General features: G+C 39.1%; 12 protein-coding genes, 1 long non-coding RNA gene and 1 pseudogene across 16 annotated transcripts; 10 read left to right on the top strand and 4 right to left on the bottom strand.

Annotated features, from left to right (window-relative positions):
• Positions 1-7616: 7616 nt before the first annotated feature.
• LOC113018826 (ubiquitin carboxyl-terminal hydrolase 17-like protein C) lies at positions 7617-12197 on the top strand. Its single transcript, XM_026162222.1, has 10 exons — positions 7617-7783; positions 7876-7997; positions 8156-8226; positions 8390-8515; positions 9266-9361; positions 9515-9652; positions 9744-9872; positions 9988-10025; positions 10451-10491; positions 10576-12197. Exons 1-10 carry the CDS (start codon positions 7617-7619, stop codon positions 12108-12110), a joined length of 2463 nt encoding a protein of 820 aa, XP_026018007.1. The 3' UTR covers positions 12111-12197.
• Positions 12198-20111: 7914 nt separating this feature from the next.
• LOC113012581 (ubiquitin carboxyl-terminal hydrolase 17-like protein D) lies at positions 20112-23957 on the top strand. The gene is given in 11 exon segments (XM_026152871.1): positions 20112-20236; positions 20331-20452; positions 20697-20767; positions 20868-20993; positions 21378-21473; positions 21633-21740; positions 21742-21765; positions 21857-21991; positions 22107-22144; positions 22565-22605; positions 22690-23957. Coding segments are annotated over 11 exon segments (2154 nt in total).
• Positions 23958-28023: 4066 nt separating this feature from the next.
• On the bottom strand, positions 28024-29171 carry LOC113018821 (NEDD8-like). Its single transcript, XM_026162216.1, has 2 exons — positions 28935-29171; positions 28024-28366 (listed from the first exon to the last, which is right to left on the bottom strand). The coding sequence occupies exons 1-2, from the start codon at positions 29077-29079 to the stop codon at positions 28233-28235; spliced, it is 279 nt and encodes a 92-aa protein (XP_026018001.1). The 5' UTR covers positions 29080-29171; the 3' UTR covers positions 28024-28232.
• Positions 29172-29352: 181 nt separating this feature from the next.
• LOC113018819 (uncharacterized protein DDB_G0292642-like) lies at positions 29353-33717 on the top strand. Its single transcript, XM_026162215.1, has 4 exons — positions 29353-29784; positions 29992-30083; positions 31249-31422; positions 32375-33717. Exons 1-4 carry the CDS (start codon positions 29694-29696, stop codon positions 32828-32830), a joined length of 813 nt encoding a protein of 270 aa, XP_026018000.1. The 5' UTR covers positions 29353-29693; the 3' UTR covers positions 32831-33717.
• Positions 33718-38194: 4477 nt separating this feature from the next.
• Positions 38195-43247, top strand: LOC113012567 (uncharacterized). Of its 2 annotated transcripts, none has more exons than XM_026152852.1 (7): positions 38195-38244; positions 38442-38498; positions 38793-38873; positions 39639-39742; positions 39952-40040; positions 41762-41932; positions 42084-43247. In XM_026152852.1, exons 2-7 carry the CDS (start codon positions 38464-38466, stop codon positions 42531-42533), a joined length of 930 nt encoding a protein of 309 aa, XP_026008637.1. In that variant the 5' UTR covers positions 38195-38244; positions 38442-38463; the 3' UTR covers positions 42534-43247. The 2 variants fall into 2 exon arrangements, with proteins under 2 accessions (XP_026008637.1, XP_026008645.1); XM_026152860.1 differs by having other exon boundaries at positions 38225-38283.
• A 453-nt stretch (positions 43248-43700) lies between these two features.
• Positions 43701-47706, top strand: LOC113012561 (ubiquitin carboxyl-terminal hydrolase 46-like; annotated as a pseudogene).
• A 1944-nt stretch (positions 47707-49650) lies between these two features.
• On the top strand, positions 49651-53471 carry LOC113012552 (diamine acetyltransferase 2-like). The gene is made up of 6 exons (XM_026152832.1): positions 49651-49810; positions 50037-50088; positions 51986-52069; positions 52560-52661; positions 52753-52793; positions 52970-53471. Exons 1-6 carry the CDS (start codon positions 49748-49750, stop codon positions 53135-53137), a joined length of 510 nt encoding a protein of 169 aa, XP_026008617.1. The 5' UTR covers positions 49651-49747; the 3' UTR covers positions 53138-53471.
• A 1428-nt stretch (positions 53472-54899) lies between these two features.
• Positions 54900-57565, top strand: LOC113012546 (uncharacterized). The gene is made up of 2 exons (XR_003270716.1): positions 54900-55132; positions 56169-57565. It is a non-coding gene; the product is annotated as an uncharacterized LOC113012546 (long non-coding RNA).
• Positions 57566-57835: 270 nt separating this feature from the next.
• Positions 57836-61930, top strand: LOC113012540 (diamine acetyltransferase 2-like). Its single transcript, XM_026152815.1, has 6 exons — positions 57836-58572; positions 58844-58895; positions 59807-59890; positions 61031-61132; positions 61216-61256; positions 61426-61930. Exons 1-6 carry the CDS (start codon positions 58510-58512, stop codon positions 61591-61593), a joined length of 510 nt encoding a protein of 169 aa, XP_026008600.1. The 5' UTR covers positions 57836-58509; the 3' UTR covers positions 61594-61930.
• Positions 61931-69325: 7395 nt separating this feature from the next.
• On the top strand, positions 69326-91690 carry LOC113018818 (diamine acetyltransferase 2-like). Of its 3 annotated transcripts, XM_026162214.1 has the most exons (8): positions 81691-81739; positions 83307-83358; positions 84082-84095; positions 86904-86959; positions 89209-89292; positions 90867-90968; positions 91060-91100; positions 91259-91690. In XM_026162214.1, exons 4-8 carry the CDS (start codon positions 86905-86907, stop codon positions 91424-91426), a joined length of 450 nt encoding a protein of 149 aa, XP_026017999.1. In that variant the 5' UTR covers positions 81691-81739; positions 83307-83358; positions 84082-84095; position 86904; the 3' UTR covers positions 91427-91690. The 3 variants fall into 3 exon arrangements, with proteins under 3 accessions (XP_026017998.1, XP_026017997.1, XP_026017999.1); XM_026162213.1 differs by lacking the exons at positions 81691-81739; positions 84082-84095; positions 86904-86959 and adding an exon at positions 69326-69388; XM_026162212.1 differs by lacking the exons at positions 84082-84095; positions 86904-86959 and having other exon boundaries at positions 81512-81765.
• A 7168-nt stretch (positions 91691-98858) lies between these two features.
• Positions 98859-104124, top strand: LOC113012524 (uncharacterized). The gene is made up of 10 exons (XM_026152791.1): positions 98859-98968; positions 100106-100200; positions 100338-100482; positions 100807-100913; positions 101367-101538; positions 101781-101884; positions 102242-102371; positions 102610-102713; positions 103071-103200; positions 103533-104124. Exons 1-10 carry the CDS (start codon positions 98899-98901, stop codon positions 103658-103660), a joined length of 1185 nt encoding a protein of 394 aa, XP_026008576.1. The 5' UTR covers positions 98859-98898; the 3' UTR covers positions 103661-104124.
• Positions 104125-107078: 2954 nt separating this feature from the next.
• On the bottom strand, positions 107079-110066 carry LOC113018817 (probable E3 ubiquitin-protein ligase ARI7). The gene is made up of 5 exons (XM_026162211.1): positions 109869-110066; positions 109561-109640; positions 109203-109303; positions 108076-108231; positions 107079-107978 (listed from the first exon to the last, which is right to left on the bottom strand). Exons 1-5 carry the CDS (start codon positions 110027-110029, stop codon positions 107523-107525), a joined length of 954 nt encoding a protein of 317 aa, XP_026017996.1. The 5' UTR covers positions 110030-110066; the 3' UTR covers positions 107079-107522.
• Positions 110067-125123: 15057 nt separating this feature from the next.
• On the bottom strand, positions 125124-129374 carry LOC113018816 (uncharacterized). The gene is made up of 5 exons (XM_026162210.1): positions 129103-129374; positions 126953-127047; positions 126668-126768; positions 125833-125988; positions 125124-125734 (listed from the first exon to the last, which is right to left on the bottom strand). The coding sequence occupies exons 1-5, from the start codon at positions 129246-129248 to the stop codon at positions 125258-125260; spliced, it is 975 nt and encodes a 324-aa protein (XP_026017995.1). The 5' UTR covers positions 129249-129374; the 3' UTR covers positions 125124-125257.
• A 6894-nt stretch (positions 129375-136268) lies between these two features.
• On the bottom strand, positions 136269-139169 carry LOC113018813 (uncharacterized). The gene is made up of 5 exons (XM_026162207.1): positions 138918-139169; positions 138497-138591; positions 138207-138307; positions 137022-137177; positions 136269-136924 (listed from the first exon to the last, which is right to left on the bottom strand). Exons 1-5 carry the CDS (start codon positions 139043-139045, stop codon positions 136490-136492), a joined length of 915 nt encoding a protein of 304 aa, XP_026017992.1. The 5' UTR covers positions 139046-139169; the 3' UTR covers positions 136269-136489.
• Between the last annotated feature and the right edge of the window lie 543 nt (positions 139170-139712).

Below are 139712 nucleotides of genomic sequence, written 5' to 3'. Positions count from 1 at the left end.
CCATTTGTGTGGCATACCAAGTGTGATATTTTATGTAATATCATCAAATTTTAAGAACATTTTCTGCTTGAGGTTCTCTGATTTCCATAAATATTTTAGAGAATAAAAATTGGACATTTATAATGAGTTCTGTGAAATTTTAGCTTCACATATCAAGTACTTTTCAAGATGTATTTTTTTGAAAGATGGTCTGTTGAGCGACATTCATGCCTTGTTTTCCACACGTTGAAATCTGCTGTGATGTTTAAATATGAATATCTACAAAAACAATTAAAGCAATAAACCTGGAAATCTAATAAGCTTGGAAAGAAGACCTGGGTGACTAAGAACATCCACAGAATGAAAACCCTGGAATTTTTCACTGGCATTTCTTACCATCACATTGAATCGGGATCTGTAATAAGAGATGCATCAAAAAATAACTGAGTATTGGGTTGTTAAAATGTGAAAAAAAATATATTCATCCTTTAATGTGTAATATGTGAGCACACATACTAATAAAAGACTTCACATTCTAAAAGTCAACCAGTCACAATTTTTGAATGGTATATAGTTCTGTTTTACGATAATGCAAAATTAAGCATTTTCTATTACAGGTTAATAATAAAGGGGCAATAGCAAGGTTGCAAGAGGGAAACAAGAGCGTGATAATTTCCAAGTTAATTCTATACAATTATCAAAGTAATAATCACGTAATAGCCAAGTAATATCACGGTAGCAACCGTGGTTACAGCTGAGTAATGTTAAGCTGAAATCTATGTAACTGGATAATAAGGGCCCCAAAACTCCAGGTAACAATGTGGAAATGCAGCTATCCTAATAGCAGGGTTACAGGAAGAAACAAGAACGTAATAATGTGGTAATTTCTAAGTTATTACCACCCGATTACTTGTGGTAGTTTATGTGTAATAAGCAGGAAACATAGTTCCAAAATGTAAGACTGTCTGTTTCTATTTATTAACTATTAATAACTATCATGAACAACCTATTAAAGCAAACTTCAAAAGTGTGTGATTTTTACCTGGAAACAACCTTGAAATAATAAAAAGAAACATCCTGCAAAGACCAGGCTGCCAGTAGGTAGCAGTATGCTACCTACTGGGAGTCTGCACTTTCCATTTTATCTGTGGATAAAGACAAAGAAGGAAGTGGGATGACAACTGCTAACTTTAGCCACCATTTGCCTCCCGTTTGGCTTGCCTAGTAGGTCGATGCTTGGATAACCCAATGGATTAAAACAATACATATGGAATCAAACCCACATTATAGCTACTGCTGTAGGACTGCAAGGTAAGTAAAGATATTTTTTTTATTCCTTAAGTTATATTTAGGACCATGTCTATTGTAGTTATTAACTTATGCCACATATTATCAACTTATACCACTAACAGACAAGCTAACAGTAGGTTAGTAGCTAATGTTAGCTTAGCTGATAGTACAGAGTTGTCATAAAAGCTAAGGTTGCATAAAATGTAAAGTTATCATGAAATAAGCTGACGATTATTATTGTAAATATGAATAGAGAACCAGATGTGGTTAGTTATACTTTCAAATAAGATATATTACACACTACTGCTCAAAGGATTTTAAAACACCCCAGTTTTTCCAGTCATTTATTGCAGTTCAAGTTGTTCAAGTCCAGTGAATAGCTTGAAATGGCACAAAGGTAAGTGGTGAACTGCCAGATGTAAAAAAAGAGAGGGAGAGAGATACAGTTATGGAAAACTGAAAACCAATGTATATTTTGTAATTCAGAGTTATTAGTATTAAAAAAAAAATCCCTTTTGAGAGAACAGAAAATAAGTTAGCAATTTAAAGTTGTTCTGCAGCAATAGAGGTTGATCAAACCCTGAAAGCTGCTTCTACTAATTTCTAGGTGTTCCAACTTTTCTCGATTACATGTAACACCCTCTGTCTGCTTAAAAGCAGTGTTAGAACACACTGTGGTACCACACGCATCAGTTGAAGAATATTGTACTACAGAAAGTAGAGTGTTGATACAAAAGTGTAGAGAAAAAGGCAATTAACAATGGAAGAGAGTCAGGCCATCATAACACTTAAAAATGTAGGTCTTTCCTACAGAGAAATTGCAAAGAAAGTCTGGTGTTAGTGAGTCCAGTTTCCTTCACCATCAAAAGACACTCAGAAACTGGGGCAAACTCTGACAGGAAGAGATCTGGTAGACCCTAAGTCACAATTGAATCAGAGGAAGCTTCTGAGAGTTAACAGCTTGCATGACAGGCAGCTCACAGGACAACAGCTTCAAGCACAGTGGTTGCAGTAAGCAAGTCTCAGTTTCAACTGTGAAGAGGAGAATTCAAGCTTATATATATATGTGTGTGTGTGTGTGTGTGTGTGTGTGTGTGTGTGTGTGTGTGTGTGTGTGTGTGTGTGTGTGTGTGTGTGTGTGTACATCTCCCTCTTTTTATTGTTGATTACATGGTATACAGTAAGAGCTTTTTCTTTACTTAATAATTCACTCCTCAATTTTTTTAAAAAAAAGGTATGCCAGCTAATATTTGAGCCTACAAATATACCCTTGTTTTAAAAGCCTTACGATCATCTGTTAAATATACAGTGTGTTTACCCCTATTGTGAATAATCTTGACTTCCAACCGGGGATCTTTGATATAGGTTTTAAGGAATGGAAGAACAAAGGAATTCAGAGACTGAGGGACTTATTCTCCGACAATGTAGTTGTGCCATTTGACCAAATGGTTGAGAAATATTCTCTCCCCAAACATGACTTTTTCCGTTACTTACAGATAAGGCATTATATTTTACATAGTACTAGCCTTAGTGAGAGTCACGAAGTCTCTCCTGTTGAAAAATTATTAATTTTAACAGACAAAGAGGTACCTGTGAAGATATTTTATAAGGCTTTATATTCTGTACCTTTAGTGATGTCACAGAGGCTTAAAGGCACATGGGAAAAGGAGTTAGGTATAGCAATTGATGATGAAGAGTGGAAAGATGTCTGGAGTTATGCCAAATCAATCTCAGTTTGTAATCGTACCAAAGCAATACAAATCATACACAGAATGCATATATCCATATTTTGCAGACATCAATATAATCCTACCCTATCACCCATGTGCCTGAAATGTAAGACAGAAATTGGTACCCTAACTCACAGCTTCTGGTCATGTTTGAAATTGCAAGAATATTGGTCTAATGTGTTATCTGAAACGGAGAAGCTTTTCGGTTGTGAATTGGAGATGGACCCTCTGTCTCTCATACTGGGCCTCCCCAGCCGGCGATTAATATCCAAGAATAATAGGAGATTGTACTGTGTTCTCACCTATGCGGCAAGGAAGAATATACTACTCCAATGGATTTATGAAAAAGCACCAACTATTAAGGGTTGGCAAAGAGTAGTGTTGGATCTAGTGCCATTGAAATATCTTACATGTATACTGCACTCAAAAACAGACCAATTCTTTAAGGTGTGGGAACCATACTTGAATTATGTGGAACCTGATGTTTCTAATATTATGTTACAGGGATTCTCTTGAGTGTTCAAACTGCAATGTACTACTGGGACCACAGGTATTGTACTGTATTGTATTCTCTCTTTATTTATTTTTAGATGGAACTGAACTGGTGTACGGTGTACTGGTGACCTGTGCTTAGTTATCAGTCTGTTTGTTTTTGTTTTGTTTATTTGTTTTGTTTTTGTTTGTTTGTTTGTTTGTTTTTATTTACTTTTGGTTCTGAATTGTACACTTTATTATGTTATGTTATTACCGTATGTACTATTTGTGAAAACAGAAAAAACTAATAAATAAATATAAATATATATATATATATATATATATATATATATATATATATATATATATATATATATATATTTATAGAATTAATTTAAACTAATTATTAATTATTAAATTTTTTGTTTTGTAGAAATCTAAAAGTAAAACTATATGAAAACAATGACTTTATTCAGAGCCTGGAAAGTACCTGATCCAACAGGCTGCGACACCACCCATTAAGCGACTGTCCGGAGTGACGGCATGGCCGCAGGACATCTCTGCTGATCCTGGTCTCCTTCCACTGGAGCTGAGAGAAACAACAATAAGCGCAGACAGTGAACTCAACAGTGTGGAAAAGCCTGCCCGGTATTAAAGAGAACCTACTTTGCGCAAAGACTTCGACCCCGGAAATTTAGCAAAAAAGTAAAATTTGTGTATGAAATACTACTTCATTTGGTTTAATTGGGATAACCAGTGCATTTGTTATAATAATTCCAAATCAAATTATGCACAGTTATTAAAAAGAGCAGAATTAAGGGGCTTCAGTGATGATTAGGCTACTAAATAGTTTTCTTATATATGTAGCGGATCCAGATCATCGGGCCTGTTGACGAATTTCTGGGTCGTGTCTCTGGGGTCGTATTGTTTCTCGTCGGTCATTTTAGCTCAGAAACTCTCCGTCCTCTCCGTGGATAAACAATCTGTGTCTGCAGTAAGTGAAGGGAAAACCGAGTGTTGACAGCACCATAATTTTAAACTTTGACTTCCTCCTGCAGTTACCAGAAGTCACGTGAAACAGCGCTCTGTAACAGGTCTGTGTTCTTGTATCTTTATTTCACTTTATTTACTCTTTTGCGCTGATGATGAGGGCAGCAGTTAATTAAAGCTTTTTTAATGTTTTAAAGAATTATTTAATGCTAATAAATAATAGTGATAAAAATAAACAAATACGTTATTGTACAGTGGCGTTTATAGAGAGTTTTTTGCAGCACTGACTTTTAATAAAATGTGTAGGAGAAGGGAACAGCTGGTAAACAAACACGCCCACTCATCATGAACTGGTATATCAGGTGATTTTCAGCTATGATTGAGTGTCCAATAAGGGAATGCATTTACACACTGAACAATTGAGTATGTAAATGGTGAGTGATGCACAGCACAGGCACTATAATGTAGACAATGGTAAACTGCTTCTCATAAACACCGTTTGAAGATTGTTAACATGTATTTGTTTTTCATTGGTTTGTTTTTACAAAAAAAAACCTGAATTTGCATTTTGTAGAGGAAATCTAATATATCAAACCCATTTTTATAGAGCTGTGTAAAACTGAAAAAGAAAAAGAAGAGGCATGAGTGGTAAAAACAATCATTTAGATGAAAGTGAAAGTATACTCAGCCCTGTGACGTCAGACCCAGAAGTACCTTATTAGCGTCCGCAGCAGAAGCGGAGGGAGCGCACAGAATGGGGAAGCTGTACCAGGTCGTCGTTTCTGGGGTAAGGGGTGGGAAGGTGACCGTCGATCTGAGCAACACCGAGGAGCAGTTCAAGAGCATGACAGTGGAGCAGCTGAGGGAAAAAATAAGACAGAAGTTTCCAGAAACTGCAGGTAAATACAAAGAGAAGTGAAACACTCATAATTTACGTTGTATTAGCCTACATTATTGTCCACACGATGAACGAGCTCAGGGTAATTTTCTTGGTTTCATGTTGTTCAGGTTGTTCCAAAATGTCCTTTGAAAATATATTTAATTTGTTGTGGCGGATCAAGACTTAGATTTCTTGCTCGCGGAAGAGTATAATATATTTAAAGTAAGCACTGGGGCTAACGGATGATCCAAAGAAGAGGAAGCTACATTATGAAGCTTTGTTTATTTATTTTGAATTTTGCTATAGATTCATTTAATTATTTAGTTTAGTAAAGTGAACCGTTAACGCAGAAAAAGTAGAAACTCTCTTATTCTCTCTCTCTCTCACTCACTCTCTGTGTGTTAGATGGGAATCTGCGGCTGATATTCACAGACAAGAATCTGGATGAAGATAAGAAGCCGCTGTCTGAATATGGAATCCAGCATATGTCTGTTATCCAAGTAGTGCTGAGACTTCCCGGAGGACTGAGAGCCTGAGCGAGACAGGCTCCACCTACAGCTGCCAATGCCGTTGACGCTACGTGAAAGCTCTCGCAACTGTTTACATATATTTTAGCCTTGTTTTAAAGCACTTCTGATACACTCATTTTTCACTGATGAATAAAATAAAACTGTAATATTTCAACTGTGTCATCTTTGATTAAGCGTGCATATTTGGAGGTCCTTAGAAAACAGAAGCCGTAATAATACGTTAATAAATGCAGGGCACGTTTTCTCACGTTTTCTCTAGTGTGTATCCAGCAGGAGGTTCTCTAAATCATGAGCAAGAAGCATAGTGAGTGATTTGTCTCTGAAAATCTGTGATTAAAAATTATTTCATAGATTAAAACAGTTGTTGAATTTCAAAGTGACGCAGATGACGTCAATGAATACATTTCACAATACATATTTTCTTGTGAAGGTACATTAAATACAATATTATAAGCTTTGTAAAAATGAAATCCAGATCTCCTTTTCACCCTGTCAATTACTTCATATGCTGCGTTCATTGTCTTGCGTAAATTTCATATACTACCCAATTGAAACTGAAGTCCATGTTAATAGCTTCTGTGTGTTGTGTTTGTGAGTCAGAACATATTAGGTGTTCTTCATTCACATTTTTAATAATCTGGTTCTGAAAAGGAAACAACTGTAAATCATTGTCAGTCATCTAGCTGTCTTTTGATAATTTCGAGATTTCCAACACAGCATGAAGGCAACATTGCAGCAACTCGACGAGAAGAGAAAGAGAAAGTATTCCGGTGCTTTTAAATTCACTGGATCTGCAGGTCGCAGTATGTTTGTTTGCCTCGAGAATAAAGTAGTTTCCGAAGGATCCAGAGAAATGCCTTGAAATAAACCGAAGGAAGGATTGTATGTGCTGTTGTTTATTTCCCGTTAATTGCCGTTTATTCCTTTTAAGGAGCAGTTTCTTCAGCAGAACAGCAAGTAAAGTGAAGTGAAAATGAGCAGAAAGGACACAGGTATTGTTTACAACAAATACGATTTTAGTAAATATTTAGAGCATTTTTTGATTGTTTTTTGTTTTCCTCCTCAAGCGTATTGTATAAGTTGTATATTTATCCAGCGTCCAGGAATTTCGATTTCCTTTTTATCTTTTTTAGTAGCCTACTTGTGTATTTGGAGCTGGCTTTTTTCCATTTAGCCTTCATCAACATCCTTATCATCATAAATGTTTAATAGATAGAACATTGCTGAATTATAGATCTCTCTCAGGATTTCTGAAGTTATGTTTAGATTCTTTTTTCTAACCAATTTATTGCACTAGGTTGATTACTTAGTTTGGACAGACACTGGACTCTAAAGAGAGTTTTGCTTGTTCTACTTGACCAGTTACTGAGGCCACTATACTCCTGGCAATGCCCCAGCCTTACATGGCCCTGATCTATGTGTCAACGTAATTTATTTCGGAGGTTTACAGGTAGTTCTTTATTGGCTCTCTTTTTTCTCTCGCACTGTAAAGTTTGGAACACAATATAAATCGGCACGTGCTTTCCCAATCAGCCGATCACATCAAACAACTAGATTTGACTAGAAGTGGCAAATTAGATATTTTAGCGTAATGTCGACAAAAGAAAAACGAAATAAAAAATACCCAGTTAAACTCCTGTATGTAGAAATTAAAATATAATCAGTTATAGAAAAAATTATCAATAAATAAATAAAATATAAATCGGTTTGACTGTTTTTGGTTTATTTCTCTTTGGGTATTTTATGATCCAGGCTCATGTTTTAAATATATATCTTCTTCTTTGTATGAATTCTCTCTTCCCATCAGCTAACAGGTATCATGGGCTGATAAAGCAAGGATCCACATGTTACTTGAACAGTGTGCTGCAGGTGCTGTTCATGACCAAAGACTTCAGAGAGGCTGTGAAAAAGTTTGTTGTCCAGCTTTAAGTGTGATTCTGTATTTATCATATATGAAGTTTACGGTGCATTTGTTAATCACTCATGTTTACTTCCTGTGTAGGTACTCCGAACAAAATCCCCACTCTGAATTCCTTGATCATGATTTGAAAGCCTTATTTGATGACTTACAGAACTATACAACATACACATTTAAAATAACAAAGAAGCTGGGCATCGACAACGGTACAGAACAACAAAACCTTTTTAACACTGTAAACTCCTGAGCACTGTATAACTTTAAAAATATTACTATCATTGATCTAATTATTTCATCATTATAAAAATGGAAAATTGTAGGGCAAAATTACAAAATGACTTTTACAAAAATGCATTTGTCACAGTGAATGAACAGCGTGATGCTGCAGAGTACTTTGAGAGGATTTTAAGAATGACCAGCACTGATGCATCAAAGGTAAGGTCTTCATCGATGCTAAAGGATATCTATATCTATACACTGGATCAATATATCCTTTTTTAATTGTGGAGTCTTTGCCTTAGAGTATAAAATGCTTTGAATAACTTTCTAATTATAACTGAAAGAAAATGAACAGATTTTTGTGCATCTGTATTTTCAGATCTTTCACGGTCACTTAGTAAACAAGACCACCTGCTCTAAAGGTCATATACAGACTGACAGAGATGCACCGTTTTGGCATCTTCCTCTTTCACTGGTGGATTGTTGCAGTAAAGACTACAGTGTGGTAAGGATCTGACAAGTTGCAAACTTCTCAGCATGTTTCTGTCTGCTAGGACATGACAGCTGTGAGGAAACATTTTGAACTTACATGCTTTTGCCAGTAAAAGATATATAATATTTTTATATTTTCCCCAGTAAATGATGACTGTTTTGTTAAATCCACAGCATAAAGTGGATTATGCATTTAGCTTTGCTTAAGTGAATTCTGTGCAGTGGTTTGTCCTACCAGAAGTCTGAAGCTGTACTTCCAACTTAGTCTCCCACTGTTGTTTGATGTTAATGAGTGGAAAGGAATCACAATGAAGAATATGGGTATATAATCATGTATTTCCACTCTTTTGAGTTTTTTGGTTTTTCTAAAGTATCTGATTATTTAGCAAGAAAATGTACAGCAATGATCTCTGAAAAAAACCTTTAAAAGCTGTAATTCTGATACAGGTCATACAAATTAAAAAAAAAGAAAAGAATTAAATCTAAAAGTCTGCACTTTAGTCACATATTGACTGATTTACACTCCACTGTGGTGGTGTACAGAGCTGAAAGTAGAAAAAAAAACAAACCCCTCCAGTGGTAATTTTACTTTATGGCTTTTCTTTTCACTTTTCTCTTAAACAATACATCTTAACCTTTGAGGTCTGAATTAATAAAGTTAGTAGGCCATGTTGAAAATCTTCTTCCTTTAGGAAATATTCTTAGCTTCACTTCACTGGTCAGCACATGATTATTTGAACTGCTTTTAAATAATATTTTTCAGGTGAAGGGCATTGAAGAGTTTTTTAAAACTTCAGATTTCTGTGGAGAAAATCAGATGTACTGTGAGCAGTGTGATGACAAAGTTGATGGTACTATGGTGAGTTAAAAATGATTCTTTTATTATTCTTTAAATAAAATTATGAAACCATATTGACTTGTAATGGAAGCAGACAAGCTGTTTGAGGTGACTGTTGTTATGATTTAGTGCTGTATCAGTAAAACTGTCCTAAATTAAATGTTTTTCATTCAGAGAGATGTAATAAAGCATCATCCAGATGTTTTGTGTCTGCTGCTGAAGAGGTTTGAGTTCAACTATAATTACATGTCATACTTCAAAATCACCTGTTCTGTGGAGGTTCCTTACACCCTGCAGATACCAGAGGTAAATGTGCAGAATATTTTAGTATTTAATCATAATCCATTTTATTTTCTTCAGTCATTCTGATGTTTGCCATTTTTCCTTTGGTAATCATGGTCAGAAATATGAACTATATGCGTTTCTGGATCATTTTGGGGATCTGAGAGGTGGACATTACTCCGCCACAATCAAGATCCAGGAGGACCACAGAGACAGATGGTATCAGTTTGATGATACCAGAGTCACAGAGGTAAGATGGAGCACTTATACATTTTTGATACCAAAAGACGTTCCTACATTACTCATGCGTGACAGTGGCCCAGCTCATCATTCATGTCATAATTTATTATTTTTTACATCATCAGCTTGATTTTCAGCCATTCCAGGTGGATAACACGGAGAGGTAAGTTTTTGTGCTTGTTATTTCCACTGTACATTATTTTCCAATTATTTCTTAACTTTTCACACGAGTATGCACTAAACATGTGTTAAATACACTTTTCTCAATTACAGTGTGCTACATGTTGAAGTATCATGTCACACTGTTGCTATAATCACAACTGCAGATTTTTCTGTGATTGTTTCAACTCTGTCCCCAAAACTCTCCTGTGCAAAAGCAAAAGAATAAAATTAATGAAAACAATTAAAACATTTATGTGTATATTTTAATATTTACTCTGTTAGTAAAATGTAAACATACAAAGACACATATTAATACGTCGGAAAACACTGCTGCAAAAAATAAATATGTTATAAAATATTAGCCAAACACATCACTGCGAAACTGTGAAAGTAACATATTTGTTACATGTCATATTTGTCAATTAGGTCCCAGACTACATATCTTCTGTTTTATAGCAAAAAGAAAGGTAAGAGAAAATATTTTTGTTGTCGTTTCCTCAGCTGTTTGGTGCCTGAATGATTTAGTTTGTACTTTGTGCTTCACACTGCAGATACTGCTATTCCAGAGTCCACAGATGTGTCCACCAGTGGACTACCCACCATCAGTAATGAATATGATCTGAGTCAAGATGGGAAAAATAAGAGCAATAGAAAGAGAAAAGTGGAGAAGACAGACACTGCGGATAATTCAAAGACTGCTCGTTTAAGAGAAGCAGGGGGATCACCTGACACCCCCTGTAACGTAGATCCTCTGGACAAAGAACCAAATGAGGACAAAGGAACCACTGGAAGTGATGACCTGGATCAAAAACATACAGAAGTGGATGATGCTGAAAAGAACAGACTAGATAATAATCCTGATTTTAAACTTGATAGCAGTGATCGCTCAGCAGTCTGTGATGATCTAAGCAGACAGTATGAGATGAGTAAATTAATGGATGATAAAGCAGATAACGATGAAAAGGCTAAAGATAAACAGTCAGAGAAAAAAAGCCATGCAGAGCATCCAGCTGACACTGTTGGAGAGAACATATGTGAACATCAGGAGAATAAACAAACCTGTAGTCCTTCTCATGCTGAGGAGAAAACAAAAACAGATTTTCAACATGACACAAAAGGAAAGATTAGTGCTGATAAACCAACAGCAGAGATGTGCTGTGACACATTTCAGGATAAAGAAAAAGCTGATGAAGGAAAAGAAAGCATACTACAAGATGATCAGAGTCATAAACATGGAAACAGACACAGTGATACACTGAACATGCAGGAGATCAGTGTTACACATTCAAGTGATAATGATGTTTGTGTAGAGAGAGAAATCAGAGATGTGAAGGAGGACAGGAGAGAAAGAAAAGGAGATGAGAAAGGGGACCACAGTAAGTTTGAACAAAACACAGTAGAGGAGGTAAGTGGTGCTGCTACAACACAGAAAGATGTCGATGTGGAGGAAAAGAAAGAACATGAAGGAAATACTAAACAAATTCAGATCAGAGAGAAACCCCATCTGAGACCAGCAGGAGCAGAAATAATAGAAGCACCCAAAGAAAAACAGGATGATGCTACTAATGAAAAAACTAAAGCAGAGAGTTTTCAACTAAAAGCCAGACCAAAAATTCAGGGAGTCACAGAAGGAGGACGTGGTTCACAGAAGTCAGGAACAGTTATAACAAATACTAACAAACAAATAACTCGTGAAGAAAATAGGCAGAATTCTCACGGTGAATGTTTTGGGACAAAGATGAAGAACACGGGAATAGAAACTGTAGGGAAACCCTCACAGGACAGCTCTGCTAGACATGTCAAATATAACAAAGGACACACTGAAAATAAATCTCAGACAAAAAGTGCAGCCAAGCCCACAGAAGAAGAAAAACAACATGGCACAAGCCATCCAAAATACACCAAAGTTCCACAAGTGGATCTAGAAATAGAAGCTGCTAAATCAAGTGCAGACAATGAGACAGTTGGGTGGTGTTCACGGTTTTTCACTTTGGCACAGTGTTGTTTTTGTTGCTCCTCTCCTGCAGAGAGAGACACACCTGAGCTGATTAGGTGTCCTATATATAAAGGATGTGCCGGGACCTGAGGTGGGGTTTTGTGAGTGGCTAACAGCTGAAAAGCTAAGACTGAGAGTTGTAAGAAGCAACAACCAAATAAAAAGTGTTGCAAAGTACAAAATGTTTCACTGGGCCTGTCATTCTGCATTGATGAAGAAAAAAAAAGCAGCTGTTGTCAGATTAAGTTGAGAGAAAGTGTAAGCATAGCATTTAATGATTATTTATTTGACAAGTCTCCACTTGTGGTAATTTTTGCTGTGTAATATTTCCCAGTATTGTTTTTAATATCAGTTATTTCATGTGGCTGTGCATATTCTTTGGATTTTTGGTATATCTACTATAAACTATAAACTGAGACAGTAGCTTTGAGGCAAAAATAATATTTCCAGTGGCATATTTTTACTTGATTGTTACTGAAGGGAACACAGGTAGAAATTTTACACTGAAACTAGTGGTTGTGAAATTAAAGTTATTGTTTGCAAGAAGCTAATTTCACACTGAACAAATGATGGACTATTTAATATTTGGTTAATGGAAAATTAAAATTATTATTATCATCATTAATGAACTGAAGTGGGTTGGCTCCTTGAGTTATGTTGTCTTTGGTACCGGCAACATGCAGGAGGTCTTCCACAGAATGGGGACCCTCTCCAGACCGAGACTGATGTTAAAGATGTATCTGATAACCTCACAGAGTTGATCTGTACAGTTCCTCGATAGTCTGTAGCTGATTCCATCTGGACCATTCTGGAAGATTCCACCCATTTTTTTTTCTTTTATTATTTTTTATTATTATTATTGTATGACTTTTGCTGGTTTTTATTGTTCTTTTTTGTTCTTAGTCATCATTCATGTTTGAGCTTTGTTCTATAAAATGTAGTTGATTTCATAGATATCACATAACCTGGTCAGGAGCAGGTTGTGTTCAGAGTTTCAGTTTCAAATTGACTTGAAACACCACTTATTCACTGATTGTGAACCTGCTGAGTTAATAAAAATAATTTCACTTTTCAGTTTACTTTTATTAAAAGGTTTTTTTCTCTAACATGCAGACATTTTTGACCATTAAACTTTTTTAACTACAACTAAAAATAACATTTTCTTGAGCAGCCTGAAGTTTTAGCTACTTATTCTTGGGTTAGCTTAGTTTCATTTTGGGCTTCACTCAGTTTCTGTTGACAACAACATACTAGTATCTAGTATTCATCTGACCAGTGAGTGTTTATCAGCTGATCCCTGTAATATGCATCTAATTTATAGTAAATATTCATATCCTGTGGTAGGCAACTTAAAGCTTTTATCCAGAGTTGTTCTACATATTAATTGTACACAGACTCTGAATATATTAAAAGGTAATGCAAACCTGTCGTAATGCGCCATACGCCATCGGCCCCTCTGGCCAACACCAGTAGGTGGTAGGGTAAAGTGTCTTGCCCAAGGACACAACGACGGGGATCGAACTGGCGACCTTCCGGTTACAGATGCGCTTCCCAACCCCCTGAGCCACGGTCGCCCATATGACTTGTTGTAAGTACCCTGGAGAAACTAAAAGTTCAATGGGTTGCTTAATCTTGGTGCATTAAATGAGTAGATAAAGTTATACCCTCTGTCCTAATTTCACTTAGTGTACCACAAGGGCGTAGATTTGGTTTTGGCATTGGTGGGGACGGATGATTCAACCACCGAACCCTGCCCTGTTTCTATTTTTCCCCTTTTTGTCTTTGCTTCTTGATAAAAGGTGAAATATACTTGCCTACATATGCTATTCTACATGCTTTTAAACCATTTAAAATGACAACTCATAGTTTTACATTTGAATTATATAATGTTAAATTACTATTAAACAAATGACTGACTAAGTATTTTATACTTCAGTTTACTTCAGCCATATTTCATATAAATCAGGTATTATACAAAAATAAAAATAGCTTCAAATACAGTCATGACAATAAAAGAATATGACTTTAAGGACTTAACAACATTATTTCAGTTATATTACACCAACATCTCTTATATACATTAGCAGTAAGGGAACACTGAATGACCTGGTGGGTTTTGTCCATAAAACTACTCATCTAAGATTACCACAAAGTAAAAGATTTCTCAGCAAAATTATGCAACATTTTAGGCATGTTTTTAGGGTGAGTGCATTTTTAAAACAATTTCTGCAAACTGCACTACAAGTTGGAATATTTGCAAAATCATGGCTACCTCATGATATATTGTCTCAAAATTAACCCTATGAATATGTAAGTACCATTAGAATGAAATTTTAATGTTAGACATATAATGTTAACAGCCGCTATAAACTAATATCCTGGCTTGCTCGAGGCTGCCGTTTTCTCTGACAGTTTCAATCAAAATTAGAAATGCTGCTCTGAGAGACTGAGATAACTAATAGTGCTTCCTGTTGTGCAGTTAGTTTCCAAAACACACATTTTATTACTTTGAAAGTCAGTAGAGGGAAGAAATTGTCTTAATGTCATCAGTGGTCAAGGGTATGTTTTGTTTTTTTGGCACCCGGGTGTTTTGCCCCCATTGCTTTTGTTTTTGCTGATGTTTCCCAGGAGGCGGTATATCATTTTGTTTCTCCTGGGGTTTTTTTTTTTTTTTTTGTGTTGTTTGTTTGTCTTAGTTATTGTTAGTCCTTATTGGTTGGTTGTTGTTAAGAAACGGACAGAGAACTGACAGTATGATTATTCCAGTTGTACCAGTTGTATATTCGTTAATTTTTCTGTCCATCCAAAACATGAATAAAAAATAAATAAAAAAAGTTTCCAAAACACATTATTCATGGTTACAATTTTAGACTGATGTGGGCCAAAACCTAGCACAGCCTGTAACGTTATACATGTCCCTTCGTCCATGCCAAATCTACGCCCTTGGTGTACCAGTTAAGCCAACTAAAGCAGTTATGTGCACTTGTTATGCTGGTGTTAGGTATATCAGAAAAATGCTCACATATATTCAGTGTTTTGGTATTTCCTTATATTGGTCACATGCAGACTGTTTGTGATGCCGATATCAAACTCGGTGTCCTTTGTTTTTGTTTTGTGCAGCCGGTGAGGAGACACTCTAGTAGCAGAGATGTCATGTGGTCATGGTCATGCACCTGGTGGTGCCACAGTCTGCTTGATCAAGTTTCTTTCTTTCTTCATTTGTTCTTTCCTTTTTCTCTCACTTTCCAAAATGTAACTAATACTTACATTTCTAGCATTAAATTACAGAGCATGATAGCGCTGAACTTAAAAAAAGTACTCACCTGGCTTGATGGGACTTTGTAAGATGAAGCTCTTTGTTGCCAGGCCTGATACTTTATTGTTTTGGTTTATTTTCACTACCCTCATATTTTTAAGAGTTGTTTGCTGTTTTTAAACCACTTGCTCCCTGCAAGACCAGTAGAAATTTAACTGCCTCGCTTTAAGTGAAATGATGGAAAAGTGTGTGGTGTAGTGGTCCTCAGGCTGGCAGTACTGTCAGTTGAAGAGATGGCCTACTTTGAAGAGAAGATTGTAATTTTATTTTTAAGCAAATCAGACTGATTATACAATCAAGTTTCTAAAAAAGTGGGAACAAAATGTGCACAATTTATAGAATATTATACGAGAATTATTTGCAAAACTTTGCAAATAACACCACATTTAGGTGAAAAATCTGCTGAGTTGAGAAATCAGCACAGCAGACAACAACAACCTGTACGACTTCTGCTGCCAATGATTGAAGTCATGGAATGGTGCTCCATGCTCAGACCACTCAAACCACGACGTTCTCAACAACTGCAAGACTACTGATCTCCCTCAGGTTCGAGGAGCTGACGCCTGTCCCTCCATTCGTTACTGTCCCACCTGTGGTCACTTTAGCCTCCAAAGTTTTCAAGGTATCATTTTCAAATTATGTGTGATGATAGAAAAGACCAATAACAGCTGGAGCTCAATTAATTCTGGTGAAAATCGGGTCAAAATCACAGCAAATGTGAAAACTTTGCATTAACTTCATGTTTTCATGGATTGTCTTCAAACTACCTACAAAGTACCCAGGTTGACTAATCATATGACCTCAACCTTCACTGTTAGTACCCAACATCAAAACTGAGACATAATAAAACATTAATGTTTAATTATACCCCTTCCAGTGCGGGAGGAGTTGCTTTCTCTGAAAGCTGTTGTTTAAACTAGTTTCTACACCGTTCATCAAACTTTACTCTTTCTAGTAATTACCACGCGGTGACTTTGTTTCTTCTTCCCTTCAGGCAGGTGGACATCTGGTTTGTTTTAGGAAATAACCAGCATGTTATTCCGACTGTAAAACATTTCAAGATGAGCTATACTTATATAAAGTACAATAGTAAAATGCTGTTTAATTATGTATTTTGCTTTTATATATGTTCCTTTATTTTGTTTAAGGCACATTTCTAATACAGAACTTTACTAATCTTTGTGCTTTACTGGAACAGGTAAGTGTTACATAAAGCAGTTTCACCCCGGTTCTTTTTTATTCCTCAGGCCTCCAGAGACTGCACCGGACTCAGTAGTCATTTCACAAAACCTTTATTCATCTTCAGTTACGCATGCACCTTCCAGAAGGGAAGACATGCAAGGCCGGTGTCCGTCTGCAGATCTTCACTTCTTTGTCTGTTTCAACCAGTTTTATAGAAGCGACCCCATCATAAAACCCACATGGTGTGTTGTAAACTCTGTGTTTGTGTATGTATGCGCAAGAACGTGAGTGCCTGTGTGTGCGCGTACCTGTGTATGTATGTGTGTGCATGTGTGTGTGCATGTGTGTGCGCATGTGTGCATGTGTAGGTACCCCCGCATATGTGATTCCCTGCCGGTCATAAAAGTCCATCTCCCCTCCAGACCACAATCATCAGGTTACAAACACTGAGAGCCCCACCCCAGGTATCCCCTGGGGAATTTCCACTCAGCTATAACTTCTCTTTCTCTTACTTTCCCAACTCAAGGGGGGGGGAGGGTCTCCTATAAGTCTACTCCTAATTTTATGACACATTCAGGCCTATAGCTAAACCAAACTGAAGCACACACATTCACAAATCCTTTCCTATTCCTCTGCTCTACAGCTGGACCCTCTCATCTAAGAAAATTTAACACATTATATTTTAATTATGTTTTCTTTTACTCACATAAGGATAGAATAGAATAGAATAGAATAGAATAGAATAGAATAGAATAGAATAGAATAATCCTTTTATTGTCCCACAAGGGGAAATTTGGGTAAAAACAACAAGAAAGACACATATACAAACAAACAGTATACAATGTATCCTTACCTTACGGATAAGGATACATTGTATACTGTCGAGGTTCAGGCCTGTAAAGCAGTGACAACATGACAGGAAATGCGGGGAGAAATGATGACGCTGCTATAACCAAGACTGACTCTGTTTTTGTCATGCAGTACTTCGCATGACTATAAAACTTCCCAATTAAACATGAGTTGAACTTCAACTTGTTTATCAGCAGAGAGATACCTCAAAACATAATCTGTGATAAGCTTTCTTGTTTTGGCAATCTCTAAAGCAACATTCACCTCTCTCGAATGTGGGTCAAAGTTTGGTAAATCTTTGCTGATCTGTAATATGATGAAACGTATGTGTGAGTATTACATTTGCAACATGGAAGCAAATTCAGATCATTTAAAATTACCTAAAAAAAAAAACACTCTATTGCGCCAATTTCATATGCAAGTCTGGAGTATAAGTTTCTACCTTTCTGCCAAAACTCAAACAGAAAGGTGAAGCTAAGCTAAACCTTGTTTGCTTAGTTCTTAATATCAGCTGTCCTGGCTCTGCCAAGTGAGTCATTAAATAACATACCGTGTCTTTGTGCTTCTGGGAAAGACTTCTTGACTGTATCAGTAACTTCCTGGAGTGTTTTACACTGCGTTTTTGGCTAAAGCTCAGCTTACCCTGGTGTATTTTCTTACCCTTTCTTTTAGCCTATGTAAGCATTATTTCCAAACAAACTATTCAGGCTTAAAATTTCTAAAAATGTGGTAACAACAAACAAACCTTTTATGCAGCATCTTTGATCATGTGACACACCTTAAGCTGTTCAGTGGCACTACAGTCTAAAAACATAACAAGGATATAAGGAACACAACTGCAACATCATAAATCTCACATAAGTGTTAGCCACGTGTTTTAACGGTGGATTTTACACCACTTACCTGCAACAGGAAGCTTTTTTAGCTTCTTTGTGAACATTGCACCAAATTCTGGATTTAAGCTATGTCCCTGTTAATGAATGTTTGATGGTTTCACACCTTAACTTTGGTTTCACATGTATGGATTCGCCCTGGCCTTTTGATACACTGGCAATTTTCCACTCTGGCCAAATTGTATAAGATGATAAGAAAACTGATGCATAGATACAGTATTGCAGAAGTTTAAACGCTGCAAGTAGATCAAGACCAAACATTTGGTGTTAAAACAACTTCAGAACATGTACAGAAAACCAACCTTTTTGTAAACCTTTTTTTTAAGCTTCTCTGCTTATAAACTAGAGGGTTTTAGTAGCAGCAACATCAAAAAAGTACCTTTTTGGTGGATTTAAGAAAATGAAAGTGTTTGAGAAAAACGGAGACACAAAGTTTGAGTTTAGCAGAGCTTCACGAGGTCTTTTTAAACTCTGCGTTTATTCATGATGAAGGTAGTTGTGTGTGGAAATAGACTTGCGCTTAATATTTACCTTCTCTGCTCTTTAATTAAATCTCTGTCAAGTTCACACAATCGGTGACTTAAAATAGTGTTAATGAAATAGTTTTCATTTCACCGTTAATAGAGTGTTCTTACAGGTCTCTTTAAATTCAAAAGAATACGAAAGAATACGCCAGATTATCAAAATTCCGACACACGCTGAATGCAACACTAAGGTGTAGCAGAAGTGAAAGAGAAAGCTCTACTCCAGTGTTTTAAACTGCACCAGAGATAGAGATATCCTATACTCAAATATTCCATAAATTAAACACTTTTATTGCCAAAGATCTTAGAAAACATCTTTAAGATATCTAAAATAGCCCTGTTACCACTGAAGGTATGTTTGAATCTTTTGTTTTTGTGTACTTGTGTATTCCATTTGAAAATAATTAGGTTTGTTTTATTCTTCATCAGCAATTTCTTTGAAAAGCACTGTCTGTCTGGGGAAGAAACTTCTTTTTTGGCATTGTTTTTGTTTATTATAGTTTTTTTTTTTCCGTAGCCTCGTCGAAAGTCATTAAATGTAGCTTAGAAAAGCAGCGTGTTGTAGTGGTAATATCGTAATACTCAAAGTGTTTTCTATTCGAGATGTTACTGAAAGCCTGTCACTGGCTGTGGATTTGGCACCTTATGTACAAAAACATGGGCCTTTGTTTACCTGCTAGTAATAATTAATAATAAATAATGTTGTTGTTGTTGTTGTTTATAAACAAATACTGACTGGTGTATAGACTTTGAATTCTTTTGCAGCTCTCCGTAACACAGAATTGAAGTGACTGAAAATGTCTCTGTTGGAGAGTACTCGGCGGCTATTCAGCAGCACCTCTCTGGGTAAGATCTGATGCCAGTTGTTTTTTTTTTAATATTTATTTTATACACATATATTTAACATCTAGGTCTATTGTTTTTAGATGACTTTCAATAACCGCCCTTACAGGTAGAAACACTTTTCTCAGACACTCCTAGTTTAGACTGTGTTTTTCACACTGTGTGTGAATGTGTGTTTGAATGGGTGGATGACTAAATGTGTAAAGTGTTCTGGGGTCCTCAGGGAATAGTAAAGCGCTATACAAATACAGGCCATTTACCGTTTACCATTTTGTCTAGCCGCACTGCTATAAGAAAGACGGTGTCTCTGAACGTCTTCCATTTTACAAATAAAGTTTTACTGACAACCTTGACCTTAATGGTTCAGTTTGAATATTTTTGTCAATTCTTTTTGTTTTATTAATTCACTGATTTAATATATTAGCAGAAAGGGGTTTTAATCTATGATCCACCATAATTATTTGTTCAGCGTTCTGAAATTTAAATGATCAGTCTCCTCCCATTAGCTAACAGGTACCATGGACTGATAAACCAGGGAGCGACAGATTACTTGAACAGTGTGCTGCAGGTGCTGTTCATGACCGAGGACTTCAGAGAGGCTGTGACAAGGTTTGTTACAGCCCAGCTTTAAGTGTGATCCTGTATTTATCAAATATGAAGTCTATTGTGCATTTTTAATTACTCGTATTTACCTTCCGTGTAGGTACTGTGGAGAAAATCCTCACTCTGAGTTTCTTGATCATCATCTTAAAGTCTTATTTGATGACTTACAGAACCACACAGCATACTCATATAAGATAACACAGAAGCTGGGCATTGACAATGGTACAGTATGTTAACACACAAAACAGCACAACCTTTGAATTGTTTGAAGAGTCTAATAAATTGATCTAAAGTAGATCAATTTACAACAAGTCTTGAAGTAAAGTCTTCTTCAGCCTGTGCAGTTTTTTAATGTAATTTAATAGTTTAACTTGTTTAAATTGTTAGACTGGATAATTCTAAAACATTTTTAATTAAATAACTTAATTGTTTTGTTGAAAGCATGCACATTTATTTCCCCACCCAGTGTATGAACAGCGTGATGCTGCAGAGTGCTTGGAGAGGGTTTTAAGAATGACCAGTCCGGATACATCAAAGGTAGAGATTGTTCTCTTTGACTGGTTCCAAAAGTGAGCCTATCAATATGAAAGCTGGGTAAAAAATATCACTTGCCAACAAGTATTTGTGCTTTTTTCAGATCTTCCACGGTCAGTTAGTAAACAAGACCACCTGCTCTAAAGGTCATATACAGACTGACAGAGATGCACCATTTTGGCTTCTTCCTCTTTCACTGGTGGATTGTTGCAGTAAAGACTACAGCGTGGTAAGGATATGACAAGTAACAAAGAGACGTGCAATACATAATAATTTTTCTGCATATATTTACTTTTAGGTCTTAAGTAAAATTCTGATTTATGGCACTGATGCAGAGAAAAATAATTAGATGTCCATGTTTCAGTCAGAGACCAGCACGCCGAAATAATTTTAACATTAACACAACTGAAAGACTGTGTTCAAAAACCAGTAGAGTAAGTTTATTTGATGGCAGCTGGTAATAATGCAAAACTTTTGAAATTTTTATGTTAAATAAAGTTAGTGTATTGAAAACCTTCCTCCCTGAGAAAACATTTACCAGCACTTTACAATCACAGCCTTTATGCTGGTCAGCACATCTTTGTCAGAGCTGATTTTGAATAATATTTTTCAGGTGAAGGGCATTGAAGAGTTTTTTAAACCTTCAGATTTCTGTGGAGAAAATCAGATGTACTGTGAGCAGTGTGATGTCAAAGTTGATGCTACTATGGTGAGTTAAAAATGTTTATGATTCTTTTGTTATTCTTTGAATAAAATTATGAAAACATATTGACTTGTAATGGAAGCAGACAAGCTCCTTGAGGTGACTGTTGTTGTGATTTGGTGCTGTATCAGTAAAACTGTCCTAAATTAAATGTTTTTCATTCAGAGAGATGTAATAAAGCATCATCCAGATGTTTTGTGTCTGCTGCTGAAGAGGTTTGAGTTCAACTATAATTACATGTCACACTTCAAAATCACCTGTTCTGTGGAGGTTCCCTTACACCCTGCAGATACCAGAGGTAAATGTGCAGAATATTTTAGTATTTAATCATAATCCATTTTATTTTCTTCAGTCATTCTGATGTTTGCCATTTTTCCTTTGGTAATCAGAGTCAGAAATATGAACTATATGCGTTTCTGGATCATTTTGGGGATCTGAGAGGTGGACATTACTCCGCCACAATCAAGATCCAGGAGGACCACAGAGACAGATGGTATCAGTTTGATGATACCAGAGTCACAGAGGTAAGATGGAGCACTTATACATTTTTGATACCAAAAGACGTTCCTACATTACTCATGCGTGACAGTGGCCCAGCTCATCATTCATGTCATACTTTATTATTTTTTACATCATCAGCTTGATTTTCAGCCATTCCAGGTGGATAACACGGAGAAGTAAGTTTTCGTGCTTGTTACTTCCACTGTACATCATTTTCCAGTTATTTCTTAACTTTTCACACGAGTATGCACTAAACATGCGTTAAATACACTTTTCTCAATTACAGTGTGCTACATGTTGAAGTATCATGTCACACTGTTGCTATAATCACAACTGCAGATTTTTCTGTGATTGATTCAACTCTGTCCCCAAAACTGTGCAAAAGCAAAAGAATAAAATCAATGAAAACAATTAAAACATTTATGTGTATATTTTAATATTTACTCTGTTAGTAAAATGTAAACATACAAAGACACATATTAATACGTCGGAAAACACTGCTGCAAAAAATAAATATGTTATAAAATATTAGCCAAACACATCACTGCGAAACTGTGAAAGTAACATATTTGTTACATGTCATATTTGTCAATTAGGTCCCAGACTACATATCTTCTGTTTTATAGCAAAAAGAAAGGTAAGAGAAAATATTTTTGTTGTCGTTTCCTCAGCTGTTTGGTGCCTGAATGATTTAGTTTCTACTTTGTGCTTCATGCTGCAGATACTGCTATTCCAGAGTCCACAGATGTGTCCACCAGTGGACTACCCACCATCAGTAATGAATATGATCAGAGTCAAGATGGGAAAAATAAAAGCAGTAGAAAGAGAATAGGGGAGAAGACAGACACAGCGGATATTCCAAAGACTGCTCGCTTAAGAGAAGCAGGGGGATCACCTGACACCCCCTGTAACGTAGATCCTCTGGACAAAGAACCAAATGAGGACAAAGGAACCACTGGAAGTGATGACCTGGATCAAAAACATACAGAAGTGGATGATGCTGAAAAGAACAGACTAGATATTAATATTGATTTTAAACTTGATAGCAGTGATCGATCAGCAGTCTGTGATGATCAAAGCAGACAGTATGAGATGAGTAAATTAATGGATGATAAAGCAGAAAATGATGAAAAAGCTAAAGATAAACAGTCAGAGAAAAAAAGCCATGCAGAGCATCCAGCTGACACTGTTGGAGAGAACATATGTGAACATCAGGAGAATAAACAAACCTGTAATCCTTCTCATGCTGAGGAGAAAACAAAAACTGATTTTCAACATGACACAAAAGGAAAGATTAGTGCTGATAAACCAACAGCAGAGATGTGCTGTGACACATTTCAGGATAAAGAAAAAGCTGATGAAGGAAAAGAAAACATACTACAAGATGATCAGAGTCATAAACATGGAAACAGACACAGTGATACACTGAACATGCAGGAGATCAGTGTTACACATTCAAGTGATAATGATGTTTGTGTAGAGAGAGAAATCAGAGATGTGAAGGAGGACAGGAGAGAAAGAAAAGGAGATGAGAAAGGGGACCACAGTAAGTTTGAACAAAACACAGTAGAGGAGGTAAGTGGTGCTGCTACAACACAGAAAGATGTTGATGTGGAGGAAAAGAAAGAACATGAAGGAAATACTAAACAAATTCAGATCAGAGAGAAACCCCATCTGAGACCAGCAGGAGCAGAAATAATAGAAGCACCCAAAGAAAACCAGGATGATGCTACTAATGAAAAAACTAAAGCAGAGAGTTTTCAACTAAAAGCCAGACCAAAGATTCAGGGAGTCACAGAAGGAGGACGTGGTTCACAGAAGTCAGGAACAGTTCAAATAACTTATGAAGAAAAAATGCAGACTCCAGATTTTGAAATCATCAGGACAAAGATGAAGAACATGAGAATAGAAAGTGTAGGGAAACCCTCACAGGGCAGCTCTGAGAGATGTGTCAAAAATAATGAAGGAGTCAGTGAAAATAAATGGTAAATGGTAAATGGCCTGCATTTGTATAGCGCTTTTCTAGTCCCTAAGGACCCCAAAGCGCTTCACACTACATTCAGTCATCCACCCATTCACACACACATTCACACACTGGCGATGGCAAGCTACATTGTAGCTACAGCCACCCTGGGGCGCACTGTCAGAGGCGAGGCTGCTGGACACTGGCGCCACCAGGCCCTCTGACCACCACCAGTAGGCAAACATGGGGTTAGTATCTTGCCCAAGGATATTTGGCATGCAGCCAAATCTCAGACAACAAATACAGCCAAGCCCAGAAGAGTAGAACTGAATGATGCAAGTCTACCAGAGCAGCAGAAAAGAAGAACCAAAAGAGAAGAACGAAAACACCATCACACAAACTACCCAATATACACCCAAACTGATGTAGATGATGTAGAAATAGAAGCTGCTAAATCAAGTGGGTTGTGTTCATGTTTTGTCGCTTTGAAAAAATACAAATAAAAAAGCCAGACCGGGATTTGGAGTTAAATTAAGTTGAATCATTATTAAATGATTATTTCTTTTATGTCTCCACATCCTTATGCTAATTAAACATTTAAGTGAATGTTTTATATTTTTCAACAGAGATTGAAGCTCTTTAATAACGCTTATGATTTTGTCTTGGTCTAATTGGAGAATGCAGCATGAGTGTTGTTTTCCTTTTTTATTTAATATAATACATTACCAGTCTGCCCGAGACAGTAACAGTAGTGAAATTGAACTAATATAAACAAATCATGTTATGTTAAGGTGCTTTAGAATCACTTTAGAATAAGTATGCACTATTTATCTTATTTGTTGCTTTATCTAATTAAATTTTGCTTTTTAATGTTGTGGCTCTTTAACTGGGATGTATATTTTTTAAATCATCGGGTCAATATCTTAAATACATTGTTTCCCTGTTTAATATTTCCTAAATTGTTTTTCATATTAGTTATTTCACTTTCTTTTCTGCAAAGAAACTGAGGCATGTTTCATTATTGAATGTGCAGCTGTCACTTTAGCAACAAACATCAGCAGAGAGAGCACATTTCTTTGTTCTATACCCCTCTTAACTCTTACTTTTGAAAAAAATCTGTAAAAACAGCATACAGTATAAGGACATAAAGGAAGGAAAAAAAAGTAAACTAAACATGTGAACACATCGGAAAATTGGAATGCAAGTCAAGTACGAATACTACAAGTTACAAATGTGAGTATGCACATACAGAGATTTAGTTTTAACAACTTTGCTACAGTAATTTTCACAGACCTAGTAAAACAAGTATACCTGGTGATGTGGCAAGTCCTTTGTACACAGGTGTTTCTCCCACACCTTCTTTTACTGCTTCAGCCTCAGCTGAGATCATATCATGCCAGAAAATTTGTTGTACCAGGAAACATGTCTTTAAAACTATGATATAAATACATCTGTCTGTAACCCTGTGATTCAGCCTAATAATACCTTACAGGGTTATTTATTAATTTTCAGAAACAAAGTCTTATTTTAGAAAATCTTGTTTGGTTTTCAAGTGGTCAAGTCATTTATTGCTTTATTTTCATTGCAGAGATAGGTGCCAGCTATCACTGACTTTGAACTGGATAAGATTTCAAGAAAATATATTAGAAGATTTTTATATGCTTTCAGTTTCTTTGTGGCAATAAAAGGTCATGTGTCCACAGAACAACAGTAATTTTAAACTATTACTAACAGTTCAGTTTTTCTTTTTTTATGTCAAATAATGGGTTTTATGTACTGCAGTTGAAGTAAACCTTTGTCCTTTGTGGTAATGATAATGCTGTCTGTGTGAAGTTCCCTATTCACCACTCACAGCTTAGATTAGCAGATTACTTCAAAACACTTTTTTTATTTAGTCAAACAGAATGTGAAGCAACAGGTTGCCACATACCAAACACCACAGTTGGGTAATTTCCCTTTTTTTTTTTTTTTTTTTCAGAGAACAAAATGCCTGGCTCACATAATCCTCATAAACTCTCAAAGCACTTCACAGTATCAAACATATCTTCCACTGGATGGTTAAACAGGTGTGTCCACCCCACTGTAACTTTAAAGTAAGCTGATAAAATATTTCCAGCAAAAAGTTGAGAAGCCTCATATTTAATCCTTCAAAAATACCTCTTGTTGTTGTGGCCAAATAATTCAATCTTTGTCACGTTTGACCATAAAGCTTTTTTCCAGGTGGCATTTGGTTTTAAATGCGAGCAGCTGCAAATTTGATTCAGACTTCAAGGTGCTGACTATGGAACAGTGGCTTCTTTCTTGGTCAGCAGCCTCACAGTCCATAGAGATGTATAACTGTCTTCACTATGGACAGTAAAAATGGTGTTCCAGCAGTTATAAATTGATAGCATGCTCGAGACTTGATGGTTCCTGGGTTTTTCTTAAACATCATGCCCAGTTTCCTCTCATTTGAGGATGACAATTTGAGTTTTCTTCATCTTCGTAAAGTAAGTATGTAATACTGCGTACTTATTTTCATGGTGTTTGAACTGAAGAACTTGGAATCTGCTGACTTGTGTAAATCTGCAGTCCTAAAGGATAATTTCAGTTCTTCATTTTGAGGTAGATCACTACCCCTTTCTTAACTTTGTGGGACCAATGAGAGGACCAGTTCAGACTAAGTTTCATGAGTCAGCGAACCTGCAGCTGGATCTTCAGCTGCTTCAATATTTATGAAAAGACACCAGAGACAAACTTGTGGTTTACTGTTGAATATGCTTTGTGACTATGCTGTAGGAACTGGACACATTTTTGGAGGTGAAGCATTTGAGAGAACATGGTTATTAAACTTAACTGAAACTAAACCTAGAACTATTACCAACTATGAAAACAATTTTGGAGAACGTAAATGAAAAAAAAAAAGTTTGACTTAAAACAATATTTATAGGCAAGGCAAGTTTATTTGTATAGCACAATTCAACAACAAGGTGATTCAAAGTGCTTTACAGAGACATTAGAAACAAAAACAAATAAAAAGCACGATTTAAAATTGATTAAAACAAGCAAACCAACAAACTAACTAATTAACAAACAAACAAACAAAACAGTATATAAAATCAAAACAGATAAAATCAGAACAGTAGATAAAATCAGTAGTTAAAATGTATGTTTTGAAATTTAAGCTTAAAAGTGTGGATTTGGTGTTTTATTCAAATGCAGCTGAGAACAGGTGAGTCTTCAACCTGGATTTAAATAAACTGAGTGTTTCAGCTGATCTGAGGCTTTCTGGGAGTTTGTTCCAGATATAAGGAGCATGAAAGCTGAATGCAGCTCCTCCGTGTCTGGTTCTGACTCTGGGAACTGATAAAAGACCGGATCCAGATGACCTGAGGGATCTGGATGGTTCATACTGGGTCAGGAGGTCATTGATGTATTTTGGTCCTAAACCATTCAGAGCTTTATAGGCCAGCATCAGAACTTTAAAGTCTACCCTCTGACAGGCAGCCAGTGTAAGGACCTCAGAGCTGGACTGATGTGGTCCACTTTTTTGGTCTTAGTGAGGACTCGAGCAGCAGAGTTCTGAATGAGCTGTAGTTGTCTGACTGATTTTTTAGGTAGACCTGTAAAGATGCTGTTACAGTAATCAAGCCTACTAAAGATGAATGCATGGACTAGTTTTTCCAGGTCCTGTTGAGACATCAGATCTTTTATCCTTGAAATATTCTTGAGGTGATAGTAAGCTGACTTTGTTATTGTCTTAATGTGTTTTTCTAAGTTTAGGTCTGCATCCATCACTACACCCAAATTTCTCGCCTGGTTTGTGGTTTTTAGGTGTATAGATTGAAGTTCTCTGCTGACCTGTAATCGTTTTTCTTTGGCGCCAAAGACTATTACATTATACAATATTTTGCACCTATAACTAAAATATAAAAAATGAAAATCAAACAGTGTCCCTTGTTTCAGCAATTGCCAATTTCCTAAAATTACTCAAAGTGAGGATACGGAAGCTTTCAATATTTTATGGCCATCTACACGACTGTGAGACTAATGTGGGAACTGGCAAAAAAATAAATAAATAAAGATTAAAAATAATCAAAAAGGCAAAGAAAATAACTGTGAAAAAGGTTTTATTTCATAGAACAACACAGACTGGTGTTGTATTTGGAATAAAGGATGATCAATAAAGCGATCATTGTCACTAAACAGTAAAACAGTATAATAAGTACCATTTACAATACATGTGAACAGTGTCAAGAGGCTTTCTAAAGCATCACAGAAAGTAGCAGCAGTAGCGGTACGACAGATGGAGATGGTCTTAGTCAAGCTTTCAGTCCTCCAGGAACCTTCATCACCATGTGGAGGACGGACATGTGCTGGATTCCATATTCAGACAGAAGGGTGTCGTCTCCATCCAACATTTTATCTGTGAATATCAGGCGCAGAGCCTCCTCTCCTGCACACACACACATTTTTTTTTAAAAGTAAATCTATATCATTTTTATTAGGCACATCCACAGAGATGCATTAGATTATTAGCCCACATTTACTTACTTTACTTAAGTAATGTACTTAAAGTTGGATTTCCTCGTTTCTAGAGTGAGTTTTCACATAATGCACTTTTTTTTTTCTAACTGCTTTATTAACATTTTTGCCTTTGAAACTCTTCAACTACAAATAACTACATGAACTTGAGCAGTCTGATGTAGAGTTTGCACTAATTCTTCTTGAGCTAGCTTACTTTCATTTTGGGCTTCACTATTTACTTCACTCAGTTTTTATTGACAGTAACTTTTTTAAAATCGCACACGCACGCGCACAGACACAGAAACGTATCTCTAATACTGTAATGCACTTTCATCAAACCATTATTTATCATCGCCACTTCCTTACTTTCACTTCAAGCTGAGTGTTTTACTTTAGGATTGGAACTTTATATAAAGAATCTCATTACAGTAAATATGCCTTTGAATTAACCAGCAACATAAAAGCATACATACACTGTTTTCTATCTGCCGTCTTACCTGCGGTCTCCGGAAGCTTCTGCGCCAATTTTTCCTTGAGCTGTTTCACGGTCATGCTCCTAAACTGCTCCTCGGTGTTGCACAGGTCCAACATCATCTTCTGACCCCTTAGTCCATGAACGACCACCTGGTAGATTTTTCCCATTTTGCGCTTAAGTCCGATTTGTTGCGCTTCTAAAGTCTGTCACTGATATGTCAGTGCGAACAGCTGTTTGGCTCCAAGGTTTGACGTCAGAGAGCAGATAAATTCTTTCACTTTCGCTCAAAATTCTTCATCTTCTAATTATTTTTAATTATTATTTTTTATTGTTTTGAAGGTAGTATCTCTGGTTCTCCGTCTGCGTAAAAGTGTTTACAAATGTTTATTATGAGGGGGTGATTTCCACCTTTGTTTGTCATGTGACCAGGGAGCGTTTGTTTATCAAATGTTAGCATTAATTGGTGTCTTTTTTTGAAGCCAACGCACAACTGTTTATCACAACCACAATTAATATTCATATTCTATGGTAGGCTACTTAAAGCTGTGAGGATTAACTGTACACTTAGTGCGAATATATCAGAGGGGAATGCAAACTTGTTATCGTGCACCATGTGACTTGTTGTAAGTGCCGCAGAGAAACTGAAAGTTAAACGGGCTGCTGAATCTTGGTGCTTTAAAAGAGGAAGACAGAGCAAGATCCTCGGTGCTAATTTCATTTGTAGTGTTTAAACCAAGATCAAATTTGTGGACAGAGAGCAAACCTCCTCGTCTGAACCAGAATGACGACACAAGATCAGGATGACAAGAGCTACGACCCCAACGATACGACGCTGACATTTGTCAACAGGAGGGATGAGCTGGATCCATTATGTAAGAACTAAAATATGTTTAAAATAAACGGTTTGTACTTTTACCTGTTGTCTGTATACTTATTTTACCAGTTAACCCAACTAAAGCAGTTATATACACGTGTTATGCCGGTGTTAGCTTATGTAAGTAACTCTTCCTATTGGTCAAATACAGACTGTATGTGACGTTGATATAAAACTCGTTGTACTTTCTCTTTGTTTTGTGCAGCCGGTGATGACAGTCTCGTAGCAGAGATGTCCTGCGGTCACGCCGTCACAGCGGAATCTCTGACCGGATGGTGCCGCAGTCTGCTGGATCAGGTTTCTTTCGGTCTTCATTTTTGTTCTTTTTCCTTTCCAAAGTTTGGTCAGTGTTTACAGTGTGACCCGTGGTAGGTTCCCATTTAAAATAGGACAGAGCCGTAGGTGCACAGTCAGTTAAAAATAGTTTAATTTTTAATACAAAATAAAAATAACTGTGTAACAGCGGCACCCAAAAACAATTAAAAACTTTGCCTTATTAAAAACGATAAAACTGTATGATTGCCCGTGAGACAGGACAAGCGCTGCGGGGAACCGTTTAAGAACAAATCGACATAGCACACAGGATAAAAAGGGACGGCAACTCACACATGACTCCAAATGAGCAAAACACTATAGAAAAAGGCAAATCTTCAGTGCCGTCTTCACTCAGGCCCACTGCTGTGCATGCAAAAGCGGGGAGACAAAAAAAGGATTTGTTTTCCCTGCAGCGCTTCACCGTCTGCGACAATATATAAATAAAGGGGTTAAAATACTAAAAGAACCAGTCTCTGTGGTGCCTACTGACACAGAAAAATAAAACAAGAAACAAACAAAATCGACAGCCGCAGCAGTCACAGTCTGTCGAATTACACCAGTATGAAACAAATTAAAACACTCTGATGTGTCGGGTCCTTCGCCCGCAGCCAGAAATCCACCTGGCAAAGCAGCAGCTCGGTACTCTGTCCACAAGTTCGCGTCACACCCTAATAAATGTGGGTCAGTGGCGGTGAAGTCCACTACACTGTTCTCACGGGAACGCAATGTTTCCCACCGTTCTGACAGAAGTTTAGGGGGACCCGCATCAAGCTTTCATGGAAAGAAATTTAAAAACACCAACTTGGACCAAGCACTCGCAGCTTCAGGTTTGCTGAGGAATACCTAATTGCCCACACCTGAGCTTATGAAAGGAGCAAAGACCAGCTCCGCCCACCAGGGGCGGTTCCCAGACTCAGGTCTCACCTGTCACAATCGCAAAATAGAAAACACGTCAAATGGAAATGCCACCCTTAATTTTAAAAACTGTCATCCTGATCTGGTTCGATAGGACTTTGTATGATGAAGCTCTTTGTTGCCAGACAATATTTTGTTTTGTTTCATTTTAAACTTCTTTTTTTTTTTTTTTAAAGTTTCTCACTCTATGTCTTCCCCATTACAGGTGATTAAACCTTTTGTGTCCCTGCAGGGCCAGTACAAATTTAAGTGTCCTGCTTTAAATGAGGACACCTACGAGACGTGTGGTGAAGAGTGGTCATATCCAGAGGTGCGCAGGCTGGCAGCACTGACAGTTGAAGAGATGGCCTACTTTGAAGAGAAGATTGCCCAGCTGGCAGCCAGAGACTACTGTGAACTGAAAATAGTAAGTCTTCTATAGAGAGTGTTTCTAATCCACTCAGCAATCATGAACAAACAGGCATAAGACAGGAAGACACAGGGCAAGACGACTCAACTTCCCTGCTTGAAAATTTATGTTTAAACTCCCAGAAGTGCACAAGAAGTCAAAGAAGTCGAAGATCCCACAAAGTAGATATAGTTGGAAATAAGAAAATGCAAATATAGGTGAATGAGCACGAATTTGGTTTGTAAGGGGAAGCTGGAGTACCTAAAAGGGAACAAGCAAACTCTACACAGAGAGATCCCACCTTTCCAAATTTAAATTCAATTTTTATTCGTCACAAGCTCAATTATACACAGAATGACATGTAGTGAAATGCTGTGTAATGTCCGACCATTAAACTACAATAAAGAAATGTACAAAATTTACAGATTTTACATTTAGAAATTTACAGTAAAAAATATGAAAATAACAATTTAAGAAAGAAATTATAAGAAGAAATAAACAGAGTGTGTGTAGTGATGTGATGTAGCAGAGTCCAGTTCTGCACCTGGTTCAGGGCCCGAGTTGCGGGGGGAAGAATTCATTGTCTCTGTTTTGGCCTTAAGGGAGCAGAAGCGCTTCCCAGACCTCAGCAGTGAGAAGAGTCCATTGTTGGGATGAGAGAGGTCCATCATAATCTTCCTGGCTTTGGTCTTGCACCGCTTGGTGTAGCTGCACAAAAGTACAGGAAGCTCTGATCGAATGATGCGTTTGGCCGAGATCACCACTGTTTGGAGATCTTGTCAGGATCTTGTCTTGTCAGGCTGTGGCCTTCTAGCCTTTAAACTCAACTCTCCATGCAAAGTTTGTGGGGCTGGGTTTATGCAGGCTTTTCCAGCCCAAGGGACTACAGTTTATCCTTTGATATAGAGGAAAGCACAAAATGTTTTACTTTTCAAATTTTAAACTATTCTTTTTATTTTTCTCACAACAGTGTCCTGGTTGCAAAACCTATGTGGAGAGAGAGGACCTGACTAACCTGAGTGTGAGGTGCACAATCTGTACAGCAGACAACAACAAAGGGTATGAGTTCTGCTGCCAATGTTTGAGGCCGTGGAAAGGTAGAGCTCCACGATCAGACCGCTGTGATAATGATGGCTGCGTAAACCACGAACTCGAAGTTCTCAAGAACTGCAAGACTACTGATCTCCCTGAGGTTCGGGGGGTCGATGCCTGTCCCTCAATCCGGGCCTGTCCCACCTGTGGTGAGATAGTGGAGCACGACAAAACAGGCTGCAAGAACATCATCTGTCCTCGCTGTCAGAAAGAGTTCTGCTTTGTGTGTCTGAAACTCACTCCTGTGTGTTTGAAAACCAGCACTCACTACATGCCCTGCAGTGATGGTGTGGCTCCCAGACAAACATCAATACCTGTGTGGCGCAGAAAGTAGCAGACAGCACAGACTTTATGTACTCTTCTCTCATACCAGACTTTCCTTTAGAATTGAATTGTCATTCTGGTAAAACCTAAACAGAAAGCTGGAGCAGAACCTTGTTTACTTAGTTTAGCTCAGCATATTACCTAGCGTTGCCCAATGAATCATAAAATAACATACTCTGCCTATGTACTTCTGGGAAAGGTTTCTTGACTCTACTGCCGAGTGTTTACACTGCTGTTTTGGTAATTGGTGAACTTGACCTGGTGTATTTTCTTCCCCTTTCTTCAGCTTGGACTAGTCTAAAAATGTGATAAGGACTTAAACAAAACTAGAATATCCACCCTTTTTACATAATTTGGGAAATCTTGGATCTTCTAACACACCCGACGCATGCTGTTCAGATAAAATGTGAAGCACTGTAATCTGAAAATACCAGAAGGATATAAGTAGGTATCTTTTACATCACTCACCTTTAACAGGAAGCTTTTCTAACTTCTTTATGAATGTTTCCACAAAGTCTTGAATTATGCTGATGTCCCATTAATTATTTTTATGCCTTTACTTCAGACTGGCAACCTGTCCACTGTGTGACAGCTGCAGCAGGAGCGATTATTTCCAAACGGTTTTAAAAGTTTTATTTAGAGATTTTCAAATTCTTAAAGTGAACTAGATTTGTTTTCATGCATTGTTTTAACCGAAAGCTATTATTGTTAAAAGCAACATTGCTTGCTATGTTGCTTTAGCTGTGCTTGTGTTTATAAGTACCTGAGTAGAAATAAGTCAAATGTCAGCTGCTGATGAAGTCCATGTTTCAAACAGTTCATATAAAGGGCACACAAAAGCCAGAGAATGTACAATAAAGTCATAATTGTGATTTTTTTTTAATGGTCTCATATTTTACCCTCTGCTTTCATTATTATTATTATTATTATTATTATTAATGTAAAAAATTTGAAGGCAGACCATTTAGCTATTCAACAAAAACAATTTGGTTTCATGTCTTTGTTTAATTTGCAAAGTAAAGAAGCTGAAAGAATATCTTCTATGTGGTGACTCCATTATTTTGGCCAGTGGTTGAACGACATGAATCAGACTTACCAATAAAATGCTGCTCACGCATGAATCTGAGTAAATGGCTTGTGGTGCCCTGAATATTTTAATATAAATTTAGATTTTTTAAATAAAAGTTCTCTTCTTTGAAGAGAACACTGCCCAACTGTTTAGTTTACATATTGTAAATTGCTAAATTGTTTAAGTTTAACAATTTAACAATTCATTAACTTGATAACTTAACTTAATAAAACGTTTATTAATATTAAGTTTAACAATAAAATTAATTTCTGAGTTTATACTGAATGAGTTTTACTGTGACTGTAATCCCCCCTATTTCTTTCTGAATTTTGTTGCAAAGGCAATGTTGTGTCACTGATGCAAAGCCCATTTTCTCTTACCTGATGTCATCGTAGAACTATATTCTTTATCACCAGAAGATGGCAGTATTAGTTGGCTGAATGAATGAACTTGTACAGTAATGAGGGCAGATGTAAAGTAATGGGGGCCTGTTGTTGTAACAGCAAGGGAAACTCTTTGTAAGTTATTATACAGTTACTAAGAGCTCCTAAACAGGTACAACACCCCACTAAACCTAAAATAGATCTTCATTGTTTCTGATGGAATTCTTTCTCATCCCTTCATCACCCTTGTCTATGTCTCATCCTGAAGAATCTTCATTAGATCCCATTTCTCCTCCCATGGAAACATGAATGCCAAAATTAGGTAACACTTTGAAGAGGTGCTGATCTGTGTTCATCTATCAATTTCATTATTGATGGATTTGATTCTTTGCTACAAAAAACTTCTGTCAATTAGGTTTTATTTAAATTAATTTAAAGTTTTTACCTTCATAATAAACAAACAAACAGACTTCAAACTTTAAAAATTTGTGAATAAATCAGATATTTTTTGCTCTTTTTGAGAGATCTTCCCAGAGACTTACTCCCATTTATTTTGGTGTTGCACCTTCAAACAGGAGGAAAGGGATGCCGATAAAGGCTAAGTCATACAGTATGAAGTAATTTTACTTAATTAATCTTTTAATTAAACAGTTTTGGGAAATTAAATCAACTCAGTTGAAAAGGCAGGGGTCAGCTTATCTCTTCATTTGCACATTTGTGCAGCACAGTGCAGAGTTTAGCAGCACAATGTGTCAGAGGTCAGACCTGCTACATTGTTGCTACGACCTGGATCCACACCACTTTAGACTCCTCCATCATGGTCTCTGGGGTTGTGGATGAACATCAGTTTGGTCACCAGAGGTTGCTGTTTTAGATATGATGCTACATATTAATGTTCATGTAAGTGATGCCTTAACAGCAATATTTTTTCAGTCTTCATATTTTACCCTCTGCTTTCATTATTATTTAATTAAATTTTTTTCAAAGCATATTTAATAAAGTCAGACCAGCTATTTAACAAGTACAATTTGGCTTCATGTCTTTGTTTATCTCACTCTAACAGGTGAGACTAGAGCTCAGTGCTCAGCCATAGACTGTGTTCCTATGCTCTGATTGGATTATTCACATGTGGTATGGATTTTGATGGGGTTTCATATATATATATACAGGGAGTGCAGAATTATTAGGCAAATGAGTATTTTGTCCACATCATCCTCTTCATGCATGTTGTCTTACTCCAAGCTGTATAGGCTCGAAAGCCTACTACCAATTAAGCATATTAGGTGATGTGCATCTCTGTAATGGGAAGGGGTGTGGTCTAATGACATCAACACCCTATATCAGGTGTGCATAATTATTAGGCAACGTCCTTTCCTTTGGCAAAATGGGTCAAAAGAAGGACTTGACAGGCTCAGAAAAGTCAAAAATAGTGAGATATCTTGCAGAGGGATGCAGCAGTCTCAAAATTGCAAAGCTTCTGAAGCGTGATCATCGAACAATCAAGCGTTTCATTCAAAATAGTCAACAGGGTCGCAAGAAGCTTGTGGAAAAACCAAGGTGCAAAATAACTGCCCATGAACTGAGAAAAGTCAAGCGTGCAGCTGCCAAGATGCCACTTGCCACCAGTTTGGCCATATTTCAGAGCTGCAACATCACTGGAGTGCCCAAAAGCACAAGGTGTGCAATACTCAGAGACATGGCCAAGGTAAGAAAGGCTGAAAGACGACCACCACTGAACAAGACACACAAGCTGAAACGTCAAGACTGGGCCAAGAAATATCTCAAGACTGGTTTTTCTAAGGTTTTATGGACTGATGAAATGAGAGTGAGTCTTGATGGGCCAGATGGATGGGCCCGTGGCTGGATTGGTAAAGGCAGAGAGCTCCAGTCCGACTCAGACGCCAGCAAGGTGGAGGTGGAGTACTGGTTTGGGCTGGTATCATCAAAGATGAGCTTGTGGGGCCTTTTCGGGTTGAGGATGGAGTCAAGCTCAACTCCCAGTCCTACTGCCAGTTTCTGGAAGACACCTTCTTCAAGCAGTGGTACAGGAAGAAGTCTGCATCCTTCAAGAAAAACATGATTTTCATGCAGGACAATGCTTCATCACACGCGTCCAAGTACTCCACAGCGTGGCTGGCAAGAAAGGGTATAAAAGAAGCAAAACTAATGACATGGCCTCCTTGTTCACCTGATCTGAACCCCATTGAGAACCTGTGGTCCATCATCAAATGTGAGATTTACAAGGAGGGAAAACAGTACACCTCTCTGAACAGTGTCTGGGAGGCTGTGGTTGCTGCTGCACGCAATGTTGATGGTGAACAGATCAAAACACTGACAGAATCCATGGATGGCAGGCTTTTGAGTGTCCTTGCAAAGAAAGGTTGGCTATATTGGTCGCTGATTTGTTTTTGTTTTGTTTTTGAATGTCAGAAATGTATATTTGTGAATGTGGAGATGTTATATTGGTGTCACTGGTAAAAATTAATAATTTAAATGGGTATATATTTGTTTTTTGTTAAGTTGCCTAATAATTATGCACAGTAATAGTCACCTGCACACACAGATATCCCCCTAAAATAGCTAAAACTAAAAACTACTTCCAAAAACATTCAGCTTTGATATTAATGAGTTTTTTGGGTTCATTGAGAACATGGTTGTTGTTCAATAATAACATTATTCCTCAAAAATACAACTTGCCTAATAATTCTGCACTCCCTGTATATATAGCTTTCTTGTCTTGACGCTAGTGGCTTCTATCTCCTCCTTTGGCCAGCTTATTATCCCAGCCGGGTACTTGTAATTTGCTGTAGAGCAGACCTTTCCAAAGTGTGGGTCCCGCCCCCTAGGAGGGAAAAGAAACAAAAAGCTTGGACACTGCTAGCACGGGGCGCCCACACAAACGCAATGCAGGAGATGAAGCATCGCTGAATATGTTTCCAAACCAACTTCATTCTAAGCCAAAGACTAGAAAACATGGTGAAGCAGATCTTCCCTTTGGTTTCACCTGCACAAGTGCCGAGGTAGGTCTCCCCTCACGGACTAACAGTATCCCACAGTTGTTTATGTTTTTAAACCTATTTTGCACAGAGAGGCATTTTTTTACATGTATTGATAGCAATGTTGAATAATATTACACAGGAAAAAAACAACTACATGTAAAATAATCACACCGTGACACATTAACTGCGTGTGTATATGTAAGCGTGTAAAACTGCAGACAGTCAGATCAACAGTATATGCATTTCTGCAATTCATCTCATGTAAACAATAACGTGTGCACAGCGTGGCGTGAAAAAGGCACATACCTTTGACATTTCCTGACCAACTCTGCATTCCTCATCCACACATAAACGCAAAAAAGGAGTCTTTAAAAAATCTCAGTTTTCGGTGATTCAAAACACCGTTTACCTGTGGATGAAACAGCTGCGTTTTCAAAAATACCCGTGTAGGTGTGGACGTAGAGTAAAAGAGTTAGTAGTTTATTTTCTTACTACCTGTAATTTATTGCAGATTACTTGTATTTGCTTAATTGTTTACTAAAGTTTGGGAACCACTGCTGTAGAGGATGAAGACTAAGATTTCTTGCTCGCAGAAGAGTACAATAATGAATTAAAAGTAAGCATTGACGGAGCATCCATAGAAGAGTGAACTACATTATGCATTATGCTGTTGTATTTGTTGATTCCTTTATAAGCAGCATTTAAGCGGGTGTTTGCAATAGATTTATTAAATTATTTATATCAGTGAAGTGAATTGTTAACGCAAAAAAAGTATCTCTTATTCTCTCTGTCTCGCCGTGTGTGTGTGTGTGTGCATTTAATTTCTATAATTCGGAGCTTTTATTTTCTCTGCGTGATTAAAAAGAAAAAGAAAAGAAAGAAAAAAAATTTCCTCTGCGCGATGACTGACTTCCTGTCATGTCACTTCCTCAAGGTTAGTACAGTCGTCGCTTAGCGGTCCTGCTGAGGAGCGGTGAGTACGCGTTAGCGTCCCTGTTTGCACACCAGTTAGGTATTCAAATCTTGCTTTATACACTCATAAGACTTGTGTTATAGTTTGTTTTGTTGTTGTTTTTAGTGTAAACTGTTTCTGTCGAGTACAGCACTTTATTGTAACATGCTAAAATTAAACTGCATGCATGCTGTCTGCTGTTCTTCTTCATCCTTTAGGTCTCCAAGTACAGTCGCAGTCATGTGTGAAGCTTTATTGAAGCTTTATTTCAACGGGTACGTGAGCTCACTCTTTGTTTTTAAGTGGTGTATATTTTATTCTTTAATTCGTAACTCCTTCGGTACAGACACATATATAATATATAATGGCCACTGATGATAGGTTTCCCTGAGGTAGAATAAAATAAAATAAAAATAAATTGTGACTATGTGATGACAATAAGTTGTCACTATATGCGTTTCTATATATTTCTGTGCGTTTAGGAAGCTTAGTTAGATTTTCTGTGATGGTTCACATTTTGTCCACAGGTTTAAGCAATAACTTACTAAGTTCATCCTTTTTACTGTTAGGTTGCTGTTCCCATACCGGTCGGGAAGTAAAAGAAGAAGGAAAGTACCAGAAACTAAAACGACACAAGCTGTGCCAACAGGGTAAGATGTTACTTTTCACTTTTTAAACCTACTCTTGATATTTGCAGTCTTTGCTCCTTTGCTAATTAAATCTGTGTCATCTTATAGAATCTGTGACATAAGGTAGTCCTAATATGGTTATGTATGTCATTTTTAATAGAGTGATCACTGTTCTTAAAAGTGTTTTCAATTTAAAAAAAATAGGCAATCCAAACTGAAAGCACTTCGTGCCCTTAGTGCTTTCAGTTTCATCCAACTGGAAATTCCCTGGATGTTGTTTAAACGGCTCATGATAGTTCACACAACACTGTGAGCATGCAGTCGCTTCAGACCCCTTCGTCCTTTTACACATTTTGTAGCAGCTTTGTGTAACAATGAAAACTGACATTTTCTAACATGAGTCAACATTATTCAGCCCGCGATCATAAATGAATACATGTTCGTACATGCACATTCCAGTGCAGAATGCAAGCTCCATAAAGGCGTGGCTGAATGAGTTTGGTGTGGCCTTAAACTCAGCCCCATCATACAGCTTTAACATGAACTAGACGAGCGATTGTGAGAAAGAAATGTAATGGCTCATAAGTACTTTAAATACATCTTTAATACCTTTTAAAGTTTTTATTGTATTGAGTCTGGAAAAGACTCGATACAATAACAGATGATAACGTGTGACAGATGATAACAGTAGATGCGATTTGAAATCCATATACTAGACTAAACTAACTAAACTAAACATAAGAGTAAACCAGACAGTATTCATAGTGTCAGATTTTCTTTCCGTAGAACCCAAATGAGCGCTCCAGGACCGGAGCAGGTGGAGAAGCGATACGATCCACTAGATTCTACCCTAAAGTTCGTCAACAGGCCAGATGATCTGAATCCACTGTGTAAGATTTTTTCTTTTTCTTTTTCACCACCATGTTGCACGACAAAAACTGCTACAAATATTTTTTTCTGACAGTCATTACCACACATTATAAAATTTCTCCTATTCCTTTTTTAAATTTTTCATGAGCCATGGAGTTTATTATATTTTGGTGCAACCCAGTATATTTAGTGTAACTGATACATCTGTTATTGTCCACTTCTTCCTCAGGTGATGACTCTCTCAGAGCAGAGATGTCCTGTGGCCACGCTGTCACTCCTGAATCTCTAACACGATGGTGTTGTACCCTGCTGGATCAGGTATGTCATGTCTTTGTAGCAGATAATGTATGTGATGGGGTGGAGCCGAACCTGAATACTTATTCGGAAAGGAACAAATATCGTGTTTTTTATGAATACTTATTTCAAACAAATACTTTAAAAATATTTGCATTCGGGAACAAGAAAAACTTCATATTAAAAAGCTGAGTTTCCTTATGAGACTGCAGTGCATGACCAGATGAGTGAGTGACGTGTGAAAGGTGACTGACACAGGCTGCTCCACACAGCAACAGAGAAGACTCGGCTGAGCGATAAAAGACTGAACTGCATCACTATTTTTGTTGAATAGAATCTTTGTACCCTCGGTAATTTAGACAATAGGCTGTTGACAGAGTAACGTTAAAGTTCAGTTTAAAAGGTTAAAACAATGCTTGTGTAGTTGTGTTGAATTGTATGCACTTGTGGGAGTTGTTACATTTAAGTTACTCGTCTTTTGCAGACAGCAAGATGTAGGCTATAGGCCAGTTAACCTTAGCAGAGCTTCCCGTTGTCCTCATTAACGTAGCTGAAACTCCCCACATGGATTTGGTCAACTCAATAGAAAAGAGTGTTGCTGCTGCTGAGCCATCTCTTGGTCCTCCACCAGCCAAAAATCGTGTTCCAGTTCTGTGTGGAAGCATTTTACATTCAGTGCTGCAGATGAAACCAAAGTGATATGTAATGTGTGCAAAAGTCAAATCAGCAGAGGCAGAGATATCAAACATCTGTCAACATCTGTTATACATAATCACCTGGTACTGTCTGCCAATCCCCCCACAATTACAGCCATGTTCTGTCCCTGCAAGTCAGTTTCACTGTCTGTTCACCACCACCCGTCCAAGGTGGTGGGGGTTCATAATGTTCACAGTGGTATTTTACTAGTTGTTGGTTTTAACCATGAATGAGGCAATGGATGTTATTTTCTTTTCAATGAGGTTCCTTGTTACATGTTCATTGCTGGATTTATGGAAAACCATCAACTAATATTGCATATCCATAATTATTATAATGGATATAATTAAAGAATAATTACACTCTAACATTAATTTGAAGTGTAATGCCAAAAACTGGGTTTTTACACCTATTTTGAATTTTACTCAAATACAAATACAGATACAAATACCGGTCTGTTATTATAGTTATTATATAATTCCATCTAAAATTTAGACTTTGGAGTTTTTGGTAAAATCATTTCAGATTGATTTTAACAGATTTATGTGTTTGTAGCAAAAAGAGGTAAAATTATTGAACTTATAAACTACACTGAATTTGTTTAAGTTATCACATGATTGGGTGCCAATAGGTAATCTGCAGAAATGTTTTGGTTTACTGTTTATATTTGTAGCTAAACATGTTGCAGATTTAACAACTATATAAATACGTAAAAGAATGACGGTATAAAAATGCATTAAAAATAAAAGTAGAAGTTTTGAAAACAATAAATTCTAATTAATTATCCATCCATCTTCTTACACTTTATCCGGGGGAAGGGTCGCGGGGGCAGCAGCCTAAGCAGAGAAGCCCAGACCTCCCTCTCCCCGGCCACCTCCTCTAGCTTGTCCGGGGGAACACCAAGGCGTTCCCAAGCTAGCCGAGAGATATAATCTCTCCAGGTCCTGGGTCTGTCCCGGGCCTCGGACATGCCCAGAACACCTCACCCAGGAGGCACTCAAATTATTTAAATTAACTTTTTTTTGTTGAAATTGTAATTTTTTTTAAAGGGCAATTACAAATTCAGATGTCCGGCTTTAGTGGAGGGAACCAAGCAGTGTAATAAAGAGTGGTCGTACCAGGAGGTGCGCAGACTGGCTGATCTGACTGTGGAGGAAATGCAGCACTTTGAAGAGAGCATGGCTCGTCTGGCTCTTGCAGACCACTGTGAGGTTCAGGAAGTAAGTGACCCAGTTATTTATGTTTTAATTTGTTTTTCCTTTTTAATGTTTACAGCTTCTTGATTTCAGTGAAATCCAGTGGACTCAATATTTTTTTAATATTGTGGTTGGGTTTCTCTTAAAAATGTCCCTTCATTTATTTTCACATCAGTGTCCACAGTGCAAAACAAGTGTGGAGAGGATGGATCTGTCTAACCTGTGTGTAAAGTGTGTCGTATGCACAGCTGTTCAAAGGAAGAAATTCTACTTCTGCTGGCAGTGTCTGAAACCATGGAAGGGTTCAGGCCCTCGATCTGACCGCTGCGACAACGACGGCTGTGAGAACAAGGACCTGCAACTTCTGCAGACATGTAAAACCATTGATCTGCCTGACGTAAAGGGCGTAACCAGCTGCCCCGCCATCAGACTCTGTCCTACATGTGGCCTGAGGGTGGAGCATAACAGAAAACACTGCAAAAATATCAAATGTCCTCGCTGCAAAATGGAGTTCTGTTTTGTCTGCCTGAAACTAAAGCGTGAATGTTCCAGTTCACCATATGAAATCTGCCCCAGTGGGGTCGCGCCAAGGCAGACCTCCATCCCTGTGTGGAGGAAAACATGAAAACAAGAATGAAGTGTATGTGTAACTCGGGTTCTTTCGTCTTTTGGTTTCTCTGTCTTCCTTTTTCATTATTGGGCTCTACTGGGCTAGCTTTGGATGAGCTTGCTTAAAAAAGAAAGTTCTAAAGGTCAACTTGTCTTTGAATACAGTTTTTAACCATCAATATTTTTGGTAACCTTTCTTTAGCTGAGACAAAAGATGGACGGGTTTGTATCGCTTTGATTTTCTTGATACTGTGGGGTCTGCAGATATCTGACATTTTCATGGTGATTAAAGTTGCTGTAAGACCAAGAGTCTGACAGACACCATCTCAACATGTGATTGTCACTGCTGCTTCTTCTGATGCCTCGTGATATCTGATACTTCTTTTGCTTTAAGGTGTTTACGGTGTCCACAGGAAATGGAATCTCATTACTATACAAATCCTGTAAATCTCACCACTGGCAGCCTCAGATTCTTTGGCATAAAAACATCTAAAGTGCACTTCTACGTTTTTAATTGCCCTCACAGTCTCAAAAAGATTTTCACAAGATGGGCTAAGTGCTAGAAAGGGATAAGTGATAGAAACAGTAAGAAAACAACAAAGTGCAAAGATGAATGAGGAAAAGCACCAGACCCTTGTATAAGCTTTTTAAATTGCAGTTATCCTTTGTAATATTCACATTTGAAACATACAGTTTCTGACATTGCATAAAATAAATCTATTATACTAAATGTCTGTCTTATGGTTCTTATGGTTGTCTTAAGATTGTTGGGGTAATGTCTGTTTTTTGGTATTATTATACGGTCTTTACCTTGCAATATAAAGCTTCTTGAAGATTGTTGTTGTGATTTGGCGCTATATAAATAAAACTGAGTTGAACTGAATCTGAATAAATATTAAGATATAAGATGTGCAATAAATATTTTTTTTAAAGGTTGGTGATGTGTAGCCTGCTGTAGTCAGGAACCTCCAGATTAGAGCAACAGCTGATGCCAGCTATTGTTGGGAACAGAAATACTGAGAACAGAACAGTTTGGGAAGAGAAAGAAAGCTGCTGAGTTTGCACCTGTAGAATAGGAAACTGACAGAAATGCGCATTTATAACAATTAACATTTCCGACACGCCTTGAACCCATCACTGATCCGGCAGAAGCGAAAGAGAAAGCGATAGTCGGAGTGTTTTTAACTGCACGGGAGATTGAGATAGCCTAATGCTCCTATAGTGAATGAACTATTTTATTAACAAATATCTGAAGAAATGTCTTAAAACTGTGTTGAAGGCAGGCCTGCATCTTTGGCTTACTTTGATTTCTTTTTAAAATAATCGCGTTTGTTTCTGCCTCCAACAACAATTTCTTTGTAGATCGTCACAGGGGCAGATTATGCGTTTATTTGGTCGACATGGTTTCAAGAACATCTGTACCTCTGTGGGTAAGATTTGTAGTGAATTTCGAAGTATTTATTTATTTTTGGTTAATTGGTCTTCTGTGTGTTCTCTATATAAAGTGTTTCCTACGCTCTTCAGACGTCTTTAGATTCAGCCTGGAAACGCTGTTGAAAGAGGAACTGTCCTTTACTCAGAGCGTCTTCAATTGAGCTGCTTTATTATTAAGAGTTTACTGACATATGATGAGAATTTATACACCTTGCGCCATTTGTAAGGACGTGCCTTTCTTAACCTGCTAGGTACCTGACAAGGAATGTCAATGTCAATTTGTAAATGTCAGTGTTTTCTATAGCACATTTACAAGCAACAGCAAAGTTAACCAAAATGCATTACAAGTTAATTAATGAACAATAGAAACTAAATACAATAAAAACGAAACGTGAGAAGACGCAAATACATTATATAGTGACAACATAAACAACATTTAAAAAAATCTGATGGTACTTAAGCGGAACTCGAATGAAAAGCCAGGGTTAAAAAAATGAGTTTCAAGATTTAATTAATTCTATTATTTAAAAATTATTCTTGGTATTAAAGGTTAGCAAATGTAGATCAAATCATTGACTTCAATGGATTGTAGAAAAGACGCAAAAGGGAACGAGCTATTTTCTGACGACCTTCTGCTTGTGCTGGCAGTTAATGATGCACACTCATGTTCTTATTCTGCAATTTACAGAAGCTAAATACCATGGGCTGGTAAACCAAGGTGCGACATGTTACCTGAACAGTGTGCTGCAGGTGCTGTTTATGACCGAAGACTTCAGAGAAGCTGTGAAAAGGTTTATTATTGTCACATATGTACATTTAATGGGGTCTATGGTTCATTTTTATTACTTATGGGGACTTTGTCTGTGTTTAGGTCCTCCAAACAAAATGTTGGCATTGGGCTTCTTGGTGCCCTTACAGACTTGTTTGATAATTTACAGAAACATACAGCAAACACACACAAAATAATAACCCAGCTGGGCATCAGCAGAGGTACAGTATGATAACACACAGACAACAAAACCTTTGAATAATGTTTTTGATGTTTCATGTTTTTGAGAAACTTGATCAGTTTACACAACATTTTGAGGGTTTATGATTGGCATTTTTGATTGTTGTGAATAATTATGGGGTTATATATTTTTTTAAATTAATGAATATGTTTGTTAAAGACATGCACATATTTCTTCACCCAGTGTATGAACAGCGAGATGCTGCTGAATGCATCGAGAAGATTTTAACAATGACCAGTCCCGAGGCATCACAGGTAAGGTCTTTGTCAATATCAAATGGAATCGTTTGGTTTGAAAATAATACTTAATAATATGTTTTTGTTCATTTATATTTTCAGATCTTCCACGGTCTGTTAGCAAACCAAATCACCTGCTCTAAAGGTCATAAAGAGACTGACAGAGATGCACCATTTTGGCATCTTCCTCTGTCATTGGTGGATTTTTACAATCAAGACTACAGTGTAGTAAGTACATAAACTTCTCAGCATGTTTCTGTTTTCAGGACTCACAGTTGCAACAAGTTCACATAATATTGCCAGTAACACAGTGTTATTCTATCATTTTCCTTAATGAACACTTTTGTTTGATTGGGAACTATGTGGACACATAAAAATCCGATGATGCCTTAGATCCTGCTTGTGTCGAAACATATTAATTAATATTATTTCTGAAAATGTTTCTTTTTTAAAAATATATTTCTTATTACTTTCAATGCATTACAAAACAAACATAACACAGTTGACTTATAGTCTCATGAGTCATGTAAATATCCTAAGTCAGAAAATGCAACAAATGTATCTTTTAGTGAGAAATTATAGGAAAAGGTAAACCTAATCCAATGTTTTGTAGAAAAACAAAATTGAGTTTTTGATGTGATTTTTGTTTGTCTTGTGGAAAATCGGTTAGCAAGTGGTGGCCGAAGGTTTTAATGGCTATCATCCAAACTTGATGACCATGGCAAAATACTAGCAACCAAAGGAATTTCAACAAGTTTTTTGGTTCAGCATTTTTGTGACCAGTTTCACCCAGTGACTGCCAGCAACCGCTAACTGGGAATACACACTTTCCAACACTTACCAAGTATGTGAGCCTGTGTTACTGAGGTCTTAGAGAGTTCATGTCTGAATTCTACAAAAAAAAATTGAAGCTTAACCAAGATTATGTGAAATTTTACATACCGGATCTAAATCACACTGAGGTAAACTGCCAATAAAATTGTAGTCCTTTCAGTTTGTCTTCAGATCTGTCCAATACCTTTTTTTCTTTTTCTGACACATCTAATCAACTCTACAGTCCAAGTCCTCAGTTCACTGATATGTGTTCATGGATGTTGGAATTTTGGTTTGTTTTTACTGTTTATATCTCTCTTCAAAAGACAATCTTATGTCTTTTAAAGAGGTCATGAATTATTAATGTTAACATGCCCTTGAGAAAACTTTTGTGAACACTGAGATCTTCGGCACATCTTTATCAAAACTGCTTCTGAATTAGTTTTCATTTTTCAGGTGAACGGCATCGAGGAGTTTTTCAGACCTACATGTCTAAATGGAGAACACCAGATGTACTGTGACCGCTGCGGTCACAAAGTTGATGCTACTATTGTAAATGAAGATTTTTTTGTGATTTCTGAACATTGATATTGATTTAATGAAATTATAACGAAATGACACACATTCAAAACCCATATTTTTCACTCAGACAGATGTAATAAAACATCACCCAGATGTTTTGATTCTGCTGCTGAAGAGGTTTGAGTTCAACTACAGTTACATGTCCTACTTCAAAACCAGCTGTTTTGTGGAGGTTCCCTACAGCCTGCAAATACCAGGGGTATTTACAAAGTGTACTTTAATATTTGATCAAAATCATCTTCATTTTCTTTCTCACTTTGTTATTTTTTGTCCTCTGTGATCAGAATGAGGTGTACGAGCTGTATGCAGTTGTGGATCATTTTGGTGGTCTGAGAGGTGGCCATTACAGCGCAACAATCAAAACCCAGGATGAAGACAGATGGTATAAGTTTGATGATACCCAGGTCACACCGGTAAGGCTGATTGCGTTTTCTTCAGTGTAATTGAAACACGTTCCAAAATTACTGTATTGTAAGTTTATGTATAAACCTAAAAGAAAATTTCATCATGTTATATTTGGTTTTTTTCCTTCATAGCTTGATTACCAACCATTCCAGGAGAAGTAGGTTTTTGTCTTTCCTCTTGTCCTTGCTATAGATTAATTTGCAAATATATCAATATTTAAAGTTTATTTAAACACAAATATAATATAGATGACTGTACGTATGGAGTATGTTACACCAAACTCTAATCACAAGTGCAGATTGTATTTTTCAAAATTGTTTTAAGGTTTTTTTAAGCTGTGTTTTCTCTTTTTTTCTATTTCTTCTTCTAGATCCCAGAGTGCATATCTTTTATTTTACAGAAAGGCAAAAAGCAAGAGTCATAATTGTTACCATAGGCATCTGTTTATTTATATTTTATTTTTATTTTATTATGTATTTTATTATTTGTGCTGTAGATAGTTAAAACAGGCAGGTTTTCCACCTGCAATAAGTGACAAATATGACCAGTGAGAAGACTCTTATGAGAAAGCAAAGTCAGTTATCACACTGCAGAGTGATAATACACACAAAAATGATGGACAAGTATAATTACAGTGATAATTAGTGTTGGATCTGAACTCTGCTGTAAATGAGATTACCCAGTAAATGAAGGTTTTTCAGGACACTTGGGAGGGGGGGATGGACATAAAGAAATTGTCCGGCATCATGAAAGGAGTGAAGGAGTGACAGAGATGCAGCTGTGATAATCTAATAGACAGGTTGAGATTAGCGACGGAGAAGACAAACATGCAACAACTGAGGATGAACATCAAAAACAAGCGAATTAAATGTCAGGATTTTCTTGCATGCTGTGATCATTGCCCTGTGTCATACCTGTTGGACAGACGACCTCTTTTTTGTGTGTGTGTTTTATATTTAAAATAAATATTTTTTTATTTATTTCAAATTGATCTGAGGTGTGTGCGCATTACTTCCTCAGCCAATCAGGTGGCCTAAACTTTTGAAGTAATACTATTTTATTTAATATTTTAAAATGCAGTATTGAGAGATGATTTTAAAATAATGAAGGAATCATTAACAAATAAACTGTTTAAATGAAGTAAGCAAAAGTGTGGAAAAAGGGGCAAAGCACAAGAGAAATAATGAGTGAAACTGTTATTTTACAGGACTGGGAAATGAAATTCTGCTCCCTTCTTTCTCATTTTTTTAAACTGATGCTTCAGCTTTTTTTTATTATATTATTATTTTTGGTTTGAAGAGCAAGAGAATCGATCAGGTTTAATTACACAGATGTTTGTTATAAGTTAAAATGATTTTTTAATTGCTTGATTCTTTAACAGAAACCCCTGGGCGAACACTCCTACAATTTCTTCTTGGACCAACTGTAACGCACATAATTTCCTTAGTGATTAATAAAGTATTCTGATTATGATTCTGATAGTTTCAGGATACGTGATCTGCCATTATCCAATGACACATCTGCTTACCTGTATCTTTTGCTCGTTTCTCCTCCTCTTCTTTTCCCTTTTTTTCTACACTGAGCACCTGAACTTTTTTTGTCCATCTTGCATTGGTTTTAATTTTGGACTCCAGTATGAACGCCCATCCCCCAACCCGAGGATCACCACAACGAGCCCGTTCTCAACATGTTGACGATTTGGCGTAAAATGTTACGCTTTGGGAGTGAGAACGTGTTGTTATTAGATGCTGCTCCAGCCAGCCAGAGAGTCCCCCGCCCGGTGCCTATTCCATCCCCAAAATGCGCTGGCTGATGTCGGGGCATCATGAGTACGGGCAGCTTTTTTTTTTTTTTTTTTGCCGGGGCTGGCAATCCGTGTCACAGCTTGTTCATGGCATGTTTGAGGACACTGAGATAGTGGTGATGTGTGTGATAGGAGTGACAGATGGGTTTGAATGTGAGGATGGGATCAAATCAGGGATCAGCTCTGACCACCTTCTTGTGATAGTGATGGTGTAAGGGTTGTAGATGGATGACTCCACTTTGGATTCAAATAAGGCAGCATGCTGCAAAATACTGGATTAGCTTAAAAGAAAAAAAACATTTTTGATGACATAAAAGTCTAAAAAACTGACTTTTGTGATTTGTCTTGCAATTCCAGTATGGAGGTCTCAAAATGCACATGCTAAAGAAAAGAAGATTTCACTCTTGGGGACCTCATATATAAAGAATATGTGCAAATTTTTTCAGATGATTCGAAAGAGCCACAACAGGAGTCATTTGACAGGAGTCACTGAGGCTATTCCCAGGAATCCGGTTGGTATACATAAAAAATCTCAGTGTACATGATTTTAGGCAATGTACCATTTTGCTAGCTAGATTAGGAAAAGGAAATGATGGCAGGCAAGCTTTGGTATCTTTTGGGGACAGCTGGTTTTTAGTTTATGCCATGTTGTCAGTCAGTTCACAGTTAATTAGTGGATAAACGTCAGTGGATAAAAATCGTGTTCATGTGGCATCAGCTCTCACAGGGATTCTGGGGAATCAGAAAGCAGATGCGTTAGCAGGGAAATCTACCAGTAAAGAAAAAACTGGCAAAGACAGAGTAGTGCAGTACATGTGACAGGGGGCGGTAATGCAATGGAGACGGATGCCAACTGCTTTTAAATCCCAAAGAAGAAGAAGAAGTTGAAGGAAACGCGGCTGTCCAGCTCTGCGATCACGACCGATCATCACCACATCTACTCAGCATGGACTTCTCAATCCGTGCAGCCAACCTGGACGACTGCAAGGACATCGCGCGCATGATCATGGTGAGCGGAAACGTGCGCGCGCAGTCCAGCTGTGTGTGTAAGACATTTAGTGACATGCATCGACCGTCAGGCTGACATCCATCAACCTCTCTGCTGCTGCTGTCATTATTACATGGTTCAGATGCGATGTGCTCGCCTTGCTCTTTAGTGTCAGTGCAAACAGGCTAATAAATGTTAGAGAGCTCGTTATGAACGATGAGCTCATGCTTTGTTTGTTTTTCTCCAGGAGCTGGCAGAATATGAGAAAGTGTCAGACCACGTGAAAGTCACCCAGAAAGGTACTGTATGTAGTCATGTCTCAAGTTCTCTGCCTTGACTTTCAGGGTATTTTTTTTTTATAATATTTATAAAACGATTAAATCCAAGGTGATATTTTTGGAGGTGCACAGTTTATTCTTTATGTCTGTGAAGGTTCTCAGTCATCCAGGTCATCGTAGTCAGAGGTCTGGGCATTCCTGCAGCGAGGAATGCCCAGACCTCTACATTGGAGAGACCAAACAGCCACTTCACAAGCGCATGGCACAACACAGAAGAGCCACCTCCACAGGACAAGACTCAGCAGTCCATCTGCATCTTAAGGATAAAGGACACTCTTTCGAAGATGTTCACATTTTGGACAGAGAGGACAGATGGTTTGAAAGAGGAGTGAAAGAAGCCATCTATGTCCACTGTGAGCGACCATCTTTGAACAAAGGCGGGGGTTTACGACACCAACTCTCTGCCATCTATAATCCAGTTTTGAGATCCCTTCCCAGACGCCTTAACACCCACTCACATCCTGGGCCATCTGATCTCAGGAATTTGCATGATAAGGTGGGGCCAGGTTTCACAATGAACACACCCGAAACCCAGTTTCACACCTTGGCTCAGGCGATTAGAGGACCATCAGGGGTCCTTTTGTCCCTCTGTGGGGGGTTACTCCCACTAGGTTTATATCTGGGACTCTCCACCATTTGACCTTAGAACTGAAGAAGCTTCTCGGATGAGAGGTGAAACGTCTTCAAGTAACTTAAAGAAGTCCAGACGCTTTTCTTTGCAAACTCCGTTGACAGTTTATTCTTGACTTTGGGAAAATGAGATCTTATAAAATCTCGTCAGTGAAACACAGAAACTAAATTTTAATGTCTGCAGCTGTAAAATAAACTGAGCTAAGACACGTACACATTCAACTGACATTTTTTAAATGCAGATGCAGCTGCTTCAGTCCATGACTGGCAGTGCTTGATGAAAGATAAAAGACGAAAGTGTTGCTAATCAGAAACCTTCCAGATTGTGTTGAATGGTTGATCAAATTCTGGTGGCACATTTCTGCATTCATAGTTTCATTGATTTTGACAGGATATCCAACACCACACTGGCAGCTCTGAAACATAACAGAGCCTATACCGTGTTTTACAGATGGCTGTAGACACTGTTGTACCTCTCTGCTGACCTCTATAGAGTCATGTGCATCTTGAAGCAATGTGGGCTTCGACCACAGCTGGAGTTTCTGCCAGGAGCTGAAGTGGGAATGCACGTCCAGATAAAACACACTTCTAACCAAAAAGTATCTGGATCAAATATAGTTTGGTGTTTATGGTAAATGGTCTGGTTCTTAGATAGCGCTTTTATACTCTTATGAGCACTCAAAGAACTTTGTACAACTTGTGCATTCACCCATACACACAAGCACATTTTTATTTAGTGCTTTCTAACTAACATTCACACACATGCATACTCCGATGGCTGCATAGGAGAGCAATTTGGGGTTAGTGTCTTGCCCAAGGATTTTTGGCATGCAGACTAGGGGAAGCCAGGGATCGAACCATCAACCTTCCAATGAGTACATGACCTGTTCTACCGCCTGAGCAACAGCTACCCCAAATTTAGTTGTTTAGTTATATTTATCTAAGCCCAGTAGATTTTATCACACTATAATAAAGTATTTGTCTGTGAGCCATTTGTTTCTACCACCAGGTAACAGGTTTTCCCAGGAAGCTTCATTCTAAAATTAGGAATTATGGACCTTTGAGGAAAAACCATTGCACTGTATTTTCCAACAAAAGGTCAAGAACTGGTTTTAAAGCTCTCTCTTAGCTAAGATTACATTTTGATAAAAAGCCTCAAACTGTTAAATGTAAACTGAATTTCCCCTTGTGAAAACACCGTGTAACAGTATCTATAATTTCGTTTCAGACTTGGAGCAGGATGGCTTTTCCAAGAACCCGTTCTTTCATGGGATCATCGCTGAGGTGCCAGAACAGCACAAAACCAAAGAAGGTGATCATGTTACGCCCAGTTTTCACACACACTGTTGCGATCTACTGTCTAACAGTGGTAACAAACTTAGAACTGATGGTTGAGTGTTTAAAAAAAAAAACCATATGAACCCATATGTGACAAAACCCTTAAACTAAGTGAAAATAACCGACAGAGTGGGCGAGCAGGAGAAACAAAAGAACAGGGCAGATTTTTAACAAAAGGTTAAAAATGTGAGGTTTTATTTATAAAGTTTGCTGCACATTAACTGTAAGCTGCACCAAAATTTGTATCTTTTTTTCACTGATGTAAAGGAAATGATACATAGTTATGTGTTTACAGTGTAAAGTAAAGCATTATGCTGTTAATAATCACTCTGATAAATGTTCAGAGTCATTCACTCAGTTGGAAGGAACGGCAAAACAAATATGCAAATTTTATAAATACAGACACGGTTTAGCTTCTTCTAAATGTCGACTGTTTTTACCAGTAGATATTTTTCTTCTTTCAGGGCACACAAAGATCGGCTATGCACTTTACTTCTATTCCTACAGCTCCTGGTCAGGCAGAGCCATTTATATGGAGGACCTGTATGTGATGCCTGAGTTCAGAGGTACAGTACAGCCTCTGAGAAGATGTCTCATCATCACTGTGACCCTATATTTGCAGGAAATCTCAAGTAATGCACATGATCTGTATTTCAGGGAAAGGTGTTGGTAAAGCACTAATGAGCAAGGTGGCACAGGTGAGTGAAACATGTGAATAATGGAGAAGATAAACCTTGAAGCTTTTTTTATTTTCAATATTTGCTCGAAAACATACTAGCCAGTGTCCCAGAGGCAGCATACAGAAGAAGCCTTAATGCGTCATCTCAGCTCAGCAGTCATTCCTGTCTTCCTTCTTGTTTTTGCTCTCCTGTAGCTGGCTCTGGCTGCTGGTTGCCACCAGCTCAACTTCACCGTCCTGAACTGGAACAAACCATCGATGGACTTTTACCTCAGCCAGGGCAGCTTCGATGTTACTGCTACCATGGGCTACCACTGCATGCGCTGCGAGGGGGAGGCGCTGGAGCACCTGGCTCAACTTTAACCCATCCGTTATGACCTTGTGACTCTTGCAGCCATGAGGTCAGCCCACACACTGCAGGGATGGAGCACCACTCAGTGGCCTCTTTGCAAAACCTACCGCCTACCTCAGCGTTACAAGAATAACTGTTACATAAGCTGTCTGAAGGTCTGTGCATATAAGCTAAGAGTGCAGCACGCCTTTTTAAATGAATATAGTTCAGATATGTGTTTATTTTATAAATGGCATTAAATTGGTTTTCTAATTTAGTTGCAGTTACATTTTTGCAGCTACATGTAATTTACAAGCAGTGGATGTTCCAGTGTGTAACATCATAGAATAAAGCGAATTGTATACATTTCTCCTGAGAGTGTTTTTTGTATTAAGTTACCAATAAGACACATAATTAAGATACTGTCTTCCACATTTAACAGCTGTCAGAAATAAAAAAAAAAAAGAAATGAAGTACAGTTACTTCACTACTCCTTTACTTCTCACTAGTTTTTACTTTTATGCTTTGCATTGTAACACAAAATCTCAACTTTCCACTCCATAGTTTCAAAACAAGCTGTCAAAATGTTCAGATTACAGTTGCTATTTCAAGTCAAACAACTGCCAAGGCTGCTTAATCCTCTACAAAATGCTTAGTTTAGATGAGTTAGTGAAACAGCTTGATCAGCTGTCTTATTCTGTCTACAACATTCATTCTCTTTACTGCACAAGTGTGTGACGATTAATATCCCTGCATCTGTCCATTGGCAATAAGGAGAGATCACTTAAACATTATTTATTGAGACAGAGAAATTAATGTATGATGACCCATCATGGCAGACAGAATCCGAGCGGTGATAGGATTTAGGACAGGACCCCTTTGAGTCTACACGGTGGTGGTGATGAAGATGGAGAGTGAGGCTTGGCTCTAACTGAGGTGTCTGTGAGGTGGTTTGTGAGGAAAGTACCAAGGTGGAAAGCAGAATGTACATTAGCGATAAAACAACGCAATTAGGTTTTCAAAACATAAATATATATACCGAAAATATGGAAACAAGCAGAGGTTCGAAGGGTTATAAAGACAGTAAAAATCTTTATTGGAGAAAATACTATGAATTACTGGGTAAAAATACACCATTAGACAGGGTTCAGTGTACAATTAAACCTAAGTCTGGTAATTCAAAAGATTATTACTTCCCAGCAATAATAGATAATGATAAAAATTAGATAAATAAATCTGAATTATTAGCAAAACCATTTGCAAAGGTGGATAGTACAGACAACTTTTATGACAAAGAAAAAAGAGGATGGGAAACAACATTACAGAGAAATATCAAAATACTTCATGATTAAGAAAATAATGAGGATGTAATTCATATGAATTTTTCTTTTTTGAATTAAACAAGGCATTAAAGAAATCTGGGAAAAACATCCATGGTACAGATCAAATCAGTTATTGCATGCTTAAATAATCTGAGTGATGCAAGTTAGGAAATATTGATAGAGTCTATTACAAGATGTGGGAAAAAGGAGAACTACCAAAGAAATGGAAAGAATAATTAACAAATGTGCAACAGGTTATTGTGATTATTGCACAGAAATGGAGCACATATTCATATATATGCTATATTCTTATAGAACAAGAATAATTTAACGATAAGGAAATTATTTCTCAATGTTTATAGTTTTTGTTATTTTTAAACTTGTGAATGAATATAATGGCGGTACTGTAGTTTCTGATCCATACGCCACTCTAGAAGGTGGCGGTAATACACCTAAAAGTTTAATTAAAAAAGCAAAAAACAGAAGAAGAAGAAGGGCGTCAAATTTTGTACACAGGGCCACTCGAACGATAGTTTCCATTATTGGAAACTTAAAGTACAAGGTCTGAAAGAAGCGTCGCGAAAATGCCGCTCACGCTTACGGTCATAACGGCGAACGGATCTAAATTTGAGGTTGAAGTGGAGTGCGATGATACTGTTGAGAGTTTAAAGCTTCGAATAAAGGAGAAAGACGGAACTCCCCCCGGTAGGCCTGAAATCGCTACTAATACACTGCATGATTGTGATTAAAACGGTCATTCAACAGTTACAGATTACTGCCTTACACATAGTGTTAGAAAAACTGCTATCCACTCACTCCTTCAGGTGTTACATGATTTCTTTTTATGCAAAAGCGCCCTGCTTTCACACAGTCTGCTCTAATCAGTTTGCACTGTCGTTCAGTAGGTTTACATGGTGCGTTTAGTTGCAAGCTCAGCAATCTACCCCAGTGTTGAAGAAGGACAGGTCGTTGAGATATATTTATATTTCGGATTTTCCTGTATTAAAATAAATAACCTGTTATGAATTTCTTGTTCTTTACAGCACGCAGGTCTATACAGGCGTATTTATATATTTCAGGAATTACATATGCAAGTTGTTATGAACAAACTTCATATTCTTGATCATTCTTGAGCTGAGATATGATACTTAAGTCACATCCATTATATATAACTGAATATAATTATCAACAGACCCCACAATATTGTCATTTAACATGTGGCAGTGCTTTAAGGATCATTTGCAAGTTCTTTAGGTGAAATCAGTAGAGACTAAAGTCATTACATTTTCTCTTTCCTTATAAATCCTCAGTATTCATCAGATATCCTGAGTTGATTCAGCTCAGGATATCTGATAGAAAAAAAAGAGATCTTCCAGGAATGGTGATGGAGTTTTCCAGAGATCTGATTGGTCACCGGGCAGTGATTTCATACCTGCTGATCTAACCATTCACAGCAAGACCCTAGCATGGTAACCATGGTTACCATGACAATCCGAGAAGCGACTGAGCTTTATAGCATAGAAAGTTACGTGGATAAGATGAAATCCTGCTTCGTAGTACAGGCCTCTGGGCGAACACCAAATACACAGGTCACATAATTGCAAGTAGATGTTTTTTGTTTGGTTTTTTTGATGTTTTTTTTACAAATTGTAAATGAAAAAGTATTTTCAGTTTTTAGAAATTATTAGCCTTTCTTGACTTTTGGTGCCTGATTTTAACTTTTAGTTTATGTCTGTTTCAGATCAACAGAGAATTATTTTTGAAGGCAGGGAGCTGAAGGATGGTCACTGTCTCAGTGACTATAATATCCAACACAGGTCCATTGTAAATGTAATTCTAAGACTGAGAGGAGGATGGCTACCTGAGGAAGGTGATAAAACCCGGAGCAGGGAAGAGCTGTCTAACTTTTAAGTAATTTTAACAACACAGCAGAACAACATCTCAGTGACACCAAGGCCCAGGTTGCTCAAGCGCCACTGAGGAGTAATTTTAGCATGACAAGGAATCCTCAACCAAAAGCACAGAAGAAGTCCTCCAATGAGTCTGTGAGGAAACGTCTGCTCAGTGGTGACGGGACAAAAGTTTTTAAGACGGAGACCTGAGAGAATGTGTTGTACTCATCCCCCTGCACTGAAGATGACAACACAAAATCCAATTTCTACAGTTTTTGTTTTGATACTATATTATGAATTGTAGTTCCTATAAATAAGCAGTTGCCATGCTACTTTTAAACCAGTTCAGCTAGGCGGATAGCACACAGTGTGATGAGCCAGTGACACTTTCAGCATTGGCAGCAGTAAAACTTTAAACTCGTTAAATTCTTGAAACAAGTTCATCCTCCTCACCACATAAAGAACTGTTTAATTTGCACTCTGATGGTAAATAAAGTAGATGGGTTAAGTCCTTTGGCTACATAAAGTTACAAAAATTGAAAAAAAAAAATTTTGCACCTCTAGTCAGGAGATGTCAGCACTTGTTATCATGGTAGAGTGGCTCAATGTTTGGTGGTCAAAGTCCATGTCCATGAAACAAACTCGTTTCACTAAAACCACTGTTAGACTAAAATTATATTTTATTTTTTCATATAATGATGCTTCTTTACCTAAACTTGTGTGTCAAACTTTGGTTGTTTGTTTTTAAAAAAGAGGGATCTTTGACTGGTTATTATTTTGACTTTCAAAGCAGAGATAAAAATTACCACCGTACTGCTGTGTACTGTGTATTTGTATTAACTGATACAACAGGTTATTTGCTTGACCAGTTTCTCTGAATTATAATGACCTTTGGATCACCTGGAACGGTGTCAGCGGTCACTACCTTTGGTCTCCAGTTCCTTAGACTGAAAGGAGTTAATAACAAGCTGGAGTTTGGGCTGCCAGTTTTGACTGGACTGTCGAATTTTGGATGGATACCAAAGAATCAGCGACATTTCAAACATTTGTTTGTGGATGAGTTCAACAGATGTGTATTAAGCTAACAAAAACAAGGCAACAGATCAGATGAATATTGACCAGCACACGTCAGTGAATTTATTCTGTTTGACTTAGATTTGAAGCTACATTTCCTCCTGGATCTTTTGATTTGTTTTTGTATTCAACATATGTCTAACATTTCAAATAAACTTCTTTCTCTTCTGGAGTCAGAGAGGAAACAAATTATATTCATATCAGTAATAAAAAACACTGAAGCCTGGTTAATATAACTCTTCATCACAACCACTTTGGCTTCTGGGATTACAGTTATCTTACTGTAGCACATTTATTATTTAGCACTTTATAGTTTGTTTTTTTCAACAGATGCAGAGTGGGACATTCACTCAACTTAACAGTTTGTTCTAACAAACCTGCAAATTTACCCTTTTTATTATTTTCAAAAGTCTTCGATCATATGTAAAATGGAAATAAAAAGAAAATGCAGTGTTGAAAAAAATCGATGAAAACGTGTAATGTTTAGAAGCTTAATTAGATTTATTAGCTAAAAAACTTTTCAGAAAGAAAACCAGAGGGAAATATAATATTTGATTTTCTGAAAAGATGAGAATGTACAGCTGAATGAACTGACCTTATTTGTGTTCCAGGTTTACTCTCAGCAGTGAGATATTCTTTATTAGGTTCAGTATTTATTCATTTTCCATAACATGACGCCCAAGTGAATGCCCTTTGTTAAAATATCCCTTTATATTTCTGATCTGCTCTTCCATTCTTTCAAAGTCAGTTTAAAATTCACTCAGGGACACTGCTGAGAGTAGTATGGAAGTAGGTTATATAAAGCGTTCTGATGATGCATTCGCTTTATCAGTCATGGCACACTTCTCTCTGTCTGGTCCTGTATTTGCGTGATGTTGGATCGATATCAGATTTTTCAGTGGCACACACTCCAGCCTACATGAGTGTGTCCAGCTGCAGAGCAGGAGGAGCAGGGTAAAGTGGTTCCAGGACATGTCTGCTGTTTGTTGAAACTGAAGTAACACACTGGACTCAGAGGAGCAAAGCAAACTGAAGTATCAATAATATCGAGCTTGTCTACTTCTCACAGTCTGTCCTCTAACAGACTGGAACAAAACCTCATCAAATCCACTTGACATGGCTTTCTCCCTCCGCACGGCAAACCTGGACGACTGCAAAGACATCGCGCGGATGATCCTGGTGAGCACACATGTGGACGCTCATGCAGTCCAGCTGTGTGTGCGATTCAGAATATTAGACTGTAAACGTTAAATCCATGCAATTTTTCAAAACCACAGCGTTGCTGTTATCATTAGATTAGTGAGATATTATCGGATGAACTGTGCTCGCGGTGCTCTACAGTTTCAGTGCAAACAGGTTAATAAACTGTTTTTACTGTCTGCTGAGGAACAGTGATGTTAGCATGTCCTGATAAATGATGGCAGCTGATGCTATTTTTGATTTTCTCCAGGAACTGGCAGAGTATGAAAACCTGGCAGAGCATGTGAAAGTGACCCAGAAAGGTAGTGTTTGTAGTGATGTCTCAGGTTTTTGCCTTAACTGTAAATGTATTATTTTATACTCTTCATAAACATATTAAATCCAAGGTGATATCCCAAAAGAGGTTCAGAGCCAAGTTACTGTAGTTTTTTTGTTTTTTTTTTTTAAATTATTTTAATATACAGTATTTCTTTCAATTTTGACTTTTTGTTTTTAGTTCAGTTTAGTTTCCGGGGTGGAGTTTCATATTTCACTTTAGTTTTTACTTTTTGAAAATGTTTAGTTTTTGTTGGTTATTTATTATTTTCAGTCTTAGTTTTATTCTTTTTCTAATTGTATCGAGAACATATGCCAAAGGCCAGATGTAGGATAATAATTACAGCAAAGTAGGAAAATAATTATAATAAAAAGACAGCATCATTTTAAGAGCAGTTTGCTCTCGTTCTCATAGACACCCAGAGACTCAAGAAACACTGACATCAAAGCCACATCAGGCTAGTACCAAAGAAGCATATAATAAAACTAAGAACATTACTTCTCTCCTTTTTGAAAATAGTACATGTATTCTGAACCAACCACATTCCCACTTTTCATCGTCTGCATAGCCGCCCTTGCTTCCTCTTTACACTTCTTATTTCACCACCTGTCCTCCTCTCTCTCATTTTCTTCATTTCCTCAAACTGTTCCTTCCATCTACCCAACACCCATCCTTCTCTTTCAACACTTTCTTGCAATTCTTCATTCCACCACCAAGTGTCCTTGGCCTCTTTCTTCTGTCCAAAACACCCATTTACAAACACTCTGTAATGTGTGACCTTAAAATTAGGGTAAAAAAAAAAACTTTATTTGTCTATGGTAGCTGGGATAGGCTCTATCCAAGGATAAATGAAAGAGAATAGATGGATGGATGTTTATGTCTGTAATTTCATTTCAGACTTGGAGCAAGATGGCTTTTCCAATAACCCGTTGTTTCATGGGATCATCGCTGAGGTGCCAGAACAGCACAAAACCAAAGAAGGTGATCATGTTACACTCAGTTTTTACACTGTTTTAACTACACTGATGATAACTATGCCTGTAGGTCAGAGTGAGCACAAAGTCTTTGTTGCATGTCGGGGAAAGACAATAAGAAACATAGGAAACAGTCACCTTTCTCTTGTTTTTTTTATGCTCATGTTCTTGCAAGCAAATCTATTATTCTGTTAATCTTAATAAACCATTATAAAACCTAAACAGGGTACAAAAGTGTTGTAAGCCTCCTTTTTAGTTTTTTGCAAGTAAGCTTTATTGCCAAAGCACTTTCTATTGTACATCAGTCTACCTCCATAAACACTTCTTATTTGCTTACTTACTCTCTGCTGCCCAGCTGTGCTTTTTCCTCCCATGACACAGGTGTTTTTCCACACAGTCACTGCTGTCCACTATCTGCTGACTTCAAATATCAGAATCTATTCTGAGAAGTAGCTACTTATGTCCTGGACCTCATTAATGTTGTGCTCCGCTCTCATCAGCAGCTAGAAAAACTCAATAAATCCACGAACTGTCGAGAAACAATCAGCAGAGAAGTTAGCAGCTAAATTGTTCTGGACTCAGAATCATCAGATTCATCAAGTCACTAGCAGGGGCGGATCTAGAGGGATGGCATGTGCCAGCCTGAAAATGATCTCTTTCCACCCTTAGTGCCACGCTGATTTTGCATATGACAGTGTTGTTTATTAAAATAAGACAGCATTAACGCTTTGAGCCAGGCTACAGTTAACAATGAATATAACTTCTAAAACTGAATATATTGCATAGTGTCCCTGGGCACCAGCAACATGACTCCAGATGTTCTGCTGCCTCCAAGAAACCAAAACCAAAAAACTAATAGTGGTTAAAATGACCTAACCAGCCTCACCACTGGGAAATGTGAGGTTTCATTTATAAAGTTTGCTGCACATTAACTGTGAGCAGCACCACAAATCGTATATTTTTTTCACTGATGTAAAGGAATAGTTATGTGTTTATAGTGTAAAGTAAAGCATTATGTCATTAGTAATCATTGTGCTAAATATTCAGAGTCATTAACTCAGTGGGAAGGAACGACAAAACAAATAAACAAATTTCATGAATACTGTAAACTGTAAGCTAGCTCAGACTGATATTTTTCTTCTTTCAGGGCACACAAAGATCGGCTATGCACTTTACTTCTATTCCTACAGCTCCTGGTCAGGCAGAGCCATTTATATGGAGGACCTGTATGTGATGCCTGAGTTCAGAGGTACAGTACAGCCTCTGAGAAGATGTCTCATCATCACTGTATTTGCAGAAAATCTCAAGTAATGCACATGATCTGCCTTTCAGGGAAAGGTGTCGGCAAAGCACTAATGAGCAAGGTGGCACAGGTGAGTGAAACGTGAATAATGGAGAAGATAAACGTAAAGGAGATAAACCTGTTTTCAGTATTTGTATGCAAAAAGTACTAAACAGTGTCTCAGAGGTAGCAGAAAAAAGAAGCCTCCATGCTATATCTCAGCTTAGCAGTAATTTCTTCTTGTTTTTGCTCTCCTGTAGCTGGCTCTGGCTGCTGGTTGCCACCAGCTCAACTTCACCGTCCTGGACTGGAACAAACCATCGATGGACTTTTACCTCAGCCAGGGCTGCTTCGATGCCACTGCTACCATGGGCTACCACTGCATGCGCTGCGAGGGGGAGGCGCTGGAGCACCTGGCTCAACTTTAACCTATTCATCATGACCTTGTGACTTTTGCAGCCATGAGGTCAGCCCACACACTGCAGGGATGGAGCACCACTCAGTGGCTCATTTCCAAAATCGGACAACATGAAGGCCCTACGACTACACAGGCTTTCTGAAGGTCTGTGCACATAGGCTTATTGTGAAACATAACTTTAAAAATGAATATAGTTTAGATATGTCTGTATACAGATAAATAGCATAAAACTGGTTTTCTAACTTAGTTGGAGTTACATTTTGGCTCTCAGGCAGTGGATGTTCCAGTCCTGAGAGGATTTTTACATTAAAGTGTATAACTAGAATAAAGCTAATTATATAAATTTCTCCTGATCATTTTTTTGTGTTATGATACAAATAAGACACATAATTCAGACAGTATCTTCCAATATTTAGTGGCTGTGAGTGGTGGTAAGTAATCAAGTAGAAATATTTTATTATTGTACCTAAGTAGAATTTTCAGGTGTCTGTACTTGATTATTTTTCTGACAATATTTTACTTTCACTCTAAATATTGTAATACAAATATCTCTATTTTCTACTCTCTATATATTCAAAACAGGCTCGCTGCCTTTTGTTTAACACATTTAGAGGAGTTATTTAATGTCATTGAAAACCTTCCAGACATCAAATCAATGTGAACCTGAATGGTATGAACAACTCAACACAGTCCTGTTTCTGTGTCCATCATCCGTAGTTATTGCACATGATGAGATAAAAGAAATAATCATTAAATAATCAAGTGTTTGCGCACATACAGTGGGGCAAAAAAGTATTTAGTCAGCCACCGATTGTGCAAGTTCCCCCACTTAAAATGATGACAGAGGTCAGTAATTTGCACCAGAGGTACACTTCAACTGTGAGAGACAGAATGTGAAAAAAAATCCATGAATTCACATGGTAGGATTTGTAAAGAATTTATTGGTAAATCAGGGTGGCAAATAAGTATTTGGTCACCTCAAACAAGGAAAATCTCTGGCTCTCACAGACCTGTAACGTCTTCTGTAAGAAGCTTTTCTGTCCCCCACTCGTTACCTGTATGAATGGCACCTGTTTGAACTCATCATCTGTATAAAAGACACCTGTCCACAGCCTCAAACAGTCAGACTCCAAACTCCGCCATGGCCAAGACCAAAGAGCTTTTGAAGGACACCAGGAAAAGTATTGTAGACCTGTCTTTTTTTGTGTGTGTGTGTGTGTGTGTGTGTGTGTGTGTGTGTGTGTGTGTGTGTGTGTGTGTGTGTGTGTGTGTGTGTGTGTGTGTGTGTGTGTGTGTGTGTGTGTGTGTGTGTGTGTGTGTGTGTGTGTGTGTGTGTGTGTCAGACCTCCTGCTGACCAAAGGGTCATAAACCCAGGAAGCTTACATCAAATGAAACAGAACTTTCAGATAGGATGTATCTACAATAAAACCTCCCCCAGCACAGAGTGGTTGGAGAGGTGGTCAAAGCCAAAGGAATGGCTTTGATCCTACTGCTTGAACTAAGACTGTACAAATTTAAGAAACACAATGGCAACATTCAACAATTAGACTTAACAGTTTAGGTGCCAGATATTCTTTCCTTGTTTGGACCGAATGTTGCAGGAGCTAGCAGACAGATTTTCAGGGGCAGGACAGAAAATAATGGAGGGCATTCAGGCATGCAATCTATCCTCCCCAACATTCCTTTCCGAAAATGCCTTAAAACCTATTGTGGCACACTACCATGTGATGATAAAGCCTGAAAAACTTGAGAGAGTATTAATGTATCTTTCCTGACTTCAAATGGGCTAAACCATTCATGGCAGACAGAATCCGAGGGGGACAAACTGAGCAAATTTCACTATGCCTGGTGCACGGGGAAAAATTATCAATATGCTTTTTGTGACCTTTCTGTTTGGTGGTGTGCTGTGTGATTTTTTTTTTTTTTCTTCTAATGTGAAATATGTGCCGTGGCTCCAAAAGGTTGGAAACATTGTGCTTATTTATAGAAAATACAATTCATAATAAAGCATCAGAACAAAAACTGTAGAGATGGGATTTTGTGTTCTCATCTTCAGTGCTGGGTGACAACACATTCTCTCAGTTCTCTGCCTTCAAAAACTTTTCTCCCATCACCACTGAGCAGAAGTTTGGAGGACTTTTTCTGTGCTGGCTTTGGTTTAGGATTTCTTGTTCCACTAAAATCAATACACCTGGCATAAAGAGTAGGGAAAAGTTATATCTGGTGTTTGCCCAGTACTACGAAGCAGGATTTCATCTTATCCACATAATTTCAGTACTATGAAGGTCACTTCTTAGATTGCTATGATAACCATGATTACCATGCCATGGTTATGCTGTGAATGGTTAGATCAGCAGGTATGAAATCACTGTCTACTAATCAATCAGATCTCTGGAAAACTGCATTACCATTCCTGGAAGATCCCTCAGACTGCTGTACACGGGCATTAGGGGAGTGGTAAAATTCTATTTTTACATTTATTCGTTACTGTCAGACTGTTCAACACCACTACAAGGTTCTTTTAAATTTAATGAGAAGCATTAGATTTTCACTTACACATTCTGCATTTTTATCTTTCCTGACTTCAAATGGGCTAAACCTTATAAAGACATTAGGTCTTTTCCAGGCTTACAGACCAAAGCACTTACAGCACATACTTTTAATACTATATTATGCTGCAGTGCTTTTCCTCTTATAGACATTCCTGTGTTGCTTTCAGTCTTTCTGTATTGTGTGTTCAACCTTTTTATTAATCAAAATTAAAATTCAAAGGACAATCCAGAAACATTGAGGCTGGGATACTTTTCCGTTTCTACAGGAAGACTTAATGGAATCATTTCGCAGACTCTTTGCTGTAAAATGATTCAGCGCGCAGTTTGTGCAATTTGTCAACTGAATGTCACCCACACCAGCTCATGGCTTATTAAACACACACAGAAAACACAATAGACTGCTTAGTGAAAAAGCACAGGCACACATTTGCTAATTAGTAATTAAGTGTCAAAGTACAGTAGAGGTCCAAACTGTTTTTAAACCAAGGTGTAAAAATGTGTTTAATATAAAAATCTGTTTAATGAAGCCACATGCATCAATTCTATTTAAATGAACATCTCCCTTCATGACAACTGTATGTGATTTCGTTTTCTAACTCACTAGTTTAAAGTTCAGGGGTGCAGTGACTTTGACCAACAGGAGGGGGATACCTGTATCTGCTAGTATCTGCCTTTTGGAGAATTTATCAGACAAATTACATGTCTTGCTTTATAGGTAATTGCGATTTTATTTATTTTTTTATACATTTTTTATGATTTGGCATGCAAGTATGGCTAGTATGGCTATTTTATTTGATATTCTGAGATGATTTAGCTCAGGATATCAAATCAACACTAATGATTTATTAGGAAAAGGAAAAAGGAATAACTTTAGTAGCTATTGATTTTACTTAGAATTTGCAAGACAGAGGCGAGGCTGCCGGACACCGGCGCCACCGGGCCCTCTGACCACCACCAGTAGGCAAACATGGGGTTAGTATCTTGCCCAAGGATATTTGGCATGCAGCCTGGGATCGAACCACCGACCTTCAGATTAGTGGCTGACCTGCTCTGCCACCTGAGCTACAGCCCCCATTCGCTCTCACATTCACACACTGGTGGAGGCAAGCTGCCCTGCGGCAGACTGACAGAAGCGAGGCTGCCATATTGCGCCATCGGCCCCTCTGGTAGGGTAAAGTGTCTTGCCCAAGGACACAACAACCAGGACAGAGAGCCCAGGGATCGAAGCGGCGACCTTCCGGTTACAGATGCGCTTCCCAACCCCCTGAGCCACGGTCGCTGAGAGTATTATGGGGCCTGTTGATAAAAATTTAATAGATTTCCTTTCATCAAATTATATTCCAAGTCATATATAATGGATATGACTTAAGTATAATATGTCGGCTCAAGAATGATCAAGAATATGAAGTTTGTTGATAACAACTTGCATATGTTATTCCTGAAATATATAAATGTGCCCGTATAGAAGAAAACATAACAAGTTATTTATTTTAATAAAGAAAAATCTGAAATATAAATATATCTCAACGACCTTCTTCATCACTGAAGATTGCTGAGTTTACAAGGTGTATCTAAACGCACCACGCAAACCTACTGAACCATGCAAACTGATTCTTAAGACCAGACAGTGTGACAGCATGGCATTTTTGCATAAAAACAAATCATAGAACACCTGAAGGACTAGGCAGATGGCAGATTTTCTAAGATTAACTGTAAGGTAGTAATCTGTAAAAAAATAAACAGCTAGCTGAAGCTAGCACAAGGAGCAATTCTTGACGTTTTATTCATAGAGGAATAAGAACATTGAACATTTGTCTGCAATAATCACAATAACCTGTAGCATGTTTTTAATTATTCTTTCCATTTATTTGGTAGTTTTCTTTCTTCCCATATCTTGTTATATAACACTATCAATATTTCCTAACTTACATCACTCAGATTGTTTAGTATGCAAAAAATGATTTGATCTTTACCATGGATAGTTTTTCCAGATTTCTTTAATGCCTTGTTTAACACAAAAAAAGAAAAATGTACATTAATTATATCCTCATTATTTTCTTGATCGTGAAGTATTTTGATATTTCTCTGTGATGTTGTTTCCCGTCCTTCTTTTTCTTTATTATAAAAGTTCTCTGTAGTATCCACCTTTGCAAATGATTTTGCTAATAATTCATATTTATTTATCTATTGTAATATTTTCATTATCTATCATTGCTGGGAAGTGATAACCTTTTGCATTATTGGACTTTGGTTTAATTGTAAACCAAACCCTGTCTAATGGTGTATTTTTACCCAGTAATTCACAATATTTTCTCCAATATTCCCTTTTACCGTTCCTTATGTTTTGAAAACCTCATTCCGTTGTTTTATTGTTAATGTGCATTCTGCTTTCCACCTTAGTACTTTTCTCGCAAACCACCTCACAGACACCTCAGTTAGAGCCAAGCTTCAGTTTCCATCTTCATAACCACCACCACTTTACAGACTCAAAGGGGTCCTGTCCTAAATTCTGTCACCCCTCGGATTCTGTCTGCCATGATGGGTCATCATACATTAATTTCTCTGTCTCGATAAATCATGTTGAAGTAATTTCGCCTTTTTGTCAGTGGACAGATGCAGGGATATTAAAGGTCATACAGGTGTATACAGATGGGTCAAAAGATCCTAAAACTGAAGCAACTTGTGTAGCAGCGGTAATTCCGGAGTTAAATATCAAGATTGCAAAAAGAACATCAAATCTTCTGGATATATATGCAGTTGAGTTATATCCCATACTGCTGGCTCTAGAATTGGTGGAAGAAAGCAGCATCTCAAAAGTACTGATATGTAGTGATTCATTGTCAGCATTATTAAGTATTGAACAAGGAAACACAAATACCCATCAACAGATTTTGTATGATGTTCTTTTTGCTCATGATAGATTGTCTGACCAAAATAAACATGTACTAATAATGTGGACTCCTGCTCATGTGGGTATTTTGAGTAATGAAAGTGCAGATAGGTTGGCCAAAGCAGCTGTTAAAATAGTCAATATAGATGTACAGACACCACTGTCAAAATCTGAAGGGGAAAAGTGTAGTTTGGACAGAAAGTAAGAATTTCTGGCAAATGGCATGGGATAATGAAACAAAAGGGAGACATTTATATAGGGTGCAAATAGAAGCTAAGAGGAGTAGCGGATTAAAGGGACAGGAGGAGGTTATTATGAGTAGAATACGAACAGGCCACTGCTTTTTAAATGGTACTCTTTTTAGGATGGGGAAACATCCGACTGGGTTGTGTGATGGGTGCAATGCTATGGAGACAGTTGAGCATGTGCTCCTTAGTTGTAGGAAGTATGCAAGTCAAAGGAGGGTGATGTGGGGTGAAATGAGCATCGTTCTCCTTCGTTTTGTACATTACTTTTTGGGGGGGCAAAGAAAAAGCAAGAAGGTATTGGAACCGGAGAATGAACGTTTTGCGGTGCTGAAAATGCTTGCATTTGATGCGGTACTTGGATTGTTTTGCCACGAGTTCCCGGCATGCAATGCGCGAAAGTCACGTGGTCTGTCAATCTCTATTAGATTTCTTCTTCGTCTTCTTCTGTTTTACTGGCAGTTGGCGACCCATTTAATTAGAGCAGGTAGCTGTACTGTCCTCTAGTGGAAGAGAATGTAATTGTTCTGCCCATTACTCAAGCTGGTTGCTTAGAGTAGACAGCACACAGTGTGAAGAGCCAGTGACACTTTCTGCTTTGGAAGCAGTAAAACTTTAAACTCTTTGAACTCTCAAAACAAGTTCATGCTCCTCACCACATGAACAACGGTTTAATTTGCAGTGTAGTGATTTTAAAAAAAAAAAGATGAGTTGTTGGGTTACTAAAAGTTAGAAAAAACCTTTTTGTTTGTTTTTTGTGTTTTGTTTTTATTTAGCACCTGTAGTTAGGAGATGTCAGCACTTGTTATCATGGTAGGGTGGCTCACTGTTTGGTGGATAAAGCCCATCTTCATGAAACAAATCCCTCACTGTTAGACTAAGATTGTATTTTAATTTTTTTCATATGATGATACTACTTTACCTAAACTTGAGTGTCAAATGTTTTGTTTTAGTGTTCAACATAAATCTAACATTTCAAATACTCTTTATAGATAGATCAATCAGGTTTAATCATTCGTTTTCTGTAGTATGAACCCCCAAGTGAATGCCTTTTGTTAAAAGATCCTTTAACAATTCTGATCTGCTCTTCTATTCTTTCAAGTTCAGTTTAAAATTCACTCAAGGACACTGCTGAGAGTAGTATGGAAGTAGGTTGGAGTCTATCCCAGTTGCCATGGGGCGCAAAGCAGGTACGCCACAGACACAAGCATTCACATCTGCATCCAATTTTAGAATCACCATTTAACCTAACTAACTAAATGTCTTTAGACTGTGGGAGGATACCTGGAGATAACCCACACAGTATTAAATCAGTGGTTTGTAGAACCACCTTTACCAGCAATAACTTTAAGTAAGTTTACTCTATGACTCTATTGCGCCCACTCTTCTTTACGACGGTGCTTCAGTTCATTGTGGTTTGCGGACATAAGTGCCTTGAGGCACTTGTTGTGATTTGGCGCTATATGAATAAAATTGAATTGAATTGACATTGTTTATGCACAGCACTTAAGTAAGATTGAGGTCTTTACTTTGCCTGGGCCATTGCAACACAACACGCTTTTCAAGCTACTCTGCTATAAACTCACTAATTGCAAATTGTGGAACCAGGACTGAGAATAAAATCATGAAAAGAAAATGAGCAAACAACAAAACACACACACACACACACAAAATAACATTAACTCATATGGTTTCAAAATGATGTTTTCAAAAGGAAGTTTTTCATATGTATTTATTATTTTTAGCTACACACCCCAAAATTCAGTATTTAACGAATAAGGCCATTTTAGGAAAAGTCAGAAAATGTGAAACGATGGGATTTTGTTTAAACGGAGTTGCAGAATGTTTGGATTGCCAAGTGGGTCAAAATCACTCGGTGTTCTTTCATGATTAACAATGGAGAACAAAAACATTCAGTAAGAGCAAACTAAAGTATCCAATATTTGGATTAATCCGCCCACCCACAATGTCCAACCAAGATAAAGAGCTCACCTACTTCTTAAGTAGTCCGTCCTCTAACAGACTGGAGCAAAACCTCATTGCATCCACTTGACATGGACTTCTCCATCCGCACGGCAAACCTGGATGACTGCAAGGACATCATGCGGATGATCATGGTGAGCTGACACATCCTCACTCATGCAGTCCAGCTGTGTGTGTGATCAGAGGTGGGTAGTGATGAGTTAGCTACACTCAAGTAAGTTTTGGAAAAAAAAAAAACTTTTAAAAGTACTTTTATTGCACCATACTTTTTACTTGAGTACATTTGTGAAGAAGAAACATTACTTTTACTCCACTATATTTGGCAATATTTGACTCATTACTTTTCTTTTACACATTAGATCAGTCTTTTCCAAACTGTGGTACGCGGGCTCTCTCTGGTAGTACGTGGGTGTAAACATACACGGCAGACCCAGTGGCATTTTGATGCTTTTTATTAAAGCTTTGACGGTTGCTGTCCACAATACTCACAGAGCTGCAGCTCTCCCGCTGCCCGCTCAACATAACACCAACAACCCAACCACAGGACCCAGTACAATATTTAATTCGGCGGGGCGTGATTGCGGATGCCGTGCAGGTGCGTCCGCCTCCTCTGCACGGCACCGCAGGCCACGCCCCGCCACAGTGGGGAATCTACAAATTTTTTTGAGATTAAATAATATACCATTGTGGAGGTTGTTAAAATCTCCCAATTCTTTTGATCTTTGGGCTGAAGGAAGGACAATACTCGGTGTATAAATGCTCAATCAACAATTATTTTATTACATACAATTCAACACTTTATGAGCATACACCATCCGGATGGGGAGACATGCATGAAGAGGGTCACAGCAAATCTCAAAATGGTGGAGGGTTACTCAAACTCTTATAGCCTCTGGTGGCCCCCACCTAGTCGTAAAAACCTAAACATCCACATTCTTTCTCTCTTACAGCGCCTAAGTGACGGCCTTGGCTCCCTGTTTTATCTTCTCCTTATGAGATGGGGCAGAAAACCTCTCCGGTATGCTCTGTTCTCTTCTAATCAGACAAATAAGGCCATAACTCTCTGTATTTCTTATAACTCAGCAGTATAATGCATCATAAAACAATATCATTCATTCACAATAAATCAGCAGTCTAATGTAATACAAATCAGTTTAATAAATCTAATAGTTATCACCTCTTCAGGAGAATAATGCAAACTAAAACTACATAATAGTCTCACAATCTTTAATTAGGGGTGTAACGTGGCATAAGATAATATAATAATCTCACAAGGTATACAACGACAACACGTGAGTTCCTGAGGCTCTTCTGGGAGCCAGAGTCAACCAGAAAACGTCTCCCCGAGCGTGAGTCCTCTATGAAGAGCAGCCTTTCCTTATTGCCAGCGGTCACGGATAGGGTTGCCAACCGTCCCTTTAAAAACGGAATCGTCCCATATTGAGCTAATAAGGGACGCACTTTGTCCCGTAATACAGTGAGAATCAAAAGTAGTCTATAAATGTTAATGGAATTAACGCTTTGTTTGAAAACATAATTCCCAGCCCCTCTCCTGCTTTGTGACCAATGAACTGACAGCACACTTATGACAATTCGAGTATGACAATTCAGATTTGTTTCCAACAGGGAAACAAATGCCGACACTGCGGTGCAAGTCTCAGACGACAGTACACCTAAAGCTGGGCAGACACTGCGATTTTTTTCAGTCACATTATTCAGCTCCTGCTCAAACTGCACGATTGACTCGCAGGGGTTAGAAGTTGGTAGGTCACGATGCAGGTCTCACACTATACCGCCCGATGCTCTGATGCGACCTGAGTGCTCACACTGTGCCTCCTTAAAATGAAGGTTATAACAGAAATTCTGTCACTCGCTCGCTCTCTCTCCCTCTCTGTCTTTCACTCACACAGACACACCACCACCATCAACTTTGCTAAATTGCTAATGAAAAACACTGGTCAGGCAGCTGTTGTAGCGGTAGACTACTGTTCCCATAAGGCTGTGTGTGGGGGGAGCTTCCGGGTTACGAGTAAAGTTGGAACACATCACCCGAACACGCTGCGTCCAGTGTCATCATTTATACGTGGTGTCAGAAGTGCGAACGGCGGTCTCCACAGTTTTTTTTTTCTTCTTCTTTTTCGAGTACAGTACTGTGCAGTTAACTGCGACAGAAGTTTTCGCATTGGTAACCCGAACAAGACCGGCATGCAGGTGAAGCGTGGCCGAGGCTGTGACCGGCGCTAGCAACAGGGCGCGTGCGCGTGCGCGCGCGCGGTCGAGCACGAGCTTCACATGTCGGAAGGAGGAGACGAGGTCGGCGCACCGGAAAGCTTGGATTCTGAACGCGAGGAAGCCAGGGATCCACACGTCACGATGGCGACCACGGTACAAATAACACCCCCAGAAACATTTGACTTTTCTCATCCTGCCGAATGGCCAAAGTGGATCAGAAGGTTCGAAAGATTTCGCATTGCAACTGCTCTTGATAACAAATCAGACGAGTATCAAGTTAATGCACTCCTGTACGCTATAGGAGACGCTGCTGATGATGTTTCGGCAGTTTTACCACTGTGCGATGCAGATAAAAAGAAATATGCAACTGTCAAAGAGGCATTTGACAAACATTACGTAGGAAAACACAACGTAATTTTTGAAAGAGCACAGTTTAACTCCAGACGGCAACAGGAAGGGGAAAGTACAGAGTCGTTCATCACTGCTGTGCACAAACTTGCAGAAAATTGTGCATTTGGAGCACTCAAAGACGAACTCATAAGGGACAGAATTGTAGTTGACATAAAAGACAAAAGACTGTCCGAGCTGCTGCAAATGGACTCAGAGTTGACTCTTGCTAAAGCCATTGAGAAAGTTAGGCAGAGCGAAACGGTAAAGAAACAACAATCAATACTTCACAGCAGCGCGGCAGTGGAGAAAACACTGAACATGGACACAATACGGACAAATACAACACGCGGGAAAACGCAGACGTGGCAAAAGAAAGAACAAAAGCCAATCAAGCAAAGCGGAAAGGAATGTGGCCGCTGTGGTCGCAAGAACAAACACTCATGGAAAGAATGTCCAGCCAAAGAGGTACAGTGTCGAAAATGTCAGAAAAAAGGGCACTTTGATGCGGTCTGTCGCAGTAGTGAAGCTACAGCGCTACGCAAAGTGACAGAAAATCAGAAAGATGCAGACAGCGAGGATTGTGTGTTCTTGGGTGAAGTAGAGACTGGGAGGTCACAGCCCTGGGTGCAAAAGGTCAAGTTAAATGAGGAAAATGTATATTTTAAACTTGACACAGGGGCGGATGTTACATCTATTCCAGAGGGTTTGTAAAGTCCAGACAGGGATGGTAAGCTGCAGAGACCCAGAAAGAAGTTACTAGGGCCGGGCAGTAACCCACTCAATGTTAAAGGCTGCTTCGAGGCACAGCTAGCAGTGAAAGGGCGCAGTGTTTCTCAAGACGTCTACCTTGTGTCAGGTCTAGTACAGCCACTGCTAAGCAGGCCAGCGTGTGAGGCTCTGGGTCTTGTGTACAGAGTAAGCACAGTAACGGAATCGGTGACAAATTTCAGGGCAGCATACCCAGACGTTTTTAAAGGTTTAGGCGTGCTGAGGGAGCCTTATCACATTGAGATAGAGCAAGGAGCTGTACCAATAGCCTTATCTGCCCCACGACGTGTTCCTCTTCCCCTCAGAGATGCAGTGAGAAATGAGCTGCACAGAATGGAAGAAATGGGTGTTGTCTCCAAAGTCACTGAGCCTACAGAGTGGTGTTCTGGCATGGTAGTGGTCCCCAGACCAGCAGGAAAGCCCCCCAGAATATGTGTGGACCTCACACCCCTGAACACAGTAGTCAAAAGAGAAAGACACATCCTCCCAGCAGTAGATCAAACACTAGCGATGATGAAAGATGCTAAAGTGTTCACAAAGCTCGACGCCCGGTCTGGATTCTGGCAAATTCCGCTCACGCCAGAGTCAAGGCCACTCACTACCTTCATCACGCCTTTTGGAAGGTTTCAGTTCAACCGCCTTCCTTTTGGCATTGCATCAGCGCCGGAACATTTCCAAAGGCGAATGTCACAGATCCTGGAAGATTTTGAAGGGGCAATTTGTCACGCCGATGATGTGCTTGTATATGGCAGAGACAGGCAGGAGCACGACCAGAGGTTGCACTGTGTGCGCCAAATGTTTCAGAAGGAGGGTCTCACTCTGAATGAGAAGTGTGAGTTTGCTAAAAGTCAAATAATCTTTGTGGGACACAAAGTGTCAGCAAAAGGCATTGAGGCTGATCCCAACAAGATAACAGCAATCCAGCAGCTGCCGCAGCCTCAGAGCGTGGAAGATGTGCGCCGTCTCATGGGCATGGCCAACTATCTTGCCAAGTTTATGCCACAACTAGCCACAATCACCACACCATTAAAGGAACTGCTAAAAGACAGAAACGAGTGGATATGGGCGGAGCCACAGGAAAGAGCATTTAGGAGACTAAAAGGGATATTAAGCTCTCCAGAAGTGCTCGCTCAGTACTCCAACTCAGCAGATACACGAGTCGCTGCAGATGCTTCGTCATACGGTGTCGGGGCTGTTCTCACTCAGAAACAATCTGACAACTCCTGGCGACCGGTCACATATATCTCAAGAGGTCTCACAGACACAGAGAAACGCTACGCGCAGATAGAAAAGGAGGCGCTCGCTGTAACGTGGGTGTGTGAACGACTGTCATCTTACCTCATGGGCCTACAGTTCACTCTAATCACAGATCACAAACCCCTGGTCCCTCTTCTGAGCACAAGAGGCCTGGACGACCTGCCTCCACGCATCCTGAGATTCCGCCTCAGGCTGCTGCGCTTTACTTTCACCATTGTCCATGTTCCAGGGAAAAACCTTGTCACTGCTGATGCTCTCTCACGAGCACCGCTGGCAGGGCCTCCTTCTGCTGGGGATCTTCAGCTGGAAAAAGAGGTGGAGGTTTTCGTGGACGGTGTAGTTTCCCATCTCCCAGCAACAGATAAAAGGCTGGAGGAGATTAAGTTGGCGCAGGAAATGGATGACCTGTGTAGAAAGGTGGTGTATCAATGTGGGACAGGCTGGCCAGAAAAAGGTAAACTAGATCCAGAGTTAAAGGGGTACTGGCAATACAGAATGGACTTCAATCTAGTCCATGGTCTTCTCATGAAAGGGGAGAGACTTGTGCTGCAGACAGGAAGATACTGCCAGCACCGGAAACGTGCTCGTCATCTCCGAGCATGAAGTAAGGAGAGCCTTCAAAAGAGTGAACACCAGGAAAGCAGCAGGACCAGACGGCATCCCAGGTCGTATCCTAAGAGACTGCGCATACCAGCTAGCTCCTGTGTTCACTGAGATATTCAACATCTCTTTATCTCAGTCGGTGATCCCCACATGCTTCAAAGAGTCCATCATTGTTCCTGTCCCGAAGAAACCCCACCCTGCTTCTCTCAATGACTATCGCCCTGTAGCCCTCACCTCAGTAGTGATGAAGTGCTTTGAACGCCTGGTCAGAGACTTCATCATTTCTTCACTACCAGACACACTGGACCCACTACAGTTCGCTTACCGTCCAAATCGTTCCACAGACGATGCCATCTCTCATCTCCTCCACACATCACTCACTCACTTGGACACTAGAAGGGGGAATTATGTTAAAATGCTCTTCATAGACTACAGCTCTGCATTTAACACCATAATTCCCTCCACACTCACCACCAAGCTGGAGCATCTGGGACTCAGCTCATCTATGTGTCAGTGGATCTCCAACTTCCTAACTGGCAGACCACAGGCAGTAAGGATGGGCGGACATGTCTCAGCCTCCACCACTCTCAGCACTGGAGCCCCCCAGGGGTGTGTTCTGAGCCCCCTGCTGTACTCTTTGTACACATATGACTGTGTGGCCACTACCAGCTCCACCACCATCATCAAGTTTGCTGACGACACCGTCGTGGTGGGCCTGATCTCTGATAACAACGAGACGGCCTACCTGAAGGAGATTAGGAATCTGGAGAACTGGTGCCAGAGGAACAACCTCCTTCTAAACGTCAGCAAGACAAAGGAGCTGATAGTGGACTTCAGCACTAAGCAGGAGAGGAACTACCAGACCCCCGTCATCAACGAGTGCCCAGTGGAGAGAGTGGACAGCTTCAAATACCTCGGAGTTCACATCACGCAGGACCTGTCATGGTCCTGTCACATCAACACCGTGGTGAAAAAGGCCCGACAGCGTCTCTACCACCTCAGACGCTTGAGAGACTTCCAACTGCCCTCCAAGGTGCTCAGGAACTTTTACTCGTGCACCATAGAGAGCATCCTGGCGGGAAACATCTTAACCTGGTTCGGGAACAGCACCATGCAGGACAGACGAGCTCTACAGAGGGTTGTGCGGTCAGCTGAGCGCACCATCCGCTCCGAGCTCCCTGACCTGCACTCAATCTACAGCAGGCGGTGCCGGACCAAGGCCAGGAAGATCGTGAAGGACCTCAGCCATCCCAACAACAGACTGTTCTCTCTGCTGAGGTCAGGAAAGCGATTCCGCTCCCTGAAGACCAACACAGAGAGACTGAGGAGGAGCTTCTTCCCGCAGGCGATACGGTCTCTCAATCACACCACCACACAGTACTGACCCACACATATGGTTCTTACACACACACTGGACTTTCTGGACATTGTTTTTGCACACATTGTGTTTTTTTTGCACAACACTGGTCACTATATTCTTCATTTCCGGTTAATACTTGTACAGCTGCTGTTATTGTGTATATATTTATTTATATTTAGATTTCTTCATACATTCTTATATAGTTCTATATTGTGTATTTTGTTGTACAGTTATTTTATTTTCAACTTTAATTTATATATTTTATCTTATTCCTTCCCAGTTAAATTTACCCTTCATTCTAATTTGTGTTGTACAGTTATTTCATTTTAACCTTAATTTATATTTTATTCCTTCTTAGTTAAATTTACCCTTTTTAATTTCTCATATTTATTTCCTATCTTATTCATAGCCTTTTCCTTTTTTGTTTTCTTTAGGTCACGAGCAGTTGTCCAAGCATTTCACTACATATCGTACTGTGTATGACTGTGTACGTGACAAATAAAAATTTGAATTTGAATTTGAATTTGATACCACCTCAAATGAGAGCGGAGGTTTTGTCACGTTTGCATGAAGGCCACCAGGGCGTTTCAAAATGCAGGGCCAGAGCAAAAGAGTCTGTGTGGTGGCCGGGCATCTCAACCCAAATACGTCAAATGGTAGACAGGTGCGAAACATGTCAAAAACATAGGTTACAGTGCCGTGAACCAATGCTGGCAACTCCTGTTCCCGACCGCCCATGGCAAAAAGTCGGCATGGATCTGTTCGAGTGGTCAAAGAAACACTTCCTGCTGATTATTCATTTTTTCTCAAGGTACATTGAGATAGCTGAACTGAGACACACAACTGCAGAGGTCACTATTAATGCTGTAAAAGAAGCCTTTGCAAGACATGGTGTTGCCGAGACTGTGGTATCGGATAACGGGCCGCAATTTTCATCAGAACAGTTCAAGCACTTTGCCAAAGAGTATCAGTTCACACATGAAATGAGCAGCCCCAGGTACCCCCAAGCCAATGGGGAGGCAGAACGCGCTGTTCGTACCATTAAAGACTTGTGGAAAAAGGACTGTGACTACACCAGAGCACTGCTAGCGTACAGGGCCACCCCACTGGAACATGGGCTCTCGCCGGCGCAGTTGCTAATGGGGAGACACCTGTGGACCACGCTGCCACAAGCTGTGGCAAAGCTGGTGCCAAAGTGGCCCGACCTACAGGCTTTTCGCAAAAAAGACGAGGAGGGGATGCGTGAGCAGGCAAAACACTACAACCGCAGACATAGAGTCAGACCGCTTCCGGAACTATCGTCAGGACAGAAAGTGTGGATTACCACTGAAGGAACTACCGGAGCAGTAGTTGGACCTGCCAGTGCTCCCAGATCCTATGTGGTAGAAACAGACAGGGGTTTTCTGAGGAGAAATAGGAGCCACCTCAGACCAACAGGAACTATGTGGGGCGACCGTGGCTCAGGGGGTTGAGAAGCGTATCTGTAACCGGAAGGTCGCCGGTTCGATTCCCGGGCTCTCTGCCCTGGTCGTTGTGTCCTTGGGCAAGACACTTTACCCTGCCGCCTACTGGTGTGGGCCAGAGGGGCCGATGGCGTGATATGGCAGCCTCGCTTCTGTCAGTCTGCCGCAGGGCAGCTGTGGCTACAACCGTAGCTTGCCTCCACCAGTGTGTGAATGTGAGAGTGAATGAATAGTGGCATTGTAAAGCGCTTTGGGTGCCTTGAAAAGCGCTATATAAATCCAATCCATTATTATTATTACCAGATCTGGTCGAGTGGTGAGACCTCCTGAAAGACTGGATGTGTAATTCTCTGAAGTTATCCATTCATACCCTATTCAAAGCTGGGTTAAGCTGTCAGAGATGTTTACAATAATGTGTTTTGTTTAAATGTAAGTGAACAAATGAGGGATGTGTATAATTTTCACGTTTCATGATGTTCCCCATTTCTGTTCTAGTGAGCTGTTTGAGACGTTATGAAGTATGTCTTTAGCTAAAAGGAGGAGGTGTAGCAGTAGACTACTGTTCCCATAAGGCTGTGTGTGGGGGGAGCTTCCGGGTTACGAGTAAAGTTGGAAAACATCACCCGAACACGCTGCGTCCAGTGTCATCATTTATACGGCTGTGATTGAGCAGCAGTGTAAATCCAACTATTTTCACGGTTGTTGTGGTCGTGATAATTTTGTGATGCCACATCGAAAAGGCTCGGATGAGCTTTCCAAAGTTCTACAAGTTGTGCCTCCATCGCTTGTGTCCAGATCACATGCTGCACTGCCATGCTGCTCCGTCTTTTTCACCGACGTTTACGTGTTTGCACTTGAGCAGTGTGAGCGCTTCTCGTTACCCCACATATACTAAAATACTCATATACTCATATACTCAAAAATCGTCTCAAAATAGGCCAAAAATAACACAGTGTAAGCCCAGCATTAGAGCAGCAATGTTTGTTCACCTCAGAGAAAGAGGGAAAAAAAGGCTGCAAAAGTACAGGGAGGAATGGGAAAAGGGCTCTCTGCACCGGGGCTGTGATCGACCGTGGCTGCTGGGGCTCTGTGGGTCCTCTCAGCCTGGCTGGGGGGCTTCTTTGCCTCCCTCCTGCTGTGTGCCCAGCCTGGAGGCTGCGGTCTGTGACCGTCTCCCGGTGCAGACGGCTCCCCGTGATAGTGTTTCCTCACCTGGCTCATGTTCAAGGTTCAAGGTTCAAGGTTCTTTATTTGTCACATGCATAGTTATACAAGTATAACACACAGTGAAATGTAGCCTGACACGCTCCTCGACATGTGCAAAAATTGGGGGGGGGGGGGGGTAGAGGAAGAACATTACATATATATATATATATATATATATATACATATAGTATATACACTGGGTGAATGTGCAGTAGTAGCAGCAAGCAGGTGAATTCTGTACATTAATATGAATAGACATCTGACTATTTTACAGGATATACAATATAAACATATTTAAAATTAAAGGAATTGAAATGTACATTGTGCCTTGGTTTAGTGTCTGGAAGAGAGTCCTGTCTCAGTCAATTTGAGTCTCTTGAGTCTCTCTGTCCTTGCCCGGAAGATGCGGAACCTTCTACCAGATTGCAGAAGTTGCAACAGTTTGTTGCCAGGATGGGACGGGTCCTTCAGTATCTGTGCTGCTCTAGTCCGGCATCTCCTGGTGTAGGTGTCCTGAAGCGGGGGGAGAGCAATCCTGCAGCAGCGTTCTGCTGTACGGATCACTCTCTGGAGAGCTTTTTGGTCCTTCACACAGCTGTTCCCGAACCACGATGTCATGTTCTGTGTGAGGATGCTCTCCACAGCGCCTGTATAGAAAATCCTGAGGATCTTTGGAGAGACCCTGAACTTCCTCAGTTGTCGTAGGTGATACAGGCGCTGCCTAGCCTTTTTGGTCTGGACCTGAATGTGGGCAGCCCATGTCAGGTCTGAGGAGATGTGGACACCAAGATACTTGAAGGACTGCACCCTCTCCACTGGAGCTCCATTGATGATAATGGGCTTGTAGTCTCTGTGCTGACCCCTTCTGAAGTCCACCACCAGCTCCTTGGTCTTGCTGACGTTCAGCTGGAGGTGGTTGTCCTGGCACTACGATGCCAGATTCTTCACTTCATCCATGTAGGCCGCCTCATCGTTGTTGGAGATGGCACCCAACACCATGTGTGCCCAGCCCAATTTTACTCTTTAAGTGTGTGTGTGTGTGTGTGTGTGTGTGTGTGTGTGTGTGTGTGTGTGTGTGTGTGTGTGTGTGTGTGTGTGTGCGTGAGGGGGGGGGGGTGTATGTAACCATGATCGTTCATGTTAATGAGAGTGTGGGGAGTGAGTTGGAGGGCGGGGTGGGGTGGGCTGCTTTTAACCATGTAAAGCACTTTGTGCTACATCTTTGTATGAAAATTGCTTTATAAATAAAGATTGATTGATGTTCATCCTCTTCATCCTGTTCATCCTCTCACTAAAAAGAGCTGGATCTTCGGCTCCCAACCGGCTCTTCAGGTTGTTTTGTTGCTTTAATTAATTTATTATCAACAACAATATAAAATGATGCACAAAATGAATTACCGTAATTGTCGGGCTATAAGCCGCTACTTTTTGCACAAGCTTTGAACCCTGCGGCTTTTAGTCAGGTGCGGCTTTTCTCTGGATTGTCCATGATTTTTGTCATATCGTAAGACGATTTGTTTTGTTTGTTCCGCTGTTGTACGGCACTACGTTGCCTGGCGGAAGGGCATGTGATCAGACACACAGTTCAAGAGTGGTATGTTGGTCACGTGTCCATCCGCCAGGCAACATAGTGCCGTACAAGTAGCGCGAAAAACAAACTTCAAAGTAGCGCTACACGTTCAGCCGGAGGCGTGGATGACAAGCGGCAATAAACTTGCGAAAAGCAAGTTATGCTCAACTCCACCGGTGGAATCTGACAGCGTGGAAAAGTGTGAAAACATCCATGATCACCAACGGATTTCGAAGGGCTGGACTGCTGCATGATGGAGAGGAGGACACCGCCACGGCCCTTCTGAGGGTGTTCGACTCTGACACTGACAACGAAGGAGAGAAGCTGAGAGTGGATGACGAAGCCATCCTGAGCCTGTTCGTTTCCGACACTGGAGAAGAGGACTTTGGTGGTTTTAGTGTGCAGGAAGATGGTGGTGAATGACTGACTTTTCTTCTTGTTAAAGCCGTGTCACTGCACCTGAGCCTAAAAGGTAGTCCGAATCTATTTTTCTGGTGTGCTGTAGGTTATTGTTATGTACTACATTTGTTACTCATTTATGAAGCACAGTACATGTTTTGTACTTGTAATTACCGCTACTTGTACATATACCAAAAAAGTTGTGCAAATATGTACCCATAACTTGTTTTTCAAAATATTAATAAAAGGGGTGTGTCTCCAAACAGCCATCTCTTTCCTGACAATTCCCTTTGTGCATATTCTCTTACATATGATAAGTCAACATTGAAACACCTGCGGCTTTTAGTCAGGTGCAGCTACTGTATGTACAAAACAGGATTTTCCCCTGATTTTAGCTTGTGCGGCTAATATTCAGGTGCGCTTTGTAGTCCGGGAAATACGGTACTAATGTAAAAAAAATGTGGTTTTATTTATATATGTTTAATATATAAATGTGCTCTTATTTATTCACTCCACATAAATTTAAAAAATAAATTATAAAATACAAAAAACAACTATTTACAATTCAACTTTTAACTTTTTGACTATTTATATTTTCAGCTTTTTCCTTTTAAACAAATTTAAAGTGAAACAACACAAAACACTGCAAACCATAACACAATAAAATATACATTAAAATGTGCAAAACAAAAAGAAGATCCACATTCTCTGTCATATAGGCCTGGGATGGTTTTGTGGGAGAGTTTTTTCCTGCTTGGAATTGCATACATAGGATTCACTGCATGAATAAACTTTCTGAATCCTTTATCATCTGCAACTGAAAATACTTGTGGATGATTACTATACCTTTCTAATGTGACGATGTTGTCTCTTGTTGTTGCCCCTGGCTCTCTCTCTATCTCCTGCTCTGTTCTTGTGCTACTGCCAGTGTAACTACCGCCCCTCCCCTTTCTGCTCGGCAAGCATAAAGCTGTGTCTGCGCCCCTCCCCCCTCTGCTCAGCACAAACACAAGGCTCACGTGCAGCATGAAGCGAAAAAAAAGTGAGAGAGAGAGTGTGAGAGAAAGGGGGAAAAAAGAAATACGGCTCCGACTCCCGTCGTTCATGTCAATGATCCGGCTCTCGTTTTCTTCGCGACTGACACATCACTAGCCAGCACAAACAGCGGCCTATTCGACAAAGATGACTTTTTTGGATCCATGGGGTCAGGAAAGCCAGAAGCAGGGGAGCTGGAGAGGTACCATTCATGTCCATTCACTGAAGGTTCGGATCTATTGCATGGCTTTCCTCACATCAAGAAGCTGTCAATCAAAGTCAATACAGCTGTTGCACACTTGGATTAAAATGAATTGAAACCAGTGTGGCTTTGTGAGTTCGCCTTTACTGCATCTTCAAATATATACATGGACATAGCACAACTTTACACACTTTTGCAGTCTCACACAACTCTTATAGGCGCACTGCCTTATGGGTAGTCTTTAAACTCAAATCACTAATATTTCTTACAGTGTAACAATGAAATAAACATAAACAAAAGATAGTGTGATCCACCAGTCTATATCTGCTGTGATTACAGCCCGGTACAGGTATAAATCCACAAAAGTGCCACGAGGTTTCCGCACAAACTAATGAATTAGATCTAGCTGCTAATCGTTAGCATCACGGCTAATTCACATCGCTACCAATAACTTACACACTAATGACACATAGTGGGGATTAACGGCCAACTTTCCCACATTCTCTGCAACCCCGTGGACTCATCTGTAGATACATTTTAAGTTATTTACCATCTTGTATCTGCTTACCTGCAAATATATACATGGACATAGCACAACTTTACACACCTTTGCAGTCGCACACAACTCTTATAGGCGCACTGCCTTATGGGTAGTGGCTGGGCTTATTTACTCCCGCTAGAGCTGCTCATTTTAGGGGATACTCCCTCTTGTGGTGTAACGGAGGAATAACTACGCTTCCTGCACTATGTCATTTTTGGAGACTGGGGCACACATTATTTTACCACAATCAAAGAAAATACAGATTTGAACAATCAGACCATTTAACTAACTATAATATTGTAACTAAAGATTATGGGGGGTGTCCTGTTTTGTCCACAATGTCTTTCTTGTCCTTACACAGCTCTTCCTGCATCTGGAGCCTGTGAAGGACTTTTTAGTCAGGCAGCACTCCTGTTCACTGCTAAACAGTTACAGCTTCACAGAAAGAAACATGAGAGCAAACTGCTGCTGAAGCTTAACCATCACTTCACTGAGTGGAGAAATGGCATATTTTTTCTAAATATGCAGAAAAAAAATGCACACCCATACAATTTATGGTAAAGTGAGCAACCTTGTATGTACATATGTTGAAGTTGCCTCGTTTAAATGTTTTCGCTGAGGCTGCTGTGCCATTTGGATCAAAAATGAATACAAAGTTTACAGCATATCTTGTCACTGGAAATGGTTTGCAATGTTCATATATTCCTATGATTTACTGTAGGTATTGGTTAAAAAAGCTTTATGTTGTGAAAAACTGAAATGTGGAAATTAGAATTGTTGTGCCTTATTTTGTTGATGTTTTTACATGTTTATCTATTTTTAAATGTTTGAGAGTATTAAAAACACAACGCTGCAGTTATTATTAGATTACTGAGATATTATTGGATGAACTGTGCTTGTCCTGCTTGTTAGTTTTATTGCAAACAGGCTAATAAACTCCCTGTAAATAATGTTTTTATTGTTGGCTGAGGAACAGTGAAGTCCTAATAAATGATGGCAGCTGATCCTATTTATGATTTTCTCCAGGAACTGGCAGAGTATGAGAACCTGGCAGAGCATGTGAAAGTGACCCAGAAAGGTAATGTATGTAGCGATGTCTCAAGTTTCTGTCTTGACTTTAAATATATTGTTTTATTTTAAAAAAAAAACATGAAATCCAAGGTGATATCTCAATAGAGGTTCAGAGCTGAGTTATTGTAGTTTTTTTCTGTTATTTATTTAATGTTATTTTGACTATTGTTTTTTATTCAGTTTAGTTTACAGAGTTGATTTTCTTATTTCACTTTAGTTTTTATTGTTTGAAAAGGTTTAGTTTTAGTTGATTATTTATTAGTTTCAGTCTTAGTTTTAGTCTTTTTCTAACTGTATTGAGGACATATGTCAGAGGCCAGATTTAGGAAAATTATTACAGGTATGACAATAAAAACACAAACACAATATCACATCATTATGAAAGCAGTTAGCTCACAGTCTCGTAGACACCCAAAGTCTCAAGAAACACATCCGTCAAAGCAGACAAGTTCTAATAACGTTTTGGGTTTGTTTTTTTACCACATTTTTACCAATCAAACGCAGAAGTCTAGTTTTTATTTTAGTGAACTTTTTTTTTCCACATCTCACGTTGTGTTTTATGTTTTTGTTAATTAACTATAAGAACATGGTTCAGAGTTTATTCTTGCCCTTCCAAAAATCTTTTGTAAAACACAGAAAGAAGATTTTTAATATCTTTATCTGCAGCTGTAAAATAAACTGTGAACCAAAAAAGATATTCAGCTGACATTTTGTTAAATGTGTATTTCAGCTGCTTCAGGAAAGGTAAGCTTTGCATGTCAATGGTCATTAAAAGAACAGTACTGAAAATCTTAATCCACCCCTCATTTCTTATTATTTTGCTGGGAAAATGGGAAATGGTTGCAGCAGTTTGTTGAATCATGCAAATACGTCATTTTTCATGTGCCTCAGTAAACAGTAGAAGGATCAACTGAAGAGCACAATTTCTGAAGGCAATGTCTTTCAGGTAATGCTGACTTTGTCACACTTCTCTTTTCTTCTGTTTTTTTTTTTTTTTTTTTTTTTTTGCCTGTCCCGTTTGGCTCTTTTGCGATCAGAATTGTTGTCTAAAGGTAAAGAAAGATGCCCAACGGATTTACTTTACCAAATTGACCATCCCAGCCTTGCCATAATGGTCCATTTGATTCACCTTTTATTGTTTATTTTATTTTCACTTACTGAATATGGGACAGACTTGACTGGGGGAAAGAAGGGGAGAAAGAAAGAGGGAAAGAGAAACAGCTGAGAAGAGGGACGGGGGAGAAGGGCAAAAACCAACAAAATGAGCAGAAAAAGAAAAAAAAGAAGAAAAAAAAAGAAAAAAAATGCATAATGTATTTTCTTCTGTTTTTAAAGACACCTTGCACAAAATGCTGAGATATGCCAATGTTTGAGGTAATAGCTCTTTAGAAGTCACCTTGTAAAAAGGTGCAAATAGTGCAAAAAGTTCTATTTTCTGTCTGCCAAATTGTGTTACCATTGGTGGGAGCAGCACTTGATGATGATGATGATGATGACAATGATTACAACAGGCTCATAAACTGGCTAAAGTTAGAATTTAAGATAGGTTTGTTGCTAAATTGTCATTCATTCTTAAGTTGCTGGTTCATCCTTTCAGTTACGGGTTTGATCCCTTAAGTTAGGCGCTGTCATGGTCTGGGTGAGCTGTCTGTGTTTTTCTACTACTTCCCTGTGTATTCACCTCTGGGCGGACCACTTGTCAGTCCACCTGCTCAGCTCACCTGATGGAGATTCAGGACAGTCAACAGTATAGTGCAGTATTTAAGAACAGCATCCACATCTCTTCTCTGCCAGTAGCAGGCAGCATTTCTTCATGCTCATTGTTTCTGTGTTGCATACCTCAGTTTCCTTGTGCCTGTAGTCAACTCATGGGACTCTCACTCGAGTTACCTGCAGCTCCCATTTCCAGGACACTGGTCACCACCACACCAAGACTCTTTGTCACGGATTAACTCCTCACCACCTCCGTGTCCACCTACCTTCACCTCTTCTGGATATCTTGATTAACAAGGTCGGACCCATGCAAACTGGTCACTCTCAGCTCTCTCTGGAGGAGCGGGAACGACATTTTCGCACCCGCGAGTGTTTTTATGTGGTTCTCTCAATCACTACCTCGCGGTCTGCCCAATTGGGCCAAAAGGCTCCACTCACCAGTAATTCTGGGTGTTGTGGCGAATCCACTTAGCCAAAAAAATGGATCGGACATCAATTGGAGAAACGATAGTCTTTATATAAGGCTTCAAAAGGGGGAATGTACAACAAATAAACTGCTCGACATCAGAGCAACATATAATGGCTTCCCAAACTTTCTTTGCTAGCTAAAAAAACCCCAGAGTAACTTTCGTCTACCACAAAGGATTCTGGGAAACGCAGTTTCTAATGAAAATAACTGTTAAATGCTCCCTTTTAGCAGAAAATTAAATCTATAATTAACAGCCCTCACTAAACATGTGACTAACACTTAAATCACTTACAAAATAATCAGAATGCTGTTATCAAACAAAACTGCAATAAAGTTACAACATCGGGGATATGGGCGGGTGGATCTCTAACTCATTTCAAACACCATTTTCTAAAACCTGTGTCTCTCAGTGTGAACCAGACCACTAATTCCCTTCATGCCCTCATCAATTCTGGGGCCAAGCCAAATCTAACAGACACTACGCTGGCCAAGCAGTTGCATTTGCCCCTAATTCTGCTTAATCCCCCCCATACGTACCACGGCGCCGAAGAATCAAGTTTTTGCCCTTATCACCCTCCAAACCAAGCCTGTCTCCCTAGTCACGTCTGGCAACCACCGGGAGATGCTCGCATTCTTCACATTCATGTCCTCTGACAACCCACTAATTCTATTAATCCACATATTGACTGGTCTGGGCAAAACATCACTAGCTGGAATGTCTTCTGTCTTGCTAATTGTTTAGTTGCTAACTGTTTCACCTCAGCATTTCATATTTCAATGTCTTCTGGAAAACCGGTTGTACATTAAAGCAGATAAATGCTTTACGGCATCCTGGTTGAGATTTTTTTTCTCACACAGTACCCCAATTCACCTCACAAATCAAAAACGCTTTCTGCTTAGCTCTCTGGCCCATCCAATCTCAGCTCAGGCTACCACAGCCAGACCGAGAGACTCAACCTGGAGCTAGAGTCCACTCTCTGCTGCATCACAACACATAATCTGCCAAAATGGTCATCACACCTTCCATGGGTTGAGTATGTGCATGATTCCCTCATTTTATCTACAACTGGTTTCCCCTTTTGAAGCTTCTCTAGGCTGCCAGCCGAGGTGGAGCTTGCCATTCCTTCGGTCCAGCATCATATGCAATACTGTCACGTCTGAACACGAACGCAGGGGGCATTGCCCACCTGGAACCATCAGTCAAGTTACATTCAGAGCGTATTTCCAGGATGCTGGTTGCCACAACAAGACTCTTTGTTCTGCTTCTCTGTCACTGATAAACTTCTCGCAACCTGCCTGCCCACCTGCCTTTGTTTCTTCTGGATCTCTGTATTAACAAGGTCAACTCTCTCCACTCATTCACCTTCCAGGATGCTCACCCAGCCATTTCCCCTCCTACCAGAGCCATACTCACTCCACCTGCCAAGTAAGACACAAATCCAATCATTCCCACGATTATCAGTCTTTGCCTCCCTCACTCCCTTCCTAACCACACTTTCCATCTGTCCACACTTCCGCTACTTCAGATCCTCCCATTCCTTCCTTGTAACAATTTTTCACATTTACTGTATGTTCAGCAACAAAGCTAGGGAGAGAACCATTTTGCTGTTTCATGTGTTTGAACCTACACTTGGATCCACATCCACATACTGGCCTCTGAGCCCCCATGACAAGTGCCTTTTTTGTTTTTGCTTGAACGATTCAGTGTTGAAATAAAATCTAAAATTCCTCTGAAAATGCCCAGATATAACTCGACTGAAAATTTATGAAAAAACAGCGAATGTAAAAGATAAATTTTGACTGACCTTCAGAAAGCTTGGAGAACTATTGCTCAAGACCATTTAGAAAAGAAAAATTAAAGAAAATCTTGCTCCTTGGAAGTAAAATACTAAGGAACGAAGGGTGGCTCAACACTTTGGCACAGTACCATAAATAACACCCTTTGCCAAATGAAGTTCAATGACATCACATACCCAGAATTGCATATTAATTTTGTAGTAATGTGAACTTTGTAATATCTGGTTTGTAAGTCTGGTTTAAGCACGGCAGCACGGTGGTTAGCACTGTTGCTGCACAGCAAGAAGGTCCCGAGTTCAGTTCCACCATCAGGCCGGGGTCTTTCTGTGTGGAGTTTGCATGTTCTCCCTGTGTTTGTGTGGGTTCTCCCCGGGTACGCCGGCTTCCTCCCACAGTCAAAAAATATGCAGTTAGTGGGGATAGGTTAATTGGTCAATCTAAATTGTGAATCTGTGAGTGAATGTGAGTGTGAATGGTTGTCTGTGTCTCTATGTGTTAGCCCTGCGACAGACTGGCGACCTGTCCAGGGTGTACCCCGCCTCTCGCCCTATGACAGCTGGGATAGGCTCCAGCGCCCCCCGTGACCCTGGAACGGATAAGCGGAAGACTCCGAAGTCTGGTTAAAAACTCCACTGCTGTCTCCTATATCTCAACAGGTGCACTGTTGATAGGTTTGTAGCTTGAACCTATTCGCTGGAACGTTGAAGGCAATATAATTACACAGCAAAGCAAGACACGAGTAGGCAAAGTTCTTCATGTTTCTCGTGCACGGGAGAGAACCGGACAAACGCCATTCCTTCGCTTGACCCCAGTTGCTCTCGTTCGTTCTCCCGTAACACTGCTCTTTTATTGAGGTTACATGAATATGCATAGGTTCATTAACATATGACGTCTACATACAAACAAAGAGTATCGTGTGTGTGTGTGTGTGTGTGTGTGTGTGTGTGTATGTGGTGTGATTTGTGTGAGGTCAAGATGTGACCCTGTGAAGACTCCCCAAAGCTGGTGCCAGGCGTCTAGCAGATCTATCTAAACAAAAGGCTCTTATACTTAAAGAGATATACGTGTGTTTGCTATACCATATATCAACAAAGAGAAGATAGGACCTCTCTGATGTTCCTAGACTGTGGGTGTGCATTCTAGTGTGGAATACACACCAAGCCTTTACAGCCTGCTAAAGATCACAATCCTATCACTACACAATTGATTATACACCTCTAAGCATATATGGTTAAATATTTCTAAGCATAAATGACAATCAACAATACAAAACCTAACAACTGTATTGCCAAAGAATATTAGTTCACTCATCCAAATCATTCAGTTCAGGTGATCAAATCACTTCCATGGTCATGGGTGTATAAAATCAAGAACCTAGACTTCCAGACTGCTTCTACAAACATTTGTGAAAGAACGGGTCATTCTTAGGAGCTCAGTGCAGTATAGTTCCGTGATGGAATGCCACCTGTGCAACAAGTCCAGTCATGACATTTCAACATATTCCCATATTCCACTGTCAGCTGTTTTTGGTATTACAACAAAGTGACTGACTGGGCACCAGCATAAGAACTTGACTGACCTGCAAAGTCCTGAAGTCCTGACCTTAAACCAACAGAACAGCTTTGGGATGAATTAGAGCAGAAATTCTTTTCATACTTTCTCACACTTCCTCATTCCACCACTAAGTGTCTTTGCCCTCTTTATTCTGTCCAAAACACCAGTTTTGGTAGTACCCGTCAGAGCTACAACTGTAAAAGGTTCTCAATGTTAAATATAAATTAAATGTCCCCGTTTTGAAAATATTCTGTAATGTGTAACTTTAATGTCAGTAAAAAAAATTAGATCTATTATGTTTAGTTGTCTGTAATTTCTTTTCAGACTTGGAGCAAGATGGCTTTTCCAAGAACCCGTTCTTTCATGGCATCATCGCTGAGGTGCCAGAGCAGCACAGAACAAAAGAAGGTGAGGAAGATCATCTTACACAGTTTTCACACACACTGTTTCAAGCTACTATCGAACAACTCTAACCCAGTTACTTACTGTTAAGTCAAATTGTTGAATGTGTCATTGTGTTTCTTAAATTTGTGAAGTCTTAGTTCAAGCAGTAGGATCAAAGCCATTCCTTTGATCCTGACCACCTCTCCAGCCACTCTGTGCTGGGGGAGGTTTTATTTCAGATACATCCTATCTGAAAGATCTGTTTCTTGTGTTGTACATCAAAATAGTTGAATTAGGATATTGTTGTAGATCATATTATACCCTTTAAAATAGAGTGTGTGATCGGTATGTAGTTTAGTTCTCATTATACTTTTGAGTTAACAGAACATATTCACATATTAGTTCATTAGATAAATGTGCATCACTCTGTATCCTTGATCTGCTGGGAATGTGTTACACTGTTTTCTTGACATGCTTAATTGTTGAATCATGAAGAGAAGGTTGTAAGCAGGAGACTCTGTGTCTAAAGACAGGGGAGATAGACAGACCACATTCCACACCCCCACCTTACAGAAAGCAGAGAAACAACTGCCGAGGTCATAACTTAGGCGCTGTAACAGAGAAAAAATGTGATGTTTTGGCTTTTACGACTAGCTGGGGGCCACTAGAGACTATAAAAAGCTGAGCAACCCGTCACCATTTTGAGACATGTGCCTGACCCTCTGGTAGCATCTCTCCCGTCCGGACGTTGTAATGCTCTTATTGTTGAATTGTATGCTTCCTGCTTTTATGGTCCTTTTGGTGAGCAGGAGGTCACACAAACGCAGGACAGCTGCTCTTTGAAGGATTTAGGATAGAGACAGGTGATGAGCATTATGCTCCACTGCCTGGTTCTGACCAAACCTTTCCCTTGTTAGCGAGATAAAGACCGGTTGAAGATGATCTGTTATGTCGTGTGTTCTTCATGAGGAATAAGTCTCTAAACTAACGGGGCATGTGGAAACACAGACCCAACACTTACACAAACTCGAAACTGATGGGTAATTGTTAAATAGAAGAAACTTTAAAATGAACCTATACTGTCTAAAATCTTAACAAACTCCTAAAACTACCTAGCCAGCACTGATCTAAAACGCTGCGGAGCAAGTATGTTTAGGATAAAACATCAGCATGTAAAAAATCTTGTCCCACTGAGAAATTCAGTTCTCTGTAAAATAGAATTTGTGGTTTTCAGTGCACTGACACTAAGTGTGCCTCTAAGTTTTAGAGGGAACATGAAGTCTTTGTCGCTCATCAGGGAAAGACAATACGAGAGATAGTAAACAGTCACCTTCTTGTGAGGTTACATTTATAAAGGCTGTTGCACATTAAGTTTGAGCAACAAGACAAATCCGATCATTTTTTTCACTGATATAAAGGAAATGTTACATAGTTATGTGTTTACAATAAAATATTATGTTATTAATAATCAGTGTTCTGAATATTCACCGACATTAACTCAATCGGAAGGAACAACAAAACAAATATAAAGATTTAAGAATACTGAAGCTGTTAACCGTAAACTGTAAGCTAGCTTACTGATATTTTTCTTCTTTCAGGACACAGGAAGGTCGGCTATACACTTTACTTCTATTCCTACAGCTCGTTTGTAGGCAGAGCCATTTATATGGAGGACTTGTACGTGATGCCTGAGTTCAGAGGTACAGTACAGCCTCTGAGAAGATGTCACATCATCTCTGTGCATCTGTATTTGCACGAAATCTCAAGTAATGCACATGATCTGTCTTTCAGGGAAGGGTGTTGGTAAAGCACTAATGAGCAAGGTGGCACAGGTGAGTAAAACGTGTGAACACTGTAGAAGATAAACCTTGAGGATTTTCCTATTTTCAATATTTGCACAAAAAAATGATGAACAGTGTCTCAGAGGTAGCATACAGATCTCAGCTCAGCAGTCATTCCTGTCTTCCTTCTTGGTTTTGCCCTCCTGTAGCTGGCTCTGGCTGCTGGTTGCCACCAGCTCAACTTCACCATCCTGAACTGGAACAAACCATCGATGGACTTTTACCTCGGCCAGGGGTGCTTCGATGCCACTGCTACCATAGGCTACCACTGCATGCGCTGCGAGGGGGAGGCGCTGAAGCAGCTGGCTCAGCTTTAAAACAACCCTCATGACTTTGTGACCTTTGCAGCCATGAAGTCAGCCCACGCATTGCAGGGATGGAGCACCACTCAGTGGCCTCTTTCCAAAACTTGACAACTTAAGCTTGTACCACTACATAGGTTGTCTAAAGGTCTGTGCTCATAGGCTGACAGTGCAGCACACCTTTTAAAATGAATATAGTTGAAATATGTTTATATCCACATAAATGGCATAAAATTGGTTTTCTAACTTAGTTGCACTTTTACTCTCAGGTAGTTGATGTTCCAGTCATGAGAAAATGATTTTTATAATAATGTGTATAACATCATAGAATAAAGCTGATTTTATACATTTCTCCTGAGTATGTTTTTGCAAATACTTTTTGACATCTAAAATTATTGATTGATTGAAAATGAAGATAACACTGTTTATATTGTTTTTTACCTTTATGCTTTGTGTGAACAACTAAGGTGTGTTGCTTATGAAATCCATGAAGTGCCACAGAGAAAATTACATTTTATTTATGTAATTAACACATTTTGAACTCTTAAAGAAATATAACAAAAGGAAAGACACCCAGCTGAACTAAAATGATCCATGTAGCAAACAAAAACTGTTGGGAGCCGCCACCCTTATATCGCCTTTGGGCTTTTGGAGCCTTGACCTGACTTTTAAAAAATAATTGGGAAAAAAAGCACTATGCTGCTAAAAAATTAAAAATAGATATTTGCAAAATTCTGCCTAAATGTGTATTTTACCTGGTTAATGTGCGTGGCGGGCGTGGTCTGCAGCGCCGCTCCAGGGGAAAAGGACGCACCTGAGCGGCACCCGCAATCACGCCTCGCCGCCTTAACGTCTGTGCTCTCTATGCTGTTGTTGGTATGTGTCGGGCTGTGAGTTGAAAAGCTACAGCCGGTGTTCCAGATCAACTGGCGTTTAGATCAACTGGCGTTGGTCGAACAGATGTGTGGCAGTCTTGCGTTTCAGGAGCTGCTACCGACAAACCAGCAAAAAAAACGCCAAATGTGTCATCTGTGACACTTGTGAGGTTAACACACTCCGTCAGTCTTGATGCTGTTGAACAATAATGTTTAAAAACGTCGCGAGTTTACCTGCTGATATCCTCATGCGCGACGCGATCGCGAAAACAGCAAACAATTAACACCACGCCGATGTTGTTCACGGGACAGCAAGAGTAAACGATCGGGAGACTCGTCGTTATCGTCCCCCTCGCACGTTTTTATTTCTCTGGTTTCAGCGTTTTTGCTGCACAACTAAAGCGAGCAGTTTACTTTGTGCACTAACATGGACTCGAATCAACCAGCGCCACCTCTGGCCAAGTGCCACAGCCTACAGCCAGATCAACTTGTGACACACATCTGCACCACGTTTGAATTCGTTTCATGCACAACACATTTGTACCTTTCAATTTTGTCTGTTTGTGCGTCATGCAAATAAACCTTTAAAATGAATGAAATGATATCATGTATCTATTTTGGACCACATTTGTAAAAAATTCCAAATTACATACACAAAGTCATAGGAATCACCACCCCTGTTCATCATGATCTTAATATTTTGGCCCATAAGAAAAACGTCTTGAACAAAAATGACACATCAATATTTCATTAGTGTTGTCACATCACATCCTGTAAGCATCGTCTGTCTGTGTCTTTTCTCTGCAAACAAACATTTTAGAGGTGGTAGTTATATACAGTCTGTATAAGTGTGGTTAATCCAATAAACATTTGTAAGGAGATGGCAGTTACTGTGAATTTACAGGAGTTACACAGTGATTAGTAATAAACAGTGTCCAAAACTTTCATATGATCTTCAATTTGGAATCCATCTACTGACTATCACATAGCAGCTGGAGCAGTCTCCAATGGAGGTGAGTCCACTGCTGCCACCTGTGGCCAAGAACCATAGCCTACTACTAGATTAACTTGTGACACACATCTGCACCTGCTGCTATGATCACATTGAGTAGAGGCTGAGTGGCTGCACTTACCCCTGGTGCATCCAAATCTACCCACAAACCTGTTGAAAGACGCAATGCCAGCAATGTGCAGCCTGACTCATCCTGATTCTAGATGTTCAGCACACACACAGACACAGAGGTACTGTTTAAGGTTTAGTTTTAACCCGAGTCACTGATCATTTACAGTATTACAGAGTCTGGCAGTCTTTGCAAGATGTACACATTACTGTAAGTTTGTAGCTGACTCTCAGGTGTGACAGGTGTGCCAGCAGGAAAGAGGCTCAATAAACCTGCATCCTGCGGTTTGTCATGCAGGATTAAAAGAGCCAGGCTTTGTTCACACAGCTAGGATTGTATTTTACTCTGACCCTGGGTCAGTATAAGTGTCATACAGTTTAAATGAAGCACTGAAACTGATGCATTGATGCAATGAAGCTAATTAGGATATTTACTGTCAATCTGTGGCAGCGATAAATCACTTTACTGGAAACTTTATTAACTAGTAACTTCATTAGTCCATAACAGAAGCTAATATTTCTGTCCTAACGTGGTTTAAAAAGTAACAGCTTTACTACAATATAATCTAATGCTCATACCATAAACGTTACCACATTAACATTTTTGACACTCACTGACTTTTAATAGTCATTCTATAAATGCTGTCCATTTAAATGGTCTTACCTGTAAACACTGCTGTATTCACCGGATTCCAGCCAGAGTGGATTCTGGAGTCTTTCCACGCTCCTTTTAGTGATCCTCCATCTGGATGGATGATAACAACCTTCTGAACAAATTAGCAGGTGGAGATGGCCCATATCTATGGGACAGATTTGTGCTAATAACGCACATTGTATGGACTGATAACATCCAAAGCGGGTATGAATAAAGTGAATAAAGTCACCCAGTCACTAGCTGTGCCATTACCAAGCATACATCACTCTCTCCATCAATGCAATAATCGATACAAAAGTAAATGCCTGTAATTAATTTATCTGCTTTTTCTCAGGTAGTTGTTTACATTATATCATTTATTGTGTTCAGTATACGTCACTACAATGTGTTTTCGGAAATATCTAAATATTTCAATTAAATTCAATTTTATTTAAATTTAAATTTAAAATTTAAATCCCAATGATCAGGCGACAGCTCAGTTCTTGTCCAAGCAGTTCATCTTTACCAACTAAAAGCTGTCAAACCTAAAATGAGGACGTGGGCTCAGCTTTCAGAAATTGTTCTGAAAGCGAATTTAAAACTGTGGCTTTAAAATGTTTATGAACTGTTACTCTGAGCTGTTGTTTGTATGTCCTTACCAAAATGGTTACTGCAAAGGACTGACCTGAAATCTGGGATATAATGCTTTTGGGGTTTTTCTTTTTAGGCTTTCATTAAGTCCTCTAGTCTATAGTTAATATGAATGACTACATGGAAGTTAATTTGAACACAGTTAAAGTTATTTAACTCTTGCAACCAAGCTGATTCTTTTCAACATCAACATATTAAAACTACAATAAAGCACCACCAGCAGTTTTATCAACTAAAGCTTGTTTAATTACATGTAAAAGTCTTGATGGGTTTATCAGTGTCAATTAGCATTCCACATATCGCATTAGTACCTGAATCAGTCTTTTTTCTAATAAAAGGACCATTAATCACAGATACCGGATATACTGCAGTTCATATACATTTATAGTTCAGGGAGTACCTAAAAAGTACTTTTCCTACTGCCACAAGGTGGGGCTGTGCACCAAATGACATGTGAACTTCTTTTAAGAAAGACACGCACTAACCAGACATCATTCAGCTTTTGATGAAAGAACATATTGTACTTTTGTTCTTTAGAGGGAAAAATACTGAGGTTGTTTTACAGCCAGCAAAGTTAAACAGTGAGAAACCAAATAATGACCTGAACCAGACACTAGGCTTTAATATAAACTACAAAAAAAAGAACATCTTGATGCATGCTCAACCATCCAGGTAAGTAAATCTCCAAAAGTTGATTCTGCTGCACACATGAAACGTTTGTTTTCATGGCAAAACCACAAACACAGACAGTCATATCTCTGTGTTAAGTCTCCCTTCTTTTTGCTCCGATTGCTGCCAATCTGTTATCCTTTCACCTGTTTGAATGAACAGTAAACACTGAACCTGTCAGGGTCCTGGGATCCCTGAGCAGTTATGGACTAATATTATAATATATATTTTGTATTGCTGTCCCTCGTTATCCCTGCTTGTGTGTGTGTGTGTGTGTGTGTGTGTTTCTGCGGGCGCCTTCAGGCCTGGTGGGTATGGCCCTGCTGGCGGACTGGCCACACCCGAAGCCACACACCTGCTGCTGATCAGGCCTCGTCGGGGGAGCTACTTAAGAGAGTCTTGGAGCTCCCCCAGCTGGTCTGTTTGTGAGTGTGAGCTTACCAAGTGAACTGAGGGTACTAACTACTGCCTCTATTTTCCCAGGAAGGATTGCTGGATGAGAGGGCAGCAGACACAGAGTGCACTGGCATGAGGGAGCAGACACATGGGCACAAACACTGGGAGAAGACACGGAGTGGAAGTCGGGAGCACACGGGGATGTATTATTGTTGTGTATTAGTTCCATCACTGTAAATAAACGCACTGCTTGTACATAGAGCACCGCGCCTGGGTCCTCCTTCCCCACACCCCCCACGGTTTGCCATGCCCTCTGCACACACCAGGCAATGCTCCTAAAAATTTTTATTTATTTAATCTTTAATACTTTCGGTTTCTCTCCAGCAGTAATAGGCAGGCATGTGACTGCAGATTAGCGATCATGATTATTTTATACATATTTTACTTAATCCCCGTTAGTGCTCCTGAGAGTCCAGGTTTATTTATTTATGATTTATGGGTTTTATTGCACTACTTTTGGAACATTGTACCATGTAATTATCTTACTCTGAGAGTTTGTGGGCTTATTGTGTTGCTTTTGCCACTGTTGTGTTCTGAATGTACATCAAACTGGATGTTAAAAAGTTTTATTATTTATATGGTTATACAACACAACTAATGCATTCTCTCATAGCCATCATTTGGCACAACAAGCCGGATGTGAAGCAGACAAAAACCCAGAAAAATACCAAACATTGTTGTGGTTACATATGAGACTGATGAGGATGTGTTCCAGGTAATTTCCAGTTCTCATCTGAATGACAACATTTGATTTAATAAGGAGATCTTGTTCTACAATGATTTTCCAGGCATTGTGATCAACATTACTGCCATAGGGCAACTTCAAGCTGGTGCTCTGCAAAACCAAGCTGCAGCATTATTTGGAGCGAGCCCCAGTACCATCTCCAAATTCAAGGCCAAGTATAACAGGGGAATGTCAGAGACAAACCCCAAAGTGAACAAGTTTGCTCTCAGTGTCAGCACTGAGGAGAACTGTAGGCTGTAGCTACAGATTTATGGTCAAGGTTTGCAGGATGATCTGGCAGACGGCTCTCTACACAGTCAGTCACTGCCCTGCACTCAGACCTGTCTGTATTGATATTCCCAAAATGATTCACTGGAACCAGAAGGTGTGGTGGAACATTATATTCCGCAATGAGTCCAGATTCTGCCTATAGCAGCTGGATCGAAAGGTCAAAGTTAGGAGTTGTTTAGCATTGGCTCAGAAGATTTGATACTCACTCTGCTGCTCAACCCACAAATTTGTTTTCCTTTATTGCCAGGAAGCACAAAAAAGAAACAATTAACCAGACCCAAACACAAATTTCCTAAATTTTTTTGCTGCGTTTAGCCCGAATCACGCAGTACAAATGATAAACACAGAATAGAAATGGTCACCCCGAATTCCCTAAACCTTCGTGTTACTTGTATTTTTAATTTCAGGGATACTTTGTTTTGTAATTTGAAATTAAATTATGTAAATGAACTGCATGTTTTATTTATTAAATTTTGATTAAGCATTGATGCCAACTTAAAATGAAACTGACAAGATATTGAAACTGAAAAAAAATTATTGTAACTGAAATAAATGTACTGAAAAAATCTTGTATTGAAACTGAAAAAAAAAAATAAAACAATTGAAACTATAAATTTTTTTGTTTTGCTTACAATTCTCTTTGTTCAGTTTCAATCTGCTGGCTCTGTTTTGTCTTCTGGGGGCGCGCTTGATTCCAACCCACATGTATTTGCATACATTATAGAGGCCACTAATGCTGACCAAGCTGCCATCTTTCTCTCTTCACCTCTTTCATTAGCTGCTTCATTTTCAGGTGGGACCCTCTAAAACAGGTAAGTAATCATTTTTTGTCATCTTTCTTTGCTATTCCACTGGACTGGAGTTTAGTTTAGTTTTTTAGCTACATGCTTTTCCCCTCTCCAAAGCAGTTACTTGTTCTTTTCATTTAAGAATACAGCCCACATTATTATTGAATTTTTCCTGACTGCCTTCAGTTGTGAAGTCTTCCTGTTCTCCTCTGTGTGGCATAGGCTCTAATTTTTGTTAGTAAAGTGTGAAATTTCCTGAGTTGTCTTTCTTTTCCTTTAGTGAGTTGGGCCTGCTGATCCTTGTTTACAAGATAGGGGAGGGTAGAAGTGTTTTCACTTCCTGCAGAGTCTGGCTAATTTGGTCCGGAGGGCATCAACTGTGAAATGGACCTGTCTTATCCTTTCACTTAGAAGTTGTTTTGTGCTCTCCCTAGAATCAACACAGCTCTGTGTCCCCTGACCATGAATCCAAGGCACAAACTCTTGGGAACGACTCTTAGTTTGTCTGTATCTTAGGTTGATGCGGAGATTGTTCCTATAATCCGCTGGTTTCCTTGAGTCCTTTTTATACTTCCACACCAATTGAAGGGTGTTCCTCCCAAAGTTTAGGGCAATATGTCTGTGAAGGTTCTCAGTCATTGTTTGCTAAGTTACTGTTTTACAAAAAGTAAGAAAAAATAGTAAAACACTATTATTATTTATAAGACCCCAAATTATAGTTGCTTGCCTGAACTGCTAAACTGAATGTTTTCAGTGGTTGAATTTTGTGTTTGATTAATTTCTGACTTTTCAGAGTAGTCCAATGTGCTGCATCATATTTTGGTATAAAACTATGAAGTGAGTGTAAGTTCCTCACTCCAGTTCAAAATGGTTGCACATCGAGGACATACCGAGAAGCAGAGACAAGTTTGCATTTTCTTTTTTATAGCACGTGGCATAATAAGCACTGTTTGATAAGCACTGTTTAAACATCTGAAAATGTCTTTCTTATAACTTATGTCTTTTTAATTTACTAAGAAATTATTTGTGTGGGGAAACAACAGAAAAAATGCACAAAAATGCTTTCACTTTGAATTTTAAAGGTGTGTCGATAATACCCACAGTAGAGTCAGATGAATGATAATAATAATTTGTGCAATGTTAATTCCCTTTGAAGATGAAACAACGAACAGGCAACACCCACCCGCGAGTCTATAAATAATATAAACACGCCGTCGACTCACATAACCTTCAGACGGAGAACCTGAAAGGATCGCAGCCTCACTTTCTAAACAAAGCAATGGCGCCAGGCGATGTTATGAACCCCCACTACGGGTGGGGGTTGAAGAAAAATCCCCACCTGCTGAAAGGTAAGTAATATAAAAACTGAAATAAATGTGTAATCATTAGTAATTTAATGAGTCTATATTCAAATGTCTTTTTTTTTTTTTGTCCCGTTTGGATCTATAGCCATCAGAATTGTTGTCTTGAGGCCAAGAAAGATGCCAAGCGGATTTATTTTACCACGTGGATCATCATGGCCTTGCCATATTGGTCCATTTGATTGACCTTTATTATAATTATGAATTTATTTTCAGTTGCTACAAACGGGACAGACATGACTGTGGGATAGGACAGGGGGAAAGAATGAAAGAAAGAGGGGGAGAGAAAGAAAACCAAAGGGGAGAAGAGACGGTGAGAAGGGGGGGAAGAAAGAAAAAAAAACAAACAAACAAACAAAAAAAAACACCTGGGTCACCTGTATGGAGAAAAAAAACAGAAGAGAAAGCAAACAACAAAGAGCAACATAATAAGAAAAAAAAGCACCATCACAATAAACTAGCTAGCAGTAGATATCAATAGTTACTAAATAATAAACGATATTGTGCAGCACGCAAGATAGACAGCACACAGTGTGCTTTGAGGCAGCAGCCAAGAAAGCTGTAGTCCGCGTCTGTGGAATACCCGTGTGTACACCTGTGTGCATACCTGTGTGGATCAGCATGCTTGCATTCCAAAGGTTTCTCCATGTAATGATCTGCTAGGGAGTGTGGGGGGGCCACAGCCCTGTCCTTTATGGTATCAAGCAGGTATGGAGGAGATCAAAACTCCAGACATCCAGAGGCCCCCAGAACACAAGAGACCAAGGAAGACCCACAGAGGGGCAGCCGCGCCACTGTCCCAGTATATTCAAATGTCTTAAAACATGTTTGTTTGCTATTTACAAAAGAATCTGTGAAATTTTGTGGAACGAAAGCACGTTCACATATTTGTTTTTTGTAATGTTGTACCGAGAGATACAGTTAGGTATCAGATAATATGAATAAAATTGCTGACCTGCTAACTGCTACCGGTCACCTTTATTTTCTTTTTTTTTAATTTTTAAAATATTCTCTGTTGTGGTTCACTCTAATGTATGGTATAATTATTTAAAACGTTTTTGTAGCTATATTTAGTCTAAAAACTGCAAAGTAAAATTCTCTCTGTTTTGTGCTATGTGTGTTTAGAATACACTGAGAAATATGTAGGAAAGTCACTGCACCACCCCTCTGCATTGCTGTCCACTGCCAAGCATGGCTCAGCTGAGCAGGTGGTGAGGAAGGTAAATAGAGGCTGAAGGAGTCCATCATTAATTTGAGCTTTCTTCACATTTTAAGGCTCCTGTCACACCTATACTCAGCGCTGATTTAATACTACATGGAAACAAAGATACTAACTGTCACCTCTCATAACCTTCAGGTGCTCCTAACCAAGGCAATGTGTGAAATCTTCGTTATCTTGGCTAATGGTCAAAGGTGTCAGATGCTCCTAAGCGCCATGCAGCTGCAAGTAATGATTGTGAGCATTTTCAAAGAGGAAGTGCTGAAAATGCTCATCAAAAAAGGTAAGTAATGTAAAACAGAAAATAAATACATTAAAATTATAGTTATCAGCACTTAAAAACTCTATATTCAAATTTCTTAATAATTTCTTAATCTCTTCATATATTATATTATATTATATTATATTATATTATATTATATTATATTTACTAATAAAACGGCTCAACTGCTAACTGCTAAGGATCACCTTTATTTACAATCAAACTCTCACGCAGTTCATTCTAATGCAGGGAACATAATATAATTATTTATGACACATTTGTAGCTATATTTAGTTTAAAGGCTGCGAAGTAAAATCCTCCCTGTCTGGTGTTATGTGTGTTTAGGATACAATAAGGATAATATCAGGCTGGTGGCTGATGACAAGCCACTGGATGATGACTCTGCACCAGTGAAAAAATACGGGATCAAAGCCGGCTCAACTGTACAGATGGTGAGGAAGGTTAACAGAGGGTGAAGGAGTCCATCATTAATTCATCTGACTACATCAAATTCATGAATCATAAATACACATAAAGAAAAAGATGCACGATTCTGATTGAAGTGTAGCATCTTTTGCTTTTGCTCCCCTTTGCACTTTTGTCACATTTTATGGCTCCTGTCATACTTATGCTAATTCTTTATTAAACTGAATAGATAATAATTCATTGAAGTGAACATTTTTATCTGACATCTTTATTTTAATATCATATTTTTTTTTATAAACATGAACTAAGTCTGAAGTTCCTCACTACAGTTCAAAATAGCTGGACGTCGAGGGCTACCTGAAAAGCGGTGACATGTCTCTAAAATATTTGCGTTTTCTTTTGTCTCCATGATATGTGGTATAAAAAATGTTAAGCGCTGTTTAGCAAAGGTACTAACTGTTATCTCTCATTACCTTCAGACAGACAACCTGGAAAGATCACATGTTCCCCGCCTAAACAAGGAAAATTGTAAACTCGGCATTATCTTGCCTGATGGTCGGAGGTTGTCAATGATGCTGTGCCCCGGACAGCTGCAGAGTATGACTGTAAGCCAGTTCAAAGAGGACATACTGAGAGTGTGGGCCATCCATGGTAAATAACCTAAGAACTGAAAACTGATACATTAAAAAAAAAATTATGACCTACAGTCCTCAATGAGGATATGATCAACTGACCCTAAAACATGTTTTCTTTTTGTTTTTTGTTGTTGTTTATTTTACAAAAAAACTATTAAATGTTGTGAATAGGAGTGCAAACACCTTCAAAGATTTGTTTTAATTTTTTAATTTGTTGCACATACAGTTACTCAAACCTGTTTAATACTGTGTGTGTAGGATACACTGAGAAACATGTCACTCTGCAAGTTGAAGGCAAGACACTGGACAACCCCTCTGCATTGCTGGCTGATTGCGGAATCAAAGCCGGCTCAATTGTGCAGGTGATTAAGGTTCAGGGAGGTGGAAGGGGTCCATCATTTATTTGAGCTTTCTTCTCATTTTAAGGCTCCTGTCACACCTATGCCCAACACAAATTTAATATCACAGGGAATAAATTATAATTCATTTCTGTGTAAATGTTTAGTTTACATTTTTATTTTAACTTAATATTTTGGTATAAAAACATGAACCGAGTTTCATCACTTCATTTCAAAATGGTTGCACTTAGAGGACTCACTGAAAAGAGAAGACAGGTTTCGAAACTATTTGTGTTTTCCTTTTTTTATGATATGTGATCTAATAAATGTGTTAAGCGCTGTTAAACAAAGGTAGTAACCGTCTCCTCTCATAACTTTCAGATGCTTTTAGAAGTCTTCATTATCTTGCCTGATGGTCGGAGGGTGTCGATGATGCTGTGCCCCGGACAACTGCAGAGTATGACTGTAAGCCAGTTCAAAGAGGACATACTGAGAGTGTGGGCCATCCATGGTAAATAACCTAAGAACTGAAAACTGGTACATTAAATAAATAATGATCTAACCTACAGTCTTTAATGAGGATATAATCAACTGTCCCTAAAACCTGTTTTCTTTTTGTTTTTTGTTGTTGTTTATTTTACCAAAAAAAACTATTAAATGTTGTGAATAGGAGTGCAAACACCTTCAAAGATTTTTTTTAATTTGTTGCACATACAGTTACTCAAACCTGTTTAATACTGTGTGTGTAGGATACACTGAGAAACATGTCACTCTGCAAGTTGAAGGCAAGACACTGGACAACCCCTCTGCATTGCTGGCTGATTGCGGAATCAAAGCCGGCTCAATTGTGCAGGTGATTAAGGTTCAGGGACGTGGAAGGGGTCCATCATTTATTTGAGCTTTCTTCTCATTTTAAGGCTCCTGTCACACCTATGCCCAACACAAATTTAATATCACAGGGAATAAATTATAATTCATTTCTGTGTAAATGTTTAGTTTACATTTTTATTTTAACTTAATATTTTGGTATAAAAACATGAACCGAGTTTCATCACTTCATTTCAAAATGGTTGCACTTAGAGCATTCACTGAAAAGAGAAGACAGGTTTCGAAACTATTTGTGTTTTCCTTTTTTTATGATATGTGATCTAATAAATGTGTTAAGCGCTGTTAAACAAAGGTAGTAACCGTCTCCTCTCATAACTTTCAGATGTTTTTAGAAGTCTTCATTATCTTGCCTGATGGTCGGAGGCACGTGATGCCTCTGAGCGCTAAACAGCTGCAAGAAATGACTGTGAGCCTTCTCGAAGAGGAAGTGCTAAAAATGCTCATGATGAAAAGTAAGTAACCTATAAATTGTTAACAAATAAATAAAAATTATAATGATAAGTGCTTAATGACTCTACATTCATTATTTTTTTTTATTTAAAAGAATCAATAAAATTTTATGAAGTGCAAATGCCTTGGAAGATTTTTTTCTTGAAATTATTTTTTATTATTATTCATAATAAAAAATACATTATTAATTAACCGCTACGGATCACCTTTACTGACAATCACTCTGATGTGGCTCACTTTAATGCAGGGAACATGGTATAATTATTGATGACATATTTGTAGCTATGTTTATTTTAAAGACTGTAAAGTAAAATCCTCTCTGTCCTCTGTTAAGCTGTTGTAGGATACACTAAGGATGTTTTGAAGCTGCACATTGATGGCATGCCACTGGACAACGGCTTTGTACTAAAAATCAAAGCCGGCAAAAAAGTGCAGGCGGTGATTATGGTTCACGGAGGATGAAGGAGTCCATCATGAATTCATGTGACTACATCAAATTTACAGGATATACCGAACCATAAATACATGTAAAGAACAAAACAAAAAATTCTGATTGAAGTATTGCATCTATGGCTTTCCTTCTCCTTTGTACTTTCTTCACATTTTACGCCTCCTATCATACCTATAGTCAGCACTAATTCAGTATTACATATTAATAATGATTAATTGAGGTGCAAAAGTTTTGTTTTATTTTATTACCAAGTTTCTGGGGCTTCTGTTTTCGCAGTCAGAGGTGTGTGCCTGAGATGACAATATTAGCTCATATTATTATTGTTACAGGAAGAAATTAGAATAAATGTAACGATACACAGACGAACCTCCACAAAGTAAATACTGAAACAAACGAACACATTGATTGTCAATTTCCTATGTGATACATTATCTTTTTACAATGTACATGAATAAATGCACATCACCAAATGTTATTGGTTGGCTCACTGATGTCTGTATGTAAACATTGTGATTCACAAATGATCCTAGATTATATTTTAAAACGTAATTGTTCATTTTCTGTGACATGTTTTGTTCAGTTAACAATCACAACAATTAAGTAAATCTTTTTCAGAATATGTTTAATGACTCAAAGCTAAATGTGGAAGAAATAAATAGGAATCTGGCTTCCTCGTGGTTTGCATCATTTAACTTTGATAAAATAGAAGACTGTCTCGGAGAAATCAGACTGTCAATGAAAAAATTAAATGCAAAACGTTCCATTATGTAACCTCAAAGAAACGTTCTCTGAGGAAATTTCCACCTTATCCTGATTATTATATTAGTTTAGCTGTTTCTGTAAATACTTTAAAATCAACATTGGGACAACTAAACCACATTTTCCAATAACAAATTTAAAGAAGAGATCATATTTTACATGATGATTTTTACTTATCTGCATGGGCTCTAAGTAACGTCATGGCAGGAAGAAAGAAAAATCTACAAGCTTATATCAAATGAGGTGTTGCTAACTTGTTCAAATCCTGGCGTTGGAGCTTGGACAATTCAGGCCAATATTTTACTCAAATACATCAGGCCACATTTAAGTATTTTGTTATGATCTTTAATTTGAGTTTCTAGTTATAATCTTAATTATTTTTACCCTTTGCTCTTTTCACCACACCAAACCAATAAAGGACCAAACTGCCTGTCCATTTCTTGCTCCACTCTCCCATCACTTATTATACATGCCCTCAAAATACTTGATATCTTCCAATCAGGGCAGCAGTTCATCCCCGAAAAGTGGTGCTTATGGGCGCTCCACCCATTTCAGCTGGAACCATGGTCAGACTTTAGGTGCTGATTCTCATCCCAGTTTCTTCACACTCAGCTTCATTGGCTGAAAATGAGTGAGCGATGAAAAAAGCTTGTTTTGTTACACCAAAAGAAGAAGCTTAAGCTTTTGATACCTCACAGTCCCTGAAGTGAAGTGAAAATGTGTGGAAGAATCTTTAAAAAAAAGTTAACTTCTTTAACTGGTCAAACGGTGTAATTGGTGCATGACTCACATCACAGTGAAGCCGTTCATTACCTGCACAAACGTCGAGAGAAAAATTGTGAATTTAGAAGATCTTGCCCTGCAAGCAACAACATGCTAAACTGTAGAAGTCAAGCTTTTATTGCTTTCAAAGTGAAACCACATCATCTTCAGACAAATTTAAAACTTCGGTTTTCATAGAATTATCTGCACTCTGTTCATTTGGATCCCACCTGTTATCCTTCTCAAATTTGATCAGTAAACACAGACACGGACCTCTGCACACACCAGGGAACGTCCCCAAGACTGTTTTACTGTGTTTTTGTCACTTTCATTTTCTTTCCAAGAGTTACAAGAAGTCATACGACTGCAGATCAGCACTTCTATGGTTTTACTTTATATAATGAGAGTCTTAGTGCTGCTGCGGGTGGAGATTTATTCATGTGATGATTTATGGGTTTTATCACTTTATATTTAGTAAACTGCCACCATGAAGTCAAAGTTGATCTGACCGGTGACGCTGTGTTTCTAGCATTATGACCTAGATTCATTATTTTATTTGGGGAGTTTTGGGGATTATTGTGTTACTTCTGCAGTGTTCTGAATATGCATCAAACTGGATGTTAGAATTATTTAATATGAATGTTTGTAAAATAGGACTGATGAATCCACTCAGGGCCACCATTTGGCACAACAACCAGGATGTAAAGAAGCAAAAACCAAACCAAGCATTGTTCTGGTTACACAACAAACACTGATACAAACAGTTCTCGTTAGTAGGTAGTTTCCAATTTGCAGCTCAATGACCGTGTTTGAAAGCATGTTGTAAAACCAGATTTACTTCTACACTTAGCTACGAGGCATTATGATGAGCATCGCTTACATGTTTCAGCTTTAGTTGAACTCTTTCATTTACAGATCATCTTGGGTTCCATATTTAAATCTTAGTGCGTATTTTCTGTGATAAACTATTTTCTGTGGCACAACGACCAGGTGCTGAAGGCAGTGGTTGAGAGTTTAGCTTCATATCACTATCTAAGACCTGCTTTTCTGAGATGTGTGTTATATATCATAAATCATAATGTGGATTTGAGGAAACAGAAGTTCTTCTGTAAAATATTTACCTCAGTGCAATTCATGCTGTGATTTACATGTGAATACGTTAACAATGATTTTAAATGATTTGAACAGAGTAAAAATCATACAATAATAATGGATTGGATTTATATAGCGCTTTTCAAGGCACCCAAAGCGCTTTACAATACCACTATTCATTCACTCTCGCATTCACACACTGGTGGAGGCAGCTACAGTTGTAGCCACAGCTGCCCTGGGGCAGACTGACAGAAGCGAGGCTGCCATATCGCGCCATCGGCCCCTCTGGCCAACACCAGTAGGCAAGTAGGGTAAAGTGTCTTGCCCAGGGACACAACGACCAGGACAGAGAGCCCAGGGATCGAACCGGCGACCTTCTGGTTACAGATGCGATTCCCAACCCCCTGAGCCACGGTCGCCACAATCATTCTGAAACTAGAAATTTAGGTTAACCTTCAAACAGCTAAACTTTAATCAGATTAAGAGTTAAATAATTTTATTTAGTCCATTATCAAATTTTTTGGTACAAATGAAAAACAAAAAATTGTTTCCCCTGCATTTCCCAACTCAACAGCATAAAGTGGTGAAGCTTTCTCCTGCTGAGACTGTATGAGTAACCTAACCTAACAATAATGAAAATATCTGTATTTTAACTCAGATACTGAATTATTTTAGCAGTAAAGTCAATATTTCATTTGTACCACATTTTATATAATGTATAATAAAGGATCTTATTTTTAGATGACAGTGTTCACTTACAAGAACTAAGGAATAAATAAAAATCCACAGGAGTTTTCTGGCTTTTCTTTACCACAGATAAATCTTTATTTACATTTTAGTAGTGTTTAAGTAGTGACATTGATTAAACATAACTAAATTTTTCTAAAAGAAACCTTTTCTCTAAACAATTTATCGCCATGTAGCTTGAAATACAAACAACATGTGTGATAAGGAGACAATATATGTTATACATGTAACTAACCAGAGGACAGCATGTGCACACACAGAATGTTTAACCTTATTCTAAAGTTTTTTTAATGAATGACATTAGATTTATGCAGGTTTATCATTGGACTTCAGACATGAGAGCTGTAAAGAACACATTTGATATTAAATGTCTCACTAATAAAACACAATTTTTATTCATAAAGTGATGTTATTAAAGGAGAGAATTTAAAACACAGCATAGTGCCATTTACATTTAGAAAAGACGCTCTCAATACAAAGAAAGTGAAACATATCAGCCTTGTGTCTTTCCCATTATTTCTTCTTCCAAACAGGTATAGAGGTCTGCCTGGGGGCAGGAGTGCACCTGATCCCCCAACATGTACTAGAGTGCTTCAGACATACAAAACAAAATGTCCCATTACATCGAGGGCAAAAAACTGATGGGCAACCCTTCTTGCTGTGCTGCAACAGCAAACCACAGGTTGGACAGGCACGCACTGAGGGAAACACACGGAGTCCATACTCATACTCATCTCCATACACATACTGATTTAATGTGGTATCTCGGCATTTTTTTAGTGTTTCTAGTGACTCGTTACAGCAGTCATCATTTTCACAGCGGTCTTTCCGAGGCCGTGCACCCTTCCATTCCCTCAAACACTGCCAGCAGAATTCAAACGGCCGTCCTGCTACTGCTGTGCACACTTTACAGAGGACATTCAAATCTGATTCATTTGCTCTCGTCACAGTGGATCTGCAGCCAGGACACTACATGGAGACAGAGGTGGGACAATATTAAATATATAGCAAAATGTCTATTAAGTCTATATTCACAGTATATATAATATATTGATGAAACACTTACAAACTTAGTAGTAAGTGTCTTCCTGGCAATGTTAAATTCCATGGTTTTTCTGAAATACGTCTTTTCTTGAGGGTCCAGAAGAGCCATTTTACAAACCTCTGCAAAAGTCCACTCAGCACTACAACCAGACCCACCACACACAAACCTGCTTCTACCCTTTATTAAATATGGAGAGGTGAGAATTAATAGACTCGCATGTTGAAAACAAAACACCAAACAATTCGATGAGTTTTTTTCAGTAGGTTATTAACCCTTTCATGCATGAATTATGACAACCTGAATCTGGATTTTTTTTTTCTTAAGTATTTTTATTCATCTTCAGGCATGAAAAAAAGATTTTTGACCTTCATTTTTTTCAAACATTTTCTTTTTCGAAAGAGTTTTTTAAACTCAATACACGTATTGACTTATGAATTGAGTATGAAGTGACACATCAGTGTCCAATGTAGTGGTATATGTGCAAGTATACCATCAACACTGACACAAATACAAAAAAACAGCCTTTGAATAACTGGCCACTATGCATGAAAGGGTTAAAACTACAAACACTCAAATATTTCATCATACATCACAACTGTATTGCTATATGTACAAATTATGTACAAATTTGATGAAACAGAGTTGTGTTGCTATATTTTGTCTGAAAGCTATTTATGTTCTTTACTCTATAGAAACACTGAAATGATCACAGCTGTAACAGTACAGGTGTAATTCAAGGCTACACTAAGGCCTCACAGAGGGCAGATCAGTCAGCCAACATGCACAAGTACAAGTTACAATAGAAAAGACGGAAGCTGAACATTTCTGACTGTTTTATTTATTTCCTTGAGAGCACAGCAGGTTTCTGCTAAGAGAAGTTCATGAATTTACACAGCAGTGTGTCGCTCTGTGTGTTGATTTAAGTCAGCGTAGCTTCTTTCTCATCTACATGACAGTAAACATTACAATCCAATTCACAACCACAAAAACTAATGACATATTGGGCACTGTTTTCATTTTTCTTTATTTATTCACGTTGACATAACATAAAAATCCTGTTAAAAATCAACACAACCCTGCATGACGCTGTTATTTATTCATATATGTCTGCTTGTTTATTTTAGCAAAGCCAACCTTTAGTGGCCTACCTGGTCCAACAACTTGCGACACCAGTTGGTGAGAGAGGTCGGGGTCACAGCGTGACCACAGGACATCTGAGCTCTGCGAGATTTGAAGTCTTCACACAAGACTGAGAACAATCACACACAAGCAAAAAAAATCAGTGTCAAACATAAATGAATGCTAATGCGTTTTGTTTAACTTTAGTGTCAACGCAGGTAAAAATATTTTTAATATAATGTATATATATATATATATATATATATATATATATATATATATATATATATATATATATATATATATATATATATATATATATATAATATGTATGTCTGTTCGATGTCACTTTAAAAAGTGAAGTGCCCAGGTAACAGGCCTACTTACAGTCCAAATCATCTTCTCCATCGACAAACTTAAGTGTCTTGTCGCGAGGGTCGTAACACTTCTCCTGTTTTGTTGGCACGCTTGAGGGCGTGAAAAACAAAACAAAACAAAAAAACAGATTAAAATGAACACTTTCGGTTTCACATTAAAGAGAAATAATTTCGCTGGAGACAGATAGTCGCACACAGTTTCTTCTTAACATAAAGTTTGTGATCAGCGCGAAGTTTAAAACAATAGAAAAAGTCAGTGAAATCAGAGCAGCAGATGAAACACACACACACACAACAGTGAGTGAACCACAGTGTTACCTGTGTCGCGGAGGCGGGAATGCTGGGGCCATCGTCGCTGTGTCCACGAGAAACTCCGTGTAAGGGTGACAGTCATCTAGCACGTCGATGGACAAAGCAACCCTTCGTCTCAGTAAAATATCTCGGTAACGTGAAAGCTCGTGTAAGGCCGGGTTGAACATCTGGCTTGGCTTTTACTGTCTCTGTTCACAGAATAATATCCAGCGATGGACTGAGAGTCGCTTTGGTCCGCTGTGAATGTAAGCAACGATACTCCTCCCTCTCTCTCTCTATTCGGGCGTGTGTTTCAGGGTAATGCCTCTGAAGGTGTGAAGGCTGATTGCCTGAGTTTACAACAACGATATTTGGTTCACACAGGGCTGGACTGGGACAAAAAATAAATAAAAATAAAAATCAGACTTTGGTCCAGAAGACCCATCATGATCGCTCAGCAAAAAATTAAAAAAAGAAAATTAATTAATTAATTGATGAAGTTTAAAAATGTATTACATTTAAGACAAGGTAAAAAATCACATTGGTTGTTGTTGAATTCATTCTTAGTTGCACTGCAGTGCCTCATAATGATTAAGTACGTTTCAGCTTTTAGTGAACCTTGAATGTGTCACTTCCTAATCACGTCTCCCCACCCCTAGATAGATAGATAGATAGATAGATAGATAGATAGATAGATAGATAGATAGATAGATAGATAGATAGATAGATAGATAGATAGATAGATAGATAGATAGATAGATAGAATATCACGGCAGGAAGGAAGAAAAATCCACAGACTTACATCAAATGTTTTGTTCAAATGCATAGATGAAATTTGGCAATAATATTCTGCAATAATAATCTCTAAGGCAGAGCCATCACTCTTAAGAAGAAACTCTGCTGCTTGTATCCGCAGTCTCATGTCTTCAGTCACTACCCAAAGCTGGTGACCACGGGTGAGTGGAAGAACATAGATCAACCTGTAAATCATCAGCTTCACTTTTACACTCAGCTCTCTTCACCACACCAAACTAATAAAGGACCAAACTGCCTGTCAGTCTCTGGCTCCACTCCCCCATCGCTCATGAACTGGTCCTAGGGATGCTGGAAATCTTCCACTTGGGGCAGCAGCTCATCCCTGACCAGCGGTGCTGATGGGCCATCTTGTTACTCCAAAAGAAGAAGCTGAAGCTTTTGAGAACTCACAGTCCCGGAAGTGAACTGAAAATGTGTGGAAAGATCTTGAAAATTTGGTGACTTCTTTAACTGGTCGGTTCATGAATTACATCACAGTAAAGCCATTCATTATCTGCACAAACATTGAGAAAATAAGTGAATTTAGAAGATCTCCCCCTGGCCAAATTTAAAGGTTCAGTTTTCCCAGAATTATCCACACTCTGTTCATTTGGATCCCACCTGTTATCCTTCTCAGGTTTGAGCAGTAAACACAGACACTGACCTCTGAACACACCAGGTCTCTGAACGTCACCAGTATTTTTGTTTCATCTGTTTTTTGTCACTTTCAGTTTCTCCCCAGCAGCTTTAAGAAGTCATATGACTGCAGATCAGCACTTATATGATTTTACTTTATATAATACAAGTATTAGTCCTGCTGAGAGTCGAGGTTTATTTATTTAATTGATTATATTTTATAACTATCTTTTATAGGCTTGCACCATATAGTCAAAGTTGATCTGACCAGTCGTGCTGTGTTTCTAGCATTATGACCTGGATTTATTATTTTATTTGGAGAGTTGGGGGGATTATTGTGTTACTGCAATATTCTGAATGTGAATCAAACTGATTGTTAAAAAATTTCATCTGAATGTTTGTAAAATAGGACTGCTGAATCCACTCCTAGCCTTCATTTGGCACAACAACCAGGATGTAAAGAAGCAAAAAACCAAACCAAACATTGTTCTGGTTACATAACAAACACTGATACAAACAGTTCTCGTTAGTAGGTAGTTTCCAGTGTGCAGCTTAATGACAGTCTTTGAAATCGTGTTGTAAAACCAGATTTACTTCTACACTTAGCTACGAGGCATTATGATGAGCATCGTTTACATGTTTCAGCTGTAGTTGAACTCTATCATTTACAGATCATCTTGGGTTCCATATTTAGATCTTAGTGTGTTTAGATCTTCTGTGATACATTTTCTTCTGCTGGTAACCAAAGTAATGCAGGTAATGTTCTTCATAATGTATCACTTAACCAGCATTAAAGATAAAAGGAGAGCATTCATGCTGGGAATACAAGCACATAAGTTTACGGTGGTTAACTCATAAGCTTATCATGGAATCATAGGCCTTCATCATGGTCATCTGAGACAAATGGTCTAAGATGGCTTGAGCAACCTGAGGATGGGCCTAGAGGCCTGGGGCAAAAAGGAACACCACCTACCACCTACTTCAGGAAGAGGTCAAAGCAGGTGTGGCCAAATGGAATGAGCAGAGCAGTGGGACTGTGTTGGCAAGGAGAGTAGATGTTTTGGCTAACCTGGTAAACCTTTATCATCTTGAGAAAGAGTGAAACTCCTTTCTGCTCCTTTGCTCTTGGAATATCTACTCAGCAGCTGCCCACAGACTCTGCACGATGGCTGCTATCTGTGGCACCATAATCAGGTGCTGAAGGCAGTGATTTAGAGTTTAGCTTCATATCAGAATCTCAGACCTGCTCTTTTGACATGTGTATTATATATCATATATCATAACTTGGATTTGGGGAAACATAAGTTCTTCTATAAAATGTTTACCTCAGTGCAATTCATGGAGTGATCTACATGTGAATACGTTAACAATGATTTTAAATGATTTAAGCAGAGTAAAAACTAAAGTCATTCTGGGATCACACTAAGACTAGAAATTCACGTTAACATTTAAATAGCTCAACTTTAATCAGATTAAGAGTTAATGTAGTTAAATGTAGTCTATTATCCAATGACAAACAAATAATGAAAACTGGTTTTCCTGCATTTCCCAACTCAGCAGCACAAAGTAATGAAGCTTTCTCCTACCGATACTGCAATTTAACAACAATGAAAATATCTGCATTTTAAATTAGTTACTGTATTTATTTACTGTCACATAAATATTTAATTTATAACATTTTTTATATAATGTTTAATGAAGGATCATATTTTACATGACAGTGTTCACTTACAGGATATAAGAAATAAATAAAAATCCACAATATTGTATTGTACAGGATTTTCCTGGCTTTTCTTCCCCCACAGATACATTTTTATTTACATTTAAACATTGACGTTGATTTAAATATAACTACAATTTACTAAAACAAACATTTGCTCTAAACAATTTATTATCATGTAGCTAGGAATACAAACAAAATGTGTGATAAGGAGACAACATGTGTTATATATACACGCAGAAAGTTTAACCTTATTCTAAATTTTTTAAATGGATGACATTAGATTTATGTAGATTTATCACTGGACTTCAGACATGAGACAGCTGTATAGATCACATCTGTTAGTAAATTTATAATGTGATGTTATTAAAGCAGAGAGTTTAAAACACAGCATGCTGACACTTACTGTACATTTAGAAAAGGCACTCTCAATACAAAGTAGGTGAAACTTAACGGCCTGTTTCTTTCCAATCATTTCTTCTTCCAAACAGGTATAGAGGTCTGTCTGGGGGCAGCAATGCAACTGGTTAACAAACATGTACATGGGCATTCCTAATTGCTGCAAACCACAGGTGGGACAGACACGGACAGAGAGGCACACACACATGGACTCCATACCCATACCATGTGATATCTGCACAAGCATTTTTTTAGTGTTTCTAGTGACGGGTTTGAGCAGTCATCATTTTCACAGCGGTCTTTCCGAGGCCGTGCACCCTTCCACTCCCTCAAACACTGCCAGCAGAATTCAAACGGCCGTCCTTTTACTGCTGTGCACACTTTACAGAGGACATTCAAATCTGACCCATTCTCTCTCGTCACAGTGGATCCACATCCTGGACACTACATGGAGACGTAATATTTGGAGGTGCAATATTTGATATATACATTACAGGTTTATATTGCCAAGGCAATTTAACTTATAAGATTTATGTGCTACAAGTTACAATAGAGAAGACAGAAGCTCGTGAATTTACAGCAGTTACACAGTGATTAGTAATAAACAAGCGCCTTTGTGATTTAGTAGAGCTTGTGAGAGTGAGTGGATTTAAGAACGTGAGTGACTTAGGTGTGTCAGTTGGTTTGTCGTGTGTTATCGAGTCTGGAGGAGAGTTGGAAATCTTTTGTTTTAAATCGAAGTTAGGATGATTCATGATTTAATTTCCAAAATTTGCATATGATCTTCAATTTGTAGCAGGTTCACTGACTATCACATAGCAGCTGGAGCAGTCTCAAATGGAGGTCAGTCCACTACTGCCACCTACAGTGGGGCAAAAAAGTATTTAGTCAGCCACCGATTGTGCAAGTTCCCCCACTTAAAATGATGACAGAGGTCAGTAATTTGCACCAGAGGTACACTTCAACTGTGAGAGACAGAATGTGAAAAAAAAATCCATGAATCCACATGGTAGGATTTGTAAAGAATTTATTCGTAAATTAGGGTGGAAAATAAGTATTTGGTCACCTCAAACAAGGAAAATCTCTGGCTCTCACAGACCTGTAACGTCTTCTGTAAGAAGCTTTTCTGTCCCCCACTCGTTACCTGTATGAATGGCACCTGTTTGAACTCATCATCTGTATAAAAGACACCTGTCCACAGCCTCAAACAGTCAGACTCCAAACTCCGCCATGGCCAAGACCAAAGAGCTTTCGAAGGACACCAGGAAAAGTATTGTAGACCTGCGCCAGACTGGGAAGAGTGAATCTACAATAGGCAAGCAGCTTGGTGTGAAAAAATCAACTGTGGGAGCAATCATCAGAAAATGGAAGATATACAAGACCACTGATAATCTCCCTCGATCTGGGGCTCCACGCAAGATCTCATCCCGTGGGGTCAAAATGATCATGAGAACGGTGAGCAAAGATCCCAGAACCACACGGGGGGACCTGGTGAATGACCTGCAGAGAGCTGGGACCAAAGTAACAAAGGTCACCATCAGTAACACACTACAACGGCAGGGAATCAAATCCCGCAGTGCCAGACGTGTTCCGCTGCTGAAGCCAGTGCATGTCCAGGCCCGTCTGAAGTTTGCCAGAGAGCACATGGATGATACAGCAGAGGATTGGGAGAATGTCATGTGGTCAGATGAAACCAAAGTAGAACTTTTTGGTATAAACTCAACTCGTCGTGTTTGGAGGAAGAAGAATACTGAGTTGCATCCCAAGAACACCATACCTACTGTGAAGCATGGGGGTGGAAACATCATGCTATGGGGCTGTTTTTCTGCCAAGGGGACAGGACGACTGATCCGTGTTAAGGACAGAATGAATGGGGCCATGTATCGTGAAATTTTGAGCCAAAACCTCCTTCCATCAGTGAGAACTTTGAAGATGAAACGAGGCTGGGTCTTCCAACATGACAATGATCCAAATCACACCGCCCGGGCAACAAAGGAGTGGCTCCGTAAGAAGCATTTGAAAGTCCTGGAGTGGCCTAGCCAGTCTCCAGACCTCAACCCCATAGAAAATCTGTGGCGGGAGTTGAAAGTCCGTGTTGCTCGGCGACAGCCCCAAAACATCACTGCTCTCGAGAAGATCTGCATGGAGGAATGGGCCAAAATACCAGCTACTGTGTGTGCAAACCTGGTAAAGACCTATAGTAAACGTTTGACCTCTGTTATTGCCAACAAAGGTTATGTTACAAAGTATTGAGTTGTATTTATGTTATTGACCAAATACTTATTTTCCACCCTGATTTACGAATAAATTCTTTACAAATCCTACCATGTGGATTCATGGATCTTTTTTTTTCACATTCTGTCTCTCACAGTTGAAGTGTACCTCTGGTGCAAATTACTGACCTCTGTCATCATTTTAGGTGGGGGAACTTGCACAATCGGTGGCTGACTAAATACTTTTTTGCCCCACTGTATGCCATAGCGTACTACTAGATTAACTTGTGACACATTTGCACCTGCTTCTATGACCACATTGAGTAGAGGCTGAGTGGCTGCACTTACATCTGGTGAAATGAAATCTACCCACAGACATGTTAAAAGATGCAATGGCAGCAATGTGGATTGTCAAGACTAAAACCAGTCATTAAGCAAAGACAACACTGATCATCTTATCTGTTTATTACACAGCCAGATTAACTCGTGACACCTGTCCTCACTGTTGGTAACACTAAAAGCTGTAAGATTCATTTAAAATCCTCTGAATGAGGGAATTCTGTTATTACTCTTCTCACTTTCCTTTGATTATGATTCAAACAGTTGAACTCTGATGCCACTTTTTGCAGTGAACTTTCATTTTTATCTTATTGACTTATTCAGCCTTCAGTCTTTAGACTGGATAAATCACTTGGATGAATGATAAAACATTTCTCCCACTAAAAACATTGCATACACATGAACAGAATCAACCTTTTGTTTAGTTAACGGAGTACCAAAAAAAAAGTTATTTTCCTACTTCCACAAGGTGGGGCTTGTACACCAATGTGTGAGCTGAGCTCTTAAGAAAGACACATACACTCACCAGACATTTCATTAGGTACATCTTGCTAGTACAAGATTAAACCCCCTTTTACCCCCAGAACTTCAGAAAGGGGTGATTTGAATGTAGTGAACTCATCGTTCAGCTTTTGATGAAAGAACACGTTTTACTCTTTGTTCTTCAGGGTGAAAATACTGAGGTTCTTTTACGGCCTGTAAATTTGAAAACTGAGAATGTGATGACTCCTAGAACCAAATAATGAACCAAGGCAGACATTAGACTTCAATAAAAACTACACAAAAAAATAATGAATAATGAAGGTACAGCCCCCCGTGACATGGGCCAACATGTAATGTATTTGTCTGTGTGTGTACAAAAGAGTTCAGGGTGGCAGCCATGGGCAGAGATGATCCTAGTGTTTTGGCTAGGATGTTTCTCTCCACATTGCAGTGTGTTTATTAAATCCACTTTGAATCATGCTCACTGGGTGTGTTGCAGGTTACTATTAAAATTGCCATAACATTAGCAAAACCACATAATCTTCAGACAAATTTGAAGGCTTATCTCTCTGTTGAATCTTCTCATCTTGCCATTGTGCTGTGATCTTTATTGGGTTTTCCATTGACAGTTTTCTGTGTGCTGGCATTGGTGTTATGGTGCTAATGCTTCACCAGGCTGTGTCAACCTGCCAAATTCTTTCCTCACTGCACACCCCCATCTGCCTCACCTCATTTCTCTTTCTGTTAGCAGATTCCCAGTCCCTCCTTTTTCCCTCTCCTTCCCCTGTCCTTTCAGTTTTCCTGGGATTGTTGACAATCAGTTCATTTGGATTTCATCAGTTAATCTTTCACCTGTTTGAATGAACAGTAAACACCCTCTGCACACACCTGGGAATGCCCCTAAGATTTTTTCTATTTATTCTTTGTTACTTTTGATTCCAACCCAGCAGTTATGAGAAGTCATGTGACTACAGATTAGAAGTCGTCATTATTTTATACACTTTTATTTTAGTTAATCCCTGTTAGTGCTGCAGAGAGTCAAGGTTTATTTATTTATTTTATGACTTTATTGGTTTTATCACACTACTTTTGGAACCTTGCACCACATAGTCAAGTTGAGGAAAGTACCTGATCTACAGATCAGAGACTCTGAGTGATTTACTTGGAGATTTTCTGGGCTTGTTGTGTTGCTTTCACCATTGTGGTTTTCTGAATGTGAATCAAACTGGATGTTAAAATGTCTAATTTTTTATATGGTTATATAACAGCACTGATGAATTCACTCATAGCCATCATTTGGCACAAGCCGGATGTGAAGCAGCAAAAAAAATAAACTAAACAAACATTGTTCTGCTACATATCAAACTGATGAGGGTGTGTTAGGTAGTTTCCAGTATTCATCTGAACAACATTTGAAATCATGCTTTTAATAAGGAGATTCATTTCTACACCGAATAATGGGCATTGTGGTGAACATCATTTACATGCTTAGCCTTTATTTGAACTTTTAGGTTTACAGATTAAACCCGACTCAATTTAGCATGATAGTTCCCCATCTTAAATGTCCTATTTTTGCACCCATGCTGACCTGTCTGTGATCCAGGCTCCTTTAGACAAGGATGCTTAGTGACAAGAGCTTCAGCTACCACTGATACATCCCGATCACTGGGGTATGCATTGAAACTATGCATTTTAGCTGCAAGAATTTCAAGAATGTCATGCTTTTGTTCCCTAAACAACTTGAGAGCCTTTCCTTTTCTCTCATAAGCAACATCACCCTCACCAAGTACGAGTTCTATCTCATAGGAAAATGTAGGAATTGGGAAATCCTGAGGCCATCTTTCAACCCTGTCTGGAGTCATGGCATTGGGTAGACCAGATAGTGGTGATAGTTCCACTATCTGATCTACCAACTTTTACAATAGCTTTCTGAAGAAGCTCCTCAATATCTAGAAGTGAACAAAGCTGCCTGTCAAAGTCTGGGTCTTTGTATGATAAGCTAAAGTCATAGTCAAGTTTGAACTTTTCTTTTATAATGTCTTTTAGCTCATCCACAGATTCTGGGTGTGAGAATAAAGCCAGTTTTCTCACGATTTCTTTGGAGACATGAACATGAAGTAATAGGAATTCAGAAAACATTCCCTATAGTTAGAAAAGAAAAGAGAAAAGTCGTTACTTTTTGGGGGTTTTTCACCCTGATCTTATTCCATAACAGGAGGACAGAAGCTGCAGAGAGGCGTGTAAGACTTCAACTCTGCTTCCTGGTCCCAACTCTGGATAGTGATATTTTGAGGAGGTTTAATAAATTAGGCCAGATTTCTAGAAATGAGAGCTGCTCCATCCAAAGTGGGATGGATGCTATCTGTCCTAATAAGACCAGGTTTCCTCCAGAAAGTTTCCCAATTACCTATAAAGCCCACATCATTTTTTGGACACCACTCAGACAGCCAGCAATTTAAGGAGAACATGCAGCTAAACATATCACTGTTAGTATGTGTCAGGTTTCTCAGTAGGCAGGGCAGAGCAAAATGAAGAAATTGCTACGCCAAAGCAACCCACTCAGCTACCCAGTGACTGAAATAGCAATACACCATCCCAGCGAATACTGGATAATTACCCCAAATGTGCATTTGGTGGTACAACATTAAGATCATTCAATCCTGCATGGTACTGCACTCGACCGTGGCTGGAGTACTCAGTTGTATAGGATACATGCTTCTGTTTCCTCTGTCGGAAATATTGCAGCACTGTCAAAAGCAGCACTTGATCAAGACAAGGGGCTACAGAGACAAAGTGCAATCCAATTACATAAACAAACAGAGGGCGCCCTTACTCCTCGCAAATGGGCGATAGAAAACCGATCGGTGCTCATGCAATCCCAAAAATGCGCTGGCATGATGTCGTTGGAGCATGGGTGCAATCAACTATTTTTTGATGGCCCGTGATGGCGCCCCCCACCACCATGCCCATATCAAAAACCACTACTGTTCAGGTGAACTACTTTGGGATGAGATTGCTCATAGAGTTAAGGGACGAGAGCCAACAAGTTCCAAGCATTTCTGGGAACTCCTTCAAGACTGTTGGAAAACTACCTTCTGAAGCTCAAAGGGCCGATACTTTGAAGAATCTAAAATATAAAACATATTTTGAGTTATTTCACATTTTTTGGTTACCACATAATTCCATATGTGTTCATCTACAATGTAAATACTCATGGAAATAAAGAAAAAACATGAACTAAGAAGGCGTGTCGAAACGTTTGGTAGCGTACACTGGATTTGATAAGGAGTGATTAAACAACTGAAACTATCTTCCCTACTTACCCATGTCTTTATACTTACCGTGTACATTTTTGACTGCGAAACAATACAAAAGAAGACAGGAATGCTTTCACTTCGTTTTTTAAAAAGATGTTGATAATGGCTTGAGTATCATCATAACCGAAAAATCCCAACGATGACACGTTAGCGTTTTATTTCCCTGTTAAAACGTAACAACGAACTGACAACAGCCTGCCTCCAACCCCGAGTGGGAGGTATAAGTAGCGTAAACAAACCGTCACCTCGCGTAATCTTTGGACGGAGAAGCTGGAAGGAAGGCACATTCGCCTCCTGAACAAAATAATGGCAGGAGTCGCCGTTGTCACGCCTGCAGGTCAGGTGCATCTGATGCCGCTGCACACCGAAATGCTTAATATGGCTGTGAGTTCTTTCATAATGGAAATGCTGAAGACGATCGTCATCCTAGGTAAATAACCAAAAATGTGAAAATAAATACATTTTAAAAATGTAATTATCAGTGCTTAGTTAATCTATATGCAAACTTTATAAAGCATATTCTGTTGCTTTTTTTGGGGGGGATTACTAAAAATGTGGAACAAACGCGCAAACATCTTAAACAGATTACTTTTGCTTGTAAAGTTACACACACAGTTAGCCTAAATCTGTATAATACTGATAAAATCCCTAAACTGCTAACTCGCAACAACGATCACCATTATTTTAAACAATAACCTCTAATGCCACTCACTCTAATGGAGGGAACATGTTATAATTATTTAGGACATATTTGTAGCTATGTTTAGTCTGAAGGCTGCAATGTAAAATCCTCTTTGTCCTGTCTTAAGGCGTTTTAGGATGCACTGAGGAAAATGTCAAGCTGCACGTTAATGGCAAGCCACTGGACAGGCCCACTGCATCACTGGCCGATTGTGGAATCAAAGCCGGCTCGACTGTGCAGGTGGTGAGGAAGGTTCACGGAGGGTGAAGGAGTCCATCATTAATTCATGTGACCACGTCAAATGAACAGGATGGACTGAATTATAAATACACGAAGAAGAGAAAACGCATCATTTTGATTTAAGTCTGGCATCTCCGACTTTCCTTCTCTCATCATTTCTTCATTTTACGGCTTTTACATGGAGCTCGCTCACTTGCACGCATAAATGAATAGTCCGGTTCTCAGCTCGGAATATATAATGATTAATGGCCCTGTAAGTTTTTATTTTATTTTATTTTATTTTATTTACGTTGGTGGGGCTTCTGTTCCAGGGATGACAAATTAGGATTATCTCCTCTCACTGACATCACACAGATCCGCAGTCTGAAACAGAGCCTTTTTAGATTTCTGATCTTTTAGCTCACATTAATCACTTAAACAATAAGTATAGAGAATATCACCTTTATATCCAATATAAATTTTAAACGTGTGTGTGTGTGTGCGTGCGTGTGTGTGTGTGTGTGTGTGTGTGTGTGTGTGTGTGTGTGTGTGTGTGTGCGTGCGTGTGTGTGTGTGTAACCTCATATTATTATAATTATGTAGCAGTACAAAGAGCAACATCCACAAGATAAAAGCTGAAAAAAGCAATTTGTTTTCAATTTCCTATTTTACAAAACATTATCCTTTTATGATGTACATAAATAGAAAAAGGATTCCTGTAGCCTGTGTTCAGTAGTTTCTGGTTTTTATGTCAATGGCAACATTTGAAATAATTTTCAAATCATGTTTAATAAATTATTTCTAAACTGATCTGCCATGCATCGTGATGAGTATTATTTCTGTGTTTCAGATTAATTTGAACATTTTGGTTCACAAATGATCTTGGATTATATTTTTAAATCTAATTGTTTATTATTTTGTGACATGTTATGTTCCACTACAACGACACAGGAAATCTTTTTCAGATGTGAAATGCCTCAGGTGTAAACGTTGAAGAAATAGGATTATAAAGAATTATAAAGTATTATAAAGAATCAAATTTTACATGATCATTATACGATGAATAACGAGGCAGGAAGGGAGAAAAATCCACAGGTTTATATCAATAATAATAATAAAATGTTTTACAGTTACGCGCAAGTATTTCATATTCAGTAAAATATTAAAAGGTGCAACATTGGCTACACGAACATAATAATGACATAAACTGACCATGTAATGCTCAGCTTTTACAACTTATTTAACAATAACTCATGTGATGTATTCTAAATGTCTGAAGAGAAAGTGATAGTGAAAGTACTTTAAACACAGGATTTCCCCTGAGACTCTAAAAACCTCTGTCATGTTTATTTCCCCATCTACAAAACAAATGGAATTTCCCACATTTATTATTGCATGATTGTAATAAAAGGACGATAACAACAACAATGATACCACTCTATCTCTAAGGCTGAGCCCTCACCCTTCAGACGAAACTATGTTCCTTGTATCCACAGTCTAACTCTCACAGTCACTACCCACAGCTCATGACCATGGGTGAGGGGAAGAACATAGATTAACATGTAAATCACCAGCTTCACTCTTATACTCAGCTCGCTTCACCACACTTAACCAGTAAAGCACTAAAGTGCCTCTCAGTCTCTCGCTCCACTCCCCCATCCCTCATGAACAAGTCCTCGAGATACTTGAAGTTCTCCACTCGGGGCAGCAGCTCATCCCTGACCACATGTGCTGATATGCACTCCGCCCATTTCCAGCTGAGAACCATGGCCTCAGACTTGGAGGTGCTGATTCTCATCCCAGCTTCTTCCCACACAGCTTCATTACCTGGAAAATGACTGAGCTATGAAAAAGCTTGTTTTGAAAATTCCTTCTCCAAAAGAAGAAGCTGAAGCTTTTGTGGCCTTACAGTCCCTGATGTAAAGTGAAAATGTGTGAAAGGATCTTTAAAATATTGTTACTTCTTTAACTGGTTAAACTCTGTGATTGGTGCATCGCTCACAACACAGTAAAGCTGTTCATTACGTGCACAAAAAAAGAGGAAAAATGAATTTAGATGTTGTCCTGCAAGCAACAACATGCTAAACTGTAGAAGTCAAACTTCTATTGCTTTCATAGTGAAACCACATCATCTTGGGACAAATTAAAAATTTCAGTTTTCCCAGAATTATCCGCACTCTGTTCATTTGGATCCCAGCTGTTATCGTTCTCAGGTTTGAGCAGTAAACACAGAAACTGACCTCTGCACACACCAGGGAACGTCCCCAAGACTGTTTTATTTATTCTGTTTTTTTCACTTTCAGTTTCTCTCCAGCAGTTACAAGAAGTCATACGACTGCAGATCAGCACTTATACAATTTTACTTTCCTTCTGAGGCTCCAGGTTTATTTGTTTATGTGATGATTTATGGGTTTTATCACTTTTTCTTTGGTAACTTGCAACATACAGTTAAAGTTGATATGACCAGTGGCGCTGTGTTTCTACCACTATGACCTGGAGTTATTACTTTATTTGGAGAGTTTGGAGGATTATTGTGTTAATTCTGCAACTGCAGTGTTCTAAATGTGCATCAAACTGGGTGTTGAAATTACTTAATATGAATGTTTGTACAACAGGACTTATGAATCCACTCCTAGCCTTCATTTGGCACAAAAACCAGAATGTAAAGAAGCAAAAAACCAAACCAAACATTGCTCTGGTTACATAACAAACACTGACATGGACAGTTCTAGTTAATAGGTAGTTTCCAGTGGACATCTGAGACTAAAGGCCCAGGTGAGCAACCTGGTGATGGGGCACAGAGGTAGACTTGTATTCAAGACCGCCTAAACCAAGACAAAGACAATACCAAGACCAGAGGGTATCGAGACCAAGACAAGACCAAGACCAAGACAAAGTTGAGATGAGACCGAGACCGAGACAAAAAAGTCTTTAAACTGCAGCCAGATGCTGCTTCGTTTACAGGTGTCAGGCATATTTATGTGTTTTTGCGATGCACTCCTCTTCACCGCTGTCGACTGTCTCACTCACTTACTGAGAGGACAGACGCACACTCCACTTGACTGTCGCATCTCTCACCCTCTCTGTTTTTCACATAATGATATCATCCCATATCCTCGCATGTGGTTGGCCACAATATGGAGGGATTGGAGCCACTGTGTGAGAGCTGAGCCACTGTGTGAGAGCTGAGCCACTGTGTGAGAGCTGAGCAGCGAAAGGAAATTAAGTGAGGAGCCGGCTCTCGCTCAATGGGAGTCGATTCTTCTGATTCACTACAAAGCACTCTCTAAGCACGGCTCTTAGAGCTGATGTTTTTGCGGACGACAGATTATCGAACGTTACGTTGTGTGTCGTGGATACTGTTGACTCTAAATCTCCCGACCACTAAGACCGAGACAGCGAGACCAAGACAAGACCAAGACCATGTAAAAGTGGTCTCAAGACCAAGACCAGTCTTGGTCTTGAGACATCCAACTCTACAAAGAAGAACACCACCTACGTCAGGAAGAGGTCAAAGCAGGTGTGGCCAAGCAGGAAATGAGCAGAGCAGTGGGACTTTGGGACCAAGGAGAACAGATGTTTTGGCTAACCCGGTAAACTTCAATCGTCTTGAGAAAGAGACACCTTTCTGCCCCTTTGCTCTGGAAGCTGCTCCTTTGAATATCACATATCATAACTTGGACTGGGGGAAATAGAAGTTCTTCTACAAAATGTTTACCTCAGACCAATCCATGTGAATAAGTTAACAATGCTTTTAAATAACTTAAACAGATTAAAATACTGATCCTCTGGAATCACACTGAACCTAAAAAAAAAAATTAACTTTCAAACTGCTAAACTTCAATCAGATTAAGAGTTAAATATATTTATATTGTCTTTATCATTTTTTTTAACAAATGAAGAATAAAGAAAACTGATTTTCCTGCATTTCCCAACTCAGCAGAACAAAGTGATGAAGCGTTCTCCTACTGATACTGTATAAGCAACCTAACAATAATGACAATATCTGCATTTTAACTCAGTTACTGTATTAATTTAACTGTTAAGTCAATATTTCATTTGGACCATTTTTATATAATCTATAATGAAGGATCACATTTTACATGACAGTGTTCACTTGCAGGATCTAAGGAATAAATAAAAATCCACAGGATTTTATTGAAGTTGGTTTTGCTGGCTTTTCTTCCCAAGAGATACGTTTTTATTTACATTGATACTGATTAAACATGACTAAATTTTACTAAAAGAAACATTTTCTCTAAACAATTTATCAATGTGTAGCTAGGAATACAATCAAAATGTGTGATTAGGAGACAACAACCTGTGTTACATATGTAACTAACCAGAGGACAAAATGTGCACACAGAATGTTTAATCTTATTCTAAGTTTATACATGAACAACATTTTTCAGATTTATCATTAGACTTCAGACATGACACAACTGTAAAGATCACATCTGGTAGTAAATTTCTCAGTAATAAAACACAACAATTTATATTTATTATGTGATGTTATTCAAAGCAGAGAATTTAAAACACGGCATAGTGAATTCATTTAGAAAAGGCACTCTCAATAAATGAAAGAAAAACTTATCAGCCTTGTTTCTTTCCCATTATTTCTTCTTCCACACAGGTATAGAGGTCTGTCTGGGGGCAGCAATGCAACTGGTCAAGCATTCGCCAGAGTTTTTCAGACACACAAAACAAAATGTCACATTACATCGAGGGCAATCAACTGATGGGCAAGCCATCGTGCTGTGTTCCAACAGCAAACCACAGGTGGGACAGGCACGGACAGAGGGACAAACAAGGACTCCAGAATCAAACTCATCCTCATCCTCGGACTCAAACTCATCGTCATACACATACCCATGGAATTTGATATCTGGGCATTTCTTTAGTGTTTCTAGGGATGGGTTGCAGCAGCCACGATTTCCACAGCGGTCTTTCCGAGGCCGCGCACCCTTCCACTCCCTCAAACACTGCCAGCAGAATTCAAACAGCCGTCCTTTTACTGCTGTGCACACTTTACAGAGGACATTCAAATCTGACCCATTCTCTCTCGTCACAGCGAATCCACATCCAGGACACTACATGGAGACAGAGATGGGGCAACATTTTATAAATAGCAAAATGTCTATTAAGTCTAAATTCACAGTATATAATAATATGTTGATGAAACACTTACCAACTTAGTAGTAAGTGTCTGCCTGGCAGCGTTGAATTCCATGGTTTTTTGAAAGTACTCCCTTTCTTCAGGGGTCAGAAGAGCCATTTTACAAACCTCTGCAAAGGTCCACTCAGCACTACAACCAGACCCACCACACACAAACCTGCTTCTACCCTTTATTAAAATATGGAGAGGTGAGAGAATGATTAGACTCACATGTCGGAAACAAAACACCAAACAAGTTGATGAGTTTTTTCAAGAAGTTACATTATTAAGAAATATGTCATCATACATCAGAAATGTCTTGCTATATGTACAAATATGTGATGAAACACAGAGTTTTGTTTCTATATGTTGTCTGAAAGTCATTTATGCTCTTTACGTTAGAGAAACACTCAAATTATCACATCTGTAACAGAACAGGTGGAATTCAAAGCTACACTGAAGCCTCACTGGTGTATTACAGGTTTCAGTGCAGAGGCAATTTAACTTAAATCATTTAAATGCTACAAGCTACAATAGAAAAGACGGAAGCTGAACATTTCTGACTGTTTTATTTATTTCCTTGAGAGCACAGCAGGTTTCTGCAAAGAGAAGTTCATGAATTTTCAGCAGTTCAACGCTCTGTGTGTTGATTTCAGTCAGCGTAGCTTCTTTCTGTCTCCGCTACATGGCAGTAAGCGTTATAGTCACACCAATAAAAAACAATGATGTATTGGCCACTGTTTTCATTATTCTTTATTTATTCACGTAGATGTAACATAGTCCTGTTAAGAATCAACGCAACCCTGCCGGATGCTGTTTTTATTTGTTTGCTTGTGTATTTTAACAAAGCCAACCTTCAGTGGCCTACCTGGTCCAACAACCTGCGACACCAGTTGGTGAGAGAGGTCGGGGTCACAGCGTGACCACAGGACATCTTAGCTCTGCGAGATATGAAGCCTTCATACAAAACTGAGAACAATCACACAGAAGTAAAAAAATCAATGTCACACACGAATAAATGCGCATGCATTCTTTTTTACTCTGGTTAGTGTGAAAACACGTAAAACTATTTTTTTTAATTCTTTTCATTATTTATATATTTAGATTTGAATTGGTTCAATGTCACTTTGAAAAGTGCCCACATGATACTTACAGTCCAAATCATCCTCTCCATCTACAAATGTAAGTGTGGGGTCGTGCGGGTTGTAACACTTCTCCTGTTTTGCTGGCGCGCTTGAAGGCGTCACACTGAGAAACAACAACAAACAAATCAGAATGAACACTTCCAGTTGGACTTCAAAGAAGAATACTTTTCCTAGAGGCAGATACTTCTTTTTAACATGACGTTTGTGATCAGTGGCTTTGTGTTTCCCAATTGCCAGTCTTGGCAGCCGGGGATCACTCCGCTCCTGGCCGACGCCCGGCACACAATGTACCTGACCCCTATAGCGCCTCCTGCAGGTGGTGGGCCTGCGGGAGGATGGGCCCATGTCCCCTTTTCGGGCTGTGCCCGGCCAGGCCCAATGGACTAAGGCCCGGCCACCAGACGCTCGCCCTCGGGCACCCTCCCCGGGCCTGGCTCCAGGACGGGGCCCCGGTAACCCTATCCCGGGCAGGGTAAACTGTTCCCTTGATGTTTTGTTCATGAGGGTCTTCTAAATCGCTCTTTGTCTGGTCCCTCACCGAGGACCAATTTGCCATGGGAGACCCTACCAGGGGACAAAAGCTACATGTGTTTTGTGGACTTGGAGAAGGCATTCGACCGAGTCCCTCGGGGTGTCCTGTGGGAGGTGCTGCGGGAGTATGGGGTGTCTGGCCCATTGCTACGGGCCATTCGATCCCTATACAACCGTTGCAAGAGCTTGGTTCGCATTGCCGGCAATAAGTCGGACTCATTCCTGGTGGGTGATGGGCTCCGCCAGGGCTGCCCTTTGTCACCAGTTCTGTTCATAATTTTTATGGACAGGATTTCTAGGCGCAGCCAAGTGGCGGAGGGCTTTCACTTCGGTGGCCTCAGAAGCTCATCTCTGCTTTTCGCGGATGATGTGGTTCTATTGGCTTCATCAGGTGAAGGCCTCCAACTTGCACTGGAACGGTTCGCAGCCGAGTGTGAAGCAGCGGGAATGAGGATCAGCACCTCCAAATCTGAGGCCATGGTTCTCAGCCGGAAAAGGGTGGAGTGCCGACTCCAGGTAGGGGATGAGTTCCTGCCCCAGGTGGAGGAGTTCAAGTATCTCGGGGTCTTGTTCGCGAGTGATGGGAGAAGGGAACTGGAGATCGACAGACGGATTTGTGCTGTGGCTGCAGTGATGCGGACGCTGCACCGGTCCGTCGTTGTGAAGAGTGAGCTGAGTGTAAAAGCGAAGCTCTCAATTTACCAGTCGATCTACGTCCGGATACAAGCGGCGGAAATGAGCTTCCTCCGAAGGGTGGCTGGCCTCTCCCTTAGAGATAGAGTGAGAAGTTCAGCCATCCGGGAGGGGCTCAGAGTAGAGCCGCTGCTCCTCCACATTGAAAGGAGCCAGCTGAGGTGGTTCGGGCATCTGACAAGGATGCCTCCTGGGTGACGCATATAAGGCAAAACACAGAGCCCGTTTCTTTGACATGGGAAAATCAAGAGATAACAAGAGATAACAACCAAAACTGATTTGATTTTTTACAATTAAAAAAGTGTTTGTGTTTTTATCTGGAGAGTATGTAAAAATCTGGTTTATGATAAGTTGATGATAAGCCCAACAAGGCTAAATAGTTAAATAAACTTTTCTGAATCCAAATAGTGGACTTTGGTAGAATTAAAAAAATAACTGTAGTACAGGTCTATGATGATTTTCAGTGCGACTATCATCTAGTTTTTATTCTAGTTCTTTCTTGGTTAAGTCCTAAGTAGTCCTGATTTTGAACTGTTGTAGTCCTGTTTTAATTCCAGATCAGTTCTGGGTCTGGTTGAATTGGGGTTTAGTCCTCGTGCCTTGATACAGCCCTGATTTTGTTCTGCCTTGCTGCCTAATTAAAAAAGTAGATATATGGTGAAAAGGTAGAAAAAGTAGATATATAAGTACACATATGTCATGCATGTGTGATATTCTTTTTCTTATATGAAGTTATTCTATTTCGAACAAAACTCAAAACACAGCCTAATAAATCTTCAACTTCACAGCATGTTTATCAGTCGTTTCTACCGCCCCCCTCCCCCATGCTTTGAGTCTCTGGCTCCGCTGTGACACTGAACGATCACATCGCGCAGTTTACAACAATAACAAAAAAAGCCCGTGGAATCAGAGCAACAGGTGCATGCAGTGTTACCTGTGCTGCGGAGCCGGGTATGGGGCCATCGTCGCTCTGTACGCGGGAAACTCTGGATACAGGCGATAGACATGTGGCACGCTGATGAACGGAGCAACACCTAAATCTGGGTAAGGTGAAGGCACACCTGTGGTCCGGTTGAACATCTGGCTTGGATTTTACTGTCACTGCGTTCTGTCTCTGGTTACGGAAGAATATCCTGCGATGGACTGAGAGTTGCTTTTGCCTGCGCTGAATGTAGGCAACGATGCTCCTCCCCTCCTCTCTCTATTCGCGCGTGCGCGCCTATGTGTGTTTCAGGCTCTCACCTCTGAGAAGAGCGAAGAAAAAGTCCTTACCAAACTGGTAAATGCAAGGCAAAAAGTAAAAACAATTACCTGAAGTCTGGGATATAAAACTTTTTGAGACTTTCATTAAGATTATTAAATCCTCCAGCCAGCATTAAAAGGTGTGATGTGGTAGAACCTTTGTGAACGATTATATAAAAGTGAATTTAAAGACAGTAAATATATGACACACTTTATTTAACTCTTGAAAAATCAAGATGGTAAATTCCCAGTCCTTCCCTTTCCCCCCTCCTTCCCCTGTCCTCTCAGTTTTCCTGGGAAAACTGATTTCACCAGTTATCCTTTCAGCTGTTTGAAGAAACATTAAACACTAAACCTACCCTCTGCACACACCAGGGAATGCCCCTAAGATTTTTTGTGTTGATATTTTTTCCTTTCGATTTCAACCCAGCGGTTATGAGAAGTCACGTGACTACAGATTAGAATTCTTGATTATTTTATACACTTTTATTTCACATAATCCGTGTTAGTGCTACTGGGATTTGAGGTGTATTTATTTATTTTATAAATAAATCTGTTTGGGTTTGATTGCACTACTTTTGGGACCTTGCATCATGTAGCCAAAGTTGAGGAAAGTACCCGATCTACAGATCAGAGACTCTGGGTTGGATAATCTGAGTTTGTGCATGGGCTTCATGTGTTGTTTTTGTCATTGTGGTGTTCTGAATATGCATCAAACTGGATGTTAAAATGTTTTAATTTTTTATATGGTTATACAAAATGACTAATGAACACCAGATCAGATCAATACCATGTTTATATGTTTACAATGTTATTTCCTGGTTGAAAGGAAACAACGAATGGACAACCCCGCCCCTCAGGCGAAGTTAAACAAATTGGTAACACACCTTGCACAAGTTGTTGCCTTCAGACAGATAACCTGAAAGGATCGCATCCTGACTTCCTAACAAAGTGATGTGTGCCGCCGCTGTATTGCCTGTGAGACCGATGAGGGGGGTGAAACGGCGCATGAACCAGCTGCCAGACGTGACCCTGAGCGACGTCAAGAGGGTGCTGAAAATCTGCGCAAACGAAGGTACAAATATTAATTAATTAATTAATTAACTTAAAAAATGTGAAATTATCGGTTCTCAGTGAGCTTACATTCAATGTTTTAAAACATGTTTTGCATTTGCGTTTTTATCTAGCGCATGAAATTTACACATACAGTTACTTGGACCTGTATAATATCAATACAACTGCTAACTGCTGCCGTCCACCTTTACTTTCAACAATAACTTCTGCTACTGTGCTACTGTTCACTCTAAAGCGTGGAAGATAATATAGTTTTTTATAATGTCATTGTAGCTATATTTAGTCTAAAGGCTGCAAAGTAAAATCCGCTCTGACCCGTCTTATGTGTGTTTAGGATACACAAAGAATGATCAAGGAAAGTCACATGACCACGACTCTGCACCACTGTCCAAATGTGGAATCAAGCCCAGTTCAGCTGTGCAGACGGTGAGGAAGGTTCATGGCGGGTGAAGGAGTCTATCATTAATTTGAGCTTTCTTCACATGTCACGTCTCCTTTCACTCTCAACACTAATTTAATACTACGTGGAAAAATGATTAATTTTGTGTACATTTTTATCTTACATTTTTATCGTAACTTTATATTTGGGTATAAAAACATGAACTGACTCTGAAGTTACTCATTGCATTTCAAAAATTGTTCCACTTAGAAAACCGGTGACATGTTTCTAAAAAAAAGAAATTTTTGTTTTTGTTCTGTTGTTATGATATGTAATCTAAGAAATGTGTTAAGCGCTGTTTAACAAAGGTACTAACTGTCACCTCTCATAACCTTAAGATGGAGAACCTGGAAGGATTAAGGCTTCATCTCCTAGGAATGATTGAAATCATCATTATCTGTCCTGATGGTCAGAGGCATTCGATTTGGCTGCACAGGATACAGCTGGAAGCAATGATTGTGGGCTGTTTTAAAGGGGAAGTGCTGAAAAAGCTCTTCATCCTTGGTAGGTTACTTAAAAACTGAAAACAAATACATTAAAAAATGTATTTATCACTACTAAGTGATTCTACATTCAAAAACTTGGTTTTGTATGTACCTTATTTTTTATTTTTTGTATTTTTTATTTTATGTTATACGTATGGTCACTTAGACTAAAATTGCTTAGCTGCTAACTGCTACCAGTCACCTTTATTTTCAATCAAACTCTAATGCAGGGAAGATAATATGATTATTTATAACATATGTGCAGTTATGTTTAGTCTAAAGCTGCAACTGCAAAGTAAAACCCCCCCTATCTGTGTTAAGTTTTTCTAGATTACACTTTGGAAAATATCAAACTGCACTTTAATGGCAAGCCACTGGATGACAACTCTGCATCACTGGCCGATTGTGGAATCAAAGACGGCTCAGCTGTGCAGATGACGAGGAAAGTTGATGGAGGCTGAAGGAGTCAACAATAAATTCATCTGAATGCATCAAAGTTACAGGAAACACTGAACTATAAATACACATAAGTAACAAAATGCATGATTCTCATTGGTGTGACATCTGTGGTTTTCATTCTCCTTTGCACTTTCTTTACATTTTACGGTTTGTGTCATATCTATGCTTGACACTAATTAAATATTAATTGGAATAATTAATGATGAATTATTGTGTACATTTTTCATGTAAATTTCTATTTTTTATAACAACAAGTTGGTGGACCTTCTGTGCTCACAGTCAGAGGGGTGTGTGTGTGTGTGTGTGTGTGTGTGTGTGTGTGTGTGTGTGTGTGTGTGTGTGTGTGACCTTAGATTATTACGTTTTTTGAAAGAAATCAAAATAAATCTAATGGTACTTAGAGCAAGATCCACAAAACAAATGCTGAAATAACAAGTGTATTTTCAGGTTCCCATTTTACACATTATCCTTTTCTGATGTAGATAAATAAAGCATATCAGCAAATGTTAATGTTCTGATTACTGATGCCTGAATGTTTGGTAGTTTCCACTTTTTCTGTCAGTGACAGCTTTTGAAATCATGTTTAATAAATTCTTTCTAAGCTGAGCTGAAAGGCATCATGATGATCATTGTTTATGTGTTTCAGTTATAATTAAACTTGTTGATGCACAAATGATTCTGGATTAAGTTTTTAAATTGATGTGTTTATTTTCTGCAGCATGTTTTGTTCTATTAGCAACCAAGCAATTAAGGTAATCCTCAGAATATGTTAAACGACTAAAATGTAAATATAGAAAAAAAGAAATAGAAATCTCGCTTTCTCCTGGTTTGCATTTTTTAACGTTGATAACAGAGAAGACTGTCTCAGAGGAGTCAGACAGTCATAGGGAAAATTAAATATAAAGGCTTCCAGTTTTCAACTTGAATTTTGAGAAAAATTTGTATTAGATTTTCTCTTCCTGTAAATACTTCTATCAACATTGGCACATTTGGACCGCATTTTTTGATAAAGTATTATGAAGGATCACATTTTATAAGATCATTTATCTATATGAGCTCCAATCAATAAGCAGGCAGGAAGAAAATAGGCCAAAGGTTTACATCAAATGAGGTGTTGCTAACTTGTTCACATGTATGCATCAAATTTGGCGATAAATGCTGTGTTTTATATTTACACACATACTAGTCTTTAATAGTCAGCAAAAGAAGATGCAACATTGGTTGCACATAACTCGAATTGTAAGATGTGCTGGGCATGTAATTTAGGTTTATATTGTTGGATTGTCATTTGTGCTTAGAAACACATACTCATATATGCTTAGAGGTATATAATCAATTGTATGTTGATAGAAGGTCTGATCCTTAGTAGTCTGCAAGCACTGCATTCTGGCATGGACACACATTCTTAGGTCATGAGAGAGGTCGTACCTTCTCTTTCTGATTTATACTATGGGAGGACACCTACTCTGTATCTGTTTAAGTATATGAGCCTTTTGTTTAGGTGGTCTGCTGTGTTCCTAGCACCGGAACCCTAGCTTTGGGGAGTCATTCGCAGAGTCATATTTTGACACACGCACACGCGTACTTACAAATACACAGAGGCAGGTACTCTTTGTTCACATGTATGCTTGTGTAAAATGTCATATGTTAATGAACCTATGCATATTCATGTACCACAGTAAAGAGCAGTGCCCCGGGGGAGCTAAATGAGAGGGACTGGGGTTCAAGCGGCAGGAGCAGCGCTCGTCTCGCTCTCTCTCTCCTGCACGAGATCACACACAGAGCTCTGGTGCGTCTTGCTTTTGCCATTGTAGCAGAATTGTCTCTGATTGTTCCAGGGATGGTGTTGTGCCCTAGACGACCCTATCAGTAATGACGATACCATGTAACAATAAGTCATTTTACTTGTTCTAAATGTGTGAAGAGAAAATGAGAAAATGATAGCAAAACTGCTTAAAACTTCTGGCACTCTACAACCCCCTGCCATGCTTATTTGATAGCCTTCATTCCAGGCCTACAAAATGGTTTCCTATGTTTATTATTGCAAAATAAATAAAGAAACCAGAAAAGCACCAAAGTGCCTGTCAATCTCTCGTTCCACTCCCCCATCATTAATGAACAAGTCCTTGAGATACTTGAAATCTTCCACTCAGGGCAGCAGCTCAATCCAGACCAGTGGTGCTGATGTGCACTCCACCCATTTCCAGCTGAGAACTGTGGTCTCACACTCGGAGGTGCTGATTCTCAGTCCATCTTCTTCATGCTCAGCTCAAATACCTAAAAGTAACTGAGATATGAACAAGCTTGTTTTGAAAATTGAAGCTTTTGAGACCTCACAGTCCATGAAGTGAAGTGAAAATGAGTGGAAGGATCTTAAAAATACTGCAAATTCTTTAACTGATCAAACTGTGTAATCGGTTCATGACTCACATCGCAGTAAAGCCACGTTTGGCCGTTCATTACCTGCACAAACACTGAGAAGGAAAAAATGAATTTAGAAGATCTTGCCCTGCAACCAACAAACTGTAGAAATCAAACTTTTATTGATTTCATAGTGAAACAACATTATCTGTAGACAAATTTAAAGATTCAGTTTTCCCAGAATTATCCACACTCTGTTCATTTGGATCCCAGCTGTTATCCTTCTCAGTTTTGAGCAGTAAACACAGATGCTGACATCTGCACACACCAGGGAACGTCCCCAAGATCGTTTTGTTTATTTTGTTTTTGCTACTTTCAGTTTCTCTCCAGCAGTTACAAGAAGTCATACGACTGCAGATCAGCACTTATATGGTTTTACTTTATGTAATAAAAGTGTTAGTGCTGCTGAGAGTCCAGGTTTATTTATTTATGTAATGATTAATGGGGTTTATCCATTTATCTTTTGTAAACTTGCATGGTGTAGTCAAAGTTGATCTGACTAGTGGTGCTGTGTTTTTAGTGTTATGACCTGGATTTATTATTTTATTTGAAGCGTTTGGGGGATTATTGTGATATTGTGCCACTGCAATGTTCAGAATGTGCATCAAACTGGATCTTAAAATTATTTAATCTGAATGTTTGTACAACAGGACTTTTGAATCCACTCACAGCAACCATTTGGCACAACAACCAGGATGTAAAGAAACAAATAAACCAAATGAAACATTGTTCTGGTTACATAACAAACACTGGTGTGGGCAGTTTTTAGTTGTTGGGTGGTTTCCAGTGTTCATCTTAATTGAATTATGTTGTACAACAAGATTTACTTCTATACTCAGCTATGAGGCATTATGATGAGCATTGTTTACTTGTTTTACTTTTAGTTGAACTTTTTGGTTTACACATCATCTTGGGTTCCATGTTTAAAACTTAATGTGTATTTTCTACAACTTTTGTTCTGCCAGAAACCATAGCAATGCAGGCACCATCTCAGCAGCTGCCCGCACACTACCTGTGCACCACGATCAGTTGCTGAAGGCAGTGGCTGAGAGCTCACCCTTATCTCACAGTCTCAGGCCTGCTTTTCTGAGGTGTGCATATATCATAAGCTGGATTTGGGGAAATAGAAGTTCTTCTTTAAAATGTTTACCTCGGTGCAATTAATGCTGTGATTTACATGTGAAGAAGTTAACAATGTTTCAAAATAATTTAAACACAGTAAAAAGTACCCTTGAATCACACTGAAACTAGAAATTTAAGTGGCTATTTTCCAAAGATCAAGATTAGGAAAACCTGGTGCAAAGAGGAACACAACCGATTTTAGGGAGAGGTTGAAGCAGACATGGACAAACACTAAATGAGTAGAGCAGTGTGGCTGTGAAAGCATGGACATTTTGCCTTGCCTGATAAAGCTTTATGTCTGGGAAAAGGGCAAGACACCTTTCTGTTCCTTTGCTCTGGATGCAGTTTGAAATATCACATTTCAGAACTTGGATTTGAGGAAATAGAAGATCTTCTGTGTAATGTTTTTAAATAATTTCAATAGAGTAAAACATATACTGATCCCCTGGAATTACACTGAAACTAGAAATATAAGTTAACTTTCAAACAGCTAAACTTTACTCAGATTAAGAGTTAAAAACGTATATGTTGTCCATTATCAGATTTTTGGGGTACAAATAAAAAACAGAATAAAAACAGGTTTTCCTCCATTCCCCTACTCAAACAGCACAAAGTGATGACGCCTTCTCCTGCTGACACTGTATGAGTAACCTAACAATAATGAAAATATAGGGATTTTAACTCAGTTACTGTATTTTCATTTCATTTGTACCACTAAAAAAATTATGTACCATAAAGGATCACATTTTACATGACAGTGTTACACTTACAGGACCTAAGGAATAAAATGGCAGAAAGAAAGAAAAATTCACAGGATTTAATATGGTTTTGCAGTGTTTTCTTCCCAGAGATGCGTTTTTATTTACATTTCTATATTAACTTTTATTAAAAATAGCAAGGTTTTATTAAAAGAGAAGTTTGCTCGGAACAGTTTAGAGGAAACAAGAGCAGTCCTCACGTACTTAGGAAGTACTTAGGAATACAAACAAAAATGTGTGTTAAGGAGATGACACGGGTTATATGTGTAACTAACCAGAGGACAGCATGTGCTTACACACAGTGTTTAAGTTTCTTTCCCATTATTTCTTGTGCCAAACAGGTATAGAGGTCTGTCTGGGGGCAAGAATGCACCCGGTTTTTGTACATTCAACAGGCTTCTTCAGACACACAAAGCAAAACCTCAAATTGCATCGAGGGCAAACAACCGATTTACAAAGTATCTTGCTGTGCTCCAACAGTAACCCACAAGTGGGACAGGCACGGACCGAGGGACACACACAGACACCATGATATGAATTTAATGTCATATCTGGGCATTTTTCTAATGTGTCTAGTGACGGGTTGCAGCAGCCATTGTTTTCACAGCGGTCTTTTCGAAGCCGTGCACCCTTCCATTCCTTCAAACACTGCCAGCAGAATTCAAACGGCCGTCCTTTTACTGCTGTGCACACTTTACAGAGGACATTCAAGTCTGATCCATTCTCTCTCGTCACAGAAGATCCACATCCAGGACACTACATGGAGACAGATGTGAGACATTTAATACCTGATGAAATGTCTAATTACAATTCTACATTTACAGTAAACATAATATTAAAATGAAACTCTTACCAACTTAGTAGCAATTGTCTGCCTGGCAACGTTGAATTCCATTGTTTTTTGAAAGTATGTCTTTTCTTGAGGGTCCAGCAGAGCCATTTTACAAACCTCTGCAAAAGTCCACTCAGCACCACAACCAGAACCACCACACACAAACCTGCTTTCACCCTTTATTAAATATGTAGAGGTGAGAGAATGATTAGACTCACATGTTGGAAACAAAACACCAAACAATTTGATGAGTTGTTTGTTTTCCCCCTGTAAGTTAGATTAAAAATCATAAATAGTGAAATATTTCATAAAACATCAGAACTGTATTGCTATATGTGGTAATTATTTGTCCTCCAGGGCCTTCGCTCCTGGCCGCCACCCGGCACACAATGTACCCGACCCCTATGGCGCCTCCTGCGGGTGGTGGGCCTGCGGGAGGATGGGCCCATGTCTCCTCTTCGGGCTGTGCCCGGCCGGGCCCCATGGACTAAGGCCACCAGACGCTCGCCCTCGGGCACCCTCCCCGGGCCTGGCTCCAGGGCGGGGCCCCGGTAACCCTATCCCGGGCAGGGTAAACTGTTCCCTCGGGGCAGACCCAGGACACGCTGGAGAGATTATATCTCTCGGCTGGCCTGGGAACGCCCAACGCCTTGGTATTCCCCCGGATAAGCTGGAGGAGGTGGCTGGGGAGAGGGAGGTCTGGGCCTCTTTGCTTAGGCTGCTGCCCCCGCGACCCGGCCCCGGACAAAGCGGATGAAGATGGATGGATGGTAATTATTTGATGAAACACACACATGATTATCACAGCTGTAACAGAAAAGCTGTAATTCAAAGCTTCACTGAAGCCTCGCAGAGGGCAGATCAGTCAGCCAGCATGCACAATCAACCATGTTGAAAAAGAAAGGTGTGATCTATTAAAGGTTTAATTAATTTACAGTTAATTACAATTTGCTCTGTGTGTTGATTTAGGTCAGCGTAGCTTCTTTCTCTCTTTCTCTTTACATGACAGTAAAAGTCACAATCCAATTCATTACAAAAAATAACGATGATATAATTGCCACTGTTTTCAAATTTATTTATTTATTTATTTATTCACATTCATGTGACATTGTCCTGTTAAAAATCAATGCAACCCTGCCAACCCTTGTTATTTATTTATATATGTCTGCTTGTGTATTTTAACAAAGCCAACCTTCAGTGGCCTACCTGGTCCAACAACCTGCGACACCAGTTGGTGAGAGAGGTCGGGGTCACAGCGTGACCACAGGACATCTGAGCTCTGAGAGATTTGAAGCCTTCATACAAAACTGAGAACAATCACACAGAAGCAAAAAAAAAAAAAATCAATATCACAGGAATAAATGCCGATGCGTTTTGTTTTGACCTTGGTTCATGTGAATGCAGGTAAAATTATTTTATTTTATTATTATCATTATTTTAATATAAGAGTTGAATCTGTTCGATGCCACTTTGAAAAGTGCCCACGTGATACTTACAGTCCAAATCATCCTCTCCATCGACAAATTTAAGTGTTTTGTCATGAGGGTCGTAACACTTTTCCTGTGTTGTTGGCACGCTTGGTGGCGCCACACTGCCAAACAGCAACAAACAGATGAGAATGAACACTTAACGGTTTCACTTCGAAAAAGAAAATCCACCTGAAGATAAAATAGTGTGTTCGCGGCAGTGTTGCGCAAATTTCGGATACTTGCACACGTTTCGTGTTTCTTCTTAATATAAACTTTTTGATCCGCGGCTTCGTGTTTCAGTAGCTATCACTGCGATGTCAGACTGTGACACCGAATGATCACATCGCGCAATTTGCAACAATAGAAGTCCAAACATAAGAATCGTTAGCAGTGAAATCAGACCAGCAGCTCGCACACACATCAGTCAGTAAACCACGCAGAGTGTTACCTGTGAGCCGGGGCCATCGTCGCTCTGTCTGCATACAGCCGAGAGACATCTGTCGCGGTGACGAACACCGGAGCAACACCTGACACTGGGTAACGTTTGGCGTATAAGGTGTCGAGCGTCTGACCCATGGTCGCTCTGTTAAAAATAATAGCAAAAAAAAAAAAAAAATCCGTAAAAATTCAGGTTGGTTGTTGTTAGGTTCGTTCTTGGACCGCAGTGCAACATATCATGACTCAAAGCTACAGATCCTTGAATCTGTCACTTCCTAAATACATCTCTCCACCCCTTAGTTTCACACTCCTCCGTCTCTTCCTCTCTCTTGTTGCTGGTGCTGCCGTAGATGGTGCAGAAGCTGCAGCCCTGCAGTTAACATGTCGGATCATTTAACAAAGTTTTGGTGCATCTATTTTTTAAAATATTTTATTTAGCAGTTTTAGTACAGAATATAAATAAAGAACTAACTAAAAAAAATAGTCCACACAAAAAACAGACAACCATGTTGAGACATTAGAGACCTCAAAAAAGAAGAGAAGGTACAGAAACAAAGGATATCCTTCCCAATAGTAGTCATAGTTAATGTAGGAACCCTCAGGTAAACAAATGAATTGGCAAATAACTTTACAGAAAAAGTTGTCATAAAATGTGTTGACATAAAATGTTCTTATAAATGCAGATCGATGTTACACTGGGCCAAAAAAGGCTCCCACATCGTCCCAAATTAGTTTCGAGTGCCAAGTTTATTTAGTCTGAGCTTTTCCAGTTGTAGAACAGACGGCATCTTGTTGAGCCAGTACT

The sequence above is a fragment of the Astatotilapia calliptera genome, chromosome 3 (assembly GCF_900246225.1).
Source record: "Astatotilapia calliptera chromosome 3, fAstCal1.2, whole genome shotgun sequence".
In the NCBI taxonomy this organism is placed as follows: Eukaryota; Metazoa; Chordata; class Actinopteri; order Cichliformes; family Cichlidae; genus Astatotilapia; species Astatotilapia calliptera.
Note: the sequence above shows the minus strand (reverse complement) of the source record. Positions and strands in the feature narration are given on the sequence as shown.

What these genes read in the sequence shown, in the direction of transcription:
- LOC113018826 (XM_026162222.1), top strand. Translation starts at nt 7,617, where the DNA reads ATGATCCAGGCTCATGTTTTAAATATATATCTTCTTCTTTGTATGAAT. An exon ending in CCAGCACTGATGCATCAAAG is followed by an intron (nt 8,227 to 8,389) that starts GTAAGGTCTTCA and finishes CTGTATTTTCAG; the next exon opens with ATCTTTCACGGTCACTTAGT. An exon ending in GCAGTAAAGACTACAGTGTG is followed by an intron (nt 8,516 to 9,265) that starts GTAAGGATCTGA and finishes AATATTTTTCAG; the next exon opens with GTGAAGGGCATTGAAGAGTT.
- LOC113018821 (XM_026162216.1), bottom strand. Translation starts at nt 29,079, where the DNA reads ATGGGAAAAATCTACCAGGTGGTCGTTCATGGACTAAGGGGTCAGAAG. An exon ending in GAAGCTTCCGGAGACCGCAG is followed by an intron (nt 28,367 to 28,934) that starts GTAAGACGGCAG and finishes GTGTGTGTGCAG; the next exon opens with GAGAGGAGGCTCTGCGCCTG.
- LOC113018819 (XM_026162215.1), top strand. Translation starts at nt 29,694, where the DNA reads ATGACGACACAAGATCAGGATGACAAGAGCTACGACCCCAACGATACG. An exon ending in GGATGAGCTGGATCCATTAT is followed by an intron (nt 29,785 to 29,991) that starts GTAAGAACTAAA and finishes TGTTTTGTGCAG; the next exon opens with CCGGTGATGACAGTCTCGTA. An exon ending in ACTACTGTGAACTGAAAATA is followed by an intron (nt 31,423 to 32,374) that starts GTAAGTCTTCTA and finishes TTCTCACAACAG; the next exon opens with TGTCCTGGTTGCAAAACCTA.
- LOC113012567 (XM_026152852.1), top strand. Translation starts at nt 38,464, where the DNA reads ATGTGTGAAGCTTTATTGAAGCTTTATTTCAACGG. An exon ending in ACACAAGCTGTGCCAACAGG is followed by an intron (nt 38,874 to 39,638) that starts GTAAGATGTTAC and finishes TTCTTTCCGTAG; the next exon opens with AACCCAAATGAGCGCTCCAG. An exon ending in AGATGATCTGAATCCACTGT is followed by an intron (nt 39,743 to 39,951) that starts GTAAGATTTTTT and finishes CTTCTTCCTCAG; the next exon opens with GTGATGACTCTCTCAGAGCA.
- LOC113012552 (XM_026152832.1), top strand. Translation starts at nt 49,748, where the DNA reads ATGGACTTCTCAATCCGTGCAGCCAACCTGGACGACTGCAAGGACATC. An exon ending in ACAGCACAAAACCAAAGAAG is followed by an intron (nt 52,070 to 52,559) that starts GTGATCATGTTA and finishes TTCTTCTTTCAG; the next exon opens with GGCACACAAAGATCGGCTAT. An exon ending in TGTGATGCCTGAGTTCAGAG is followed by an intron (nt 52,662 to 52,752) that starts GTACAGTACAGC and finishes TCTGTATTTCAG; the next exon opens with GGAAAGGTGTTGGTAAAGCA.
- LOC113012540 (XM_026152815.1), top strand. Translation starts at nt 58,510, where the DNA reads ATGGCTTTCTCCCTCCGCACGGCAAACCTGGACGACTGCAAAGACATC. An exon ending in ACATCGCGCGGATGATCCTG is followed by an intron (nt 58,573 to 58,843) that starts GTGAGCACACAT and finishes GATTTTCTCCAG; the next exon opens with GAACTGGCAGAGTATGAAAA. An exon ending in TGTGATGCCTGAGTTCAGAG is followed by an intron (nt 61,133 to 61,215) that starts GTACAGTACAGC and finishes TCTGCCTTTCAG; the next exon opens with GGAAAGGTGTCGGCAAAGCA.
- LOC113018818 (XM_026162212.1), top strand. Translation starts at nt 81,685, where the DNA reads ATGACTTTTTTGGATCCATGGGGTCAGGAAAGCCAGAAGCAGGGGAGC. An exon ending in TTCATGTCCATTCACTGAAG is followed by an intron (nt 81,766 to 83,306) that starts GTTCGGATCTAT and finishes GATTTTCTCCAG; the next exon opens with GAACTGGCAGAGTATGAGAA. An exon ending in TGTGAAAGTGACCCAGAAAG is followed by an intron (nt 83,359 to 89,208) that starts GTAATGTATGTA and finishes ATTTCTTTTCAG; the next exon opens with ACTTGGAGCAAGATGGCTTT.
- LOC113012524 (XM_026152791.1), top strand. Translation starts at nt 98,899, where the DNA reads ATGGCGCCAGGCGATGTTATGAACCCCCACTACGGGTGGGGGTTGAAG. An exon ending in AAGCCGGCTCAATTGTGCAG is followed by an intron (nt 101,885 to 102,241) that starts GTGATTAAGGTT and finishes CATAACTTTCAG; the next exon opens with ATGCTTTTAGAAGTCTTCAT. An exon ending in AAAAATGCTCATGATGAAAA is followed by an intron (nt 103,201 to 103,532) that starts GTAAGTAACCTA and finishes TCCTCTGTTAAG; the next exon opens with CTGTTGTAGGATACACTAAG.
- LOC113018817 (XM_026162211.1), bottom strand. Translation starts at nt 110,029, where the DNA reads ATGTTCAACCCGGCCTTACACGAGCTTTCACGTTACCGAGATATTTTA. An exon ending in TGGAGAAGATGATTTGGACT is followed by an intron (nt 109,304 to 109,560) that starts GTAAGTAGGCCT and finishes GATTGTTCTCAG; the next exon opens with TCTTGTGTGAAGACTTCAAA. An exon ending in GTCGCAAGTTGTTGGACCAG is followed by an intron (nt 108,232 to 109,202) that starts GTAGGCCACTAA and finishes TATTTAATAAAG; the next exon opens with GGTAGAAGCAGGTTTGTGTG.
- LOC113018816 (XM_026162210.1), bottom strand. Translation starts at nt 129,248, where the DNA reads ATGTTCAACCGGACCACAGGTGTGCCTTCACCTTACCCAGATTTAGGT. An exon ending in TGGAGAGGATGATTTGGACT is followed by an intron (nt 126,769 to 126,952) that starts GTAAGTATCATG and finishes GATTGTTCTCAG; the next exon opens with TTTTGTATGAAGGCTTCATA. An exon ending in GTCGCAGGTTGTTGGACCAG is followed by an intron (nt 125,989 to 126,667) that starts GTAGGCCACTGA and finishes ATTTTAATAAAG; the next exon opens with GGTAGAAGCAGGTTTGTGTG.
- LOC113018813 (XM_026162207.1), bottom strand. Translation starts at nt 139,045, where the DNA reads ATGGGTCAGACGCTCGACACCTTATACGCCAAACGTTACCCAGTGTCA. An exon ending in ACGATGGCCCCGGCTCACAG is followed by an intron (nt 138,592 to 138,917) that starts GTAACACTCTGC and finishes GCTGTTTGGCAG; the next exon opens with TGTGGCGCCACCAAGCGTGC. An exon ending in AGACAATTGCTACTAAGTTG is followed by an intron (nt 136,925 to 137,021) that starts GTAAGAGTTTCA and finishes GTCTCCATGTAG; the next exon opens with TGTCCTGGATGTGGATCTTC.